Raw genomic sequence first — 143,755 nt, 5'->3', positions numbered from 1 at the left:
TATCTGTAACAATCTGAACAATATTCTGAGCTCCTACTTGTTCAACACACTTGTCAACATACTCAAAAATAAGTTCAGCTGTATGCGCCTCCTCTGAAGACTCCTTAGACTCTAAAAATGTAGTACCCTCCTTGCAATTAACACACAAATTTAAGATGCTTCTTCTTTTTCTATCACTGCATGCATCTGTCATGATCGAACATCCATTCTTTGCACATTCTTCTTCATGTTTCTTCAGCAATTGTTTTGTTCTTTCAACTTCGACTTTCAATAGTGGCTCCCTAAGTTGATATTGAGTTGGAGGCTTGAATCCTGGTCCAAATTGACCCACTGCCTGCATTAGTTGCTTGAAGCTATCATTATCGACAACATTGAATGAGATTTCATTTCCATAAACCCATCTCCCAACATATTGTTGTACTTGTTGAGTTCTCTCTTTGAAAAGAACCTCATTTATATTTTTTTGGCGAAGCACTTTACTTCCACTGGAGCCTGCATTTTCTGGAGCAATTGCCGATGCATATCTATCCATGGGGTCAAGTGGAAGAGGTTTTTTAACTCCATCCATCCCTTCAATTTCAAGACCTTTTTCTTCATCTAGGGAAATAGCCACTTCTACTCTACAACTTTGTTCTTCCATTATTTTGTTCTTCTTTTTGTTCCTCCCTTCTAAAACAGCCTGTTTGCACTTATTTTTGTCTTCTTGAGATGCTTTTCGACAACCCGATACATTTCCAGGTATATGTCCAATGTGCTCCTTTATCCTATACACTCCTCCTAACATTGCTTTTCCACATAACTTATATTTAATTTTATCGAGGTTCATAGGATCAATCAATATCCCAAACTCCCATGCGATGTCATTTGATTTTCTTCTAAGAATTCCGGATTCGGATTGAGTGACAGATGCTGTCAAAGATGGATTGCTTGCCATTGATAACAGATAATCTGAAGGAAAAAAAATTATATATAACAAGACATAATATGATAATAAAATTTAATTATACCATACAAATATACAATACAAAATAATGAAAATATGAAATATAACATTAAGTCAATAATAAGTTTGAGAATATTTTTTTATATATCTTAATCTAATTAATAAAATTTATTAGATATTTGTTTAAATAAATTTAATTTTAAATTTAATTTTTATATAATTAAATCTGTTATATACTTATATATAAATTAATAATATTTATTAGAATTTTTAAAATTTTAATTTAATTTTCATATTTTTAAAACTGATTTATATAAATTAATAATATTTATTAGAATTTTAAAAATTTTAATATAATTTTAATAATTAATATTTATAAATCCGATTAATATACATTTATAATATATAAAATTTATAAATATGATTTATATAAATTAATAATACTTATTAAAAATTTTAAAATTTTAATATAATTTTAATTTGTATAAATCCGATTAATATAAATTTATAATATATAAAATTTATAATTTATAAATAATTAAATATGATTTATTAATTTATTAATATGTATTATATGTTTTTTAATTTTAAATATTTTTATATTTTCAAATCTGATAAAGTGATAAATGATAATATTTATTATAATTTTTTAAATATGTTAATATATAAATTAATATTTAATATTATTTATTTAAAAAATAAATATATTATTTATATATTTAAATATGATTATATAAATTAATAATGGTTATTAGAATTTTATATATAATTTTATATATTTAAATTTGTTTTATATAAATTAATAATATTTATTATAAAAAAGATAAATTTTAAATATATTTAATTGGGATCTTAATTTTATTAAGGTTTATGAACTCAACCTTATTATTAAAATTATCTTCGTTAGGAGTTAGGAATTGTTTTAATTTATTAAATCTAAAAAAAATTAAAAAAAGAAAAAAAAACGCGTCTCTGTCGCGAGTCTCGTGACTCGCGCGACGGCGCGGACGCGGGAGGGCTCCGGCGCTGCCGGAAGCTTCGCCGGACGAGTCCAATGCGTCCGGCGAAGTCCGGCGTTGCTTCCAGCGGCGCCGATAGCGTCGCGCGGAAAGCTTTTGGCACAGCCAGAAGCATCGCAACTCTACCGGCGTTGCTCGAAGCAACACCGGACTTCGCCGGACGCGTACGACGCGTCCGGCGAAGCTTCCGGCAGCGTCTGACACCTGCGATGCGTCCGATGTTGCCGCGACGAAGATTTGAGAAACAAAAAAAGTGCGATGAAACAAAAATGAATAGAAACAAAAACTTACCGGAAGCAACGCGATCAGGGAGCGTTCAGGGAAGACGAACAGTCGGGGCGATGAAACAGACGAACGCCTGGCAAATACCTAAAAATCGGGTTTAACATGCCTTAAAAAGCTTGGCCCGCCGAGCCCGCCGTACCCGCCGAAGCCCGCGGAGGACCGCCGAGGACCGCCTAAGCGGCCTAGCCGCCTAGGGCTTCTGCCTCGCTAGTTTCCGGCACGACATCCTGCCACACAGCGCCTAGGCGGCCGCCTAGGGCGCAATTGGCCGCCTAGGGCGCAATTTCGAACACTGGTGTTCATTTTGCACTTGATGCATAAAATTATGAGAACAACAGATACTCTTTGTCAAATTCTTCAAAGAAAATCACAAGACATTTTGACTACTATTACATTTGTCTCTACTACCGAAACCATCCTTAAAGAACTTAGAGAATGCGGGTGGGAAGAATTTCTTCATGAAGTGAAAGTTTTTTGTTCGAGAAATGATATTGATGTGCCTGACCTTGATTGCCTATATAAGATTGGTCGTTCTCGTCAGCAAACTACAATGGAGCATCATTATCACTTTGATGTTTTTAATGTAGCAATAGATTTCATTTTGATGGAGTTAAATACTCAGTTCAATGAGTCATCAGTGGAACTTCTTTCTCTTAGTACAGCTTTAGATCCGAAAAATTTATTTGATTCAATTAATAGTGATGATATTTGCAAACTTGCAAAGAAGTTTTATCCTGAAGATTTCACAAATCAAGACATCCTTGTTTTGGAATATGAATTGGTACATTATAAACTTGATGGGATGTAAAATTTGAAGGCTTCTACACTTGTTGAGTTGTGTCAGCAATTGACTGAGAGTGGGCGGTCAAAGGTTTACATTATGTTAACTAGATTGATTCATCTCGTTTTGACATTACCTGTTTCTACCGCCACTACTGAGCGAGCCTTTTCAGCAATGAAGCATGTGAAGACGGCACTTCGCAATAAAATGGAGGATGATTTTCTTGAAGATTGTTTGACACTCTATATTGAACGAGATTTAGCTAAAGATATAGATATAGATTCTATTATAGATGAATTTTATGTTTCAAAATCTCGTAGGGCACAACTTTGTTGAACGATATAATATAATAACTTTTTTTTGTTATATATCTATATAATTTATTATATTAAGTTCAAGCCCCCCCCCCCCCCCCCCCCTACTCTAATTCCTGGATCCGTCCCTGACTACAATCACGTTCATACATAAATCCTTTGATTCAGTATAAATCCTAAATTCGCACCCCCTCTATATTTTATACCAGTCTTAATGTCACAATTTCTGATGTGAGACTAATAACCCACAAATCTGTGTTTTCATTCACATTTTTTCAACATATAGCACGTTAGCAGCAAGATTTCCTTGGATGCATGAATATAAAGAATCAGAACAATAACAATCAAGCAGCCACAGTCTGATGGGAGGAGTCAAAGCTGAATTAAAAAACTTATAAAAGAAAAAACAAAGACAAACGTTCTGATACCTGCAATTTCCGTGAGGGAAAAACGATAAAGAAGAAGAAGAGCAAAATGTGATCAAGCTACGTAAGGCAAATCCAGGAAAGACGCCACCCACCCACCACGAGAGGAAAGAGATACTCTTCAGCTTTCCTTTCCAGAAGGGGCGGGCGGACGGTGCAGCTTCGGCCACTGCCGCCGCTTCGTCGCCGCCGATCAGCAAAGAATTGGGGTCTGTTTGTAAGGAAGTGCGGCAAGGGGAGGCAAGAGTCTGTTGGGGACAATGGGGAGGAAGTGAGGCCAGAGAAGATAAGGGTAGATAAAGGGAGGGGGAGGGTAAATAAAGGGAGGGACAATTTGAACTGCGTTCGAACGAGTTAAAGAAAGGAAAGGAAGATTTTTTTATATAGGGATACTAAAAGATTTTCTTTCCTTTCCAATTTTATACTCATTTTAAAATATTAATTCTCATCTAATTAAAAGTATTTTTATAATTTTATATATATATATATATATATATATATATATATATATATATATATATATATATAGGATAACACTTTACTTTTCTCTCTCCCAAAAAACAGAAACATAACTACTTTAACCTTTCCTTCACCCTGACTTTCAATAAATAAATAATTGGCTTATTATAATAACAGCTGAAAATTAAAAATCACATATATATTTAAATTAATCGTGTAATAACTATTTAACATTTTCAAAGTATTTCCTCAATTAGATAAAGATTAAAAATCATTTTACACCTCATTATTTACCTCTCATAATTTAATAAAATAAAAATAAGACACCCTCTCAAATATAAAACTAGTCTATCTATCAACTAATTTACATTTTAAAAAATAAAAAGAAGTACCAAAAAATAGAAAATAAATTCTACCATAAAATTTTAAAAACATATTACATGAATTTTAAAAATACAATTTAAAATATATATGATTTTAAAAAATATCACTTGAAATCTAAATGGATCGACACAACCCGGACTCGCTTCTTCTCCGGAACCCGAATCCGATTCAGGTGGCGGATAGACGAGAGCAGCTCTTTGCCTGCCGAATGGCGTAGGGAACCTGTCGTCGTCCTTCTGTTCCCTTTGGCCTCACCATCCTCGACCTTCTCCTCCGGAGCTAACATGTTGTTGTCTCCCTCTCCCCAACTCGCTTGTCGCTACTCCTTCTCGGTCGATGGCGGACCGTTGCTTAGGCCGGTGGCGTCTCCCGCCGTCTCTCGCCTGCGGTCATTTCTCCTCATCCATCGCTCCCCTGCGAGGTTTTTTTCTTGATTTCGTCTGTTTCAACAATGATGATTCTTAGCGACTAATAGCCTTAGGGCTGAAAGGTTGTACCTTTGGCCTCTCTCTAATTTGATGCCTTGCACCATTCTTTAGGGCTCGAGATAGTCTATTCCTTCAATTAAATGTCAAATATTGGATGTTTCTTCTGAAAGCAATAGCGATACATTGAAAACAATCCTCAATGATGCATTAATTATCTTTGAGGCAATATTGAAAATCGAAACGGATACAACGGCAAACTGAATGCTGACCTGAGTTTATAGCTAGTGTCATTGTACCTCTTACTTGTCGTTGGAGTTTTTAAAAGCGTGGAATGATCTTCTATAAGAGTGGGCAGTAATCCGTAATCCTTCTCAATGGGGAAGAGAGGAGGAAGATGAAAAAGCTCAATTGAATCAAAGATTCAAGATATCCAAATCAATGAGTTTCTTCCCTTATATACATTGGCTTATCCTATAGGGGCCTTCCACATAAAAGTTCATTCATCATTAACAATCCATTAATATTAATGAACTAGGTTAACGGATCTATACATTGAATCTACATCTAATATCTTAAACCTCCTTCATGTATAAAGCGTTAGTTCACTTAATTGGAATTTAATTTCCTTAATAGCAATTAGTCGTGTGTGTGTGTTAATCAAGTGTATACCTACATTATGGAGATTTAAGCCCACTAATATGGACTTAATCCTTCAATCTCCCACTTGGGCCTTCAATCTCCCACTTAAATTATACTTGATCCCTTGTACACCACACAATTCCCTAGTTGAGCTCAACATGCCAACCTTTATGAGTTAAATAACTATTTAAATAATTTGTTCCATTAAATCAATTAGTATAGAACTAAAAAGTTAGAGTTACTATAACTATAACAAGCCGAGTTAAAATCATATTTATCAAAACCTTATATTAAACTACAGTAGTAAATCATGGATCAACCTTATGACTCAAAATTGAATCCTACATTACATTTACAAATATCATATGCAAATCTATAATAGTAAATCGTGATGTCTAGAGTTAAACCTCATACACATATAAAACTTTAGTACGTATAATAAGTCAAAAATACATGTGTGCATTAATATAGAACATCACACAAAATACAAATTCCTACCAAATTGGTACTTCATTAAAAGGAAGAATCTCATATAATGCTGATAAAATACCTTGAGTGACAAGTCCTTCCTACTAAGTTAATCAAAAACTTTCTTAGAATATACGTGATAATTTTTTAATTTGACCCTTATGATATCTAAAATCTCAATTAAGTTTGTGATGATATTTAAAAAAAAAATTTGGTGCATGCAAAAAATTTAAGCATGAATTATCTTTTCCTAGCATTTTTATTTTAGCTTTTAATTTTGTATTATCATCTATTAATTTTTTAAATTATTCTTTTATGCATGCATATTCTTTCTTTAAATTTACATATTCTGTTCTCTTTTTATATAAGGATTTACTTAGCATTTGCACAATTTCATATAATTACTCTGAAGAAAGCTTACTTATCTGAATTACCATATCATATTCGGCAATATATGCTCCCCCTTCATTGTTGATTTCTTCTGCAATGTCTCCCCCTTCATCGATGTTCGTCTCCGAGGTGCTTTCGTCGTCTTCAGGTAGGTACTCGGCAATCAGTGTTGTTCCGACAATTTTCTCAATCTCGGATTTTTCTGACAATGACTCAGTGTCCATCGAAGAGTTGGATTTGGCTTCTTTTTGTTCTTCATAGAGCTTCAAGAACTTTTCCCAAAGTTCTTTTGCACTCTTGTAGTTGTCAATTCTGTCGAGATCCTGGGCAAGTAGAACACTCAGAAGATGGAACTCAATCTTTCATTAGCTATAAAATCGTTGTGCTACTTTTCAGTCGATCGATGCTTCTCAAGTTATGTTCCTTCTTCGCTTTTGGGCATATCAAAATCATACTTAATCGTTAGTAAAATATTAAAATTGGTTTTAAAGTATACCTCCATTCGATGTCTCTAAAACACGAACTCGCCCTCAAACACTAGTGGGTAGATGCTAGCTCCGGTCATTTCTTGTGCTTCGGTCGACAGTTAGTCCTTCTAAAGCGGTTGAGCTCTGATACCAATTGTTGGTCCCTTGGCGGCCAGCTAGAAAGGGTGAATAGCCCTGTAATGTAAATTTATACTTTCTTTTGCTTTCCGAATTTAACAAAGACACACTCACATTAGTTAGATAAAAACAACAACATAAATAAGAGACAAAAGGAATTTTACTTGGTTACAACCTAGGTGATTGTTAATCTAAGACGATGAAAAATTCCACTACTGTTCTCCTTTCCAGTAGACGGAGTAGCTTCTTACAATCGTTGAAAGCACGAACACTTAAAACAAGAGTTAGAAAGTAATACAGAGTGCGTTGTTTTTAGCTACTGAAACCAGAGCTGTATTTACAGCCTTGCTCTGGGCGCCTGGAAGGATTCCGAGCACCTAGGAATAGATTAAACTTTATCCACATCGCAATGGATCACAACAGTTTAATCTAGATAAAACATCTCTGGTCTAAGCGCATGGAACAACTCTGGGCGCTTAGACCCTTGTTGACTTTTATCCGCATCGTCACCAAGTCGAGGCACCCCCGGGTTGCCCCGGGGGTCTGGACGCTTGGACCATATCCAGATGGTCCGAGAGCCGTGACGGTCTGGGCGTCCGGATGGTCCGAGCGGTCGGACGGTCCGGGCATCCGGATGGTCCGAGCGGTTGGACGGTCCGGGCGCTTGGATCAATCAGCTTCAGCTAATTGGTTTGGTTTTGGTTCCTTTCGCTTGGGTAATTTCAACCATCCGAAATAGGACTCATCCGGATCCATCTTCCGACCTTCTCGTGCAGTCTTCCGCTCCGACTTCTCACCCCTCGGAAGCTCCATGCACTTCCTTCTTGTCTGCTAGCGTACTCTTTCGTAGCACCTTATCGATCAGATGCACCGAGTCCGCCGACTCTCTCCCGCGCTGTCCTTCTCACTAGCTGCGTCTTTCGCTCGACTTTCTGTGCTCCTAAGTTCCTGCACACTTAGATATAAGATATCAAAAAAATAACATGACCTAACTTGACTTGGTTGATCATAACAAAAATTACCACGGGATACTTATAAAATATTGCCAGATAAATTGGAACAAGAGGCCAGTCATCATATCTATGGAGAGACATTTTCAGACTCAAGGATTTTATTTCTGTCAACATTAATACAATATATAGTTCAAGATAGGTAGAGCACCTATTTGTGGCTGTCTTACAAGTCTTTTATAGAATTTGCAAATCCCTGATGCCGGTATCTGTTAGTGTTATGATTAAGATCTTTTCCCTACTAAATATGAGTGTTGTTCTTTTGAGCATGTTTTGGATGTCAAATTGGAAATAAGGCTTTCCAGGACATGGATCCAATTAGAGGTCGTTTAAAGGTTGAGTTGGGATTGGCTAGATTAAAACCTGAGTTGTTTTGACCTTTTCTCGATCAAGTTTAGTTTAAGTTCAAGGGATTTGTGTGTTTCAATAATAAAGTTAAATATATGAATTTAAGTTTAATAGTGGTAGATATAGTAAGACAATTATTATACGAGATGACAAGTTAAGTGTCTATTTTCATTTTTATAAAATGGTAGAAAAGTTGATAGAAATTTACATTTGATATAAACAAGATGATTAACATGAAAGAGAGAGCAAGATTTTTTTGTGATCGACCATACGAGAGCGAAAGATGAGGATTATAAAGATGAAGATGTTAAAATAAATATGTTAGTATACGATGATGGATAGAATAAATAAAATTATGATGATGTATATTGAAAGAAAATTTTAAAAGACACATTTAAAATAATATAAATATGTATGTTTAGGCAACCAATAAACACCTCAATTAGGTTATACAAGACTATGATGTTAACCGAGGATTCTTTTTTTTAAAAAAATATATATATATTAACAAATACCCATTCCATGTTTTTCGAAACCCTAGCCAAATAATTAAGAGTCGCCCAAGAGCTTACAAACTTTGGCAACAAATACCTGCCACCCTTGCTATGACAACAACTAGTGATGCCCCTCAATCATTCAAAAAAAGAAAAAAACAAATCGAAGACGGACGAAATTTGGTAGAGATCCAAACGGATGCCTCAAGCGTTTGTAATTACTGAATGCATGCACATATCGTTGTCCAAGGAGACATCATGTCTGATGTGAACAATAGGAGCACTGTTCCTCCACATGCCCTCACTCTGCGTCTCTCTCAAACCACGCACTCACATGCTTTTCCTTTGCCTGAAATGGAGATACCCTGCGATGCTCTGTACTGTTTCTCACTGAATGATCGTTCACAAACGACGAGGGAATTTTCTGTAGATATTCTCCTCCAATGTTCACCTTTCAAATGCCTTGAAATTGATCTAACCATAGTTCGTATGCCGGATTAAAAGGATCAGTTAAAAAATCTTAAAATTCTAGTTACATGCTTAATAATAAACAATATCTAAAAAATTATTTATATAAACAATACATTAATAATTTTGCATATTTATACTGCATACTCAGACAAATATTGCCGCAGTTCACAAGATGATAGTATTTAAAGACCAATAAAGTAGTCCAACAAAAAATGCATGAAATCAATTATCGATCATGCTCCCGATTACGATTCTGCAAGACAGGATCCTAATAACTTACAGGTTTGTCCATGGTGGAAGTTCAGTGCGGGTGGAACTTGCTGTGCTCCGGCCACACCCAGAAGGCGGACTGCCCGTCTAGCATGCTGCACAGGTCTCCGTCTTCGCGGTGCGAGGGGCCGCGGCCGCCGGCGCCGTGGAAGAGAAATTCCGGGGCCGTGGCCGGCCTGCCGCAGCAGTACTCCTGCGCCTCCTTGTTGAGGTTGATGGGCTCGCAGGCGGTTTCCTTCCCTTTGAGCGCCAGAAGCTGAAAGATCATGAATTGACGTCGTCGATGATTGCGTCGCTGACAATTCGATCGATCGGATTTCGTTTACCTCGGCGAGGAGCCTCTGGTTTTCCTCTTCCAGCTCCGCGTTCTCCTCTCGGATGGCCGCGAGCTGCCGCTTGAGCTCGTCGAACTCCTCCTCCGTCCGCTTGTTCTTCCAGCGCGCCCGCCGGTTCTGGAACCAGATCGCGACCTGCCGCGGCGGCAGCCCGAGGGCCCCGGCCAGCTCCGCCTTCCTCTCGGGCTCCAGCTTCCTCCCCATTTCGAAGCTCTTCTCCAGGACCATGATTTGCTCCAATCTCAGCCGTTTCTTTCTCTCCCCCGCCGCCATTAATCCGGTGTCGGAGAGGCCGGTCTCCTCCAGGCTGCCCTCGGCCGCTCTCTTCTTCCCCTGATCCATCTCCACCCCCGCATCCACATGGGGCTGCAACAGCAGGTTGGCTGCAGGGAAGAAGGGGAGCATTCCACGGTAAGTAGTCATGGAGGATGAACAAGAAGCTACAAGCGCGCGAGTGAGATTGGAGAGGGATCGGCGGAGTTCTTTATATGGAAAGAAAGATTGTGTGCGGTACTGCAACTGTTGTGGATATGGACAAGTAGCGAGCTAGGCGAAGAATGAGGTGAGAGTCCAATTAGTCCAATTAGTCGCGCTTTAAGTTAATACGGAAGGAGTAAATTACGGATGATCACTAACCAATGTAGATCCTCAAGATAAAAGAAAAGACATGCTAAAATGCGTCTAATTTTAATTCCAAAATTTCATACAGAATCACCACATGTTTTAACCATCTTTATGTTCCGAGAGGACAGAGTCATTAGTTACAGAGAGAGAGGATGGGTGCCACATGAAATTGACAGTCGGTTCACCATGGCCATGATGATCATGGTGGTGGATCTCCAATGGCGCGCGATCGCCACGCATTTCAAGGATATATCCGAGGTGTAGTTATCCAAACTCTGTGTATCGTATCGTACTATTTACGTATGTCAGAGTAGAAGAGGAGGACGACGAGCATAGAAAACATGCATGATCGGTTGGTCTTTGAGATTAATTAGCAGGTCAGTGCCTCGATTTGGATTCTGCATTCACTTAGATGCATGCTCTGTGTTTTACTCCGATGTGTGTGGATCTACGGAGGAAAAGATCAGTTACGAGAGGTTATTTTTGCGATTCAAATATGCGACTTTAGGTCACATTAACAATTTTACCGTGTTAATTACATTAAGGTGGCATTTGGTTCTCTCCTAGGAATCGGAATAGGAATGGATATCATAGTATAGTGGAATGGAAATGAGTATGAGCTTGGGTACATTCTTAAAATTAATGTTTGATTATTTGAATATTTTCGATCGGAATGAACTTAAATTTTCTTTTTTACCCTTAGAGGAAAATAAGAGAAAAAATTAGATGGAAGAGAAAGTTGAATGTGAGAGAAACATATGATGAGAGAGAAAATGTGATGAGAGAAAAAGTATGATCAGAAAAATGAAGAGAGAGAGCGTGATAGGAGAAATTGAGAAGAGAAAAAGTATAATGACAGAGAAAGTGTGTTGAGAGAGAGTGATAGGAAAAAATGAAGAGAGAGAAAATGAGAGATTGAGGGGAGAAAGTATGATAAGAAAATATAATGAGAGAGAAAGTGTGATGGGAAAAAATGAAGAGAGGGAAAGTGTGATGAGAGAAAATGAGGAGAGAGAGTGTGTGATGGAAGAGAATGAAGAGAGAGAAAGTGTGATGAGAGAGAATACAAAGAGAAAATAGTAGAGAATTTGTGATGAGAGAGAGTGACGGAAGAGAATGCAAAGAGAGAAAGTGTGATGAGAAGAAATATGGAGAGAGAGCATGGTAAGAGAGATTGAGGAGAGAGAAAGTATGATGAAAAAATGAGGAGAGAGAAAATGGTAGAGAATGTATGATGAGAGAGAATGAGGAGAGAGAAAGTATGTTGAGAGAGGAAATATGATGATAGAATGAGGAGAGAAAAAGTATGATGAGAGAGAATAAAGAGAGAAAGTGAAATGAAAGAAAAATTGAACAAATATACTAATCAACCAAACTTAATTCTTATTTCATTCCATCAAAATCCAAGGGAGGAGATATGTTTCATCCATACCCAAATTTTTAAGATTCATTCCAAAATCTTAATTTCATTCCCTTCAACCAAACATAAAATTTGGGAATGAATTCATTCCCCCATTCCCAAACCCCTAAACCAAATTAAATGCCACCTAAGTTCCCTTTCATAAGATGAAGCAAAAATCCTTAAAAACAAAAAAGGAGGGGGTTCATCTGACTTCGGTGAGTTTACGGTGGATTTGACGCGAGCAACCTCACGACCGGCTTGTAGAATCTCACTTTCTGTAAGATTAATTTAGAATCTCACAAATCACCACATATATATATCTATATATATATCTATATGGACTGATTTGTGAATTGTGATGGATAAATAGAGGAAAATAACTTAATTTCTATACAATTATCTTATTTTTCGTTTATATACAAGGTAAATAGGATATTAGGGCTGAAAAAAATTTATTTAACCTTATTTATCTATTAGTTAGACAAGAAACAATCAACCAAAAGCTAAGTGGCTCCTCTAAAACCATTTCAGCATAGCTATCTTCTGAGAGGGACGTATCAGGAATAAGTTTAGATGAATTTAAAAGCCATGAATTTTAATGGGCTATGTAAAAAAAAATACATATATATATTTTTATCAATAATTAAGAGATGTTTTTTTATAGAATATAAGTGGATGATTGAAAATGGAGAATAACGTGAGATGTTCTATAAAATGATAATTAAATTTATTATGTTATATGAAATTGAATATTGAACTATAACTTGAGTATATAAGTAGAAAATGAGAATTATACAGATAAAAATATTAAGATGGATGTATGGATATACGATGATAAATAAGATAATAAATAAAAATATTAGAGAGAAAGTACTCGAAATTGTAACGAAAATCCGAGAAATATATTTAAGAATGTATGCACATATACTTAGACGATAATAAGTGTGTTCAATTAAATAATGTGAAACTATGATAAATATATCTATTAAACGAGGAAGATTTTTTTTTTAAAAAAAGTCAATTTAAATATAGACGATGATATAATTGAGGATAGAGTCCAAAGATATAAAATGATCCATATAACCAACCCATCTAAAGAGATAATATTTAGTTGTTATTGTTGTTAATTAGAAAGTCTAAAAATTAATTTTTTTAAAAAATAATATTTTTAAAGATAAAATATGTGTATATATATATATATATATATGAAATTGTTGGTGTAATATCCCTGGGTCAAGGTTAACCAGGTTAACTGAGCTTGAGTTGGCTCAAGTTTGAGTTTTGATGTTTAGGTTTTGATATTTAACAATATATGGAGATTGCAAGAACAATCGTCCGATTGGGGAGATTGTTGGAGCAATTCCCCTCTGGTCAAGGTTTGACTAGTCTGATATGAAGAAGAGTCAATTAGGTCAAAAGGTTGACCGGATACTTAACTGGGAAAGTCCTAACTGGAGGTTAGGCGGTTGGAAATCCTGGTGAGTGAAGCCAGGTGAAAGACCTAGTGAGTGAAGCTAGACAGTTGGAAAATCCTGATGAGTGAAGCCAGGTGAAAGACCTAGTGAGTGAAGCTAGGCAGGTGAAAGTCTCGGTGAGTAAAGTCGGGTAGTGGAAAAATCCTAGTGAGTGAAGCTAGCTGAAAGTCCTGGTGAGTGAAGCCAGGCAAATGAAAAGTCTTGGTGAGTGAAGCCAAGCAGATGGAAATTCTGAGTGAGTGAAGTTAGGCAGATGGAAAAACCTAGTGAGTGAAGTCAGACACGAAGAAATCCAGATTGGTCAAGGGTGACTGGACATCTGGTAGAAGTCCAAGTGGGTCATGGAGGACCGGACACTTGGCACAAGATTGTAAGTCCAAGTGAGTCAAGGTTAACCAGACACTTAGCACAAAGAGAAAAGTCTAAGTGGGTTAAAGAATTGATCGAACACTTGGTGAAGAAATCCTGGCAAGTCAAGGTTGACTAGATGCTAGGCATGATGAGTTCTAACTGTAATGACCCGACCTCTCGGCCCCTTGGGCGACCCAACTGGTAGCCCATTTGGCGGTCCCTTGGGCGGCCCAACTAGCGGCCCAACTGGCGACCCCTTATGTCGTCGACCGACGACTCTCGACCGTGTCGTTACTCACTAGGACTTCCCACCCCTGGCAGTGGATCTTTGCCTTCCCCAGGATTCGAACTCTAGACCTCTAGGCTCTCACTTGGCTACCAGGATTCATAAACTCTAGTACTTAGCCTGGAGTTCTAGAGTTCAAATCCTTGGGAAGGCAAATATCTACTGGCCAGGGGTGGGAAGACCTAGTGAGTAACGACATGGCCAAGGGTCGTCGGTCGACGACATAAGGGATTGCCAGTTGGGCTGCCAGTTAGACCGCCCAAGGGGCCAAGGGGTCGGGTCGTTACAATAAAAGGCACCTTTTTATTGTAATGACCCAGCCCCTCGGCCCCTTGGGCGGCCCCTTGGTGGTCCCTTGGGCAGCTCACGACCCTCGGCCGTGCCGTTACTCACTAGGTCTTCCCCCCTGGCCAGTGGATTTTTGCCTTCCCCAGGATTCGAACTGTAGACCTCCAGGTTAAGTTCTAAAGTTTATGAATTCTGGTAGCCAAGTGAGTGGCGGTGGGAAGACCTAGTGAGTAACCGCACGGCCGAGGGTCGTCGGTCGACGACATAAGGGGTCGTCAGTTGGGCCGCCAATTGAGCCGCCCAAGGGACCGCCAAGGGGCTGCCAAATGGGCCGCCGGTTGGGCCACCCAAGGGGCCGAGGGGCCGGGTCGTTACACTTACAAGTCACCGTTGACCGGATGTTGGAATTGGGGGCCCTTAAGCTTGAATTAATCAAGTCAAGGGTGGTCAATCGATCAGCCGATCGATTGAACCGAAGCCCAATCGATCAGCCAATCGATTGGGAGAGTGTTGCGATAAACAGCAGCTCAATCGATCGGTCGATCGATTGGGAGCTTATATCGCACAAACAGAATGCTTCCTAATCGATTAGCCGATTGATTGGGGGTTGAAAATCGCGTGTGACACGAGAAAGCTGAATCGATCGGTCTATCGATTCAGACTTTTCCAGCAAACATCACAGAGGCGCTCTGAATCGATCAACCGATCGATTCAAGTCTCCCCAATTGATTGGGATACGACTATTGCGTAGGATGCATATTTGGACGACTGAGATCGTTGGGATTTGACTTGGCAATCGATTGGGAGGAGCCCCAATTGAAGCGCAGATATAAAGGCGATGAAGTGTTCAAACGCGACAATCCTTCTTCCGATCTTCACGCGATCTTCTCCGACACTCCTTGCCAGTTCTTGGAAGCTATTAGGGACAAGTGTTGCTACACTTCCAAGGTTCAAGAGGCAATCAACTACAACAAGGTCAAGGAAGAAGAGGTTTTTCCTTTGTGTACTTGTATTTTTCTTCTTGCGTTCTGTTGTATGTTGTGTGAGTATTGTACGAGGTTTCTCCACCTCCGGTAGTTACCGAGAAGGAGTATTTCTTTCTTAGGGGAGAGTGCTCACGTGTGTGGATCCTTGGATTAGTTATATCATCTTGAGATGGATACCAAGTAAATCCTTCGTGTTAGCATTGTAAATATGTTTCATATTTCATTCAGTTGTATTTCTTCTTCTTCTATATAAAAAATGCTTCGCTTAACATGAACATAAGAGTTATCCTAGGATGGACTAAAGCCTAGGACAGTTCCCTCATCTTTAAGGCCTCCTTAGCTGACACATTAATTATTGCCACTCAACTCAATGCTGCTACTGCTATACTATATATAGAAGGCTTTGAGTTGCTACTACTATAGTATAGAAGGCTTGTCATATTATGATTTATCTTCCTCTTGTAATTTAGGGACGGATTATGAAGAGTGCTTAAATGAACGTAATCATTTTTTACTATAATTAAAAAACTCATCATATTGAATTTAAAACTATAGTATATGAATATATCAAATCGTAGTACATATATTAGGGCTTTATCGAACCACACATCTATTAATGGTTTAGGAACAATGTATACCTAATAGCATGTGTATATTGGGTATAAGAGGACAGGAGATTAGTAATTATACAGTGATATGCAATTCTCATCTTCATCTATTCAAGAACTTGATAGAAAGTCAACTATGAACCGATGGATAACCTTTTAATGTAGCAATTTGGAAAAAAAAAAAGAAAGGTTTATCTTCAAAGATATTGATCAGTTGCTATCCTTGGACCACTAGACTTTGCATCCAATCTTCTTATTCATGGCGGCATCTCCTTTTCTATTGTTTTTTTTTTCTTTATTTTTGTTACGGCTTTTTTCTCTCAGTGCTTCCGAGTCACTTCGACACTCAAATTAATATTAAATTGAAGGAGGATGAAATGCAAATTAGCCCTGGTTTAGTATGACTTTTGGGCATGCTCCTAAGTCCTCATGAGTTATCAGATCTCGGGTCTGATCTATATGGACTGGATCGGCTGGATTAACGGGAAGGGGAGAGATATTTTAAAAAATCACAAAAAGAAAAAGGAACTCCCCTTATTATGATGCCGTCAAAAGACATTTTATTTTAAACAAAAATTAAAATTAAAACAATGTCTCATTATATTTTTCATCTAAAAATATCCTTATTTCAATATTTTAACTTAATAAAAAACATTTTATAAATATTATAGTAGCTACTGAAAAATATAATGAGACGTTATTTTTGATTTTTTTATATATATAAGTGATCCTGTCCGAAAGCTGAATCAATGGACGCTGGGCACGTGGCGCTCTCTGAGTCGTTGACGTAGATCTTCGACTGCTTGTACGAACCTCCGGCGAACCTGCACAGAAGTCGGGCCGGGAAGGGGTTCCCGGCGGCGACCCTCCGACGCTCAAGTCAGGTAAGCGAACGAAGAAGAAGTGACTCCAAAAATTATAGAACGCGTACCTTCGGCGAAGTATAAGACTCCTTATATAGAGCGGTGAAAGAGCTCTCGCACGCCTACCGAGGTAAATACGTGTCCTTAGCCCATACCTCGGTATGCGTTTGTCAGAAAGCTTACCTGACACCATACTGCTACAGTCCAGGCACGTCTCCGATGGGATAGCAGAACATCTCGTCGCCAGATTTAGAGTATGGCCTAGTCATAGAGCATGACAGCTGTCAGAAGATGTTCCTTGTCCTTCTCTCCCCGCTCCATGTCGGGGCGTCCGGCCGGCCGGCACTCACCTCACGTCTGGCCCTCCATATGCACTGGTATGCTTAGGAGATCCTTGGTAGTGTGCTATGTGGGGATTGTTCACAGTATGCCACCTTATGTCTTCGACCGAGCGTGCCCTCCGCTCGGCCCTATGATCCTTTTTCAGCGAGCGTCGGAACCCCGACTTCCGCCGGGGCACCTTTTGCCATCAGTCAGACACCGGTCGGCCGGCCGGGCGGTCGGCCCCCCTTTTCCGATCGGCCTACCGCTCCCACCTTTTCTCGATCGTCCGGTCGGTCCCTCCTTATCCGATTGGCCATCTGGCCTTCTGACTTCCACGCGACGTTGACTCCTCGGAAAGGGGGTCCCCCGTTCTCACCGCCAGATCACTCGCCTCCCCCTCAAGTCTAGTTGAAGGAGGCGAAGTCCGACTGACTGGACTGCCGATCTGACTGAGTAACGACCGCTATACTAGTCCGCTCGGCTTGGCTTAGGGATGCTCATCCGCTCGGCTCACGCTCTTCGTTACACCCGTTCGGCGGTTTCTTGCCCGTGCCTTGTATTCCCTTGGAATCCATACCGAATCTTCTCCTTTACTGCCAAGCACGTGCACTGCACGCAGTAAGGGGCGTTCATTAAATGTGACCCGTATCCTGCTGACACATGGCGATCTCGCTTTTGTCAGTGTATGGCGGTGGCGTTACCTCCGATGGGACATCCGCCGTTTGAAATGAACGGTTTGATGATAGCTTCATTTTTTGCAACCTGAATCCAACGGCTAGGGCTATCAGAGGCCAACGCTATAAAGCTTTCGATTTCTTCTCTCCGCCGCCTTCCTGCTCCATCGCATTTCGACGCACTGCTGCCTCCTTCTGCACCGACGACTCCGTTTCTCAGCTCTCCGACGACCTCATAACCCCTTTCGATCACCCTTTTACTCGTAAGTCCTTCCTTTCTTCACTTCCTCCTTCCTTTACGCTTTCTGTTAGCTGCCCTTGTCATTCTGCCACCTTTCTTCCCCGCTTGATTTCCCTTTCTTTTTGTCCTGCCTTTCTTTTTTATTTTCGCTCATGACTAGCACTTCCCAACCTACCGTCGGCGCTCCTGGTCTTTGGTACACGACCATGGAGAGCCGGTTTGACGAGGAGGACGCACTGCGCCTCGCTCGGACCTATGAACTCCCCGCCGACCACCACATAGTATTAGCCATACCCACCGACCGGCCTAATGAACCGCCGCCCGACACCATTCTCTTTTTCCGAGACCAATTTCTGGCCGGGTTGTGATTTCCTCCACATCGATTCTTCTTACAAGTGTGCAACTACTTCCGCATCCCGCTCGGCCAGCTAGTTCCGAACTCCATTAGGCTGCTGAACGGGGTGGTAATTCTCTTTAAATTGAACAACATCCCCTTGGACCTCAAAATTTTCCACTACTTCTAATATCCTAAGCAAGCCGAGTGGGGTACCTTCGTTTTCCAATCTAGGATAGGTTTTGTTCTTTTCGATAATATGCCGACCTCCAACAAACACTGGAAGGAGCATTTTTTCTATATGTGTTTCCCCGAGCCACCGACTTTCCGTATCAAATGGCAGACGGCGATGCCAGCACAACCGGAGCTCGGCAAGTTTAGGGGTGATCCGGCCTATCTTCATGCAGCCGACCGGCTGGTCGGCCAACGCTACCACATCGACAAGCTGCTCCTTCCGGGAGTGTTGTATATATTCGGCTTGTCCCTAGTCCCAGCCGACTTGCCTTGCAGCATGAGTAAGTGCTCTTATCGTCCTCTTTCTTTTGTTCTAACTGATTTATTCTTTGCTTCTGCAGCCGAAGTTACCGAGCGGCTAAAGTTGAGAGCTGCTGAGATCGAGGCGGCGAAGAATAAGGAGGTCGCCGAACGAGGATTGGTCCTAGCTGGCTCAGCAGCTGGAGGGGGTGAGGGGCCTCAGATGGTCCCCGAAGTCGTAACCGCTTCTGTCTCTCTAGACGAGGCTGGAGGCGATATCGCGTCCTCTGCTCAAGCCGAGGTAGAGGGCCGCTCGGCAGATGAGGTTCCTCTAGAGACTCAGAAACACAGACGGCAAGAGCAAGCCTCTCAGCCGACCCCATCCGATGAGCAGCGTTCCGAGCGAGGTGATGACGCTCCCTTGATCTCCGGAGCGGTTTCCACGGAGAGCACCCCTACGCCGCTCGGCTCCCCCCGGGCTGTTTCCGAGGTGCCGCCTACTAGTCCTCCTCGGACCCTGCGTCGCCTAAGACGATTGGGCGACCATCCTTCCACAATTGGCGAGCCGTCTGGCACAGCAACTGCACCCCACGATGATCCGAGCGACCCGCGGTTGATAAAAACTGTTCTGCGATTTCCGTCGGAGGAATATTTATTGGCTGCCGATCGGCCAGCGGTTCCCGAACAGCAAATCACCCTTACAGGTCCTCTGGCCAAAGCTTGGGAGGACGCTCGGCTTCGCATCGCTCTTATGACTCCCAGCCAACTAGGAGACAGCAATTTGCAGCAGGCGACTGGGGTATATCCTTTGTCTTGTTGGCTAATTTGGTTTAGCTTCTAACTTGATCGCATCCGTCCACAGAACTGGGTGGAGCAGATCGCAATCAGCAACCGCCTGGCCAAGTTGGAGGACGAGCTGAAAAAGCTCAAAGCTTCGAACGAAAGCAGAGGACAATCCACGGCTGCTTTGGAGAAGGCCAAGAAGCTCTTGGAAGCCGAGCGGAATAGATCCTCTGACTTGGCAGGTGAAGTAACTCGGCTCAACGCCCTGGTCAAGCAATGCGATAAAGAAATAAAGCTCGCGACCACCCGGAAGCTCAAGGCCATCAAAGATATGGACTTGATGAAGGTGGAAAACCGCGGGCTAGAACAGCGCGTGAAGGACTTGGACGCCTTGCTGGCCACCGAACGAGAGAGCCGCTCGGCTGATGGGGCTTTGAAAGATCTTCAAGTTGCCCTTGACGCTTCCCAAGTCACGCTCAAAGAATATCAAGATGGGGAGCCCGGTCGGTCGGCGGAAGTGCGCAAAGCCTTCGTCCGCTCGGATGAATTTGGCGAAAAGTTCAGCGACAAGCTGTCCTTAACTTTTGAAGAGGCGATCAAAGTGGCAGTCGAATATCTGAAGACCAAGGGCCACATACCCACCGAGCTGTCGATCCCCCCGAAGATCTGGCGGTCATGATGGGCTCCATCCCTGATTCTCTCTTTGATTTTGATGATAGTGCATGAAGGGTTTATAAACTTTCTTTAAGTGTTTGCTGTCTTTTGTAAGCTGGTCGTTCGGGGCGAATACTATTATAAATTTTGTCTTTCCTCTGTTCGGCACAAATGAATTCTCTTATGTTGTTATTTGTTTGTTCGACTAGCATCCAATCTTTAACTTTTGCCTCGGTCCTAATTTTCTTGCGCCAAGTATATTTTATGAGGGATCCGCTCGGCCACACGTTGCCTTTATTCTAGCATTATTGGCAGGCCCGATCATGAGTCGGCCTTTACAGCCGAGGATCACGCAGAACGTTACCCGTCCGGCGACGTTACAGACTCTGGTTGCCCGCCTCTTAACGTAGATCTTTACCGTTTGAGCTCGACGATCTACCGATAGGAAGGTTTATAGACGCCGACGCGTCTCTCGATTTTTAACGTCGGAGCTCAACGGTCTTCCGCTCGGCAGGTTTATAGACTCTGGCTCGTCTCTCGATATTTAACGTCAGATCTCGACGGTCTTCCGCTCGGCGGGTTTATAGACGCCGGCTCGTCTCTCGATTTTTAACGTCGGAGCTCGACGGTCTTCCGCTCGGCGGGTTTATAGACGCCGGCTCGTCTCTCGATATTTAACGTCGGAGCTCGACGGCCTTCCGCTCGGAGGGTTTATAGACGCCGGCTCGTCTCTCGATATTTAACGTCGGAGCTCGACGGCCTTCCGCTCGGCGGGTTTATAGACGCCGGCTCGTCTCTCGATATTTAACGTCGGAGCTCGACGGTCTTCCGCTCGGCGGGTTTATAGACGCCGGCTCGTCTCTCGATTTTTAACGTCAGAGCTCGGCGGTCTTCCGCTCAGCGGGTTTATAGACGCCAGCTCGTCTCTCGATTTTTAACGTCGGAGCTCGACGGTCTTCCGCTCGGCGGGTTTATAGACGCCGGCTCGTCTCTCGATTTTTAACGTCGAAGCTCGACGGTCTTCCGCTCGGCGGGTTTATAGACGCCGGCTCGTCTCTCGATTTTTAACGTCGGAGCTCGACGGTCTTCCGCTCGGAGGGTTTATAGACGCCGGCTCGTTTCACGATTTTTAACGTCGGAGCTCGACGGTCTTCCGCTCGGCTGGTTTATAGACGCCGGCTCGTCTCTCGATTTTTAACGTCGGAGCTCGACGGTCTTCCGCTCGGAGGGTTTATAGACGCTGGCTCGTCTCTCGATTTTTAACGTCGGAGCTCGACGGCCTTTAAGGCTAACTTGACACAGCCGTTCGGCGAAGCTATTTGCCATCCTTCAATTATTTTGGCTTCCTGCATTACAGGTACATGGGCAACCGAAACGTATACGAAATTACATCAGCGCACCTCTTACCCATCTCGGTACGGCTGAAGATGATTCACGCTCCACGGCCGATCCAGCTGCCGCCCGTCTTCGTCTTCCAAATAATAAGCGCCCGAGCGGAGCTTTTCGATGATTTTGAAGGGGCCCACCCAAGGAGCTTCTAGCTTGCCGACGTCGCCGACCGACTTCACTTTCTTCCAGACAAGGTCGCCGACCTGGAATGATCTGGGGATGACGCGCCGGTTGTAGTTTTGCTTCATCTGTTGTCGGTACGCCATCAGCCGGACGGACGCCTTGGTTCGCTCCTCATCAACCAAATCTAGCTCCATGTTCCTCCGCTCGGCGTTGCCATCATCATAATTCTGGATCCGGGCGTTCTCGACGCCGACTTCAACAGGAATCACCGCTTCGCCGCCGTACACCAGATGGAAAGGCGTGACGCCTGTTCCTTCCTTTGGGGTCGTTCGGATGGCCCACAGAACGCCCGACACTTCATCCACCCAACTTCCTCCCAGATGGTCGAGCCGAGCGCGCAAAATGCGAAGAATTTCCCGATTGGCTACTTCAGCTTGACCATTGCTTTGGGGGTACGCCACGGACGTGAAGTGCTGTTCGATGCCATAACTTTTGCACCAATTTTCGAGCAACTTTCCTGTGAATTGCCGACCGTTGTCTGAAACAAGTCGACGGGGGATGCCGAACCGGCAGATGATATGTTGTCAGATAAATTTCTTGACCATCTGCTCGGATTATGACATTCTATTCGGCACTGAAATCCCTCTTTCTCTGCTTCACTAGCCGAGCGTCCGGTCGGACATGGAGCTCATGTTGTGCTATACTTGGTGAAATTCCGGGCAACTCATGCATCGACCAGACGAAGACATCATGGTTTTTCTGGAGGCATTGGATCACCTCCTCCTTCTGGCTCGCCTCCAGATCGGAGGCGATGAATGTCGTGGCCTCCGATCTGGTCGGGTGAATTTGCACTTCCTCTTTTTCTTCATAAATCAAAGAGGGTGGCTTTTCAGTGATAGCGTTCACCTCGATCTGGGGCGTCTTCCGAGCGGCATTGGCCTCTGCTCGGACCATCTCGACGTAACATCGCCGAGTTGCCAGTTGATCCCCTCGTACTTCTCCCACTTTGTCCTCGACGGGGAACTTGATCTTCTGGTGGAAGGTGGAAACGGCCGCTCGGAATTCACTGAGCGCTGGTCGCCCCAATATGGCGTTGTATGCCGACGGAGAGTCCACCACGACGAAGTTTGCAGTACGCGTCCTTCTGAGCGGCTCCTCTCCCAGCGATATGGCCAGCCGGATCTGTCCGACCGGCTGAACTTCATTGCCCGTAAACTCGTAAAGGGGGGTTGTCATGGGCAGCAGCTCGACTCGATCAATTTGCAGTTGATCGAATGTCTTTTTGAATATGATATTGACCGAGCTTCCTGTGTCAATAAAAACGCGGTGAATAGTGTAATTGGCTATTACCGCTTTGATGAGAAGAGCGTCGTCGTGGGAAACTTCAACCCCTTCCAAGTCCCTAGGCCCGAAACTAATTTCGGGTCCGTTCGCCCGTTCCTGGCTGCAGCCGACCGCATGGATCTGGAGCTGCCGGACGCTCGCCTTCCTTGCTCGGTTGGAATCTCCTCCGGTCGGACCACCAGCTATGATGTTGATCTCGCCTCGGGAAGTATTACTTCTATTTTCTTCTTCCCGAGCGGACGGTCGGGGCCGTTCTCTAGACATCCGAAGATTCTCCCGCCTCGGAGAGCGATGCCGATCGGGAGTCTGTTGTTGTCGCCTGTCAGCTTACGTCCGATCGGCTTCATGAGTTCTCTGTCGCCTGTCGGATGATGGCGATTGACGACCGTCACTCCGGGGAACGGGATGAGCGATCAAGGGAAGACTTCGACAATCCCTTGTGTTGTGCGTGTCCGTCCGGTGGAAGGAGCAGAACATTGGGGTCCATTTCTTCTTTGGCTTGGGCCGCGCGGCAGCTACCTCTTGCACGTGGGACCTAGCATGGGGGGAGCGGATTGCTTCGGCCCTCGGTCCTCTGGGTGGCTGATGAGCAGCGTGCGGCTTTCGTTCGGCAGGAGGAGCCCGCTCGGTTGGAGTTTCTTTTTTCCGGGCCGCTTGGGCTTCCTCCACGTTGATGTATTCGTTGGCCCGGTGTAGCATGTGGTTGTAGTCTCGGGGCGGCTTCCGAATGAGTGATCGGAAGAAATCCCCATCCACGAGGCCTTGTGTGAAGGCATTCATCATGGTCTCCGAGGTGGCCGTTGGAATATCCATGGCCACTCTGTTGAACCGCTGGATGTAGGCTCGAAGTGATTCGCGGGCTTCCTGTTTGATGGCAAACAGGCTGACACTAGTCTTCTGATAGCGCCGACTGCTTGCGAAGTGGTGGAGGAAAGCCGTTCGGAAGTCTTTGAAACTTGAGATAGATCCGTCCGGCAGTCTCCGAAACCACCGTTGAGCCAATCCAGAGAGGGTGGTGAGGAAAACCCGACACTTCACCCATCTGTGTATTGATGCAGGGTTGCCGTGTTATCAAACTTACCCAAATGATCATCCGGGTCGGTGGTTCCATTATATTCACCGATCGCCGGGGGCACATAGTGCTTTGGCAGAGGGTCTTGTAGAATAGCCTCTGAGAATTGACGGTTGATCCGTTCGGGAGAGGCGTCCGCTCGAGGGGCTTTGCCTTTTCTACTGCCTCGTCTTGGTACTTCATCTGAGGATGATCCTCGATCACGATTAGCTGCTGCGGCTTCAGGAGTGCGGAATAGAGCCCGATGGAATGGAACTGTGGCTGGGGGTGCTTCCGCTCGGCCACCAGATGCTGATGTTACTTGCTGCTCAGGCCGCTCGGCTGGTGCCTTCTGTTTTTGTTCCACAAGCTTGGCGGGCCTCAACTCGATCAGAGCGTCGAGTTCCTCCGTGGAAAGCGTCACCGTGTGCTATCGTCCAGCTTCGTCCATTGCTTCCGTTCGGATGCAGGAGCGTTCCCACAGACGGCGCCAAATTGATCCTGTCCGAAAGCTGAATCAATGGACGCTGGGAACGTGGCGCTCTCCGAGTCGCTGACGTAGATCTTCGACTGGTCATACAAACCTCCGGCGAACCTGCACAGAAGTCGGGCCTGGAAGGGGTTCCCGGCGTCGACCCTCCGACGCTCAAGTCAGGTAAGCGAACGAAGAAGAAGTGACTCCAAAAATTATAGAACGCGTACCTTCGGCGAAGTATAAGGCTCCTTATATAGAGCGGTGAAAGAGCTCTCATACACCTACCGAGGTAAATACGTGTCCTTAGCCCATACCTCGGTATGCGTTTGTCAGAAAGCTTACCTGACACCATACTGCTACAGTCGAGGCACGTCTCCGATGGGACAGCAGAACACCTCGTTGCCAGATTTGGAGTATGACCTAGTCATAGAGCATGACAGCTGTCAGAAGATGTTCCTTGTCCTTCTCTCCCCGCTCCATGCCGGGGTGTCCGGCCGGCCGGCACTCACCTCACGTCTGGCCCTCCATATGCACTGGTATGCTTGGGAGATCCTCGGTAGTGTGCTATGTGGGGACTGTTCACAGTATGTCACCTTATGTCTTCGACCGAGCGTGCCCTCCGCTCGGCCCTATGATCCTGTTCAGCGAGCGTCGGAACCCCGACTTCCGCCGGGGCACCTTTTGCCATCAGTCAGACACCGGTCGGCCGGCCGGGCGGTCGGCCCCCCTTTTCCGGTCGGCCTACCGCTCCTACCTTTTCTCGATCGTCCGGTCGGTCCCTCCTTATCCGATTGGCCATCTGACCTTCTGACTTCCATGTGACGTTGACTCCTCGGAAAGGGGTCCCCCGTTCTCACCGCCGGATCAATAAGAAAAAAAAATTATCCTTATAATTTTTGCTCAAAAAACATCAAAATAATATTTCATCCTAAAAAAAGTGAACTGTTTTTTAATCAAAATTATTCCAAATACTTTTGATTAGTCTAAATTATTCTATGTTACAATAGTTTAAGTCAAAATTTTGACTAAAACTATTATTATAATAATAGTAATATATTTAAAGCCAAAAATATTATAACAGTGTATTTTTAAAATAAAAAAAAAGTGAAATATCCCTTTCGAAAATATTATAATAATGTATTTTAAATATAAAACTAAGGGCGAACTATCCTTTTTGATATTTTATATTCAATGTATACCGCCCTTGAAATAATAATGATTTTTTTTTTTCACTTTTGCCCAAATTACACCATATCTTTTTTATATGAACCTTTTAAACTATTAATTTCTTCTTTAAAAAAAACTACTATTTAAGGTAAATTTAATAATTGGACTTCCCCCGTAAATGACGGGGCAACCTTAATTCCACAAATAGAACAGAATATAAAGACAAAGATTGAAGCAGCCGTCGAGAGACGAGAGAGGAGAGGAGAGGATTTCAGGAAGGTCAAAAGGAAGTCCACTGAAGATCGACGATGGCCAACGGATTCCCGTATCTTCTTCCATCAATTTCTCCATCGATCTGATCTTCTTTCTTGTGCCCCAATTCCTTGCCGATTGATTGAATTCCCAGTCGACTTTGGAGTTGTTCTGCTTCTGGATTTCCTTCTTTTGCCCTCCCATGGCGGAACGGTACGGAAGGAGCGGCGCTTCCCTACTTCCAGCTCGATTGATTCCTTCTTAATTTGAATTCTTTATGGATTCTGATCAAATTGACGCCTTTGGGGATCAAAATTCGATCTTGATTTCGCCGGTCGCGTAAAGTTTGCATTTTTTTTTCCGGTGACGTGGAGTTCGAAATCGCCGGCGGAGGCTACCCCTGTCAAGAGTTGCCATGGGTTGTATTGGCTCGAGGATGGACGGCCGTGGCGGCCCGAGGCGGTCCGGTGGCTGTTGTTCTGTCCGCTTACATTCAGGCTACCGACGACGCCGGAACTCGGAACGGAATTCCGCCGCCGCCGCTCTCGATATGCTCTTGCTCGACCGGGATCTTGGCTTCGACGGCGAGGTGATGATGAAGTGCGACAATGACGACGCCCCCTTCTTCGCAGCGGGGACAGCGACCAGGAAGGAGTACGGCCAAGTGAAGACGCGGCCGGAGAATAGAACTCAGGGAAGCTCTAGAACCCCGATTTCGACGCCGCAGAACGAACCCGAGGTGATCGACGCCTGGGAAATCATGGCGGGGCTCGAAAATGCCAGCCCTCTCAATCTCCGACGAACCACCGACGTCTCCGACGAGAAAGGCCCGAACGAGAAATCCTCTTCCGGAAGCGGCGGCGGGGATTGGAGCGCCGCCGGCATCGTGGAGGCTAGGGTTAAAGAGTTCCAGCGCAAAATCGACGCGAAGAGATCGGCAGCTGCCGCCGCCGCCGCCGCCGAAGCTAATCGGAAACGATCCCCGCCCGACAGCGCGGGGAAGGTGGTGCTCTACTTCACCAGCCTCCGCGGCGTGCGGCGGACCTTCGAGGACAGCTGGGCGGCGAGGATGATCCTCAAGGGCTACGACGTCCGCGTGGACGAGCGAGACCTGTCGCTGCACACGGCGTACAAGGCGGAGCTACTGGGCGCGCTCGGGCCGGGATGCGGCCTCCCGAGGGTCTTCTCGAACGGGGAGTACGTGGGCGGCGTGGAGGAGCTGAGGCATCTGCACGAGGCGGGGAAGCTGCGGAAGGTGCTGGAGGCGTGCCAGAGGGCGGCGGGATGCAGCGCGGCCTGCGAGGGATGCGGAGACGTGCGATTCGTGCCCTGCGGCACCTGCTCCGGCAGCCGCAAGGTGTACTGCGATGCGGCACTGCAGGCGACGGAGGTGGCGGCGGAATTGGGGGGGTTCCGGATGTGCCCGGCTTGCAACGAGAATGGCCTCGTTAGATGCCCGCTCTGTAGCTGCTAAATCGTTCCACCAAATTTTATTTTTGCGCTATTTTTTTTTTGTTTGTAAAAATTGAAAAAAAAAACTTTTTTCTTTTCATTACAATTAGATTTTATAAAGACAACTTGTTTAAAAAATATATTAAAAATCATTATTACTGCAGTTTTGAGTAGGGATGTAAATGAGTCAAGTCGCTCGTGAGCTATTCGAAGCTCGATTCGATAAAAGTTCGTTTGAGTTCGTTTAATGAGGCTCGTTAAGATAAATAAATTAAGCTCAAGCTTCATAATATTCGGCTTGTTAGCTCGTGAACACGTTCGTTAAGCTCATAAATTAATTTTTAAATAAAAATAATAATAGTTTGAATATTGAATTTATAAAATTTACACTATACTTATCAAAAACATAGACAAATATATTAAATTTATTTATTAGAATAAAATTATAAATTTTAACAAGAATATTATACTTTTTAAAAATATATAATTTAATTTTTAATGAATATTTAAATTTATAATTTATATTTATTAAGCTCGTTTAGGCTCGATAAAAACTCGGATAAACTAGTGAGCCATGAATATATTTGTTAAATTAAACTCGAACTCGGTTCGATTATAAACGAGTCAAACTCAAACATCCAAGAATTCGGCTCGGCTCGGCTCGATTACACCTCTAATTTTGAGTCAAAAAATAACTTGATTAAAATTAACTCAATATTAATTAAGATTGCTTTTTTTTAAAAAAAATTTATCAATAATAAAATAATTTTGATCCGTGTTAAAATAATTTTAATTAATATTTATTAATATAAAATGATATTTTTATAGATAATAAGAATAAAGGGCACTAATTTAATTTTAATTTTGTCTATATCTACTTAGAAAGGTAACGAGTACGAGTAGTCTAAAATAAACTAAATTGTTAAAACGATTGTAAAAGTTTTGTTTGTTTATATTTTTGTTAGTTTGAATTTAATTTGATTAGATGTTATCGAATTTTTAATTAAATTTTTATATTTTTAAGCTAGTATGCTTGATTAATGACCTTGATATTATAAGTTTATTTGTTGGGAGTTTTATTTATTTATTTATAAGTTTAATAAGAACTTTTATTTATAAATATATTTTATAAACTTTATTTGTGGATATTAATTAGAAATATTATTCATGATTATTAAGAAGCTGCTCAATAAGTTGTTTAAATTTATTAGAAATATATATATACAAAATCGTTCCGCTGCGGAATAATTCTTGCGGACTGCGGACGTGGCAGCTGCCACGTCATATTTGTAAACGTTCTTTTTTTCCCCGCAGCGACTTTTGTGAAGCATTCTTTGCCCTAACCCTTCTCACGATTTTTTTCCGCCGCGAGAAGATCTGCTCGCCTCCCGCAGCCAAGGGTTCCTCCCTTCTCACGTCGTGGAAAGCTAATCCGTAGCCCTCCTTCTCGCGTCCGCCGTGGGAAGATTTGACGCCTCCCGCCGACCTCGGCTTCCTTCTTCTTGCATCCGCCGTCACCTGACTCATCGTCGTGCCCTCGTTCCCTCTTTCTCGCGTCCCTTGCCACCAGCAGCTCGGCCTCCCTCCCTCCCTCGCAAGCTCTGCTCGTGGCCGCCGCCCTCGCGACAGACGACCTCGTGCCGCGATAAGGCTTCCGAATAGGCTGTGAGGCTCAGCGAGACGAAGCTAGGGTTCCCAAGCTCTCGACATATCTAGGGTTTCAAGCGCCTCCCTCACACGTCCACCCAATGAAATCTAGGGTTTCTCTTGTAGGTAAAACCTCGTTTGTTTCTTTCTATTTCTATTGCAGATTTGATCTTATAAGAAATCAATAGTTTAATTGATGTTTGATCGCAGTGTTTTGTTCAACTTGACAGATTTGTTTTTATACGACATATTGTTGTGGTTTTTGTTTGTTCTTCGAATTCCCTTTTAACACTTATGCAAAATGTAATAGCTCTTCGAAGTAACAACATCAGCCTCGAATCTTCGGTATTAAATCACATTATATCTATAGTAAATATACTATCAGCCCCCGGGCTGTAGCCCAGGTGGCGTCGAACTTGGCTCCGCCCTTGGTTAAAGTCAAGGTGGAGGTAGGCAAACAGACCACTTTTAACGGGGCTCAGCACCCCAGTTTTAATGGGCAAAACTCCTAGCATAAACTCGATCGACCCCAGCGTTGGTCGGACCTACAGGGCTTAGCTCTCCACTTCTCATGAGCAAGGCTCTCAGCATAAACCCGATCGGCCCCAGAGCTGGTCGGACCTATGGGACTCAGCTCTCCACTTCTCATGGACAAGACACCCAACATAAACTCAATCGGCCCCACAACCGGTTGGACCTACAGGGTTTAGCTCCCCACTTCTCATGAACTAGAATCCCAACATAAACCCGATCGGTCTTAGAGTCTGTCAGACCTACGGGGCTCAGCTCCTCACTTCTCATGGGCAAGGCTCCCAGCATAAATCCGATCAGTTGCAAAGCCGGTCGGACCTACAAGGCTTGGCTCCCCACTTTCATGAGCAAGACTTCCAACATAAACCCGATCAACCCTAGAGCTAGCCGGATCTATAGGGATCAACTTCCCACTTCTCATGGGCACGACTCCCTACATAAATCTGATCGGCTCCAAGTCACTTGGACTCTCTCTCTAAGATATAAAATTATCAGAGAATCATAATGACATGTCAAAGAATAACTGTTACTTGCTAGGAAATATTTTGCTACTCTGACAAATACATGCAATAGAACCTTCCTCTGCTTAGGGGAAGGTTGTCGTACATCTTCCACTACCCGACATATTCTAACATCAGATATTCTCTGACACCTTAATATTATGGAGGTTATAAGAAGCGATATAAAAATGGATCCTTTCCGTTGACTAAGTATGTATACATGTAAACACATTCACATTATTATTATATTATTCATCTTCTTTTCCATTTTGTTCAACTATCATTCTAACTTAGAGCATTAAAATGTTTATGCTAAAAGTCTCATCCTGATTCTCGCTCTGACATTCTAACTTGAACGTGAGAGTCTGTCTGTTCGTTTATCATCGCACAAAGTCCCGTGGAACTAAAATAGTTATGATTTGGCATATAGTCATATTTTAACCTCGGCCACTCCACACGGCTAACTCTACAATGATTTATAAAAAAAGATAAATCAGGAAATTGAATACACAAAGGATATGTCTCACAGATTATGAGGAAACTGCTAAAATAGTTATTAGATGTTTAAAGAGGTAGTTTCGATTGAAAATCACAGATGAAGTATTATTTTGATACTTAAAAAATAAATAAATTGGATGCCTTTTTCATTTTCTGTCAAAGTTAAAAATATATATATAAATAAATAAATAATAAATAACTCTGTGCTTTCCCTTATCCACCGCTGAGCTGTGAATTGCTGTCCCCTGCTCTTCGATGGCATCGTCGACGAGCTTTCCCTCTTGTCTCGTTCCTCTTCCTCCTGCCCTGCCATGGAAGAGAGCCGCCAGGCAGTTTCCGGCGACACGGGCAAAGAAAGAAGAGGCAGAAGGCGGCGGCGCCAAAGCAGAGGAGAACACCACCAGTGCCTTCTCTCTCAGCGCCGCCGCTTCCACCCTCGCAAGGCCGGCCGTCGCTGCCTTTGGACTGGGCTTCCTTGACGCAGGGTACGTAACTCAACTCCTTTAATTTTGTGTGCTCATTAGCTAGCGATCATCCTCTCAGATCAATCGCGCTTCTTTTCCAAGTAGAAATTACAGATGTTTTCTATGGAAGTGGAACCAGGTACAGTGGAGATTGGTCTCGCATTGGAGCAATCTCAAAGGAGACAGAGGAGTTCTTGAAGATAGCAGCTTATTTTGTTGTCCCATTCTGTTTCTTGCTGATATATTTCATATCTGAAGGCCAGAAAGATTCACTAAAAGATTCTCAGGAATAATCCTTGAGAAAAGTATGTATTTAATTTGTCGAAAACAATTTTTCATAATTTTTTTAGTTAAAAACATACTAATCGACGGTTTTTTATGAATCAAACTAACTAGAATATGCAATAAGTTTAAATAACTTATTAAACTAAATAAATAAACTTAAACATATATATTTAATTTTATAAATAATATTCATGTATAATTTTTTATATGTTTATTAATAAAATTTTTATGAACATATTAAATAAATAAAAATAAAATAAAATAAATAAATAAATTTAAATTATTAAATTTAATAATCAATCAAATAAATAAAAATTTAAAATAATCAAAATAAATTATTAATACTAATCGACGGTTTTTTATGAATCAAACTAACTAGAATATGCAATAAGTTTAAATAACTTTCAATATATATATATAATTTTATAAATAATATTCATGAATAATTTTATAAATTTAATTGAGAATTCGATAATATTCAAATCAATCAAATTCAAACCAAATTTGAATTACAAACTAAATAAATCAAGTTTTAATCAAATTTAAAGTAAATTCAAACTCATAAAAAAAATAAATCAAGTTAAGTTTGAACAATTAATTTTAAAAATTTAATTCATTTTAATCTCGGTTAAATTATTAACCAAGCTTCAATTCGGAGCTTGGCTTATTTACAACCACAAGCTTATTTACAACCTTAGACGCTAAATCATTCGTGAAGACCCACCTACACTTCCCAATCTTAGTGGCCAAAAATTTCCGTGAAATTGAATATTTTTGCTTTTACTGAGTGGCATAGTTCATTGTAAGATAAAAAGCAAAATATCAAAATAAATAAATAAAATATTCTTCAAAAATTAAATTAAGAAAGCATGAAACTCTAATTGCACGAATCTTCTTTTTACACAACTGCCATAGGAGACGGTCCAAGTGGGTTGATCAATCAACATAGTACAATTGGCCAAGTCGATCCAAGTGGACCGGAACACAACACCAGTAGGACATGCCATTATTTTTTTTTGTCAAAACATTCTCCAATCATACAAACAAAATTATCGACTTTCAGTTCTTCAAATCACATCTTCAATTTACCCGCTCTCCCGCGGTTCGTTACTAGTATCACAAGAACAATAACAGCAAGAAATGCAATGATCGATAAAATCTTCCATGCCGAGCAACTAAATAAGCTGCCACATCCTGATGTCTGCAGTTCCTGCAAACAAAAGATACTTTAGCATACAAAGCATTTGCTTTTGAATATAGATTTTGACATCAAATATTGAACTACAGGTTCAATGCGACAGACTAACCTCTTGGTTGTCATCATTTTGCATGACATGTTTCTCCTGCCGCCTGAATATATCTTGAGCATGTTTGTAAAGTTCCACATCAAGACTGTTCAGATATTGTATTTGATCAAGAATCGAAGCAGGAACAGAACGGCGTGCCTGAAAATACAATTTCCTTGCATGTTTAGCTCTGAGGAACTTTAATCCCATCTTTAAAGTGGAGTGAAGAATTAGCCAAAAGCAAGAAGAAAACCAAACATGTATACAATCTGATGAATAACTTTACGAGACAACCACCCTCCGGTATAGTGAAGTTATCTCGAGATATGAAGTAACTTGGAATTTCAGAAATAGTTAATGTTCAGACAGTCTAATAAGAAAAGGCGATTAAAGTAAAAGAAAATTTCGCTTGGACTTCATCACTCCAGTGTGGAGATGGATCTTCGTGTGTTGGAACGTGGCTACCATCCTAATTAGCATGTCAATGTTGCTTAAAAATGCATCAACAAAACATACATTGAACTTCGGATACCTAGAGTAGAACTTTGCTAAATTAGGAAAAGAAGATTCTGAAACCAGGTTTCTAAGCACCATTGTATCACCATGCTCTACTTTACAGAGCTGATTCAAACAATAATGGATAAATTAAGTAAATTGGTCCAATAAATTCATTGTGGCACCATCAACAATGGACTTGGTTAGCATAATTCCTATAAAATTGTAATTACTTTTGCTTAACTTTTTGATCCATTAAATTTCTACATTTAATTAGTATTTCTTACAACCCCTAAATAACATCCTCAAATCATATTTTAATCCATTAAATAAATTAATCAATCAAACAAATTTTTATCCTATCTCCCCTAATATTAATCTGAAATGTATACTAGTTGCTTCTTTTTATTAATCTAATACCTATTAATAGGTTTTTTTTAATCCCTTGCCCATATTTTAATAGGTTTTACACCAACAAGATAAAATTTATTTAAATATAAATAATGATATAATAGGGGGATAAAGTTCAATGATATACAAGAATCCATATACCCGACCCCACCTAGTAGGATAAGGTTTGGTTATTGTTGTAAGCCCATTTTCTCCCGATCGTAATTCCCACACTGCTTGCCTTCACACCACTCACCCCCCTCCCTCCCTCCTGTTCACTTGTCATCATGTCATGCAGAGCAGCAACCACTTGTAACTCCAACTACTTATGTTTCCATCAGCACTGTGCTTGCGTCTCTACTAACAGCAGTGCAGCCACTCGTCATCGTGTCAAAGATGTGTCCAGAAATTGCTTTAAATTGATTGGATCTTCTCAATTCTAATCCAACTCAATCAGGACATAGTTGGTCAGCTGAGTTGGGCAAACTATGTCATATACCCTAATAATCACGAACATAGAATTAGGCTTAAATTAGGAAACAAACTACCTATATCTGATGGCCAATTAAATTTAACAGCATTCCTTGATTGATTAATTGGCATATACCATGGGACAATTCCTATTAGTTGGAAGGGATGCCTCAAGAAGAAGATGATAAAGAAATTTGATTCCTTGGAGACTCAGACAAGATCAGAGACCATAGCACAGACAAAAGATATAACAATTCCTCTCATTGGAAGGGACAACCAATAAAGATATAATGAAGAAATGTTGTACTTGGAAGGTCAGAACAAAGATGGCAATGCAACTGCTTTGTACATTTGGAAAGCACAACCCAAGAGATGGCAGCAAAACTATTCTCCTTGGCAGAAGAACATGATGCAAAATGATAATGGATTATTTTAAATAATTGGTTTTAAAAATTATTGTGAATCATATTCTAGTTTTAATTTTTACTCTTTTTTGCAAACCAAATTTAGTTTACACCTAGTATCAGAAGACCAAGCTATTGTTAGGCCTATAAAAGAGACTCCAACCCTTCTGGTTTCATCAATTCCAGCTGCTAAAAACTATTCCAGCTCTTGTCGAGGCCCACTATGCTGTTAGGATCATTGGCAGAAGCACACAGATTTACCTTCATCCCACTAAGCTTATTTCTGACATAATAACTAGATGTCACAAGGTTAAGTAAATAAGAGGTAAAGGAGGTGAAACAAGTTTAACTAAACCAATAATTTTCATCAAATTTATAAAAAAATTTGTTAACTCACCCAGAAAGTGCAACAAATAATAAGATTAAAAAAGAAGTTAAAGAAACATACTATTCTATTTCATGACTTCCTACTATCTCTTGTCATATACCTTCTTTGAAAAATTCACAGGAGAAATCTTTTTCAGAGACATTGTGCGTCGGGTTGATTGAGATTTCCGTAAATTGGAACTGCATTTTTCATATGCCTCCATCAATTTTCCAACTGTCATCTATAAATGGCGAAGAAATGCCTGATTTAGAAGAATATAGAATGCATTCCAAGAAGAATTAGAGGATACTATTTACTAGAACAATATAACAATAGGTTTTAAATTCATAAATGAACAATAAAAGAACGAGAACTAATTAGTTAAATTACATATTAAGAGGTAATACATTTTCTCTTCCTGGTTCATCATGTGGAGAAGGAACCTCGGTTTTCTTTGGATAGCCAGCAATATCCTATCATAAATGCAGAGCAGTTTAGCACATTATTGATAGAATAATATGCATAAATAATTCTATTTTGAACTACCTCGACCTGGTTTTGTCCATCAGCAGAATCTGAAGAAGAAAAGCTAGGTTCTGCAGAGAAGATATCTACATAAGAGATGCTCCACAATTTTCATTAATTTTCAGGCCCACTTTAGCATGATATGCAAGATCTTACAACTGAGTCAATAGCATACTAATAAGAAATTATTCAACAGGATCTACAATCTAAGCTTTCATTTCTGTCATGCCTCAAAACTTAATCTGGGGTGAGTTGAAATGGAATTTATTCATCGCCCGTTGATCCTTATTGTTGCTACAAGTTTCCAACTATTTACATGCAATATTTTGCTTGTTGATTTTAGGATCTGTTTCCTAAGGCTGAAAAGGTTGGGGATGAACCAGGTACTCTGCGGCAACAACTCTGTTAGTGATGTCAAGGGAAAGGACAACAAGCAAGGGGGAGCCAAACATTACCATTGTCGAAGAAGTTGGAATCGAGGAGATTAATAAAAGGGCAGTTGACTTGGTTGTCAAAAGCATAGCAACTAGGCCAAGGGTATTTTGAGAAAAGCAGTAAACACTTTTTTAGCCAATAGTCCACGGCATTTAACTAAATATGTGGGTATTATTTAGCTAGAGAGAGAATTGAACATAATTGGCCCTATTAGTAGTTATTTTGGAATTTCAAAATTCAGATTCTCTCTGAGTGTTACTTATTCTCACAAATGATAACACTAATCTATAATATACATCAAATTTAAGTAGGTGCGTAGGTAAACATGATTGTCTGATTCTGCATGTAACAGCATGAATTAATTCGATAATGTACCAGTTTTGTTGGTTGTTTCCTGCTCAGTAGAGCTCAAGGCTTCAGACTGGGAAATAACTTGTGCTCCAACCAATTCAGCGAACAGATTAGCAGACTTCTTGTGCTCTTCAGTAAGACCAACATATAACATATGATCCAACCTATGCTGTACCATTAGAACGCTGTAATTACTAGTTAAAACAAATATTGATATGCAGCAGTTGTTAGACAATGGCATCAGTCCTTTCCAAAATGCACCTTTGCGACCTCAAGAACATAATGGCCAAATTCAGGGTACTTCCTAACACAATTGCGGACATCATGTGATTCTTCTAAATATGAGTTGTTTGTTAATCCTGCTACCTGTCATAAGAAATTGCAGTATTAACAGATATGCTCCATATTACTCGTACAGTCATGTGATAAGTCTCATGGAAGTAATTTGCTTGGGAACTGGAAGTGGCCACAAAAGTAACCTTATAGAGAAATATGGAGCACAATCGATTAACAAAATGAGAATAAACACAGCATGAAGAAGTACTTAAGCAACAAAAAGTGGAAACTACATCACAGGATAAAAGTAGGATGAGATCGCCAAAGCACCTTCATAGTCATAGGACTGTTGAAACACAAATGATATTTACATTGAATGTTACTGATGCCAATACAAAGAAGGGGGCAGGGGGCAGGGGGGTGAGTGGAGAACTGCCACTGAATGTAGATACTGAAGAGGGTAACTATTATGGAGTTATTTTTTTCTTTGATTGTTTACAAAATGTCCAAAGACAACTGAAAAACACAAACTAAATGAGTAAAAAATATTATTTAAAAATAAAGGTAATGATCATCGTTCTCGATCGTCATTACAAGCCTATGACCAACTTATTTGGGTCAGTAGATGGTATGAAGAAAATGAACATGAGAACACATTTTTCACAAGTAAAAATACCCGTGTTGGCCTTTTTAGTTGTGTTAGCCATGAAGCATTCACTGTTAACACAAGAAACAATGAAAGAGTTCAGCCAAACATCAAATGCACTAGCATATCCTCTCTTTTTTTGTATGTTTGTTTGGCTGGGCATAGGAACCTTCATGTCAAAGCCAATTTAATAGTGTGAATTAATATTTAAACTTGTAATCTGTTAAGAATAAAGAAAGAGCACATGAGCATTAATTTTGCATGGGCAGACAGATATTGTTGGCTTTTAGACATTCAGTATTAACTCAAGTAAACAACGAAAGAATCATAACTAAATATCATAATGCCACCAGCAACAATGTACTATAGCACCTGAAAAGTTGCTCCGTTGTGAATGATCTCATGAGCTATTGGGTCATTAATGAACTCTTGTAAGGGCATGGCCATCTCTTCCACGTCATATGGGTTACTCATCTCTTCAGTCTTTCTAAATCTTCCGAGTTCTCTAGCATGCCTCTGCACAAAACATTGAGAATAAAGTGGTGAGATAAATATATCAAACAAAAAAGAATGAGAAAGCAAAACTTCCATAAAGCTAATTAGTAATTCAATTATTATCTGGCAGATTCATGATTTTTCAATGTCATTGGTGAAACAACAACCTTTAATGTAACTATCAGGTCTAGGCCTTGATGGCCAATTTGAATTTTCTCCACTGACTGACTGTTTTTACTGTTTTTCCATATCAATAAAGATGTCTCCGGTTATAGCATTTAATAGGATTATGACTGATAAAGACAACATGGTGAAAATGTAGGGCAAGTCAAAAGATCAAAGGATTCAATAAATATGTACTGGCGGGAGAAAGATGTGAAAGAGAGATGAGGTGTTTTACTAGATGCTATCTCCATAACTTTAAAGGTTGAATAATCAATCATATCCAATTGGATATCAAGGCATACCCAACAATTAGAGGCAAGGTTTAAAAAGACAGCTTAAGCAGCAGGTGAACAGACCACTACCTAGCACTCAGGCGATAGGGGGAGCCTAGGTGGTCCGTGGTCACATTAGAAAACTATTAAATTAAATTAGATATGCATTCTCAATAAAAATTGCTAACATACATATCTAACAAAGTGTACTAAATAATCAAAACAAATTTACAATCGAGTAAACAAGTCAAATCATAATTGATAAATAAATATGTAACAACACCAAACCACATCATATATCATATTGCAATGAGAAAACATAAAAGTATAAAAGACAATAAAATATAAAATTCATAGATCCATATAGACACATTGAAAGAAAATGAAAAACAATATGTCATAACAACCAAGTTTATAATTAGCGTATTAAAATATGGACAACTAATGTTATGGTATAATCAAATAAGTTCATCAAAGTCAAGTCTAGTCCACTCTTGTAAAAGTCATTAAATTTTTCATCAACATCACTCTCACTTTTTTCCTCAGGATCAATTGTTTTTTCATTAATTTCTCCACTTGTTGAGGGACTAGTAAACTAGAGCTCCCCCTTCCTTGAAAAATCTCATTAGCTTATAAGGCTTCTGCAACTAAATCCCAAGCCTGGTCTAGGAACTAATTCATCTTCATTCACAAATAGTTTAATCCTCTTTTAAATCTCCATTCATCCATTCTCTATGACTTTTTGACTCCAACGGGAGTCTTTCCTTCTCATTTTGTAATTCTTTAAATTGGCATTAAATTGGACATCATTCATCGTCTTTACAATTAATTTATTCCTTTTCTTTGTATATGATGAACCAAGTAACACTGAACATGAGGTGACTGGCCCAGCCCCACGGAAGTTTCCCACCGGCTGCCAAGGTAAATCAGGAAACGCTTACGGCGAGCGGCCCTAAAGCCCAACATCACGTGGTTGCGCGTCCCATTTGGAGGAAACATGTTAGATTAAATAACCATCTACTGGTAAATAATTTATATCCAACAAAAATATTCCCATATAGACAATTTGAGGTTGTCAAGGTCATTGTTCCACTTATCTTTTCAAATGCACTCCTATTTGTGTCACACCCAAAGGAACTACATGTTAGGTTAAGAATCCTGATTGTCATTTTTTAGGAATTCAGAGTACATGATCAAAACAATAAACACCATTGTGTTATCAATTTAAGTAATAGACAATATTAGTAGAATTTGAAATGTATTCAAAATAACAATACTAATTTACTAACACAAGGGCTAAAATTTTCATTATTGTTTGAACTTTTTCTCATAGCTAATTGCCTTTCAAAAAGGTTGGTTGACTCTTCATATGCCTTCAATTCCACACATCGCATTAGCTTAGATGGTAGGGTAAGGAAAGAAATTCTCTACACAAATGAGTATATAATCCACATTAGTATGTCTCTCCATAGTCTTTATAATAGGAAAAGGGATTGAGGTAATAAACAATAATATTAAGAGCATTATCTAATTTCCCCTTTGTATATTTAACAATGGGGGAATGAGAGCATTAGAGAGAAAGTCGGAGTTGCATCTATTGAGGACAAACTCCGAGAGACACGTTTAAGATGGTACGGACATGTACTTAGATGACCAATAAATGCTTCAGTTAGACGATGTGAAACCATGATAAACATGCATATCAAACGAGGAAGAGGACGACCAAAAAAGACTTGGTTAGCAACAATAAAACAAGATAAAATTTATTTAAATATAGATGATAATATAATAGGAGATAGGGCTCAATGGCGTAAAAGGATTCATACAGCCGACCCCACCTAGTGGAAAAAGGCTTGGTGGTTGTTGTTGTATATTTAACAATGGGATTCACAAGTCTGTAAGAAAAACTCTACATTCTTCAAAAGGTCATTTTGTCTACACTCTTACCTTTAATAAACTTTTAGAGCATTGTATTCACTTATCCGAAGAGAACATGATCCTCAACTTTGCTTGGGCATTTATAAAAGTTTGCAATGAAAGAAAAGAAATTGCAATCCTTATGATTTTCTATCATGAATAATATACTCACTTGTACATCTATAGGGGCATTTCTTTCCCAATTCTACCATTTAAAGATAATATGATAGTGTGGAATTGTTGGCATAGAATGATGCATCCGAAATCTTTAGAAAGCAATTAGTTTTGAATCAAAAAATATAAGAAAAATGAAGATTTCAGCTCAGGTATTGTCGAATAACACAGTATTTGAATAAATTGTAGATTCTACTAATATTGTTGACCCCTTAATATGATAGAACATTGGTGTTCAATGTGTGGATTGGGTATTGACCACTTGTAATGATGGTTATTGATCTTGTCTAAAAGCGGAGAAAATAGCACGCCGGGTAGGTGCAGGCCCGGCTCAAGGCATAGGCCATTAAGGCCTATGCCTAGGGCCCCAATTTTATTGGGGCCCATTGATTAATTAATTAAAGATATTAAAAAAATTAAATTAGCATCATTAATATTAATTAATTATAAATGTCTTGCTAATTCATTAATGACACTTTGTCAATTAATTCATTATCGATTTCACTTCCTATTTATACCTTGTACTTATCTTTATTTCCATATTAATTGCCTACCATAATTTTATATGAGATTTTATTCTACCTTATTAATTGTCTATCATAATTTTATATGAGATTTTATTCTACCTTAAATATAATTCATTTTTAAATTGACATATTTCTTTCTTTTTTTATTATTACTCCGATTCTCATTTTATTTTACAATTAGTAATACTATTCTTATAAAACCTAATGAATTCTTTTCTCCTTAATATTTCTTAAAAATCCTAATAGTTCTCTCATCAGTGCATTGTGCCTTTTTCTTTTTTTCATCAACGATTTTGCATGTTTCTCCTTCCTCACCGATGATACTTGCAGAGAACGTCATTCTTTTCCTTTGCCGATAATATTTTTTCGTCACTCTTTTTTTTTCGATAATAATATGAATTAGAGATTTTTTTATCATAAAATACAAAGTAAAATGCATTAGCAAAAATAAATTTTTTAAAATTAAAATTAATAAAGTCTATTTGACATTCTAACTAAAAAGATTAAATAGTTTAATAATTTTATTAATAAAAAATAAAATTATTATCAAAATAGCCGTTAGAAAACTAAATTTTATATCAAAAATTAGTTTTTTTAAAAAAATAATATTTAATTCTTTTTAATAACTAATTTTAAAAATATATTTTTTAAATTATTATTTTCGGTCCAAAAACGTTAAAGAAAATTAAAAATATATTAAATTTTTTTTGTTTTTTTAATTTTGTTGCCTAGGGCCTCAAGGAAGCTTGAGACGGCCCTGGGTAGGTGGCTCTGGTGTTGACTATGCAAGACTCCAAGCTAGAAAAGATGACTTCGAACGGTCCTGCGTGTCCAAAGGAGTATTAGCAACCGTGCCAATTAGGGGGTCTCGGCGCAGGCACTCCGACGCTCAAGCCAATAGTCTGGTTGAAGGCGATGAATAAAGTGGCCATGAGTATATAAAGTGTAACGTCGCATACCTGTGCTTGTAGATGGAGACTCTCTTTTATAGTGTTATTGTTGTCTATACATGAATCTTAAAGTGTTTCCAAAAAAAAATGACAGACTATAATAATGCTCTGACACCTTTCCTAAAATGGACCCGCAACCCCTATGTTTGGCAGGGTAGAAGCTTCTAATGTACAACTTGCATATAGAATATTCTCTGTCATCCATAGCACAAAACGCCAAGAAGGAATGTTGAGCTGATGAACCATTAATATGCTATAATGATAGGCCAGCTAAGTCCCCTCCATCGTCCGATCGGACCTTGCTTTCGGTATTAGAATGTACATCGAGGACTCAACTCAGCCAAGAAGACTGATTGGCTCAGATCGACCGAGAAGAGTGGCGGATCAGCCAGGAAAAGTAGTGGTTCGGCGTTGGCGAATCGGCTAGTTGGGTCAGTAGGGAAAGATGGTCATTGACCTCCCTTGACTTTAGCACAACTCCACCTACCGAATTGACCTTCTTTGCCCTTGTGGCTGCTCTTCTTATTCTCCGTATCACAAGTCTCCCCTTCAAGTCTAGTCGAAGGAGACGTGAGTCTGACTGATTGGACTAAACCCCTCACAAGGTTGAATTGCATTCCCACTGCAGGGCCAAGGTTGAGTTGGGCCGCTTCATTTGTGATTGGATCATGCCGATCTGCTGTTTTGGGATTACTCAGTCGATTTCACCCGAAGCTGATTGGAAATTGTTTCAATGGAAGCCGATCAGATGTGGTCTTTTTGCAACTGAATGGAAAATTTTCCATTTGAATTGTCGAATGAAGCCGATCGAACTTTCCTATTTCAAATTGGCATGGAACTTGCCCATGGCTTTTACCAATCTAGAGTTTGATTTGGAATTTTCATTGGAAATGCTGAATGCTTAGTGAAGCTGTCATTTGGAATTAATTGCATAACCCTATGATTGGATGAGAAGCTTCTAAATGGAAGATTTATGGTGTTGCTGATAGGTAAGAAATTTCTTAATTGGGGGACTTTTTCACTCGACTACTGAACCAATTGAAGCTGTCAGATTGTGTTAACCAATTGGACTAGTGAAATGCCGATCAGTTTGACCACTAGATCCCAATTGAAGTCGAGTGGATTTTGCCACTTGGGATTTGTGGTTTTACGGATTGCAGCCGCATGGGTGTTTCTGTTTGAAGTTGTCGATCGGCTTTGCTTGAGAATTGTCGATTGGTTAATTTGATATGTTAATTGAAATAGCCTGTCAAGTGGATTTTTTTCCAACTGCTAAGTTAAATTGGAATTTGAAAGTTGTCGATCGGAAGCTTTGTGATTGGAACTTGAGTTTGAAAATGTCAATCGCCGAGTGTTGCCGAGCGAGCGGCTGAGTGGTGCCAAGCAAGCGGCTGAGTTGTGCCGAGGGAGCGGCTGAGTTGTGCCGAGGGAGCGACTGAATCGTGCCGAGGGAGCGGTTAAATCGTGCCGAGCGAGCGGCCGAGTAGTGTCGAGCGAGCGGCTGAATATTGCTGAGCGAGCGGCCGAGTCGTGCCGAGTGAGCAACCGAGTCATGCCGAGTGAGCAGCCAAGGACCAAGAGTCTAGATTTTCTGGGCACGTGAGCAGACACGTGAGTAGGCACGCTTATAACTCAGTCGAACGACACGAGAGTCTGGAGTTGAGCGCGTGAGCAGGCACGCTTATAACTCGATCGAGCGACATTAGTTTGGGGCATAGACACATGAGCAAGCACGCTTATAACTCGACCGAGTGGCACGAGAGTCTGGGACTTGGTCGTGAGAGCAAGCTCTTTTATAACTCGACCAAACGATCCGAGAGTCTAAGGCATGGGCGCATGAGCAAGCACGCTTATAACTCGGCACACGAGAGTCTGGACTTGGTCATGAGAACGTGCTCACTTATAACTCGACCGATTGGCGCAAGAATTTGAGACTTAGCTGTGAGAGCAAGCTCACTAATAACTCAGTCGAACGAACCGAGAGTCTGGGACTTGGGCGTAAAAGCAAGCTCACTTATAACTCGACTGAACAGTCTGAGAGTCTGAGACTTGGGTGCGTGAGCAAGCATGCATATAATTCGGCGAACGACACGAGAGTCTGGGACTTGGTCGTGAGAGCAATCTGAGAGTCTGGGATTTGGTCGTGAAAGCATGCTCACTTATACCTCGGTCGAACGATCCAAGAGTCTAGGACATAGGCGCGTAAGCAAGTACGTTTATTACTCAACCGAGTGGACACAAGAGTCTGGGACTTGATCGTGAGAGCACGCTCACTTATAACTCAGCCGATCAACACGAGAATCTGGGACTTGGTCGTAAGAACAAACTCACTTATAACTCGGTCGAATAGTCCGAGAGTTTGGGACTTGGGCGTGAGAGCAAGCTCACTTATAACTCAGTCAAACGATCCAAGTCTGGAACTTGGTCGTAAGAGCAAACTCACTTATAACTCGGTCGAACGGTCCGAGAGTCTAGGACTTAGTCATGAGAGCACACTCATTTATAACTCGGTCGATCGACACGAAAGTCTGGGACTTGGAGCACTCTCACTTATTACTTGGCCAAATGGTTTGAGAGTCTAGGACTTGGTCATAAGCACGCTAACTTATAACTCGACCAATCGACGCGAGAGTTTGAGACTTGATTGTGAGAGCAAGCTCACTTATAATTTAATCGAACAGTCCAAGAGTGTGGGGCTTGGTCGTGAGAGCAAGCTCACTTATAACTCGGACGAACCTGGGACTTTGTCGTGAAAGCACGCTCACTTATAACTCGGTCGATCGACGCGAGAGTCTAGAACTTGGTCGTGAGAGCAAGCTTACTTATAACTCGTCTGAACGGTCCGAGTTTGTGACTTGGGCGTGAGAGCAACCTCACTTATAACTCGACCGAATGGTTAAGTCTCGGACTTGACCGTAAGAGCACGCTCACTTATAACTCGGTCGAATGGTCCGAGAGTCTAGGACTTGGTCGTGAGAGCACGCTCACTTATAACTCGACTAATCGGTGCGAGAGTTTGGGACTTGGTCATGAGAGCAAGCTCACTTATAACTCAACCGAACGGTCCAAGTCTGTGACTTGGGCATGCGAGCAAGCTTACTTATAACTTGGTCGAACGGTCCGAGAGTCTGGGACTTGGTCGTGAGAGCAAGCTCACTTACAACTCGGTCGAACGATCCGAGAGTCGAACATGGGTGCGTAAACAAACACACTTATAACTCGGTCTATCAACACAAGAGTCTGGAGCTTAGAGCACGCTCACTTATAACTCGGTCGATCGACGCAAGAGTCTGAGACTTGGTCATGAGACCAAGCTCACTTATAACTCGGCCAAACAGTCCAAGAGTCTGGACATGGGCGCGTGAGCAAGCAAGCTTATAACTCGGCCAAGTGGCGCGAGAGTATGGGACTTGGTCGTGAGAGCACACTCACTTATAACTCAACCGATCAATGCGAGAGTCTGGGACTTGGTCAAGATCCATAGTTCTCCAAAACCCGCATTAGCCAGTCATGGACCGGCCTCACTCTTCTTGACATAGTTCCCAAAGACGAATATGATCCTCTGACCCCCGCCCTCAACCGACTGACCCAACCGACCACTTATAGGAGGACACCCGACTTCGTCGCAATTGGGTAGAGTGGGGCGGGTCTCAAACCACTCCAAATCACGACATGAGAATAACTTGTCGTCCCAGGCAAACTGAGTCATAGGCCTCCATAGGGCACGTTGAGACCACTGTTCACCATAACCATGAACTAAATGAATAAGAAAGGTGAGCGCCGCCATCTCACAAGGTAACGAAGTTCAGATAGTCTGAGACTTGAGCGCAAGAGCAAATTCACTTATGAACAGTCCGAGAGTGTGGGACTTGATTGTGAGAGCAAGCCCACTTATAACTCGGCTGAACGGTCCGAGAGTCTAGGACTCGATCATGAGAACACGCTCACTTACAACTCGACCATACGGTCCGAGAGTCTGGACTTGGTCATGAGAGAAAACTCACTTATAATTCGGTCGAACGGTCCGAGAGTCTAAGACTTGGTCATGAGAGCATGCTTACTTATAACTCGGCTGATCAGCGCGAGAGTTTAGTGTTGGTGCAATATCCCTCAGGTCAAGGTTGACCTGGGTAACCAAGCTGAGTCTTGGTTTGGGTTTAGATGTTTGACAATAAGATATTGATTGAAGAAGAGTCAAGTAGGTCAAGGTTGACTGGATACTTGACTGGGAAGTCCTAACTGGGATGTTAGGCAAAATGAAAGACCTAGTGAGTGAAGCTAGGCGGTATGAAAGTCCTGGTGAGTGAAGTCAGGCAGAAGAAAAGTCCTGGTGAGTGAAGCCAGGCAGAAGGAAGTCCTAGTGAGTGAAGCTAGGCAGATGGAAATCCTGGTGAGTGAAGCCAGGTGAAAGTCCTAGTGTAAGTGAGTGAAAGTCCCGTGAGCTAGGCGGTGAAAGTCCTAGTGAGTGAAGCTAGGCGGATGGAAACCCTAGTGAGTGAAGCTAGGTGAAAGTCCCGTGAGTGAAGCCGGGCAGAAAATCCAGATGGATCGAGGATGATCGGACATCCGGTCTCGTGGGAAGTCCAAGTAGGTCGAAGGATTGACGGATACTTGGCATGAAAGAAAAGTCCAGTAGGTCAAAGGGTTGAGACAGAGAAAAGTCAAGTGGGTCAAAGGATTGATCGGACACTTGGTAAGGGAGTCCTAGCGGTCGAGGGTGACTAGATGCTGGCGTGGCATACCAACAGTCGAGGTTGACGGATGTTGGTTCGGGAGGTTTGGGACTTGGTTTGGACAAAATCAAGTCGGATCGATCGATGGATCGATCCACATCGATTGAAATGGTCGGATCGATCCGTGGATCGATTCAGAGGTCCCAATCGATCGATGGATCGATTGGGACGCTGTTTCGATGGCCGGATCGATCCGTGGATCGATCCAGCGCTTTCCGCAGAGCACAGAGGCGCTCTGGATCGATCCAAAGCCTCCCCGATCGATTGGGAATATTCGAATCGATCGGGATCCGACCGTTGGCGTCGTTTATAGCTGCAGGCGTGTGATGGCTGCGGCACCGCTTCTCCGATTCACTCCAGATTACTCGCCAGCTCCTCCACAGCGCTCTCAAAGATCAGATCGCCAGTTCTTGAAGGATCTTGGAAGCTTTCCAAGTCAAGAGGCGGATCAAAGGCAAGAAGAGAAGCTAGGGTTAGGGTTTTCTGTACTCATTGTAAGCTTTGCGCTTGTATTTTGTTTCCCTTTCCTTCTTGTACTGAGAGTCTTGTAGGGCTTCTCCGCCCTCGGTAGTTACCGAAAAGGAGTGTTTTCATAGTGGAGGGTGCGTGCGTGGTGTGGATCCTTGGACTAGTCACCTCTTGTGAGGTGGATACCAAGTAAACCAACCGTGTTAGCGTTGTTGCATTTGTTTCTGTATTTTCCGCTGCATATTCTTGAAGAAACAAGCAACGCCAAGCAACGCCGAGCAACGAGTGAACGCGACGAGCTATTCACCCCCCCCTCTAGCTACTTTTGGTCCTAACAAGTGGTATCAGAGCAAGGCCGCTCTTCACCGGAATCATCGCCGGAAGGGTCAAGCATAACAAGAAAAGCTAGAGGGTGAAGAAGTTGGAGCAAATTCTTCAAGTTCAAGACTTTATCAAGCTCAACTTCAAGATGCAATTCCAAGATGGGCTTGGATTTGACACAAGGGTGGCTCCACCATACACTTCTACGAGTTTCGATTCTTGGAAATCAAGAATCGAAAATTTTCTTATGATGGAGATAGAGCAATGGTTTGCTCTAATGGAAGGCTTCAAGGCTCCAAGAAATTCAAAGGGCAAAGTTCTAAAGAAAAGCAAATGGAGCCCGGAACAAGTCCAAAGGTGCGAGGCAATGACAAAGTGACCAAGCTTTGGTCAATTTATCGCCAAGCACCATTCTTTGCAAAATTGGAGAATTTGAAGATGCAAAGGAACTTTGGAGCAAATTGGCTAAGCTTCATGAAGAGATCCCCTCCACTGTACAAGATAATGAAGAATCCAGAGAGGGTGACTCTTTGGAGCAAGACCAAGAGGAGGACTCCGAGGTTGAGAGATGCTCAACCTCCGAAGAAGAGGAAATCCAAGAAGCTTCATCCTCAAGGGAATGCAACGAAGGGAACAAGGAGGGAGCATACTCCTTGTTTCATATTCAAGATGATGAAGCCTCCACCTCTAGGATTGAGGGGGAGCAATCCTTGGTGACACCGGATCAAGAAGAAGGAGAAGCTTCTACATCCGGGTCAAGAGAAGAAGAGGAGGGAGAAGCTTCTACCTCCACAAGTCAAGAAAAATCAAATGGAGGAGAATCAAGGTCCTATCAAAAGGAAGTTTCTACCTCTGGATCCAAAGAAAAAGATGCCATCCCTATACAAGAAGGTATAAATGGTTCAATTAAAAATAAAAATCATATAATATGTTTTGAGTGTAGGGAAAGTGGGCACTACAAGAGCAAATGCCCTAAATTGGCCAAGAAGAAGGGCCAAGTGGCACAAAAGGGCAAGGAGAAGCCCAAGGAGACCATCCCCGGAACAAAGAAGAGCAAGAAGCACATCGTGTGCTTCTCTTGCAATCTAAAGGGGCATTACCGAAGTCAATGCCCTAAGGGGAAGAAGGTGGTCAAGGCTCATGGAGAAAGCTCTAGTCAAGGGGGAGCCTCTAAGGTAAAAAGGAAGGTAACTTTCATTGAGCCTATTCCCTTGCAAAATGGTAAAAAGCATGCTAAGTCAAATTTTTATCATTTTAATGCGATTTACCATAAGAATAGGAAGCATGAGGGCTTTAAGGAAAAGCATGTGGCCCTACATGCCAAAACTACTATCCCTAAGGCTAGGAATGTAGGTAAAAACCTAGGCGATAACTCTAAGGATGTAAGATACAAGCCTAGAAACAAAAATGCTCATGGATCAAATACTAAGGACTTAGTGAGAGAAAATCAAGTCTTGAGGTCAAGACTTGATAAAATGGAGAAGACCCTAAAACGATGGAAAATATCCTATTAGGGCAAAGTGAGCATAACTTAGGTAGGAAAATCATAAGTCATAAAGGTTCCATCTGTAAAGAAAATAAAATTTTCATGCTCCAGAACTTATCTGCTATCGTGGTTAATTCCAACTAACAGTCATCAAACTTCAAGTGTTTATCTTTGCAATAATGTGACTTCACAAAGTTCTAGAAAGTCGCAAAAAGGTTCAGGAAGATATCCCTAGAGTTGACCTAGAAACTGTGACCAAGGCTTCTAAGAAGCCCAACAAGGTCACTAGGAAGGTATCTAGGGAAGTTATCCCTAGTGAGTACCTAGAGCATCCAAGGAGCACCAATAGGTGTTGGGTTCCTAGGAGCATCTTCTCTACCCCATAGATGGGTTAGAGAGTGTCAACTCCGATTAGAAGGGTAGTTAACCCAACTTTGAGGAAATTGACACTCAAGGAGCATTTTCAAGGTTTTAGTTAACCTTTGAAAATGAAATGGACCTATTGACTACTCCTTGAAAGAGTAAAATGTGCCTAATGGTGGAAGAATTGATTTTAATATTAAATGGCACATATTGGGAAATTCATAAGAACTATCAAGTTGGGATTTTGGTATGTTCTTAGGCAATTTAAGGCAATCCGGGCCTTAAAATTTAAAAGTGCTACTCTTGAGGAAAAATGGAATATGCCAACATTTGAGGACATGTTTACTTTCAATTGGCATACATTAAATCAAGGAAATTAGAAATGCCAATTTAGGTTTTGGCATTCTCTTGAAGCACTTTAGGGCAATCTAGGTTTAAGTTGTAAGTTTAGCTAAGATTTTAAGGATACTTAGATAGCTAATCTAGGTATATTTTATTTATGCTAAATCTTGCCATGATTGTTTGCCCATCATATGCCATGACATCATGTCTAGTTTTTGCATTCATGTTTTATTATGGAAAATCCAAAAATACCATGTCATGACATTCATACATCATGTAGTAATAGGATATTTTCTTTTGAAAAATATTTTCTGTTGATGTATGTCATAACATAATCATGCATTTAGTTTAATTCCTTGTAATTAAGGACGAATGGCATTTAACGACACTTATTAACAAGTGACATCCTGGGTGGATGTCTAATATCTCTAAAATGCCTAGATAGATATGCATGATCCCTAGAATAGGGCAAAACCAAATTTTACATTTCACAAAGACCTCTAAGGTGACTTGTATGTGTTTTAGTGCATATTATATACAAGTGAGATGTTAGGATGATGAACAAAGCTCAAGATGTTGATTTAGTGCATTCCTTTGAGTTTTAAATTCATCAAAACACATAGTTATGTGTTTTCCCATCATTGGGAAAGCTAATGTACAAGTCATGTGCATTAAGCCCAAGGAATGTGATGGGATATTGGTTTTGAAAATGTTTTTAAAATGTTTTTGGAAAACCTTGGTGAAGGCTATCTTTTGATAGTAATCACCATTGAATAGTTAGACACAAACTTGAAGAAAAATACTAAAGTTTTTGCAAGTTTTCAAGTTTGTGTCAATCTTTGAAAATATGATGTATTTTCATAGAAAACTATTTTTCCGTTATAGTAAACGCCCTAAATAATGTCTACACGAAATTTCATAATTTTTGGATTTTTGTAGAATTTTCTAGGGGTTTCTGAAGTTGACTGAAATGGAATTTCAGCAACTATCAGAGCTCCGATCGATACATGGATCGATTGGAGTTCCTGAATGGATCGATTCAAACGGCAATTCCCGCGAGCAGAAGCTCGCTGGATCGATCAGCCGATCGATCCAGGTAGTCTGAATCGATCAGTGGATCGATTCAGAAAGGTTCAATCGATTGGAACCCAACTCCAATCGATCCAAGTTGCTGATTTTGGCTGGGAAGGCTTGATTTCAGCATCTTTGAACCCCTTTGAGTCTAGGTAACCATTCCAAACCCCTTAAATACATTTGTATACATGCAAAGGGTGTTTTCATGTTGAAAACAAGGATGGATTGGTTAACGAAGACTAAGTAGAAGTTTAGGTTGAGGTTGTTTCAAATTTTGAATATTTGAACCTCAAAACTTCTAAATTTGGGTTTCCTAATGTTTTAGGGATTCCAAGTCATTGTTGGTGCAATGACAGAAGTTACCACCATGTCTTTAGGGGGAGGGACTCTTTAAAGACATGAAAATTATTTTTCATGAACCTTGGAAGGTGGTTAACCTTCTGTTGTGAACTTGCTCAAGGTTGAGCATTTAAACTTGAAATGGGGAGAAATGGGGAGTGGATATCCTCATTATTTCAAGTGGGAACTCAAGTGGTTAGATAATGCTCAAGGTTGGGTATTTGTCTACATTGAGGGAGAAGTTAAGGATAAATGAAGGGTATGGGACCTTCTTTATCGTGTTGATCACAACGAGTGATGTTGTGAACAACGATGAGCAACTCTTCAGGGGGAGAGTCTTCAACAAATGGATTTGTTGAAGTGTGCCCAATGGAGCATAGGTTGATGTGTGTCCAACGATGGGTTGATGTGTGCCAGAGGGAGAATGTATGGTTAAGTTTAGGCTTTTATTACCTATGGGAAGGTCGTAGGGGGAGAATGAAAGGACTCGTGAAAGGGAGTAAGTTAGGCTTTCATTACCTAGAGGAGTTTGCCCTCTTAGGGAGAGAATGAAGAGCTTAATTTATGCTTCATTACCTAGTGGCATGAAGAAGGAGGCTATGGGATTAGCTTAACTTACATATGGGATTGTAAGTGTTATTGTGGTATTGTCGAAACATCAAGGGGAGATTGTTGGTGCATATCCTCGGTCAAGGTTGACTGGTAACCAGTGAGTCTTGGTTTGGGTTTAGATGTTTGGATAACAAGATATTGATCAAGAAGAGTCGAATAGGTCGAGGTTGGATACTTGGTCGGAAGTCCTAGCGGGATGTTAGGCGAAATGAAGACCAGTGAGTGAAGCTGGCGGTATGAAAGTCACGTGAGTGAAGCTAGGCGGAAGAAAAGTCCCGTGAGTGAAGCCGGGCAAGGAAGTCTAGTGAGTGAAGCTGGGCGGATGGAAATCTGGTGAGTGAAGCCGGTGAAAGTCCTAGTGAGTAGGCAGGTGAAAGTCCCGTGAGTGAAGCCGGTGAAAGTCCTAGTGGTGAAGCTAGGCGGATGGAAAACCCTAGTGATGAAGCTAGGTGAAAGTCTGGTGAGTGAAGCCACAAGGAAAATCCAGATGGATCGAGGATGATCGGACATCCGGGGTTGGGGTCCAGTAGGTGAAGGATTGTTGGATACTTGGCGTGAAGAAAAGTCCAAGTAGGTCGAAGGGATTGACCGGATACTTAGGAGAAAAGTCCAGTGGGTCAAAGGATTGACCGAACACTTGGTAAGGGAGTTCTAGCAGGTCAGAGTGACTAGATGCTAGGCATGACGTACCAACAGTCGAGGTTGACCGGATGTTGGTTTGGGAGGTTTGGGACTTGGTTTTCGGCAAAAAAGTCGCGTCGTCGATCGATCGATCGATCCGTCTGAATGGTCGGATCGATCCGTGGATCGATCGAGGTCCCAATCGATCGTGGATCGATTGGGACGCCGCTGCTTAGGCCGGATCGATCCGTGGATCGATCCAGCGCTTTCGAGCGAGGCGCTGGATCGATCCGTGGATCGATCCAAAGCCTCCCGATCGATCGGGAATATTCGAATCGATCGGGACGTTGGCGTCGTTTATAGCTGCGGCATGTGATGGCTGCGGCACCGCTTCTCCGATTCACTCCAGATTACTCGCCAGCTCTCAGATCATCATCGCCGATTCTTGAAGGATCTTGGAAGCTTTCAAGTCGAGGCGGATCAAAGGCAAGAAGAGAAGCTAGGGTTAGGGTTTCTGTACTCATTGTAAGCTTTACGCTTGTATTTTGTTTCCTTTCTTCTTGTACTGAGAGTCTTGTAGGGCTTCTCCGCCCTCGGTAGTTACCGAAAAGGAGTGTTTTCATAGTGGAGGGTGCGTGCGTGGTGTGGATCCTTGGACTAGTCACCTCTTGTGAGGTGGATACCAAGTAAACCAACCGTGTTAGCGTTGTTGCATTTGTTTCTGTATTTTCCGCTGCATATTCTTGAAGAAACAAGCAACGCCAAGCAACGCCAAGCAACGAGTGAACGCGACGAGCTATTCACCCTCTAGCTACTTTTGGTCCTAACATTTAGGACTTAGTCGTGATAGAAAGCTCACTTATAACTCGGTCGAACGGTCCGAGAGTCTAGGATGACTGAGTTGGAGTTACCAATTTAACGATCGATTGGAGTTGACGATTGAGGAATACCGGCCAAGTGGCCCTTTAGAATACTTATAGACTATATAAATTGGACTCTATCTTGAATTTGCCAAGTCTTTGCCGATCGGACGTTCCTTTCATTCGCATTTGAGTGAGTGACCATTTAATACTGCCAAGCAGCTTTGGCCCTAGAATTTGATTGGCATAATTGTGAATGAATGGAAGCCGATCGGATTTTGGTTCTTGAGTTCGTCCATTGCGGCCAATTGGATTTGCCGAACGATTCAAAACCTTCAAATGGTTTTTTTTATATTAAAGTTGCCAAATTAAAGCTATTGGATGATAATTTTTCTTTTAGAGCCATTGTCTGATGCATGCGATCCAAATGGTGTTTGTCGATCGGATTTGGAGACCACGCTGATTGAATTTGTCACTCATAATTTAATTGTCGATCAGTTACTATTGATTGGATTTGCCGAATGGAATTCATCAATTGGATTTGGCAATCAATTGCCGAGTGAAGTTGACCGGTGTTAAATATTTGGTCCTTTGATTTGCCGATCGGACGCCAACCTGGAAAGTGTCGAATGGAATGAATCTTTTGCCTCATTCAAATTTAATTGCAGCCAACCAAATTTTGCATGTGATTGGAATTGGGCCACTTGGCTGTTGTCTATTATGACTTTGCCGATTCTGGACTCTCGCGCCGCTTGGCCAAGTTATAAGCTTGCTTGCTCATGCGCCCATGTCCAGACTCTCGGACTGTTCGGCCAAGTTATAAGTGAGCTTGCTCTCATGATCAAGTCTCAGACTCTTGCGTCGATAGGCCGATTTTGGACTCTCGTGCCAAATATGATCCTGTCTGAAAGTGGGGAAGATGACGTGCTAGGTAGGTAGCTCTGGTGTTGACTATGTAAAGACTCCAAGCTAGAAAAGATGACTTCGAACAGTCCTGTGTGTCCAAAGGAGCATTTGCAACTAGACCAGGGAGGGAATCCCCGGCGCAGGCACTCCGATGCTCAATTCAATGATCCGGTTAAAGGCGAGAAGCTATGAGTATGTAAAGTTGGGTAGCATCGCATACCTACGCCTGTAGATGGAAACCCCCTTTTATAGTATTACTTTTGTCTGTGCATGAATCTCAAAGTGTTTTGAAAAAAGTGCAGACCATAAAGATGCTCTACCACCTTTCCCAAAATGGACTCGCAATCCCTGCGTTTGGCAGGGTGGAAGCTTCTAATATACTGCTTGCATATAGAATATTCTGTCAACCGTAGAAGAAAACGCCAAAAAGGAGTGTTGAGTCGATGAACCATTGATAGGACGACTAAGTCCCCTCCATCGTCCAATTGGACCTTGCTTTCGGAGGGAGTCACCTCTGATAAAGGATGTAGACCACCTTGAGGATTCGGCTCGGTCAGGAAAACTGATCTACTCGGATCAGCCAGGAAGAGTGGTAGATCGGTCAGAGTGGCGGATTGGCGAGGAAGAGTGGCGAATCGACCAAAAAGATTGGCGGATTAGGCAGGAAGAGTGACGGATCGGCCAAAGTAACGAATCAGCCTGCAAAAGTAGCGGTTTGGCCTTGGAGGATTGGTTAGTCGGGTTAGTCAGGAAAAATGGTTATTGACCTCCCTTAGCTTTAGCACAACTCAACCTGCCAATTTGACCTTCTTTGCCCTCATGGCCGCTCTTCCTATTCTCCGTATCAGTTATCAAGATTCTTAAGCTAACATATAGCTCCCCTTATACTCCTCTTAGTGTAAGAGGAATTGGAGTGCATTTGAAAGGTAAGTTGAACAGTGACCTTAACAAACTCAAATTGTTTATATCTTGAATATTTTTTGTTGCACATAAATTGTCAATCATTAAACGAATATTTGTTCATACAAAGAAAAAGAATAGACTAGTAAAGAAGATAAAGAAAAATCTATGTCCAATTTAATGCAAATCATTGCTTGAAACCTTGTATTGTGTCAAGCAACACAGTCAAAACGTATAATTCCAATAAATTATCAAAACTCAATATATATATAAAAAACAAGGGCAGCCCAGTGCACGAAACTCCCGTCATGCAGGGTCCCGGGGAAGGATCCATTGTACGCAGTCTTACCCTGCTTTTTGCAAGAGGTTGTTTCCGGGATTCGAACCTGTGACCTTTTGGTCACATGGCAACAGCTTTACCGTTGCGCCAAGGCTCCCCTTCTAAATTACCAAAACTCAATACTAATCAATAATCTATCATTCAGCATGTCAATCATGTTGTGTTGTTGCCTTAGTTATGTCAATGAGTATCATGTCATACTGTCATACATCGCCCCTTGGAATGCTACAAAACACTTCAATATAAATTGTATTGTGTTAGCCTGTACCATTTCAGATGGGGCACATTCCAAAGCTACGTATATAGTTGTGTTCTCTTCTATTTTTCACCTCATTCCTGCTCCCATCAATTCTGATCTGGCACCATACGTCAAAACATCGGAACGATACCAACACAACATCATGATACCAACACAACATCGTTTCAATCAAAATTTGAAACTTCGCCACAGAATTTTGAAGTTTAATGCAAAAAATAAAGAATCAATGAATGGGAAAGAAATCCCTTACCGTGAAAAGTGTTTTTAAGAATAGATAAATGGAGATTTAAAAGAGCAAGTAGTCCTGAGGCTTCACAAGAGATATAGTTGCAAATGCATTATGAGCTAATGAGCTTTCTAAGACAAAGGGGAGCTTTAGGCTAGTTGGTCCCTCAACAAGATCGATGAAGAAGTCATTGATTTAAAGGGGTACTGTCTAGAGAGTGTCGATGATGAGAATTTGATTAGGATTTCTTCTTTTATAATTTTTCTCCTACTAAAGAGGACTAGACTTAATTGTTATACTCTTACTTGATTGTTGTATGACACTAATTATTCATGTTTTGATATTTTAGCATGAGACGTTGATTATTATGAAATATTGTTATTTTTTGCAAAGTGCTTATATGAAATGAATTTTTGATTTTGTTATATTTTATACCTTTTTAAGTTTTCTTCATTACAACCTAAAATATAATGTATTTTATTGTCATTATGTGTTTACTTATCAATTATGTTACTTTTATGGTAACATTATAGTGGAAACCATATTTTAAACATTGCATAAATTGATTTTGAAATCAAACCCATGAAACATTTGGGATGGAAATTATAAAATAGAATGTATAGCACGAAGAAATGATCAAGGTGTGTTTTAATAAGATAATAAGAGTAGAGCACGTTTCAATATAAAAGAAAATAAAAAAACATGTAAAAACAAGAAAGAAGACAATCAATGTAACACAAGAAAGTGAAGATCATAAACAAACAAATAATATACAGTAGGCAGCACAGAGAAGAAAAGCATACCCTTGCAAATAAGTCCTGCCTCATCCAAGGAACTAAATACTTCCATGGCCAGATATCCAGTGTACTAACACCATGAGATTTTGGGCGTATCCGTCTAGACATTTGGGTTGCTGAAGTTAAATTTGGATGCACAAGAAATCTAGCTGCAACTTCGACAGAGAATTCATATGTGCTGAACACACGGTCAATCGGATCCCTTAAAATTGTTACAACTGACGTTTTATGCTTTGGTAATTTGGATAGCAAGCTATAGTCATCATGGGCAACCATCAATCTGCAATTTGGTTTGCTAGACCACCAAATTCAACTTATAAATGTCAAGTATCACCTAAGAGTAATAATATAAATCTGTTTTTTTTATTTATTTATACAAAGGTCCAGTGCTACTCCAGTGATTACTGATGTTCTCAGACAATTAGTTAACACAGAAAACTTATGTATTAGCAAAAGAACAGCGTGCAACTAAGCCATATTATTATTCTAATGCTATCAATACTTGGTAAAGCATAAGAGAACTTGGTAAGACATTAGATAAAGAGACAACGAGGATTTAAGCAAAATTTTGAACCAAGGATACGGTTTCCCTTGTCCTAGGTGATAGCTTCTAGAATACTGAATAACTCTAAAGAAACATCAAAATAAACAGAAAATCTAATTGTAAAATAAAGAATTCATCTTACACTTGTTACACAGTTTTTCCTCTTTTTTTCATTGCATCAAATTTAATAAAAAACAATATAACAGTTAATGCAGCACTAACATGGTGACAAACACTTTGCTTGGCCTACCATCCCATTACTGGCTAACTTTGCTTTGAGAACGTTGAAAAAGGAAAACAAATATATAAATTAATGAATTAAATTTTAGTATAAATTAATTCAGGAGAAACTTGTAACAGCAATAACTTTTACACAAGCTGGATTAATTTTTCTGCCTAGTTTTTATGCAGTTTCATTTCTCCTTTGGCCAAAGAAGTAAGACTTGTACCAATTCTAAATCAAACTATAAGGCTCACTGATTAAACATAGGACAGCTAGTTGCATACAGTGGCAAAAGCATCATAATAACATTTTTACTGCAGACTTCAAGTCACGGATATAGAATAAAATATAAACATGATATAGCCAATGAAACCCAGAAATCACCTTGGATTGAGTCGTAATTTGTCATAGGAACGTGGACACTCCTGAGGACTCGTGTAAAGCTTTCTCAAAAGGCTGTCAGTAATTGATTTCATTACCAGCAAACCAACTCAGCTGAAGAAAGATATGATCTGACTTGATACACATCAAGAACAAAAATACTCACCATTGGAAGTATGTTCGGCCCCCAGTTCTTGGAACATGCAGGAAAAACAATAAATCCTCTAGTATCAGCTCATTTGTATGGGCTTTTGTTTCAATGGAAGAATCAACCCAGTTTCTCATGATACTTTCACAGTGTAAATAACCATCGCCACTAGAAGACACCGTTAATATGGTTGATGCTGCCACAAGTGAGTATTACAAATCAGTTGTCAGTGCAGAGGCCCATCACAGCTTATCAGACAAAAAGTCAAAACTCTTGTGGTTTAAAATAAAATATCTGTGCAAGCAATATCAAATATGATAATTTGTATGCTATTGTCCATGATAAATTAATTGAACCATGAATAAAAGTTTGCAACGTGTGTAATAAGCCCTTTCTAGAGTATATAAAAGACACTTAAAAAGAAAAGGGGGTAAAGTCTTAGTTATAAAACCCAGACCAAACAGTCAGCTGGACAGGACAAAACTGGAACCAGATAACTCTTTGGCTTGGATTAGTCGACAATTCAAATGTAAAAAAAAAAAAACAAAAATTGATTTGAACGGCCAGTTTTCACAAACCCATAAGACCAGGCCAGTTTTGGAAAACTGTGTCAATTTTGTCATTTGAAAAGTAAAAAATGTTCACTGACGATTTCCCATAATTAAATTTGTAGTAGAAACATAATTATTTTCCATAATTTAAGTGACCCCAATGATCAGTACACCTATAAAAACCATAGCATCCTCTTTAAAATATGATTGTAAATTGGTTGTTCTATTTTTTATATCAATACTTATTCCTCGCTTGCCAGTAAATTAAATTTTATTACATTAGTTTATATATAATTATAATTTTTCATAAGTAGATTTTGGGTTTTGGATAAAACTCAATTAAATATAGATGAGGATATAATGGGGTATCGAGCCCAATAACATAGGAAGATCCATATACCGACACTATTTAGTGGGATAAAGGCTTGGTTGTTGTTGTTGTTGAGGATTTTGAAAGATTTTTATGTAAATGGATGTGATAAATATGCAACTAGACCAATTAATTGGGCATCTGACCAATTAGCTAGTCAAGATCTACCAATGAACAGATGGCCCACATAATCTCTGGTTGGATTTCCAATTCACTTGTTATAACTATGAAGAGAGGAATGGAACAACCATATCTCTAGATGATCTCCTTAAAAAGGGAAAAGTTCTACCAAAACTAAAGAAATAAATCTGATTAAATTTGCACATGGAACTCATTCAAAGAATCCAAATATAGATCAAGTGTACACATTTAGTTTCTAGCAACATCCAGAATAATTTGCAAAAACTAGAATACTAAAAAAAAAACATTTATTGTCCATTCAACTTCAGGAAACACAACAATGAAGAGGAGAAAGCAGAACGAATATGCTAGTCAAACTAATCTATTGCTTGACAAATAGACAATACATAAGAGTATATCAATGTTGTATGGTAAAAGCAACTTGAGTCTATAAATCATGTACAAAGTAATAAGCGATCATACCTAAATAAATAAAGATCAATAAATCACATATGAATATTTGTGACATTCCTTTACATCTTGGTGTCATGATGCCTGCAGAAGAATATGAATCAATGAAGCAACAACGAATATCCAAACAAGGATGATAAGACATACTAGAAAGAACAGAAACCACAGTTAGCCATATCCATCAAAGCTTTTTGCATTAAATAGAAAAGATATTGAGCATAATCACTTATTATTTCAATATCATATATCAGATAAGAAGTATTTGATCGGCATTCGGCAGATACTCTTTCAGACTTGGATTTAGATTCACAATTGGTGGTTGATTTGAACAGGTGGTTAGACAAATGGAAAACCAAAGAGATCTTCAACTAATTCACAGCAAAGTTGAGTTAACCATTTGTGCACGTCAACTGGTTATTAATGACACATAAATTGCCACATGCAGTTCTCTAAAATCCAAAAGCTCATGCAATGAGAAAATTTTGAAGGCATGAAGAAAAGGGATACTGTTTGCAAGATGCACAGTGCAAATAAAGGAAAAAACTAAACAAATCTTCTAAATAACAAAAAAACATTTGAATTAATCATTTTGGGGGAAGCACAAACTTTATTAAGCATGGCTGGTACAAGCTCAAAATTTTAATCTCCGTACCAAAGCAATTAAACATTGTGGTCAATTGATCTTGTGACTCTTGCACTGTAATCAAGGAAAAATTATCATATTGTAACTTGTAACTTGTAACTTTAAACATTAATGTAGCACAGCTTTTAGAATTTTTTCAAATCTAACACATTTTTTTTTCATTTTTTGTTTTTCAAATCTAGCATAACATCCACAAGACATATTAAGAACTAGCACCCATTAATTTTCCATCCATCTGGTATTAAAATGCTAATATGGCATCATGCCAACTCAGCAAAATACTAAAGTGCATGTTAGCATAAATCTATGATTTAATGGCAGCAATCATCTTTTTGGTTGATGATCAACTGCCGACGTGCAACAGCATCATCATCTTTCTTGCTGCACCAACTGTCATCATTAATCCATTCTGGCATCCATGTCAGCATTTACTGAGTTGGCATGATGTCATGTAAATACCACATCAATGTTTTAACAGCAGATATATAAAAAGTTAGCAAATGCTAGATTCTAGCATAAATTGTAGCCATTTATGTTAGAATTGAGAAAAAGGATGTAAGATATGCTAGATTTGGGGAAACAACTATAGGTTGTGTGCGGTATATATGGAATTTCTATCCTATTTAATTTTTTTTATTGTAATTAGATTTTGAATTTGGCTACTAATTGAACTGAATTGAATCTATAATTTAGCTTTTGGAGATTGGTTTGATGTCAAATTAGATTTAGTTGGACGCATTGGTAGGTGTAGTGTTTAGGGTCAAGCAAGCATAAACTAAGCTCGATTTGGACATATTTTAATTAGTTTAGGGCTAAACAAAGTTTATGCTGGGATAAACCAACTGAGTCATGTTTGTTGGGTCAATGAAGTTTTTGGGACACTTTTTACTCTCACACATGTTACCATTCCTAAGCATTCTCCCTTCGTCCCCTCATTTGTAACACCATCGTATTGAGTCCCTCTCCAAGCGATCCATGTGAGGGCACAAGACGCCAGCCAAAGCTTTGCGAAAGGCAAAGCTTTTATAGTATTGGATCTTTATCGACAATCTGTCGGAGGGATAAGGATTTCTTATCTGTCTAGATGGTTTGAGCTAATTATCTCAAGTTGTCAGCCTAGCTGAGTAGGTTGATCGCCAACTTCGTCTCGAGCTACCCAGTTCGAGTGGGAGTGGGAATTTGTAGAGTCAAGTAGGCGAGTGCTCTGAGTGCCGAGTAGATGAAGTTGATGTCGAAGGCTCGAGATGGACGCCAAACAAACCCGGAACCTGAGTCCGAGTTGCATGAGGAGCGTCGCCCGAGGAACAAAGACATTGAGTTCTGCAGCAAATCAATCTCCTTAAAACATATTCATCCCCTCCAACGGTGCTACAAGGTCACGCTTAGACATCTATTTCCCAAGATAAAACGGCAAGACCATGAACACAATCTAACATAGGTTGTCGTGGAGAACTGAGCGTATAGCTAAACACTATCATGAGTGTCTACCGAACAAAGAATTGCAACAAAGAAGAAATGAGGAAATCTAATGGAATTCTCTTTTTCTTTTCCTTGGATTTGAATTATTCACAAAATTCTTTCTATCTTTATTTCTCTTATTCTCCATTGCTTGTTCTATACAAGCTTATTTATAAGAAGCTCCCAACTATGACCAAGCAACTTTCAAACATGCATCACGGCAAATGGCATGTGTGCAAGGCATGTGTAGAAGCAAATACATGTGGCATGCAAAGCATGTGTCATGCAAAACAAAGCAAATGCATGTGACACGTGGAGTCGTGTATTCATAAGGAAATTATGACAAACATTGGCTAATTCTTGTGCACACACGGTGCCTCGACCGCTGTCTGCTGCGTACAGTCGTGTTCACACAAGAATCCTTTGGGCTAGTGCAATCTGAGCCCTGGATTCGCAACCCCCTCCTACAATTTATACCAGTCATAATGCCACAACTTCCGATGTGGGGACTAATAACCCACCAGTCATGTTTTCATTCACATTTTTCCAACAACCCCCTAAATGAATAGAAAAAATAAGGTATGTGATAGCATTCGACAATTGAGACATGTATTGGATAAGGTAGATGTTACCCTTTAAACCTTCCCTTGTGAAAATCTATTTGCTCACTAGCTAATTAGTAGACATGATGTCTCTGAACTATTTTATCGTTTGTGTAAGCATGGACAAATCCCACCCAAAATTCTCCCTTATATAGCTCAGGTCTCATGAGTATGTTCGTTTTTTACCATGAACACGTCTAGTTATGTGAGAAGCACTAAGAATTGTGTCTCTAATTCTCTTCAAAGTGATCCCACTTTTTTCTGATATAGATGATCTCTTAAGAGTATTTGTTATTACTCCACTGCGATCATCAAAAGCAAGAATGCTTACCCTTATCTGGTCACTGATTGATCAGATCATTCTCCCACAGTGATTATCATTCAGTGCAGTTAAGTTGTCTATTTGAACATAATTCTTGAGATCTCCAATCAGCATAGGTTGGGCTTCCTTTGCACTTACAGTCAGCATCGACACTTACATCAAGCTCATTTCTTGCAATGAGCTAGCAACTAACTCTCTATTTAACCCTTTGGTTGACGGATCCGCTAGGTTATCCTTTGACTATACATAGTCAATGGTGATAACTCCTATTGAGAGTAGTTGTCTAATGATATTATGTCTACGACGTATATGTCGACTTACCATTGTACAGATGGCTCTGTGTCCAACCAATTGCCGATTAACTATTGCAATGTATGTAAATTGTCGGCATAGGTTTTGGCTATCCGGAACATCTTCTAAGAATTGCTAGGTTTCAGTCTCTTCTCCACATTTGTCAAGAGGTACAAAACTTTATAGTGGATCTAGTTATTACGGTTTACTCAGAAGATTTCCAAGAAATAGCTGCACTTCCCAAAATGAATACATATCCATTAGTGGAGTTAGAATCTTTCATGTCCGATATCTCATGTAGTGCAATAAATAATTACGAGTATAGTGTAAGTACCTCAATACTTTTGATATCCCTTTCCAGTGCTCAACACCGGGATTACTCGTGTATCTACTCAGCTTGTTTACTGCGTAGACTAAGTCTGATCATGTACAAGTCATTAAGTACATCAAACTTCCAATCACCTTATAGTACTATATCTGAGAGATACTCTCATCTTGATTTTTCAATAAATGTTGACTCATATCTATCGGAGTTCATGCTAACGCAGTATCACCCTATTAAATTTATCAATAACTTTGTTCACATAATGAGACTAACTAAGAACAAGTCCTTTTGTTATTCTAAGAATTTTAATTCCTAGAATCACATCAGCTAGACTTATGCCTTTCATGTCAAATCTTGAGTTCAACGTAGTTTTTGTGGATTTAATTATCTTATCATTACTCTCAATGATAAGTATATCATCTACATAATGACATAACATGACATAATCATTTTATGTGTCTTTTATGTAGATACATTTATCACATTCATTGATTTTAAATTCACTTTCCTTAATGGCATTATTAAATTTTTCATGGCATTATTTCGGAGCTTGTTTCAAATTGTATAATGACTTTATTAATCTACAAACTTTGTTTTTCTGCCCTAGCCCAAAAACCCTACAGGTTACTCCATATAGATTTCCTCTTCTAAATCTCAATTTAGAAAAGTGGTCTTTACATCCATTTGATATGTTTTCAACTTCCATAGACTGGTAATAGCTAACAATACTCTGATGAAAGTTATTCTCGATACTGGAGAATACGTATCAAAGTAATCAAGGTATTATTGTTGTCGGTAACCTTTAATTTCCAATCTACCTTATAATTATCAATCGTGTCATCTGATTTAATTTTCTTCTTAAATATCCACCTGCAATCGAGTGGTTTATTTTTTTGGAGAAAGAGCCACAAGTTCTAAGTGTGGTTGTGAAAGATAAAGTCAATTTAAGATGCAATTGCCTTTTTTCATTGAGATCTCTTAGAACAGCTTACTGCTTCTGAATAACTTAAAGGATTACTTTCCAACATGAAAGTGATAAAATCCGTTCCAAAGAATTTTTCTACCCGAGCTCTTTTGCTTCATTTAAGCTCAACCTCAACAAGTTCATCAGCTTCTTCTTTTTCTTATGGTTCTAATGCCCATTTGGAAGAACTCGCTTTCTCTCGAATCTTATACGAAAACACATGTTCGAAAAACGAGACATTTCTCAATTAAATAATCGAGTTCTTGTGTATCTCTAGTATTTGAGATTCAAACACAAGAAACCTATAGGTACTGCTATTATGAGCATATCTAAGAAATATACAATCAATAGTCTTTGATCCTATCTTAATGCTCTTCGGATCATGAACCAACACTTTACCAAGACACCCCCGCACTCGCAAGTATTTGTAGGATGATTGTCTTTCAATCCACAACTTAGAAGGGCTCTTTTTTATTTCTTTCGAGACACCTTATTTAAAAGGTGAGATTCAAACACAAAGAACCAGTATGCACTATTATTATGAGCATATCTAAGAAATGTGCAATTAACAATCTTTGATTCTATCTTAATCCTCTTCGGATCAGGAACCTACACTTTGGCAAGGCGCTCCCACACTCACAAATATTTATAGGATGGTTGTGTTCTAGCCTACAACTCATAAAGGGTCTTTTCTATTTTCTTTTGGGGCACCTTATTTAAAAGGTAATTAGCTGTTAGCATAACTTCCCTCCACATTTACTCTGAAAATATCATTTTGCTAAGGAGAATAGGAGGTTGTTGTTTCCTATCTAATCCCGTGCTCAACACATAACTCAACGAATGGTGATACATATTCACCATCTAGATCATTTCAAACCACTTTAATTTTCTTATTAAGTTGGTTGTCAACCTTATTCTTATAGAGAATAAATTTCTCCATATCTTCATCCTTATTTTAGAGAAGATACACAATCATATTTTGTGTGATCATCTATAAAACTGATAAAGTACTTATTTCCATCACGTGTTAGTATACTTTTAAGGTTGTACACATCGATATGAATTAGGCCGAATTGTTCAATATTTCTTTCAAAATGTCAAAAGGATGACCTAGTTATTTTTGCTTCAACACAAGTCTCACACTTGTGTTTTGGATCACAGTAGAATGTAAGTATGTTTTGCATGTTAACTAATCTACACAAAACATCATAGTTAACATGTCCTAGTCTAATATGCCACAATCCGAAAAACTCAAGCAAATACATAGAAGAGCTTTCGGCTTTATTCATCTTAAGTCAAATGGTAATTACATTAAGCTTAAACAACCCATCATTTATATAGTCTCTTCCTATAAACATTCCATGTTTGGACCCTGTTTGACTCAAACACAATCCGGAACTCATGCTTACTAAGAAGCGATCTGGATACTAGATTCTTTTGAATCTCTGGAACATACAGCGCCTTGTTCAAAGTCAGCTCCTTGCCCGATGTTATCTTTAGCACCACTTTCCCTTGACCCATTATGTTTCAGTTTGCTAAAATTCCCCATGAATAGTTTGTCCCCATCTTTAACTTCTTCAAAGATGTGGAGCAGCTTCTTGTTGCAGTAGACATGTCTAGTGACACCGGTATCGATTCACCATTGCCGTGAGTTGAAACCTATTAGGTTCACTTCGGAGACCATGCCACAGAGGTCAATGTCTAGTTCCTCATTCAAGTTAGCCTCCTACTTCTTTCACTTTTTGCACTCCGAAGCTTTATGACCGACTAGATCATAGTTGTAACACTTCCCAGAGAATTTTTTTCTTGAAAATGACTCCTCTAGTTGTCATCTTAAAAGATTTGAGGTTCTTCCATTTCGAGTTTTGACCGTGCTTAACTACGTTGGCTTTCGTAGTAGCCTGAGAGAACAGTTTCTTCTCTGAACTCTTGTTGTCTTTCTCAATGCGAAGTCTAACAACGAGTTCTTCCGCATTCATCTCCTTTCATTTATGCTTTAGGTCATTCTTGTATCCTTTCTAGCCGAAAGACAACTTCTTAATGATCACTACCACCTGGAAGATTTCACTCAACATCATGCCTTCTGAGAGTGTTTCCTGTAAGATTTCCAAATGCTCCTGGACTTGACCGATCACCCTTTGGAGTCAACCATCTTACAGTCTGAAAAGCGGCCAACAATGAACTTTTTTGCCTTAGCATCCTCCGATTTGTATTTCTTATCCAAGGACTCCCACAACTCCTTCACCTTTTTCTTCTCACTGTACACAATGTACAGTGAATCGACAAGGCAATTAAGGATGTACTTTCAACATAGGAACTCGGATTGATTCTATTTGTCCACTACAGTGATAGTTTTCAGATCACTTACACCCTCAGCAAACTGAGGTTCCCCGGTCAATATCAGTGTATTCAATAGCGGCGAATAGCGCGCTACGACCAGCGAACGCTGCAGAGCGTTCGCTGAATCGCGATTGTCCCGAATAGCCCACGCTATTCGGGACAAAAGCGTCGATAGCGCACATAGCGTGCGCTATCATGCCCTAGCGCCCCATAGCGGGCGCTAAAATTACAAATTACTTACCAATAGCTAGGGCAAAGGTGAGTCGAATCGTGACTGTGGCAGAGGCGAAGGTAGGGCAGACTGCAGAGGCGACAGGCGGCGATCGGCGAGCAGCGAGCGGTGACCTGTGAGTGGTGGCGAGGGACAGCGATTGGAGATTTGGAGGTAAGCTTTTCTCCTTCCTTTCGTTTTCTTCGTTTAGGTTTTCCTTCTCGTTTTTTTTTTCTCGAAGGAGCAAAAACGATTTCGCGATTTCCAGAAGTTGGGCATTTGGATCGATCCAGCGATCGATCCAGGGTCGAACAGAAAGGATCTGGATCGATCCAGCGACCGATCCAGATCCTTTCTGTTCGAACAGTGGATCGGTCGCTGGATCGATCCAGACCCTGGATCGGTCGCTGGATCGATCCAGATCCTTCCAGGGTCGAACAGAAAGGATCTGGATCGATCCAGCGACCGATCCAGATCCTTTCTGTTCGAACAGAAAGGATCTGGATCGGTCGCTGGATCGATCCAGACCCTGGATCGATCGCTGGATCGATCCAGATCCTTTCTGTTCGACCCTGGATCGATCGCTGGATCGATCCAATTCCTTGGATCAATGCAATGATCGATCCAGATGCCCTGGATTGATTTTTTTTTTTTTTTGCTGATTTGTTTCTAATTAATTAATTATTTATTCTGATTTTTTTCTTTTGTTTTTCTAGGATTTTGATTGTCTAGTTAGAATTTGCAATGTCTACGAATTTATCAAAAAAAGATAAAAAAGATATTGGTTGGAAGTATTGTTATCAAAATGAAGGGGAAAAAGCTGTTCGGTGCAAATTTTGTCATCATATATCGAATGGAGGGATTACTCGCTTGAAGGAACATTTAGCTCAACTCAAGGGGTTGGCACCTTGTGTTAGTGTTCCGGATGATATTAAGAAAGAAATTAGAGAATCACTTGACAAAATTAGAGCATCTAAAAGTAAACAAACTGAATTGTTACGAGAGATCGGTGAAGGTCCCCAAAGTATGAGTACGCAATCATCAAAAGTTGGAAGTGTAGGGGAAAATTCAATTGGATGTTCTGGTAGTGGTGAATCAAAAGGTAAAGGTACTCTTCATGGGTTTGTTAGTTCCGAACCTCGACAAACAACCCTAAATTCGACATACAAAAAGATTTGTTGGTTGATGTGAAGCGTAGAATTGGTCGTTTTATTTACTCTGCCGCACTTCCGTTTAATGTTGTGAATGATCCTTATTGGTTGTCTATGGTTGAGGGTATTGCGGAATATGGAAGAGGGTTCAAGCCTCCTTCAATGCATGAGTTAAGAACTTGGATACTTAAGGCTGAGGTTGATGGCATCAACCTAATATATGAGGAGCATAAAAAGACATGGAAAAAATATGGATGCACTATTATGTCCAATGGTTGGACGGATGGAAAGAATAGAAGTTTGATCAATTTTTTAGTAACTAGTCTCGCCGACACTTTTTGAAATCTATTGATGCATCAGCTTCTATTAAAAATGGGATATTGATCTTTAAATATCTTAATGATGTTGTTGATGAGGTGGGAGAGGAAAATGTAATTCAAATTGTCACGGATAATGCTTCGAATTGCATTAAGGCGGGGAAAAAAATTATGGAGACTAGACATAGAATTTGGTGGACACCTTGTGCGGCGCATTGCATTGATCTAATGTTGGAGGATATTGCAAAGTTGAAGATTTTTTCTGACACAATTGAGCATGCTAAGATGGTTGTGAAGTTCCTTTATGGTCATGGGACTATACTTTCTTTGATGAGAAAGTATACAAACGGTAAAGAAATTCTCCGTCTCACTGTTACTCGCTTTGCTACTTCATTTCTCACTCTTCAGAGTATGTATAAGGTTAAAAGGCCACTTGAACAAATGTTTGCTTCCGAAGATTGGGTTAGTTCACCACTATCTCAAACAACTCAGGGGAAGGTCGTGAAGAGAATTGTTATTAATGATCCCAACTTTTGGCCACATGTTGCATTTTGTGTTAAGAGTGTTGTTCCTCTTGTAAGTGTGTTAAGGGAAGTTGATTCGGAGGAGAGATCGGCCATGGGATATATTTATGAACTTATGGATAAGGCAAAAGAGACAATAAAATTTAATTGTGGGGGAGTTGACAGAAAATACAAACCCATTTGGAAAAAAATTGATTCACGATGGACTCCACAACTTCATCATCCTCTACACGCGGTCGGGTACTATTTGAATCCGCAATTGCGTTATGAAGAAAGATTTTCTTATTGTGATGAAGTTAGAGATGGATTGTATACTTGCATGGATAGGATGTTGTCTTCTGATGATCGTCTTAAAGCGGACATCCAATTGGACTTATATAATAAAGTGAAGGAGAATTTGGAACTCCAATAGCAAAACGAACAAGAATGTTGCGAACTTCGGGTAAAATTTTCTTCTTGTAACCGTTCTTGTAAAATTATACTAGCATTCATATTTTAAAATTATATACATTCTTGTAATTTTTTTTAATGTTATTACTTATTAGTCTCGTGGTGGGAACGTTTTGGAAGTAAGACACCCGAGCTTACTACATTTGCAATTCGAGTGCTTGGTCTCACTTGTAGTGCTTCGGGATGTGAAAGAAATTGGAGCACTTTTGAATCGGTGAGTATTCTAAGTTTCTAACTCTACTTGAATTTTAATTGTTTTATAATTTTCATATCATTGTTTATTTTTATATATATATGTTTTCTTTTTTGTAATATTAGATTCATACAAAAAAGAGAAATAGGCTTGAACATGCAAAGTTGAATGCGTTGGTGTTTGTGAAATATAACTTCAAGCTTAGGGAGAGAAGTATTAGGAGGAGAGACAAGATTGATCCCATTGTAGTTGATGAAATTAATTCAGATGATGAATGGATAACTGAGAAAGAAGGTCCAGTTCTCCCCGTAACTACTAAATGGCTTGAAGATGATGAATTATTTGAAAGTGATCCTATTGTGAGTGTGCCATCTGCTACCTTTGAAAGTCTTTTCGACTCAGATAAGCGAGTCGAAGATGTTGAGGATATAGTTGAAGTTGCTCCTACGAATTCAAAAAAAAGAGTTGCTGAAAATTCAAGTAAGCACTAAGTATATGCAGATTATTTATTTATATCTACTTCACCTATAATTGATTCTTAAATGTTGTATCTCTTATATAATAGGTGGAAGCAAAGACAAACAAGCAAGGTTGAGTCTTGTTGATGTGGAAGATAATCATCTTGATGCTGAAAATTATGGAGTAATTCCAACTTTTGATAGTGGAAATTTTCCAACCATAGACACTATTGATGATGATAGTGATATAGAGTTGGATGATACTGATTATTTTTAAGTTATGTTGTTTTAATTATAAGACTTTTTAAATTGTTGGTATGGGATATTTTGACATGTAATGAATTATTATGATTAATTTTAGGTTATGTTATTTTTATTTTACTTATATAAGTATATTTTATTTTTTAAAATTTAAACATTGACGTGCACGAAAAGCTTGCGCTATACGCTACGCTATTTACGCTACGCAATGACAAGACAAAAACGCTATGAACCAACGCTACGCGATTTAAAACACTGGTCAATATCCACACTAGCATGGTTAGGTAGAAGAACATCTTCTGCTGTCACCGCTTGTTGAAACTATTTTAAGATTGTTGAATCTTTATCCACAATATGCGGGAGAGATAGGGATTTCTTATCTGTCAAGACGGCTTGAGCTAATTATCTCAAGTTGCTAGCCTGGCTGAGTAGGTCGATCACCGACTTCATCTGAGTGGGAGTGGGAATTTGTCAAGCCGTCGATTTGCCAAGTTGTCGAGTCGGCACGTGCTCCAAGTGTTGAGTAGATGAAACTGATGCCGAAGGCTCGAGACGGACGTCAAATAAACCCGAAGCCTGAGTTAGCGTTGCGTGAGGAGCGTCGTCCGATGAACAAAGACACTGAATCCTGCAACAAGACAATCTCCTAAAAACATTCATCCCCTCCAGTAATACTACGAGGACACACTTGGATGTCTATTTTTGGATAAAACAGCGAGACCTCGAATACAACCTAGCATAAATTATCATAGCAAACTAAGCGTACACCTAAACGCTATCAAGGATGATCACGGGTGTCTACCGAATGAAGAATTGCATGACATAACGAACTAGGAAGAAATGAGGGAATATGATGGAATTCTCTTTTATTTTTCCTTCTATTAAAAATTCTTCACAAAATTCTTTCCATCTTTTTTTCTTATTCTCCGTTGCTTGTTCTGTACAAGCTTATTTAACTTTCAAACATGTATCACGGCAAATGGCATGCATGCAAGCAAGGCATGTGTAGAAGCAAATACATGTGGCATGCAAAGCATGTGTCATGCAAAACAAAGCAAACGCATGTGACACGTGGAGTCAAGAATTCAAAAGAGGATTATGACAAACATTGGCTGATTCACGTGGACACGCTATGCCCCAAACACGGTCAAGAACCTCTTAGGTTAGTATAATCCAAGCCATAGCTTCGCACCCCCTCCTACATTTTATACCAGTCTTAATGCCACAAGTCGTAGTCATGTTCTATGCACATTTTTCCAACATGCAGCACGTTAGCAGCAAGATTTTCTTGGATGCATGAATATAAAGAATCAGAACAATAACAATCAAGCAGCCACAGTCTGATGGGAGGAGTCAAAGCCAAAAAAAATTATTTAAAAAAAAACAAAGACAAACGTTCTAATACCTGCAATTTCCGTGAGGGAAAAACGATAAGGAAGAAGAAGAGAGAAATGTGATCAAGCCACGCAAGGCAAATCCAGGAAAGACGCCACCCGCCCACCGCGAGAGGAAAGAGAAACTCTTCAGCTTTCCTTTCCAGAGGGGGCGGGAGGACGGTGCTTCTTCGGCCACTGCCGCCGCTTTGTCGCCGCCGATCAGCGAAGAATTAGGGCCTGTTTGGGAGGAAGTGAGGGGAGGGGGTAAATAAGGAGAGGGAAGGGGGGTGAGTAAGTAAAGGTGAAAAGGTACTTTGAAGGGAAAGGCAGAGATCGGTAAGGTTTAACCTTCTTTCCCCAATTTCTTATATCTCAATTTGGGGATAAGTAATGGGAAGTGAATCCAAAGATTTTTTTTTTTGCATTTCCAATTTTATAACTGTTTCTAAATATTCCTTCTCAATCCTTTTCAATCTCATATTTATTTTAAAATATTAATTCAATCAAATAAATATCTAATTTTGGAAGTGAGTATATTTTTATAGCTTTATATGCTTAACATTCATCCCCCCTCACTTTCCTTCCAATCTTTTTTCTTTCCTCCGTTGCGTTGCCATTAATGAATACTCTCTCTCCCAAATGAAGAAATTTGTATTTTCTATATTATTTTTTAATTTTATTTTCTAAGAAAATAAAAGATACGTTTGATTTGTATTTTTTATTTTTATTTTTCAAAAAAAGAGATTATGTTTTCTAAGAAAATAGAAAATACGGACATTTTTCAAAAAAATAAGAAAATATAGGGTGCGTTTGGTATGCACATTTTTCATTTTTATTTTCTAAAAAACACATGTTTTCTAGAAAACAGAAAACGACTTTTTATCATTTTCTATTTTTTTCTAAAAAACGCTAGTTATTTTTTTAGAAAACAAGTACGAAAAACGCAAACCAAACACTATTTTTCAAAAAATGCACGTTTTTCAGAAAATGAAAATAAAAAACACAGGTACCAAACGTACCCGTAATTTTCTGAAAATAAAAACGAAAATGCAACCAAACGCTCATTTAATTTCACATCCATTTTATTTGCTTCCCCTGCCTTCCTTTCTAGTAATAAACCTTCCTCCCATCTTATCCAAATGAATCCTAAGCCTCGGGAATTAGATCCGTCAATTTAAATTGGATTTATCGAGTTGGTTCATCCCAATAAATAATTTAAATATATTGAATTAAAATTTTATCAATCTATTTAAAGTATGTCAAGGCAAGCCGAGTCCCTTAGACCCGTAATCTACATAGGTCAATCCGCGACAAGCTTGGGTTGACTCATGAGTTAGAAAAAAAATAATGTTTTTTCTCCTAAAGTTGAAAATTTTAATAAACTCGTGGGTTTAACTCGCTTAATATGTAATTTAAACTTAATTTTTTTAATCTTTATATATATTTTTTTAATTTTTTTTTATTTTTCGATGGGTTCATAGGTTAGCTCGTCGAGTCCACAATCTGTCTTAAGTTAAATTAGATTAAGGATTTTCCAATCCACTAATATGATGGATCAGTCCTCCTCATCTCGTTCCACCAAATGATAGACTATGGGCAATGTCCACCTCACTATAACACCACTATTTTCAATAAATAAATAGTCTGTGTATTATAATAATCGTTGAAAATTAAAAATCACATATGTATTTAAATTAATGGAATAAATATTTAATTTTTTCAAAAGCATTTCCTCAATTAAATAAATTAAATAAAGATTAAAACTCATTTTGCACCTCATTATTTACCAACCTTTTACTTTACCTCTCATAATTTAATAAATAAAAATAAAACACCCTCTCAAGTACAAGACTAGTTTATCAACTAATTTACATTTAAAAATAAAAAAAATACCATATATATATATATATATATAAAAGGGGTGGCGTAGCCACCTTAAGGAGAGGAGATGCGACCGCCCCCTCTCACATTCGAGACATTGATTTATCATCATTCAATGTTGAAAATTGAAATTGATCATATATTTAAGAAGTTCATGACCTAAGTTATCCATTGATACCGCTTCTACGAGAAAATATCACGATTTAAAATGTAAAATACTGAATTTTAAAATAAAATATATAATAATAAATGGATAAACTAAATCGTAGATATAAAATAAGAAAGTTAAATTAAAATTGAATCGAATTTGAACTAAATTAAATGTGTAGATATGAAGATAAGTATTATATTAGTTCTACCATAACTTCTACTATAATTTTTTAAAAACTTATTACATGAATTTTAAAAATACAATTTAAAATGTATATGATTTTAAAAAATATCACTTGAAATCTAAATGGATCGAGACAACCCGGACTCGTTCCTTCTCCGGAACCCGAATCCGATTCAGGTGGCGGATAGACGAAGGTAGCTCTTTGCCTGCCGAATGGCGTAGGGAACCCGTCGTCGTCTGTCTCCTCTGCTCCCTTCGGCCTCACCCTCCTCGACCTTCTCCTACGGAGCTAACATGTTGCTGTCTCCCTCTCCCCAACTCGCTTGCCGCTACTCCTTCTCGGTCTCTGGCAGATCGTTGCTTCGGCCGGCGGCGTTTCCCGCCGTCTCTCGCCTGCGGTCATTTCTCCTCATCCATCGCTCCCTGCGAGGTTTTTTTTCTTGATTTCCTCTGTTTCAACAGTGAAGATTCTTAGCGAGTAATAGCCTTAGGGCTGAAAGTTTGTTCCTTTGGTCTCTCTCTAATTTGATGCCTTACACCAGTGTTTAGGGCTCGAGAGAGTCGATTCCTTTAATTAAATGTCAAATATTCGATGTTTCTTCATTCCCGCCTTTTTTCCCTTCTCAAGTTTGCATTTCGCCTTTTTTTTCTCTCGTCGAGTCGTATTGTTGCAGTAGTTTCTTGCAGAAAATTGGATCTTTCCAAATTGGTGTCGAGGAGCTCATTCAGTTAATATGCGCACTGTCTACAGTGAGAGCGGTAGCTTCCACTGAGCAAGATGTGGCAGGGTTTGATGAGATGGCTGCTGGTACTAAGAGAAAATACTACATGCTTGGGGGTAAAGGGGGTGTAGGAAAGACGAGCTGTGCGGCTTCTCTAGCTGTTAAGTTCGCCAATAATGGTCATCCCACCATTGTCGTGTCTACAGATCCTGCTCATTCATTAAGCGATTCATTTGCACAGGTATGCAATCATCAGTGCTTCTTCTTTTGCTTGAATTTTAGAATCCAACTACAGTTTTTAATTCATTTGTGTTGTGGTAATTAGTGTTGAATATGTGGCTATTTTAGGATTTGAGTGGAGGAACCTTGATGCCTGTGGATGGGCTGGATGGACCATTGTTTGCACTTGAAGTAAGCACAAAATCGACCAAATTAGTTTATTTATTCGGAATTGAACTTCTAAATTTTCCTAGGCTGATAAGTATACCTTTATGCTTCTTTATTGTCATTCTTGTAGTAGACAAATGTAAGTTGTGTATTTTGTTTACAGATAAATCCTGAGAAAGCAAGGGAAGAATTTCGTTCTGCAAATAAAACAAGTGGAAGTTCAGGGGTTAAGGATTTTATGGATAGTATGGGTCTTGGAATGCTTGTTGAACAGGTGCAACGCTATCTTAATACTTAGATTTTATTTTTTCCGAGGTGGACTTTTAAAATATTCATGAATACAGTCATACAAATTGATCTGGTTACAGAATCCCTCACATTTGAGGCTCTATAATCCAATGGCAACTTATGCTCCACTTTCACATGAATCATTAAATAAAAAAGAATTTTTGTTCTGAAGGTAATTTTATATTGGATAAATAGCTAGTTGTATCAGTCAGTTTGCATAATTATCAGCTTCAATTATCTGGGTTGAGAAAATAATAAAATTTGGCAGAGCTTCATTAGAATCTTAAATAATTTTCCTAACAATCAATTCTTATCAATTGAGCTCGACATGAACAATGAAAAATAGGAAGAACTCCAAAATCTGTCACCCGCCAATTTTTAGCCATGTGAAATATCTCTGTACAATTTTTCACTAATTTGTTTGGATAAGGCTTATTCATATGAAACTTCATACAGATTATCTCAGTTGTTCTACAGTTATCAAAAAGATTCAAAATGAGTCCAAGAAAATCTAAAGCTATACAAAACTGTTATGATCTTTGATTCTTTATTGTCAACAAAGCTGAATTATCAGAATAAGCACACAATATGTGTTTCTATTAAATACCTTATTAATATTAAGTCAAAAAACTCAATGAAGTAGCTGCTGAAGTATTTAATTTATTTAAATCATAATAACCTGTGTCAATGATGCATGTGATGTGCCTGTTTTTTTTCTTGAATCAAATTAATCTTTTTTTATAGTATCCTTTTTCGGATAAAGATGGTATTCTTCTGTTGGTCAGTTCACTCACTAAAATAGGTTCATTTGGGTTAACTTGTATATATCCTCTTATTGGTATAGCTAGGAGAGCTTAAACTAGGAGAGTTGTTGGACACTCCCCCTCCAGGATTAGATGAAGCTATTGCAATTTCAAAGGTATGGATAATATGCCAAAATATGTAGTTCTGAGTATAAAGGGGCTGTTGATTAACAATTTTTTAAGACTTACAGAAAACTAAGCGTGTATACTCTTGTTGAAGGTTATGCAATTTGTTGAAGCACCAGAATACAATAGTTTCAGCCGTATTGTTTTTGATACTGCTCCAACAGTAAGCATACTCAGTTGAAGGGGGGATCTATTCCTGGTGCTCTTTCTTGTTTTTCCTGGAAGTTTGATTGTAATATCTTACAGGGCCATACTCTTCGGTTGTTATCCTTGCCAGACTTTTTGGATGCTTCAATTGGCAAAATTTTGAAGGTACGTTTTCTAGAATGACACTTTGATTATGTTCAGCACAGTCTTTTACATTCCTGTCAAATACACCTTAGTTTTTACCTGAAATTATTTTATCTATTTATTTGTTGATTTATTATTAATAATAAAACAATGTGGCATAAATGGACTCTGTTTCAGTATATTAGCATGTTCCACTAGTAATAATATTGGATCTATTCTATGCTTAAATCTATGAACTTCGTATTTCCAAGTGTATCGGGGTTTGAATATATATTATGATCAGTTTTGTTGCAGTAGGGCTGATGATTATCATGATTCTTTTGATGCTTTGCTGAATTAACTTGTTTGTAGATCATGTTTGTTTGTGTTGAATTAAGAAGGTGAATGGTAACGATTAACGAACAACTTATGTTGCTATAACCTTCATGTTTGAAAGGTACGAAAAAGGTGAATGAGGATAAGAAGGCCAAAACTCCATGTTTGATGGGATTGCACATACAATCATCGGACGTGTAGTTTGCTGGGGCATATTGTTTGGATAACTAACTATATGTAGGTTTCTCCCACCTTGCACATAAAGTTCATGCCTTTTCTGTCATCTCATCCAACATTATGTTCTGATATGCATGGGTTAGCTTTGTCATGGGTTTACAACTTGGGGTTTTGATTTAGCCCATTCTGAACTTCGTCCTCTTGGTTTCCAAATATCAGGAGATAATGCTTAACACTACTCATGCCTTTTGACCATACTTCAATGTTTTCGTGTCTACCTGCTAGTTCATAAGTGTATGCTATTAGTTAGAACTAACAAGGCACATCCATAAGTTTCAAATTTTTTATTTACCTGAAATAAGACATTATTCTACTTTGCTTCTTCGAAAAATATGCTGCTGTGTACTTTCCCAGCTAAGGGAAAAGATATCTTCGGCAACATCGGCTATTAAATCTGTTTTTGGACAAGAAGAACCAAAGCAGGATGCTGTAAGTTTGCTATAGAGGCAAAGCAGAACTACGTCTAGCAATACCTTTAACTTCTATTTTGTGTACTCGCATAGGCTGATAAACTTAAGCAACTAAGGGAGAGGATGATAAAAGTGCGGGAGCTTTTCCGTGACACTGAATCAACTGAATTCGTTATCGTCACAATCCCAACAGTAAGATGTTGCCTTAAATTAAATCCATATTTTTTTCATTCTCTGTACTACGGGTATCAGCCTTGCGCTTTAGGTAGTAGCTACAGACTTGGTCCTTCAACTTTATTGTTCTAATGTTGGCAAACATGTGAGTTTCTTATGCATTATATTCAATAAACTTTATCTTACTGAAGGTCATGGCCGTCAGCGAGTCATCAAGACTGCGTGCTTCATTGAAGAAAGAAAATGTACCAGTCAAGAGGCTTGTCGTCAATCAGGTTCTCCCACCATCTGCTGTTGATTGCAAGTTTTGTGCCATGAAAAGGAAGGTAAAATGAAAAACCCACAGTATCGAGAATTATGTTTATTTTTCCTCGACTTTATGTGATCATGTCTATCTCTATACCTCGCTCTCATGTCATGATATCTTTTTGAACAGGATCAAATGCGTGCGCTTGAAATGATCTATAATGATCCCGAGCTGCTAGGATTGAAGTTAATCCAAGCACCGCTGGTTGATGTGGAAATCAGAGGTGTTCCTGCCCTAAGGTTTATGGGGGACATAGTATGGAAATGATCACATATTCGAACTGTGGATTTCGTCCTAGCGCAACATCATGTTACTAAGCAGCAAAGCCATCGCTTCATGGATGCCAATCGAAGTCTATGAAGAATACCAGAAATCCATGGTGGCATTTTATGTACCTCACATGAGATAGAGATTCAAACCTTGTTGAAGAATACCCCCAACCCTCACTTTTTGCCCTTCCTCGAAACAAGTTTATAAGGACATAAATATATATTGCCTTTGTGGTGCAACTGATTAGCACATTCGAAGGTTTATCAACTCGGAGAAAAAGAGAATCTCATTTTTCATTTTGTTTATCTAAGTATTCTTTTTTACATTAATCATCGATAAATTCATTAGACATATTCAAAATACATCATCGATAAATTCATTAGACATATTCAAAATACGGTATCGTAGTTTTTGATAAATGTAAAAAAAAATGGAAATTTGAAGTTTGGTTGTTATGACTTCAATCCGATAGGAATTACAAAATTTTGAAACTTTGTAGTTATTTATGTAGACATGAACCATTATAAATGATCCTGTCCGAACAGTTGACTCAACGGACGCTGAGCACGTGATGTTTTTCGGTTGCTGATGCGGGTCTTCGACTGGTCGTACGAAGCTCCGACGACCCCGCACAGAAGTCTAGCCGGGAAGGGGTTCCCGGCGGCGACCCTCCGACGCTCAAGTCAGGCAAGCAAGTAGTAAAGAAGGTGGCTCCAAAGCTTATAGAATGCGTACCTCCGGCGAAGTCTGCGGCTCTTTATATAGGGCGGTGAAAGAGCTACTACACGTCCACCGAGGCGCGTACATGTCCGCAGCCCATACCTCGGCACGTGCCTGTCAGAGAGCTTACCTGACGCCATACTGCTACAGTCCAATCACGTCTTCGATGGGACAACAGAATACTTCGTTGTCAGACTTGGAGTATGGCCTAGCTATAGGACTTGACGGCTGTCAGAAGATGTTCCTGTCCTTTACCCACCGCCCGGCTGGGACGTCTGTCCGACCGGCCGGCTCGAAGAGCGTCGTCCGGACGGCCTTCCTCTCCTGCGCCGGCCGGACGGCACGCCCGTCATGGCCTTCCTCCTGCTGGGGAGACTTCCGGGCGAGTACTACGTAAGGACTGTTAGTAGTATGTTATCTTCTCTGAAGCCTTCCGCTCGGCTCTTAGCTATTGTTTCAACTAAGCGTCGGAACTCCGGCCCCTGTCAGGGCACCTCTTACTGTTGGATGCTCATCGGTGGTCCGATCGGTCTTTTCTCCCAAGTCCGATCGGCTCACCCTTCGCCGATGGGCCCCCCGACCCTTTGATCTCCACGTGACGTTGACCCCTCGCAATGGAATCCTCTGTCTTAACCACCGGATCAATAAACAATGAAGCAAACAAGTGATTTAACTTGCCTTAAGTGCTCTTCTAGATGAGTGAGTATTTAATTCTTAGGACAATGATCTCTGTGTAAACTCTTGCCTAATGAAATATCTTTGTCATCCGTTTACTAACTCGGCTATCCGTTTACTAACTTGGCTATGTTCGTGAGGCGATATGAACGATATAAATAAGTTATTATTTTATGGTGGATGAATTAGATAGTTATTTTTTTAAAACCTTTGAGGTGAATCTCTCCTAATTATGTGAAATTTGAAAAGTTTTAAAATTCAACATATTTCGAAATCATTGTAATAAACTTCTTTATTGAATTATTGACTTATCCCAGGGTTATGATACAGCAGTAGGATATTCAAATTATCACTCAGACACTTGTAATTCGAGTCACCAACTATAGTAAATCTGTAAGAATTTTTTCTCCAAATGGGACACGTAACTAAAGGATATTGGACTCCTGGGTTGTTTGTTACGAGCACTTTTTGATTTACCCTTATGGCCGATAGGAAATTTTCATGGAATTGAGCCGGTCATTCCAGATTTGATGTTATCCAACTTAATTAATCATTTTTTTATTGAATTATTGACCGATAAAGGTTAAAAAATTACTCTATGATGGTTAACTTTAATTCAGTCGTTAGGGAGGAGGACGGTAAGATGATAAATTTCACTTTTTTATTAATATTTATTTACCATGTTACTAGTGATATGCTCATGGAGACATCTCCCAACCTATGCTAGCTACTGTCACGTTGCTATGTTCGATCAAGACCCGTACGTCTTTATATTAAGAGTGGCACATCAAGAAATATGATGTAATTATTTTTTTAATTTCTTATTTTAAAAATAAAAAAAAACATACTCTTTACCGTTCTAATAATTATGTCTTTTTTATTATTTTACTCATTTTTTTATTCCTTAACTAGGTAATAACTGTCTAGAATTAAGTTCACCCAGATCCATCTTAAGATCAGAATTAGAATCATCCAGACCCATCTTTCGACATTTTCCGAGAATAGGCTCTCCACCTATGTTCCCCATTAATCTGTGCTTCTCCTCTGTCATGCATCTCTTGCTCAGCGGAGTGCTCATGATAACAGTTGGGTACCTTTTAATTTTCCGTAACCATCAGTGTTTGGTGGGAATCACGATTCACCGTTCTATCCTAAGAAACAGACGACCCGAGAAAACCTATAAACATAGCCGGAGGTGGGTTGAATATATTTCAAGAAAACTGCATATTGCAAGCCTCGGTTCACAAGTTCAGCCGCTCGCATCGCTCGCCCGGCCTCATAGCTCGTTCGGTAGCTCGCATATATCGCTCGCCCGATTACAGCGCCTGCCCAGCCTCTCAGCACCCGAACGGCCTCTCGCTCGACCTATTTTCTCACCCAACCTCTTGCTCGGCCTATTTGCTCGTCTGGCTTGTCTGCTTACCCGACTGGCCACTCAGTCGATCGCTCGACTGCTTACCCGACTGGCCACTCAGTCGATCGCTCGACCTTTCTGCTCACTTTATCTACCACTCACTCGGCACGCTTGCACGACCGATCGTCCTCACTGCACGGTCGGTTGCTTTGCTCGATCAAACTTGCTCGCTCTTACTATCCGATCGACCTCTCTGCTATGCGACTCAAACGACGAGTTGATCGCTCACCTGTAGACTGCCTGCTCGACCTGTCTGCCCGATCGGCCAATCTTTTGATTGTCCGCTCGACTTGTATAACTCAGATCATTTCTATAAATAAGTTGAATTTAATTTTGTATAATTTAAATTTGATAAAGTTTTAAATATCTCCGACAGATTATTATTTTTATCCAATAATAAGTATTGTCGATGGCAAAATCGAAATGATTTTAAAGAAAATGAAGAGTCATTCAAGCTATTTTTAGAAGAGAAATGGTAGAGATCAAATAGAGAGTGGACAAAGAAATAGAAGAAACTAGAGCTTAGCCATAAGTTGAGCAACAATGATACAAGATCCCTAATACTAGTTTAACCATTTTGCAAAGATGGGGAGAAGCCTTCAAAAATGACTGCTACATTCCAACCAAATTCACTAGCTAAAGATGGCACCCTTGATCGAGATTTATTTAACATTTCGTGAGACAACATTCATGGTCTTCAAACCGCCATGGTACAAAAAAAATTGTGGGAAAAAGCTCTAGCTTAAGATGAAGTACTTGTCTAGAGAAAAAGTAATCCTACAAGCTAATGAAATATAAATCTTTTAATGGGTAATTTATGTTCATCATTTACTTTTTAATTTTTTATAATTTTCAACAAATATACTTTTAAAAGTGATGAATATATTACATTTATATGAGACAAAATAAAATTTTATTAATTGATAATATTCAAATATAAAAGGATAGTTAGTTATTTGAACTTCACTAGATAGCCTAAAATACATGATTTAAAAATATAATTTTTCAAAAATTTTGCTAGCTATGGGGTTCGAACCCATGCGCACTTATGTGCAGAAGATCTTAAGTCTTCCCCCTTAACCACTCGGGCAAACTAGCCATAATAAAGAGAAATTCATTTTTTATTTTATTTATCTAATTATTCTTTTTTTACACTTATACATTCATTAGACATATTCAAAATACGGTATCTTAGTTTTGTTGGTTTTGAATGATATTGTTTTGATAAATTAGACCGTAAATGTTAAAAAAAGAAAAATTTAAAGTTTGGTTGTTATGATTTCAATCCGATAGGAACTACACAATTTTGAAATTTTATAGTTATTTATGTAGACATGAACCATTGTAAACAATGAAATAAAAAAGTTGATTTAACTCGTCTTAAGTGCTCTTCTAGATGAGCGAGCATTTAATCCTTAGGACAATGAACTTTGTCAAACTCTTGCCTAATGAAATATCTTTGTCATCCGTGTATTAACTCGGCTATATTCGTAAGGTGACATGAACCATATAAATAAATTATTAGATTGTGGTGGATGAATCAGATAGTTATTTCTTAAAAACCTTTGAGGTGAATCTCTCCTAATTATGTGAAATTTGAAAAATTTTAAAATACAACACATTTCGAAAAGATCAAAAGCATTGTTATAAACTTCTTTATTGAGTCATTAACTGATAAAGACTAAAGGATTACTCTCTTATGTGATGATTAACTTTGATTTTTTTTGATGTACTCCCTCCTGAGATAGTTGTTAGGAGGAGGACGGTAAGGATAATGAATTTCATTTTTACATAATTTGATAATTTGATGAGTTGTTGACATATTTGAATTAAATATCAATATAATAAAACCTCCACAAGTTAGCGTAGTTTATACCCGTATGAATATTTACTCTAATAAATTTTAAGATTAATTTCTGATGAACCCAAAAGGCAATTGGCACGTGTAATATTTCAAAACTTACGGGATATTCAAAGGATACCAACATTTTCTTCTTGAATAGTTTTTAAATTATAAAGATAATAATTTTAAATTAATAAGTTTAAGATATATTAAGATATCTTTTGTCTTTATTTTATTGAATTTATGAGCTGTAGTACCTATTTTATTGATTTTTTCTCATATATTATATAGTGATAGATTCTCTATATATGGATACGCAAAATTTTTTTATTATATTTTATTATTATTAATTAAGTTTTTTTTAAAAAAAGTTTCTTTCTTGATTAATGTCATATCACCTAACAAAGACATTTTTGATCATCTAATTATATATCAATACAATAATCTCTATGTTATTTGCATACTCATCTTAATATTCTTATCTTTGTAACTTTCATATTCTATTCGTGTACTTACTTGATAGCTCAATATTCAACTTTATATAATATATATAGTAGATCTAACTAAATTTTCTAAAACTTTATTTTTAAACTTTACATGTACCTCATGATAATAAAAAATATCTAACACTCTCCTGCATTTTAATTATCATTTATATCATACATAAAACATCTTTTTTTATAAAAAAGATTCTAAATACTTAAATCTTTTAATTACATATAACTCGATATCTTCTATTTTAACAATTATTTTATTATGCCCAATACTATTAAATTTAAATTTTATATATTTTATTCTACTATTAAACTTAAAAACCTTGAACTTTTATATATTAACATTCACTGTTTCAAAAGTCTTATTCATTGAAATAATATCATTTATAAAATATATGCATCAGGATATATATATATTTTTAACCAGCTATTTAATTTTTGTGATCGGATTAATTTTTGAGATGGATGATCAATATTAACCACTGGATAAATTTAAAAGGTACAAATAAATTCTACAGACGGTCCAATAACACTATTAATTTAAACATCATGGATATTTGATATACCTTATGAAAAGATATCAAAATCTCATTACATCATTACATAAATATACCATCCTATCCTTTACTTATCACACCGTCGTGACTAGGGGCATTAGCACTGGCGGAGCCCGGAATCATAGTCCACCTTGACTAAAATTATTATCAGGGCTAAAAGTCATAAAAATCCAAAATATAAGGAGTGATAAAGTAAAATCAATTTAATCATCAACTGGACCCCGGATTATAGTCAAGATAGGTCAATACTGCCATTGGGCATCCAGGTCACTTATCTTGGCCATTAATATAGAGAGATACGGATTTAGAGTAATCCAAATCGTCTTTTAAAATAATTTACGTTTTATAATTAAAGAGTAAAGAGGGACACTTTTTATTTTATTATTAAATTTATTAGGTTATCGAGAGATTTATTGAAATCCGCCAGGTCAGCCGACAGACGTTTCTCCAAGATGCGTGCAGAGCCAATCCAGGAATCGCAGATCACCGCTTGTCCTCAGCAAGCCTTGTGGACCTTAAGCTTACGTGCTTTTGTTTTATTGGTCAAAGTTGTCCTTCTTGTTTGAAATCACCCGGCTAATCTTGAGGAAAGTATCCTCAAATGCGAGGCGGGACCCACTCTCGTTGTTGGCTTATTAATCCAACGTGAACATTAGTTTTCCCAGACTTCCGTTGGTTTATCAACCGTCTTCATAATTTCTGGTGCTTATAAGTTGATAAGTCAGTAGACTTATCAAATCTGTGTTCATCAGCCTTTAAATGCGGCCCGCTGGCGTCCCCGATGCAGAGCGATCTCTAGTTCGTTTTTCCTTCCTTTCCTGCCCGGGGAAGGGAGCAGTCTGCGATCTAAATTATTGGTGCACCGTCTTCGCCTCGCTCGGATCGATCGTTGTCTCCGGTGACGCCGTCACCCGACCCCGGTCTTCTTCATCTCCGAGGTGAGCTCGGATACCCTCCCGGATCTTCCCCCTTTTGAGTTGGAATCGTCGGGTAAAAGTTACGGCTTCCGTTTTTTTCGTCCCTGAAAGTTCTCCAACTTTCGCCTGCCTTTCACCTCGTGTTTCTTGATTCTCCATTTTTGGCGTGGTAGTAAGAATCTGTGGGAGCCCTAGGCGTCGAGTCCTCTCCGATGCCGGACTCGGATCTTGTTTGAAGTTAAGGAAGTATTTTTGGCGGTATATGTCGGTGCCTTGTTCATTCATGCTTGTTGTTTAGCTTTGGACAGAGGCTTAACTTTGAGTTTTTCTTGATATTGGACTTTCGGAATAGCTCCAAATCGTTTTTTTGTGTGTTTTGGATACCGTCGGGAAGATATGATTGTTTTATTTTTCTTGTGTGATAATTAGGGTTGGAGGAGGAGACGAGCGGGACGCGATGTCATCACTTAGTAGAGAGTTGGTGTTTCTGATATAGCAATTCCTTGATGAGGAGAAGTTCAAGGAAACAGTTCACAAGTTGTTGTTTTTTTTTTTTTTTTTTGAAGTTTGAATTTTTGACTGAAGGATTAGCGTTTACCTGTGATGTTGTTTGACTCCTTTATCAAACATTTGTGGTTTGGCTACAGGCTTGAGCAGGAGTCTGGGTTCTATTTCAATATGAAATATTTTGAGGACGAGGTGCAGAATGGGAATTGGGATAGTGTTGAGAAGTATCTCTCTGGATTTACCAAGGTTGATGACAATAGATACTCTATGAAAATTTTCTTTGAAATACGGAAGCAGAAGTATCTCGAAGCGCTGGACAGGTAGGCTTCAGTTTTTGGCGTTATATATCAATATTTCTGATTATTGGTTTTCTCAAACTTATTTTCTTTCGTAGGCATGACCGATCAAAGGCAGTTGAAATCCTTGTGAAGGATTTGAAGGCCTTTGCCTCATTTAATGAAGAGCTATTTAAGGAAATCACTCAACTTTTGATTTTAGAAAACTTCAGGTTTGAAATTCATTTAGTATATATAGATATATTTCAATATTTTACTTTTTTCTCATGTGGCCAGCACCCTTGCTTTTCAGGTAAAATGAGCAACTTTCAAAGTATGGGGATACCAAATCAGCAAGGTCAATCATGCTTGTTGAACTTAAGAAGCTGATTGAAGCAAACCCCTTGTTCCAAGATAAACTGCAGTTTCCAAACCTAAAATATTCTAGGCTGCGTGGGTTGATTAACCAGAGGTAAGACTGTAAGAAGTTCTTATAATTGTCTCTGTAGCTCACCATACCTTAGATTTTGCACACTGATATGTTTCTGAAGAGATGGGAAAATAATCCAAAGCATGATCTTGTGAAGGTCACAATTGTTTTATCTTCATAGTTGATGATCCTATGCGATAAAGTTTGGTGTTTATCTTACAATATAAAAAGAATTCCTGTGGTTTCTCTTCCGAGTAAATTATTGGTTGTTTAACCCTGCAAACCTTTAGATCTTTGTATTTCAAATAGTTCCAGATAATATAATCTTTAGTTTGTTTGATTCTGTTCTCTTGACTTCTCATTTGGATTCCTTTTCTAGAATTGTTGCCGTCTTGCCGCGCATCCTTCTTCTCTATATTTTTCCATTTTGCACATTAAACCATAAAGTGATTCTCTTTGTGCTCCTCAATAATTGTGACACCCAGACATTTTATGGAATCCACGTAGCATGATTTAGTTAAGCTTGCAAATATGCGATTATGCGAGACTTGTTAGAATCTCAAGTGCTACAGAATGGTATTTTTTTTTTTTGACATTTTTCACATAGCTTGGATTTGCAGAAATCAATGAAAAATGTTTGGAGTATATGACATTGAATACTAGGAAACATAAGAATGCTTATCATTGGATTCTGTATTATATAAACTTTTGCAAGTAATGGCTAGTACATTATCAATGTGGCAAAGTTATTGTGAGTTTTAATTGCTTACACTTTTTCATTAGCAATACTTTATTAAAGAGGAACATGGCAAATATAATAGTTTGTGAAGGTAAACTTTCTATAGTGCTCGGAAATCTTTATCATTTAGCATTCTGATCAGTTTGTTTCAACTTTTAACTCTTGGACTATCTGGGGTTTGTTCATTTGTATTTGAGCCACTAATTGGTTTACTATTGGCAGTTTAAACTGGCAACATCAGTTGTGCAAGAACCCTAGGCCAAATCCAGATATCAAAACTCTTTTTGATGACCATTCATGTGGGCAACCAAATGGTGCACTTGCTCCAAACAATCCACTTCTTGGAGCCATGCCAAAAGCAGGAAGTTTTCCTCCATTGGGTGCTCATGGGGTAATTTTCGTATATTTATTTTTATCATATTCTTCTATTGAGATTTGACTTACACCCACAATGTGTTTCCTCTTCAGCCTTTTCAATTTGCTCCAACACCAGTTCCTACACCCCTTGCTGGTTGGATGTCTAATCCTTCAGCTGTGACCCATTCAGCATTTCAGCTGTCTCTAGCGGACCTATTGGGTTGAATGCATCTACAAATCCCAGCAATATTGTGGATTATGCTAGCGAGTCTAGGATGTTATTATGAATAACAATTTGACACAAATGATGGTTTTTCTTTTGAATGAAGTTGCAATTCTGAAGCATCCGAGGACTCCTTCAACAGCCCACCCTTCTATTGAGTATGCATTTGTAGATTTTGACCATGTATCTAAAAGAGCAAGGCCCCTTGGGATTTCTGACGAGGTCTTTTGGCATTTTCTACTCTAAAGTTATTTCTCTTTTGGCTATGTTTGATTCTTTTGATTGTTAGGTGATCCTAACTATTTGTTAGCCTGAACTATATGATTCAGGTAAATCTGCCTGTCAATATACTGCCAGTTTCCTATCCTTAGAACCATAAACCGGCTACATTCTCCCTGGAGGACTTGCCTAAAACTGTTGTGCAAACACTGAGCCAAGGATCAAACCCTATGAGCATGGATTTTCACCCAATCCAGCAGACCATTCTTCTTGGTACTACTTTTCAGTAAACTATTATTTGCCTTTATTTTTTTAGATATTAGCACTTCTGGTCTTCTCTTTTTGAGTTTGGTTTCTTTATTGATATATCATAGTTGGTACAAACATTGGTGATATTGCATTATGGGATGTTGGCACTAGGGAGAGATTAGTTCTGAAGAACTTCAAGGTTTGGGATCTCGGAACTTGCTCCATGCCCCTGCAGGTATGACTTCCATTTATTGATATTATGCAATGTTTTATTCTTGTGTCCTCTTATAATTGACTCTTCTCCTATCCCGTGCAGGTATGCTTCCATTTACTGATATTATGCACTGTTGTATTGTTGTGTCCTGCTATAATTGACTCTTCTTCTACCTCTCCATTCCATATTAGATGTCAACACTTCCATGGTTCACTTGTAAAAGGTTTTAGTAACAGAAGATCGATAAACTTGTACCATAGTATGTTAACATAGGTTGTGTGGTGTACTCCTGTTTTTGTTTTTCTGACATCCTCTTTATGTCACTCAGGCTTCTTTGGTTAAGGATCCTGTTGTTTCAGTTAATCGCATAATATGGAGTCCAGACGGCTCCTTGTTTGGTGAGCTAATTCTGCACTGCAAAATAAAGATGACTATCAGTAACTTTTTTTTTAGTAAGATTCCTTATTATTGTGTGGGTACTGCTTACTCAAGGCACATAGTGCAAATATATTCTTATCATGGTGCTGATGTTATCAAACAACACTTGGAGGTTTGAGAGCACTAGAGCATTTAAAGCATTTCCTTGCTTCATTTAATCTTATTATGGATTTTTTCTGACATTCAAATGACAGATTGATGCACATGTTGGTGGTGTCAATGATATTGCATTTGCTCATCCTAATAAGCAGCTTTCAATAATAACCTGTGGAGATGACAAGACAATTAGGGTTGACATAGAACTCTGATTTTCTCTTTTATTTTTGCTTGTCATTTTGAAGTTTTTTTTATCAAACTTTGTGGTACTTTAGGTGTGGGATGCAACTAGTGGCACCAAACCGTACACCTTTGAAGGCCACGAGGCACCTGTTTACTCTGTTTGCCCACATCACAAGTAGAACAAAGGAGAACATTCAGGTAGTTTAACTATTTTGGCTTTTGTAGAATTGCTTTCTTCTTTAACCATTGATTCACATGTTGACTTTTTCTTGGGAATTGTTTAAGGTTTATTATTCTTTTATTTTTTGCTTCTTTTACTTGCAGTTCATCTTTTCAACAGCAGTAGATGGAAAAATAAAGGCATGGTTGTATGACAATTTGGGTTCCAGGGCGGATTATAATGCTCCAGGGAACTGGTGTACAACAATGGCTTATAGCGCTGATGGTTCCAGGTGTGTTTTTAGAGCACTGGATTATTTTGCGGAATAAGTATCTATTGGCTCTCTTTTCTCTGCTGACATTTTTTGTTTTGTTTTGTATTTCCTCATTTTATGTAGGCTCTTTTCATGTGGAACTAGTAAAGAAGGAGAAACATTCGTTGTGGAGTGGAATGAAAGTGAAGGAGCAGTGAAGAGGACCTACCAAGGTTTCCGAAAATGTTCTTCAGAAGTTGTGCAATTTGACACCACAAGGAACCGGTTTTTGGTAGCCGGTGATGAATTCATGATCAAGTTCTGGGATATGAATAATGCCAATCTACTGACAACTTTTGATGCTGATGGTGGCTTACCAGTAATCTCTCAAAAAGATGAATTCATATTTCAATACTTTTCAATACTTAGCCTTAGATACAATGTATCAACTTGTAACTTTAGGCAAGTCCAAGGATGAGATTCAACAAGGAAGGAACACTTTTGGCTGTTGCGACACATGATAATGGAATTAAAATTTTGGCAAATGGGGATGGACTTCGTTTGATGCGCACACTTGAAAATCATTCTTTTGATGCAACTAGGGTTGGTTCGGAGACCATAACAAAGGTATCGTAATAGGAAAAACTACCTGTTCTTTTTACATAAAAAGGAGGAATTTGATGATATTTCTGCTCTCTGATACAGCCTATAATAAACCCATTGTCTGCTGCTGCTGCTACTGCTGCTGATATTGCAACAACCTCTGGAATAACTGATAGAACTGCTCCACCTATGGCTATAACCGGAATGGTCTGTGATTTTCTTTTCAATGTTCTGAAATATAGTTTTAACTTTTTTTAAACTATGCTATATTTCATGTATAGTCTAGCTCATGAATTTCATAGACTAATGTGCTAATATTGTTTTTGATATTGATATAATGGAGATGTCAGAAACATGGTAGATGTGAAACCTAGAATTGTTGATGAATCAATAGACAAATTAAATATCTGGAAGCTTATTGAAGTCAGTGAACCAGCTCAATGTCGATCTTTAAGACTCCCAAGTCCCAAATAGTCTTAGAACAAGCAAGGTTTGATCTCTAGGTCTCTATAGTTTTTATTAGATATTGGGTAGTTATGTGCATTGAATGGCTTTCTAGACAAATAGTATGCCCGACACCCTCAGCTTGGCCACACTCTACTCCCTCATCTCGGTCATGCCTGACTCCACTCCCTTAGCTTAGTCATGCCTGACTCCCTCAGCACATCCACGCCTAACCCCCTCAACTCAGTCATGCCTGACTACTTGAGCTCGGTCATGCCTGATTCCCTCAGCTCATCCATGCCCAACCCCCTTAACTCAACTACAACTCCCTTAGCTTGGTCATGCATAACTCCCTTGGCTTGGCAGCTCAGCCCTTTCCCCCTACCTCCTAATACGGTTGCTGGCTCCCCCTCCTAATAGTGGGGAATGTGGATACTGTGATAACCCACATGACAGTCCCACGACCTGAACGTGGGGTTCGCGCCTCCTAGGAGAAGGTATAAAAGAAAGTCTTCTTAGGCGGGCGTAGGTACACGCACATTACACATCTCAAACCTTTACTTTCTAAGGTTTTCTTCCAACCATCCCATTTCTAACTTGAGCATTGGAGTGACCGCGTTGAGATCCACCTTGGCCCCCATTCTAATCTCTTGCTAAGTCTTTTAGAGATCCCAGAAGCTTGCTTCGCCACCAGACCATCAGGACTCCTCCCCACGACAGTTGGTCCTTGGTGACTCACCCGATAACTCTCAGACAGGAACAAGGATTATGAACAATATAAAATCGTTGGCATAGCATTGTTCTTTGTTTTATTATTTTGTAATTTGTTTTTCCGCTGCCTACTAATTATAATTATAAACAAATGAACAATCTAAAATGATTGAGTATTAACCCCCTAATGATCCAATAGTTACAACAATTTGGTGTCAATAATACATTTTTTCATTGTGAACTAGAAGAAGAAATTTATATCGAGGTCCCATCAAGATATGAAAAAAATTTGGATTATTGTATGTAAATTTAAAAAAAAAAAACATATAGACTTAAGTAATCACCACGGATATGGTTTGACAAATTTAAAATGATAGAGGAAGATGCTACAGTTGATAAGAAAATAGTAACATCTGGGAAAAGTTATTTATTTGTTTGTTTCATACTCGACCATATATAGTATACGCAATAAGTGTTATTACAATTCATGCAGCTCGAAAAAAGCTCATCTGGTAGTACTGTAGTAGCTCATTTGAGTGAATGGTATCTCAAAGGGATTGCAGAAAAGGGTATTCTGTTCAAAAGAAATGGAGGTTTAGTACTAGAGGCATATACAAATGTTGATTATACCGGATAAATGGTCAATAGAAGGTTAACCTCATGACGTGGAGCAAGGAACAAATGACCCAAGGTGTGTAAACAACTTTAGTTAAAGATCGTTGTAGAAGACTTAAAGATCAAGTGGGATGACCCAATGAAATTTTATTGTGATAATAAGTTTGTGATTAGCATAGCTAAACAATCCAGTACAAAATGATCAAACCAAACACATTGAACTTAACAGAGACTTCATCATGGAGAAACTCGAGAGTGCCCTTACATATCTACACATGAACAACTTAGTGATATAGTTACTAAATGGTTAAGTAACTCAATGTTTCAAAGTATTGTATTCAAGTTGAAAATGATAAACACTAATTCACTAGCTTGAGGGGGGAGTGTGGGAAAATATGATTAATGTACAGTTAGAAGATTTTGTAACCATGTATATCTCTGAAATTAAGCTAAAAATATTTTATAAATTATCAGATGATCATCTTATTCAAAAAATCATGGGATCTGATTCCATGCATGATGGGATATGATAGCCTAGTTAGTTTCCTTTTCTATTGTTGGATTGCTCTACAAGCACTCTGTACATATTGTTTAAGAGAGATACTGTAGAAAAATCTTTCATAAAATTGTTTTTCAATTTCCTTCACTGAATAATCTAGGACTAATCTAGAACCAAGTGGAAGGAATTCCATGTTGGGAAAACTATTACCACTTGTAGACTATTTAAGGTTATCTGTAGAACTGAATTGTGGACTATTTAAGGCCATTTGTAGAACTGAAATATCACCCATTTATTCTTGATAAGTTTAATGTCAACAAAAGTTAAAACAATATCCATAATCAACTTTTACTGTCTCTCTGCATGGCAAATCTGTCCAGAAGAAAGAGTCTCGAAATTTAGAAAATGTTTCAGAGTAAATGTACATAATAAATATGCTGCCTGCTCTAATATGTTGCTCTTGTAGACCATTGTTAATTTAAGATGAATTTTCATGTATAGCAGTAAAGAAGAGATATTTGAAGGCCATGATTAGAACTTCTTATTGCAGATTTCAAAACCGATCTACACCAATTCTGGTGTTGCCATCCTCGCTTTAGCATCAAATGCAATTCTCCGACACTGGAAGTGGCCTCGTAATGAACACCATTTGAGTGGAAAGGTGAAGACATGAACAATACTTCCTCAAAGTGCTATCTTTTGTGTAATACTATACAATGTTGTTCCATAGTTTGCTAATTACATACTTCATCTGTAGGCGACAACAGGTATTGCTCCTCAGTTGTGGCAACCACCAAGCGGCATATTGATGACTAACGAAATTACTGACACAAATCCTGAAAAGCTGTCCATTGCTTTGCACTTTCAAAGAATGATTCTTATGTTATGCCAGCTTCAGGGGGGAAGATATCCCTTTTCAACATGATGACATTTAAGGTTAGAAATGGATCATTATAGCACTACAAAACTTAAGTTAAAGTTGAGACTAACCAATTTGTTATTCATGGCAGACAATGACAACATTCATGTCACCTCCACCTGCGGCAACTTTTCTTGCATTTCATCCACAGGACAATAATATAATTGCTATAGGAATGGAAGATTCCACTATTCAGATCTATAATGTCCGAGTTGATGAGGTACTTTTCTACTACCACAGCCTGTGATAGGTGGGATAAAGAATATTGTAACTTCGGAGTTAATGCTTATGCAGGTCAAGAGCAAACTTAGAGGGCACTCTAAGAGAATTACTGGTCTTGCTTTTTCAAATGTTTTGAATATGCTGGTCTCATCTGGAGCTGATGCTCAGGTTATTGACTGTTCTCTTTGTAATATAAATACTTAATTTGCACACAATTTAGTGATTTTGGACTTATCCATTGGGAATTTGTTATGGTGAGAAGCATGCCATGGGCGCACCTCTTTTAATGCTCATACTGTACTCTTTGCAGCTGTGTGTTTGGGACTGATGGATGGGAGAAACAGAGAAGTAGGTTTCTGCAAATTCCTTCTGGGTGTACTGCAGTAACCATTTCAGACACGCGTTCAGTTCCATCAAGATCAAATACACTTCCTAGCTGTGCATGAAAGCCAGATTGCTTTATATGAAACTACTAAATTAGAATTTGTGAAGCAGGTATTTCTGTCAGATTGTGAATAGTGTAGCATATGAATTATGATATAAAATTGGACCTTCCTATTATAGTGGTCTCCTTGTTTGGGTTCTGCTCCCATTGCACATGCAACATTCTCATGCGACAATCAGTTGATATATGCAAGTTTTTTAGATGCCACCATATGTATATTTAGTGCTGCCAACCTCAGTCTGAGACGCCGCATCCTTCCAGCTGCTTATTTTGTTAGTTTCAGGTATGTTTAATTATCATATCATGTTGTTTGTACTCTATTACTTGTTGCAAGCGCTAAGAGTGCTTCGAGATTGGTGCCTTTGTGACAACTTTTAGCAGCACATACCTAACTGGTTGTTAACTTGCATTTCTTCAGCATCACATGAAATTGCAGTCCCCATCTTTTACTACATCTTATAGTTTAATTTTTTGGGCTATCTTTCATAATGTATTTATATATTTTCCTATGTTTCTTTCATCCAAAAGACACCAACTTGTAAATCCTTCTCTGAACATGTTAGCGACTTTGTTAAACTGCTAACTATGTTGCTAATTGTGAGAGATAACCAAATTTGTCTCTTAATACTTCAGCTACTAAAGGTTGCTACCAACTTCTTTTGACAGCATCCACTAGTGATTGCTGCGCATCCATCAGAACCGAATCAATTGGCCGTAGGCATGACAGACGGCAGTGTATATGTATTAGAGCCACTAGAATCAGAAGCAAAATGGGGTGGTAAATCGCCTGCTGAGAATGGATCAGCAAGTAGCATGTCTTTTCGAGCCGCTGCTGGAGCCTCTAATTCAGATCAACCACCGAGGTGATGGAAACCATCACAAGCACATAGGTTAACCCTTTTCCTCTAACAGGTATGCATGAGAATCTCTCGGCACTGTTTAAATTGTTAAACGTGGTTTATGTTTCTACCTTCATCTGCAGCCATGGAAGATAGTCAAAATCTTTTCGAATGGTAGGCTGGTCGGTAAGTTCAACAAACAAACATCTGACTGATAGCTGCGCTAGATTTCACTGATATGTATGCCATGGAAGAATTGATTATGTTGCTGTGTTTGATATGGAACAGAACCCTGTTAAGTGTGATGTTTATTTAAATCGCAATCTCCCGCTGCTAGCAGCCATCAGCGTCAAGTTTCTTCTCCTTTGCTTGTACAGTTTATCCCATCTTTACTATGAACTAGATATTTCCCTGCCCTACAGGGTCGAGGTAAAAAAATAGTTAAAAAGTTTGCAGAGTTCAAGGAAATGGTTCTTCGTCATGCTCTCTTTCTCAAAAGACGTGTAAGTCGTCGTTATTGTATTGTCATGGTTGCTCTCTGCTACTAAAGGAATTTGCTTGCTCTTTGCCAAAATGCAGCAGCTACAAGGATGTTGCTGGGAGAAACTGATGTGCATTTGTTATCCTTCATCGTGTGGCAACATCAACCTGAAGCTGACCTGCGTTCGTACTCCTCTAAACAAATCTTAGAGAAGGTGAACTACTTGATCAGATCTGTCCACACTCGTTGCTTCAGTTGCAAATCCATTGGCACAGTCGTCTTCCAAGTAGTCATCAACCTTTTCTCCATCGCTTTAATCATCATGTATAGGAGGAAAAACTGATGCAGGGGAATTGTTTCTATGTGCTCTGAAATCTTTCTGCTCTTCAACCCTCTTCTTTGAGATTTCTGTCATCATCACCAGAATATGAATTGCTCGACTAGTCGTCTAGATGCAAAGTCTCAGCTTATGTTTGCCTATGAATCTAACCCCATTTATGCCGTGCTGTGTTCGGCCTAGCTTAGTCCCTGGGTTAGGCTGAACAGGGATGGCTAGAAAGGTTGCCAACCCGAGTTAGCCCAGGCACAAACCAACTAGTTCAATCTGCCCATGCAACTTTGTATGGGTGAAGATCTAGTGCGAGTCATATTTTAGTGTATGTAAAACAATAAAACCAAAATAAACAATATAAGGATGTTCAAACATACCTGATTTGAGTAAAGTAATTAAATTTAAATTGGATTTTTTTTCTCTCATCATTTCAGAGACATGCTAGATGAAGTGTTTAAAGAGAAATTCTCTTTTTGACTCTTAAGGCACTAGGCACTAGCTGCTTGTAGTGGGCAACTATAACACCAGTTTAATGTTTTTCATGCAAAGTTATCAAGGAGCCTTTTGATTTGTTTAATCTACAGGACTTAAAACGTGCTTGCAGGAAAATAGTGTCTTTACCCTTTGGACATGTTTCTGAATCACAAAGTTCGTCAAAGGCATAGAATGATCCATATAATTGATTTCAGTTAGTGGGTTGTTATTATGTTTTGCCTGTTCTAACTAGTGCAAGCCTTGATATTGTTGAAAAGGTGAATCAAAAATGAACGAAAAAAAATAGTTTCAATACAAATGGGAAATAGTTGTAGATTAAAAAAAATTAAGGTAAATGGATTGATTTATGTCGAATGATACTGTTGAGTTAAGATGATGTGATTAAGCCTCTGTTTGGATGGGGTGAGGTAAGGTTCATTAATGGAAGGGGATGGAAGGGGAAGGGAGGGAAAGGAAGAGAAAGTAATATATTTATCTTGTCCTTGTTTGGAAGGGAGGGAAAGTTTATGTGAGAGGAAAGGGATGGAATGAAGGTTAAATATACAAATTTACAAAAATATCCTCTTATTTTTTTAATAAATCTGCATGTGAAAAAATAAATAATGATATAATTGTAATAATTTCTCCTTACCCTTCCTTACACCCTAATTTGGGGTGTAAGGAATTTCGCTTATTCCCGAGCATGCAAGGGGAAGCTTTACCCTTCTCTCCCCTTCCCCTTCATAGCTCACTCTCTCTCAAACAAGGGTAAAAATTCATTTTACCCATGTTTATCTTTTCCTCTCCTTTACTCACCTCCTCCCAAACAGAGGATAAGTGAAATGCTCTCTTTTGTAAATCCCGGATTTAATTTGCACTAAAATTAATTATCTCGTGTACAAGTAAGACTTGAGTGTGGTAAATATTAGACCGGTCAAAGTAAAAATTACTAATTTATATTTTGCTATTTTTTTCAGCTACACGAAGCAGATTCATTACCTATGATCATTAATGCAGGAGATTAATCTAAAAGTTACAAATCATTTTCTGTTCTACCTCTTTCTTTCTTTGTTTTTTTTTTTAACTTTTGTATATGTTCGAATGTTCAAGTATAGATCAGTTCACCATATAATAATTCATGCTTAATTGCTAGTAGTCATCCTTAATTTACCTCCTTCGTATTGATCTAGAAATAAATTAATGAGATATTGGGGGCGAACGAATCGTCTTTTGCCACATGCTTAATTGCTTGAGGTGGTTTAGTCATTGTGTTCTGAAATTGATTATCCATTCGAGCTTTTTGTTTTGTTTTAATAATTTAGGTAATGATTCAATTAATTCAGTAGGTAACTGATTTGATTTTATGAAAATTTTTTACCGTCATTAAAAGATAAATCGAGAGGTAGATATGGCTCTTGACGGATGATCAACATTATAAAATTTTCAAACTCTTCCTCAAATGTCATGTATTATGAGCGACATTTAAATTCTCATTGTCTAAAAAATTCAATGCATTTGTAGAGTGCCATGTATTTTGGATAATCGAGGAGATTATCCACCGAGATATGAAGCATTGTTGGATAGGGGATCATCTTCTCGGGATAGTGCGATGATTAAGATATGAGGTGTTGTTACATTAGATCTTGGGATCGAAACTCGGTGTGATCGAGCATAATCTCCCCCATGTCTTGGCCATTTGTACTAATGGCTAGTAGTCACCCGTGATTTACCTCCTCCGTGTTGGCCTAGGGACGGGTTGACGGGGGCACTGGGGGCGAGCGAATCGCCTTTTGCCACATTGTTGGATAGGGGATCGTCCCTGGGGCTATGGTATCGTGGTAGGATATCCAGGTTATCTCCCATGGTATCCGCAGTTCGAACCTCAACTACGGCGTATTTGTAGAAATTTTTTCTCCAAATGGGGGGCGTAATCAAAGGATGCTGGGCTTCTAGACTGGTCGCCGCGTGCGCTTCCCGATTTACCCTGGTGGCCAGTGGGAAACTTCCGTGGGACCGGACCGGTCATCCTCAGAGATAGTCAATGAGACTAACTGGGATTATCATTGTTGGATAGGGGATGTCCTCTTGGATGAGTCTAATAGCTAAAACATGAGGTATTGTCATCATGAAATTTGGGGTTCGAATCTCGACAAAGTCGAGGTAAATACCTCCCTTATATGCTAGTCACTATTCCAAAGGCTAGTAGCCATTCGTGATTTACCTCCTCCGTGTTAACCCTGGGACGGGTTGACGGGGACACTGGAGACGAGCGTATTCGTCTTTTGCCACCATTGTTGGATAGGGGATGCCCCCGGGATTATAGTGTAGCAGTAGGGCATCCAAGTTATCATCCAGGTATCCACGGTTCGAGCCTCAATTGTGGTGAATTTATAGGAATTTTTCCTCCAAATGGGGTACACAACTAAAGAATGCTGGGTTCCTGAGTTATCCACTACGGGCACTTCCCGATTTACTTTGGTGGTCGGTGGAAAACTTTCGTAAAATTGGATCGATCACTCAAGCTTGACACTACACAGTTTAGTTATTCATTTTTTTTCTTTATTGTTGGATAGGGGATGAATTTATTTTTTTTTTTTTAAAAAATATGACCAGGCCTTGATTTGTCGTTGCATGGGTTGGCTTAGTTACGCTTCCTTGAAGGATTTGAAGAATTAAATATTTTAATTATTAAAAAATATTAAGAAAATTTTTCCAAAATTGCAAAACATTCAATAAATAAATTGCAGATCATAAGGTTGTGTATATCAGTTGTGCATCACCACTTCACTTCCCGAGCTTTTGATATTAGAATCGGACCGCTAAATTAAATTAATCATTAAAATCGAAGTAGTTATTAATCCGTTAATAATCGACACAAAAGTTCTTAATTCCGTTAATAATCGAAGTAGTTATTTTTTAAAAAAAATGTAAAAACATAATATTTTTTAATAAAAACTTAATGTTTTAAATTTTTTATTCTTTAATAAAAAACAATTTAATTGATTTTAAAAATTCAAAATATAATTAATTTAATTAAAATAATTGATTTTTTTTTTATAAAAATTAAATTAATTCCATTAGATCAGTTATTTCCTAAGTAAGGCAGTCACAACCTATGATTAGTAGGGTCAATTCGGATAAGTTAAATAAATTCAAATTAGATGGAAGAAGCAAGAATATTATGAAAAATTTTAATCCGAATCCTATTCAAATTCAATCAAAATATCTTAAACGCGAAGTCAAATTCGGCTAATCCGATCAACCCAAATAACTTACCTGACCCGGATTTTTTTTTATTATTTCCTTATAATTTTCTATTTTTATCTCAATATTTCATATTGTTATACTAAATATTATGCTATTTGCTTACATAAAACATCTTAAATTAAAAGAAAATTTAATTTAAATAAAAAAAATCTTAAATTATAGATTCGGATGAATCACAGAGGTTGAATCGATCATCAGAAGAAGAATTATGTCAAAAATTAAAATACATTCTGGGAAAATTAAACTTTCATGAAAGAGAAGCAAATGAAATGTTTTCATAAAAATTCTCGTAGAATCGAAAATGAAGTTTTCATTCTATACATGTCAGATCATGAATTAGTAACTGCATCCAATCTCCGAAAAAGTCCCAATTGTCCATGATTCGAATCCGATCCGATTTCAATCCGAATCTAAATTAAATTATTCTGAATCTAATCCGAATCCGAAAACTCATGGTCCATATTTTTTTGGATTTATTTGAATCAGGATGACGGATCGGAATTGACACCCCTATCTACAATGACTCCATTGTGGGTAGCTAGAGTCTTTGCCGAGACGGCTTTCCAGTGGGAAATCCTGTCTTGCGAATGACAGTGGAGGATGGCTACAGGAGTTGGATGTTTGAGTGGCTTGACAGATAAATGTAGGGCACTCTTATCCGATGAAATTATTGCAGGCACTGCATTAGCACGCAAATTCTTTCCAGTGGGAAGACCGTAAATTATGTGGCAAAAATTGATTCGTGTGTTCTTACGGTTTGTTAATTCGTCCCTAGGTTAATACAAAGAAGGTAAATTACGGATGATTACTAATCATTAGTATAAGTGGTCAAGACACGAGAAAAAATATACTCAAACATATCGAGTTTCGATCTCAAAATCTCATATGATAATATCTCATGTCTTAACAATCATACCGCTATGAGGGAACAGGAAGAATATAAATTAGGAGACTTCCTCTGATATCTTTACCATTAATCAAGCTCGTTCTTTTATAAAATCTCAATTTGAAAATTTTAATAATATGAGAAAACATTTGATTTTTTTTTTTTGTTTTGAATTTAGAGAGGTTACAAGGATGATAAAACTTATGAGGTGTTGCAAGAATTTTAAAAATTCTGGCTCATGAGTTCTCTTAATATTAATGGGGATTATTTATTTTCCGATTTGATACTCATTACTAAGAGAAGTCAAACCGGTAATAATGTAGTGAATTACTCGAAGAAAATAGTTGAATATTTTCTAAATCCTCACATTGCTTATAAAATTTTATTATCTATTCCAATTATAGTATAGTGTAGAACTAAGTTTATCAAAATTAAAGAACATTAAATTTTTTTCCCGATCAACTATATTACAAGAAAAATTAAATGAATTATATTATTAATTGAGAAAGAAATTATTGAATAACTTAGGGGGCGTTTGGTTTAGGGTAATAGGAGTGGGGAATGAGAATGGGAATCATTGATTTCCATTGTTAATGTTTGGATTATAGGAATAGGAATACAAATAAGGGAATGAATCCTTGAAATTGGGTAATGACTCATTCCCATGTACCTCCCCTTCAATGAGTCATTACCCTATTTTCATCAATCAAAATATTTCCTTATTCCAAAAATACCCTTGACTTAAAACTAAAATTTTCTCCATTAATATCAAATATCAAAATTTATTTATTTATTTTTTCTTTCATATCACTTATCTCTCTTTATTTTCTCTCATTATATTTTCCCTCTCATCATAGTTTCTCTCTCATCATTTTATCACACACTTTCTCTCTCCTTAATCTCTCCTATCACACTCTCTTTCCTCTTTTTTCTCATCATACTTTCTCTCTCCTCAATCTCTTCCATCGCACTCTCTTCCTTCTTTTGTTCCTCATCACACTTTCTCTCTCCTCAATCTCTCCCATCACATTCTCTTTTTTCTCATCACACTTTCTCTCTCATCATACTTTCTCTCTCCTCAATCTCTCTTATCACACTTCCTCCTTTTTTCCTCAACACACTTTCTCTCTCCTCAATCTCTCTTATCACACTTACTTTTTTTTTCTTAACACACTTTCTCTCTCATCATACTTTCTCTCTCCTCAATCTCTCCCATCATATTCACTGTTCTCTTTTTCTCTCACCATACTTTCTCTCTCCTCAATCTCTCTCATCACACACTCTCTCCTCGTTTTTCTCACTATATTTTCTCTCTCTTCATCCTCTCCTATCATACTTTCTCTCACATCATATTTTCTCTCATCATGCTCTCTCCAATCACACTCTCTTTTTTTATTTTCTCTCATCACACTTTCTCTCTCTTCATTCTTTCTTATCACACTTTCTCTCTCATAATACTTTCTCTCTCATTATTCTCTTTCATCATATTTTTCTCTCACATTCATCTTTCTCACATCTAATTTTTTCTCTTATTTTCCTTTAAGGGTAAAAAAGGAAACTTTGATTTATTCCGATAGAAGATATACAACTAACCAAACATTGCTTTTAAAAGTGATATCCATACTCATACCCATTCCCATTTTACAATACAATGATTCCCATTCCAATTCCTATTCCTAGGAAAGAACCCAACGCCATTGCACTAAGATTCCCATTCAAAGTAATAAAATAATAAAATTTAAATTTAGGCCATGATTTAGTTTATTCTAACTAGACTGAATTAATTATATTTTAATTCGATTTTTTTTTTCCTCTTATCACTTGGGAGACATGCTAGACGATGAAGTGTCTAAAGGGCAATTCTCTTTTTGACTCCAAGGCACTAGTTGCTTGTAGTGGGCAACTATATGTAACATCAGTTCAATGGTTTTTCATGCAAATTAAGCTATCGAGGAGCCTTTTGATTAATTAATTTGTTTAATCTACAGGACTTAAAACAGTTCTGAAATCTACATGTTCTTGCAGGAAAACAGTGCTCTGAAATTCTTTCTGGTCATGTTTATCAACCACAGTCATTCATAGTGTTAAAGAATTCATATAATTGACTTGGGATAAGATTTGATTATCGTTCAGTTCAGACTTTGATATTGTTAGAAATTTGAATGAAAAATGATTTAAATTGCAGGTGAGTGCATGACTACTTCATAAGCTTTAAAATGGAATGGATTTAATTGAAATATTTTTTTCTTTAAAAAAAAAAAGAAATTCTCCTATAAATTAAATTAATTATTTCGATTTAACCGAAGTTTTATTCATCAGTCCACTGTACAATGACACTATCTATCTTATCTGGTGGAGTCATCGATGGCTACAGGAGTTTGATGTTTCGTGAGTGGTTTGACGTAAAAACGCAGGGAACTCTTATCCGATGAAATGATTGCAGGCACTGCCCTAGCACTGGTGGGAAAAGAATGATGACTAGCACATTAGTGTTCAGTTACTGGTGTTGGATGCTTCGATTTGCCTTATAAGTGTTAGTTTTAAAGTGATTGTGATGCCACCCGCCACCCAGGCTAGGGGAGAGATTCTCTGGTTCAAGATCTCTGGATCAGTCCTGATCTCCTATTCATTCATTAGTTGGGTGAGTTGAACCCTACTTGTTTATCATGTAAGAATCAGATCACCCAACCAATGAATAGATAGGGTCTTTTCTGATCCAGAAAATTCTGGAACAGAGGTAACGAGGATTTAAATTTTATCTATATATGACATATTATACTAGAAGAGTTTAAAAACTTGTGATGTTGGGTTATTGGTCGAGACCTAACTATATGTGCTTCCTGATTTATCATAGTAAATTGAAAAATTTTTATAGAATTTAACCGATTATCTTTATGATTAGTCTGAATCGTAAAAACTAGATATCTAGACTTTGATGCGATGGTTAAACTTTAACTTATGAATATTTTTTAATTTATCCTAATAGCATGAATTAATTCAAATAAACTTTTATAAATTTATTTAATGAACTAATCTTATTTAATAAGAAAATCAAAAATCTAAAATTAATCAAATCCTTAAAATAATTATTCAAATTTGATATTATTTTTTTATATGAATTTGAAGTTGGAGCATATTTTTTTTTTTTAAATTTATTTGATTGGTCAGTGATATTAATTTTATTTGTCTTGTTTTAAGAGATTTTTGTTTATTTTACAAGTTTGATTAAAAGAAATTATTGGTGAATCTGATTCACAAACTCATGGAATAAATATGAATATAAATATCATTCATGAATACCATCTTTATTTATTCATTTAGGTTAAATTGACCTTGTGAATATTAAATTTTATCACAACAAATATTTGATTCATTTACACTACGAAGCTAGCGATGTAGGAGGTGACATCCACACCACATCCATCTAGGAGGGTTGTCCACTTAGTGATTGACTCCCTTGACTATGAGGTTCTTCCGGGCCCTTCTCTTTGGGATATGCCATTCGCTCCGATTGTGAGACAAGACAGCATCTCTCACTCTACCAAGGTCTCACTATCCTCTAATCTCCTCATTCAAAGTAACCCAATAGTTGGCCTCTCCAATTAGTGGCAAAAGATAACTTGTTTGTCCCAAGCGCCTATCATTATAATTAAGTTCTATAGTGAGATAAACAGAGTAAATCATAGAGGTCGATTGACCCTTTTTAGATGGGAGAGATTTTATTTCCTAAAAGATTATTCTTCTAAAAATTTGATTTATGTTCTCATGTGACAATCTACTACTTAAGTACTGACTTAATTATACTTATGGGATAGAGGTGTCAAAAATAAATCCGACCTGATGATCATCCAAGTTGATAAAAAAAAAAATCAGGTTTGGATTAAGAGTTTTCGGATTAGAGGATTTTCAAGTTAGAGATTTTCCAGTCGAATTCGGAATGATCCAAATATAGGTTTTAGAAAATTTTTAGGATTAAGTCAAATTTATTTTAAAAATTAAGATATTTTTATATATCAATATCAATGTTATTATGATAATGATCAAATATTGAGATAAAAATAAAAAATTATAAAATAAAAAAAAAATTATTTTTAATTGGATTATTCGAATTGAGTTTGAGTTGGACAAATTTGAATTTAGATTTAGGAGTTTCGAATTAATCCAGATTAAAATCTTTGTTATAATTTTTTTTCAATCCAACTCTAATCCAATCCTATCCATTCAAATTAACATCCTAATCTTGGAGCAATAGTTGACCCCTCTCAGTCCACTCGGATGGGTTTAGTGGTTAGCACATGAGATGTTACCATAATGAGGTCTGGGGTTCGAATCTCAGTAAAGTCGAGATAAATACCTCCCTTATGTACTAATCATTATTCCAAAAGCTAGTAATCGTCCGTGATTTATCTTCTTCGTGTTGATTCTGGGACAAACTGATGAAAACACTAAGGACGAACGTATTCATCATTTTATCATAATAGTTGACCCCTCCCAGCTTTGATTCGAGGTTCTTTTCTACTCTCCACTCAACGGTCTTATTCCATCATTTTGTGATTTTTGTCCTAGTATGATTTTTCGCTTTTTGCCTTTCGTGCACACTTTATTGGCTACAACCAAGAACAAGGAGAAGAGTGCGGCATGATTAAAAAGGAAAAAAAAATCTATATAAAATATTATTTTAAATGTTAATGAGTTAATAATGGTGTGAATGATTAAAAAGCATAATGGTTATTTAGTGTATTACTTTTTTGATCACTTTAATCCTCTGTTTACTCATAGATGCGGATCGAAAAGAGAAAGGAATACACCGTAGAAATATATCCCTAGGGAAGGGAATGAAAATAAAAAGGAAATAAAAAATAAAAAATAAAAGTAAACGAAGGAAGAGAGAAGGGAAAGGTGAGCAGATGGATGCCACGACCCCTTCCCGTCGGACTTCTCGTGACGAGGTTAAGGTCATAGGTGAGGTGTGAGGGAGTGACCTTGCGGCGAGGTCGCGCCTCATCCGCGGCCTTGCGGTGCGACCAGAAAGGTAGTTGTAGTGCTACGAAAAGGTCGACATTGGCGAGGCTTGACTCGCTCGTGGCCTCGGGCTAAGTCACGCCTAGTTGACTACAAATGTACAAATGTAAAGTGTATTCATTTACGATAGATCGAATCTTCTGGATCACTTTTACGATCCAAAAGTTACTCCCTTTGCATATATTGATGGGATGTATGATCCTCACCTATTTTACAAGTGAGGACCATACATCTCCATCCATGCATGAAAGGGTGCATTCTTTTTATCTTTTTTTGAGAGAATTTTTTTTTAAAAAAATTTAAAAATAAATGAAACTATAAATTTATATATCCAACCTAAAATTTTTTCATGAGATTTTTTTCTCTATAAATTATTTTTCTTATCATTCATGCTAAAGTAAACAATGATTGAAAATAGAATACAAATCCCATATTAAAAATATATTAAAAAAAATATCATGAATATATAATACAAGGCATAGCACTGATGATGATGCTAAATTTTAAAATAACTCTAAAAACTATGTTATATTTTCATTTGTTATACCAATTTCAAATTATTGAGGGTCTTTTGCCAAAGAAACAAACCAAGGGGGCCAAAACAAAATTTTATCTTTTGCTTCTATTAAGACAAACTAAGAGGAAGCGATCGGAATCAGTTCGTTTCCCGGCTTCTTCCCTCTTCCGTTCCTTCGCTTGCCGGCCAAAGGCGAGGAAGTTAACGAATCCACTAGTCGGATAGAGAGATTGAGAGCTTGGTTAGATCGGAGGATCCGGGGAAATGACGCTCAACAGCGTTCTGCTTCCGGTATCGGAGCCGCCGCCGCCGCCGCCGCCGCCTCTGCGGGCCGTGGACGAAAGCGCCGCCCCCATTCTCCGGGAATCTTCCATGAGCCGGCGAGGTGCCTTCGTTGCACTCTCCTACATGGCCTGCGCAGGTCCTTGTTTCCTGCATCAACTCTTACTGCCTTTTCCTCTCCTCGAATGTTTCCTCCATGATTTCTTCTTCCTCTTGATGTATGTGAAGAAGGCTTTCGATACTTGAGCTTCATTTCTTCTTTAATACATTGGCTTTTTTTTTCCTCCTTGTTAGTTTTAACTATGCAGCGCGCTCAGATTTTAAGCTCGTTTTCAGATGTTCTTTTTGCCAATGTGGTTTTTTTTTCAAAAGTCTTGAGTGAAAGGAAAGTCCGGTAACAAATAAAAACTAACAAACTTGGGAGAAGTGGTTTATTTCATTATGGGAACAGGTTGAATCACAATTACACTGTTTACTTCAGATGAAAGTATTGTGAAGATTTGATATTATTCTGTTTTCTAGTTGTGACATTTACGACACACAAGCTTGATTTGTTTGAGATTAGTGGTCAAAATTTGCTAGGCACACCATCTGGAGTAGATAGATATAAATGTCCAACTTCAATAATGGCACAAGCAGAGTAGAGAAGAACTCAACTTAGCATATCATGCAGTGAAGTTCTTGTCAAAACACATCAGGAAGACCTTTCAAGACTTGGAACCACAGACTCGTTGTTCCAGGTACAGTGCTATCCTTGGAGATGGGCTGAATGAGATGCAACCAATGGAATAGTTCTCTTTCTATGAGCCCCTTCTGATTTAGAAGCGGTTTTTTCTCACTCATTAAGTATGTTTTATTTGTCCATTGAGATAGGAACAATGTTGCATTCTATTTAGAAACGAGTTTTACAATATGCAAGGTAAAATAATAGGTAAGACCAACCACACATCTCAGCTATTTGGATTTGGCTACAAATTTTATCCAGCCATTGGTAAATCAGCAAAGAAACAAAAAACAAAAAGATAATATAAAATCATAAGAAATATATATATAACATAGCTCCAATTTAGCATTTAGTCATGACAAGTATATTTCCACTTCACTGAGTATGATTTTAATCTTTTATATTTATAGATATAGCATTATTGTCACTTCTGCGATTGTTATCTCCTTTATTTATGTACTTGGCTTTTTTCTTTTGCAGTTCTACTTGTTATGTTCAATAAAGCAGCCCTATCTTCATATAATTTCCCTTGTGCTAATGTTATTACTCTATCCCAGGTATGCCATTAATTTTGTTATTCTTTCCTTGAACAAAGATTTGCTGAACTACCTGCACTAGCACAGCTTGATCATATTGAGAGGAATACAATGAATCAGTTAGGGTGTGTCTACTTGAGTGGAGGAAGAGGGAAATAAAGAAATATAGTGGTGAGGAAGGGAGGAGGGGAAATGAGTTTTCTTTGTTTCTTCTACTTGAAAAGAGAATAAAGAAGAGACAATAAGGGGGGAAAAAGACAAATAGCCCTTTGATTTTGTCCATCCTTGAGCCTTCTCCACATGGTGCCTTTGTCTCGAGCTTATACAACACCACCTATTTCTATGAGAATCCTTCGCTAGACAATACAGCTTTAGGACTCTGGCCATCTGATTGCAACCTCTATTTTTACTTATTATTTGTGGTGTGAGAAAATCACATATACAAAGCAACCACAAGCATCTCTAGGAGTTAATATTATTTAACCTGAATCCTAGTTCTCCTTCCCTTATTCTCTCCATGCAAAACATAGGAACATAGTCCCCATCACCTAATCCTCCAACAAGTACTTCTCAAGTCTCCCATTTGTTGAGATTAGCAAGGATCTGGTTTTGTCTAATATATATTCATTTTCACAAAATAAAGTTCTCGTGCCTTGCAGATGATCAGTTCAACATGCTTTCTTTATACAATGAGGCGTTGGAGGATAATTTCTTTTACTAATGGTGAAGCACATAAATCAGGCCTTGTGCCACCTCAAACAGTGTTGCTCACCCTTCCTCTTTCCCTTGCATATTTGCTTTATATGGTATACATTCTACAGAGTTCAACAGTGAACTTGCCTGTGTTTTTCCTTCTCCTGCTTTTCATATCACATAACATTGTCTTCTGCTTTTTGTTAAAGTTGGCTACTATGGAGTGTGTCCGTGGAGTAAATGTTCCAATGTATACCATGCTTAGGCGCACAACTGTTGTGTTTACAATGAGTGTTGAGTACCTAATGACAAGGCAAAAGTACTCATTCCCAATTGTTGGAAGGTAACTTAATTTTTGTTAAAATTGTCTTGCATTTGGGACCATTTCTGAGCAATAAGATTCAATTGAATCATACACATATGTATTCAAATTTGTAATGGATTTGCTTCAGGGTAATCTCTGCTTAAGCAGGGAGCATTAGTTGTTCCTTTACAGTAAATTGTATAACACCCAATTGCATGTAGATACATTTGCACTCGTGGTCCATCTGTATTACTTAATTATATTTAATGCTTAATGGCATTACCATTGGTTTTCAGTGTTGCAATGATTGTCTTTGGAGCTATTGTTGCTGGAGCTCGAGACTTATCCTTCGATGTTTATGGCTATATCATGGTTTTCATCGCCAATATGACGACTGCAATTTATCTAGCAACTATAAACCGCACTAGTATATCTGAACATTTCCAGTTGTTTTTCCTACTTTCACTGTGTATTGGATTAGTCTTCACGTTTCATGTTCTTTTTTAGGTAAAACCAGTGGACTCAATAGTTTTGGGCTCATGTGGTGTCATGGTAAAACCTCTGATTCCACCGAAATCATTCAACAATTTGTGAACTAGGTGGTATTCAAATTGTGTAATCGACTTTCAGGAATAGTGTGTGGACCAATTTTGCTTTTCTGGACATACATTCATGGTGATTTGGAGCTCACAATGAACTTTCCCTATCTTCATTCTCTTGGTTTTCAGGTGAGTTTCTTTCAACACAATGAAATCTTTCTCTTACATCTTTGAGTAAAAATACGGAGTTATTAACTATATGCAAAACCGTAGAGGCAGCCGAAGAAACTAGCAAACTGACAAATCTAAGCAACATGCCACAGCATGAAATATTTTCCTCATTTGCTATGCAGATTGTGATGCTATTTTCTTGCATTTTGGCATTTTTCTTGAACTACTGCATTTTCTTAAATACAACATTGAACTCTGCACTAACACAGACGATGTGCGGCAATCTGAAGGTTAGTTCTTCCTGAATTCCTTATGCGGTTTGTTTATGTTGAAACTAGTACTTACATTGCTCCAGGATCTGTTTACCATCGGACTTGGCTGGTTGCTGTTCGGTGGGCTTCCCTTCAACATGGTAACTTCGTATTTCTTCCTCGTTTACAATTCTTTTCTAAACTCACTGTTAACTAAGTGCCATGCTGCTTTTCTTCCAGTTGAATGTTATTGGCCAAGCTCTTGGTTTCCTCGGCTCAAGCTTCTACGCGTACTGCAAACTCAAGGGGAAATAGCATTTCATCAGCTAAGCCCATGCATCCAGCTACCGCTTAATGGAGCTCGAAAATAGGCTTCCGATGGCTACATGCGAGATGGGTGGGTGTCTTGAAGATCTAACAAGGCTTCCATCAATGCAAAGTTCAATTTGGATATAAGTAATCTCTAGTTCCACTAGATTTTGATGACAAGATGGTAGTGTTCTTGTGTCGATCCAAATTGAACTGATATATTTTGTGTAAAATATCGAATATGGAATGTTGGGGATAACATTACATGAAGGATTAAGTCTCCATTTCCATTTGGTGAGCTAATACGTGAATTAACACTCCACTCAATTGTCATTAAAAATTAAACTCCATTAAGTGATCAAATACATGTTGTAAGAAGGTGTTTGAGTTATCGGATGTGAATTGCATGTGTATGGTGCTCACCTTATGAGCATCATGTATATTTTTTTTTTTAATTTCTTTAACTTTAATATTATAACCTAGCTCTAAAAAAAAATTGCATGTGTATGGTGCTCACCTTATGAGCATCATGTATATTTTTTTAAAAAATTTCTTTAACTTTAATATTATAACCTAGTTCTAAAAAAATATATACTTGATGCTCACAAGTTAATACTAGTATATATAGAGAAATGATATCCTACATATCTTTATATGAGTGACCATAGTCGACATCCTATGTCAATTCCTGATGTGATTTTGAGAGAGATTTTTTAATCTCTCTCATCTACATGTAATAATTTTTCTCCCTTTCCTCTTAAATTAAAATAAAATTATCTCTTCTCTCTCATTTGATTACATGCAATAATCACTGTAGTGCTAGTTTTTAAAAATCAGCCGCTTAAATACACCAACCACATTCGTGGTAGTAGTTTGGTGCTGGTTTTTAAAAACCAAAGTGTCTATTTTGGCTGTTTTAAGATTGCTGGATGAGTTTGGGCCCTACAGCTTGCTCCCGGCTGCATCCTACAGTGTGTATCTCCAAGCGTCGCTCGTGAGACTTCCGAGCCCTAACGGAGCCTCCATCTGTGGGCCCCCCGGATATCATGCCAATCTCACGGATGATCGTGTTTCCCCTGTTCTCCTCTTCCTGAGCTTCCTCGGGCTCCTGGTTGCGACTGGGCTGCTGATTCCCTTGTCCTACATTGTCGGGCAAGGGTCTGCCAGACTGACCTGCCACGGGCTGTTGGCTGGCCAACATCCTCTGCTGAGTCCTAGGTACGATCTCAGGTAGTCAGGTGGAGGCAAGCCCAGCTCAGTAGCGCGCCGAGAGTCTCGGGTGAACTGAAAGCAATCATTTGTGGCATGGGTGTGAGACCTATGGTAAGTACAGTAACGCCGCCCCCACGGTCCGGGCCTTGGGCCTTGGACAGATGCCACACGTGGAACCGACCTGAGATCTTGACCGAGAGGGAAGGGCGGTCGGGCATCTCGGGCGTGAGGAAGAGGCTGAGCTGGTGGTTGGGGTGGCCTCTTCTTTGGTTTGTTGGCGGGAGTAGGCACCTTGTCCACCTTTCGCCGAGCCGCCTGAGCTTCTTCTACATTGATGTAGCTAGCGTAGACCTGACCACGGTTCGGAACCGACGGTTCGACGATTCGGAACCGTCGGTTCGACGATTCGGAACCGTCGGTTCGACGATTCCAGGCAGGTCGACCCTTAACCTTAACCGCATAAGACGGTTACGGTTCACGGTTCAGAACCGTTGGTTCACGGTTCGCCACGGTTCAAGATTAAAATGTTAAAAAAAAATAAAAATTAAAAATTAAACATTAAACATTAAAAATTAGAAATTAAAATTTATTGAAAAAAGGGCTTGCACTTATTTAAGTTGCCTACGTATCCCTTTAGGGGAATCAAAGCCCACGTAGTTCTTTTACATTTTTATCCTTTTACATTTTCATTCACTTCCATTTCCTATTCATATCGTATTTGTTCCTTCAGTATCAAAATCTTCAACTTCGTCATCTGAAAGTTGCATTCCTTGGATTCTTTTCTCCGCTATGGTCCAATCGTTTAGTAATGCTTGGGCTTCCAATAAGTCGGGAGACAAAGTTGATCGTCGTTCATCTAATATGTTGTCGCCGACACTGAACGTCTGCTCCACAGCAACAGTTGACACTGGGCAAGCTAAAATTTCTTTTGCGATCACAGAGAGAACGGGAAATCTTTGAGCCTTCTGTGACCACCACTTTAAATATCGAAGTTTTCGCTATCTGCTTCATTAAAATCAAAAGAAGTCGTAAAATAATTCTCAAGTTCCTGTGTGAAACTTGAGGATCCTCGTGGACGTTTTGTCCGTTCTTTTGATAAGAGTTGTGCTTTTGTAAGTTTTAAATTACAACTAGTAGTTTGTTGAATTTCATAAATATTAATTTGTGTTCCATATTTTGCATAATATTGATTATAAATATCATATAAATAAATTTTAACATTATATATAATATTAACCGGATCAGGAGAAGAAGAATCTTTAATTGGAATTAAAGCCTCGTAATATAAAGTTAACATTTCTTATAAAACTTCTAATTTAAATCTAGGATCTAAAGCAAATGTAATTAAATAAATTTCAGGAATTAAATAAAAATATTTTTCCCATTTAGTTTTCATAGCTAAGATGCAAGAAGATAAAGATTCATTATTAATATGTTCATTTAAAACTAATACTATATTAGAAAAATTTTCTAAAACTAATTGAGCAGTGGGATAATAAACACCGAAAAGTTGTTCGGTTGCATCATTAAATACTTTTAAAATTTCACAAATACTACTACAAATATTCCATTGTTGTGAAAATAAATATATATTAGTAGTAGTGTTTTGTGCAAAAAAATGAACATAATAATTCTTTATATTGAAATGAATCTTGTAATAATTGGTATGTTGAATTCCAACGTGTTGGTACGTGGAAATTTTTTAGGTCTCATTCCATTAATTTTACAAAACCTACTCCATTGTTTCATTATAGATGGATGAGACCATAAATAAGAAATTGCAATTCTAATTGGTTTAATATAACTTTATAAAATTTTAAAATCATCTTGAACACATAAATTTAAAACATGACATACACAACGAATATGAAAAAATAAACCTCCAATAATAGGTTGACAAACAAATTTTAGATCATTTATACAAGCGGTGTTAGTGTTGGTGTAATATCCCTCAGGTCAAGGCTGACCTGGTTGACCAAGCTTGAGTCTTGGTTTGGGTTTCAATGTTTGACGATACAAGACTTCGATGATATGGACAAGTGCAGGTGCAGTTGTTCATTTGGGGAGATTGTTTGGTGCAATTCCCCTCTGATCAAGGTCTGATCAGTTTGGTTGGAGAAGAGTAAAGTAGGTCAAGGTTGACCAGATACTTGACTGGGAAGTATTATTTTAAGTTGATTGTAATAAGTTCACTCAAATACTTTAACAGCTTATTTTTAAAATAAGACCTAATAACTTATAAGCTCCTAAAATAACTTATAAACTGTAATATGAACTTATAAACTATTTTTAATAAGTTTAGCCAAATACTCTCTTAGCATTGACGCACGTCAAGCTTACTCCTCTCTTAAAGCAAATTCATGATTAAGTTTTTTTAACAAGTTAAAATGAACAAAGGATGGCTTGTCTCTTAAAGTAAATAGATTATTGAGTTTTTTCAACCAGCTTAAATGAACTAAGCACGTCTTGTCTAGTTGTCTTTACTTGATATTACCTTCCCCAGACCCATCGAATAACATTAGAAAAGCCTTAAGAGAATTCTTCCTTACCTTAATGATATTAGTTTGTATGATCTTCTTTGTGCAAAAATTAAAAGAGTGGACCGCTTTTTCAAATTGTCAAAGGAGGCAAGGTTTGATTCTCCATTGTTAGTTTATGTATAACATTTTAAAAATCTTAAGATAATTCTTCATTACCTCAATGATATTATTTTATTTTACACAGTCTTCGATCTTAGAACATGTGAAATATCGGAAATTTTATAATAGATTTGTTATCTTATATAAAATTGAATGTTGATTGTGACTCAAGCACATCAACAGACGATGAGTACTGTAAAGATAAGAATATTAAGATGAAACACATTTAAAAGGATACAAATTGATATTTAAATGAGTGATAAATACTCCAATTAAATATTGATGAACTTACGAGAAAATATGCATGCAAAGAAGAGCCGAATAAAAAAAACTTAATTAATAATAATAAAATAAGATCTGATTTATTTGAATATAATTGATAATTTACCAGGGATCAGATCCAATAACATAAAGATCTATATAATAGATCTTATATAATGGAATATAGCTTAATTGTTGTTTTAGTCGTGGGATCTTCTCTTACGCTATCGATCACCCATTGAAAATTATTTAAACATATTTTAATACCAGTCACTCGCTTTATTTATTCCTCTCTCACGTTCAGTGAGTTCGCTTTATCTATCTGTGGCACTGAGTTTGGTTTATCGATCTGATCAGACAGTACGTATGGTCGGACGGCGATGCTGTATCCACTGATACCGTCGAAGTACCTACTCCACAACATGATGCCGCCGTAGTTGGACGACAGCGGCTTGATCGCCGGCAGCACCTTCGATATGAGGTCTTCCGGAGGGATGTAGCCGCTCCCGGCAGCATTCTGCGACGCGGGCAGCCCCAGGAACACCGTCGACGACGGCAAGTTGGAAGTCCACGTGATCCACGCTCGGACGATGGCGCTGACCCCCGAGCTGTAGTCGCAGCTCGGGTTGTTGTAGAATTGCACCCACACGTAGTCGAACGTCACGGCCCGCAGCGCCGGCCCCAGCAGCTGGTCCGGGAACGGGCACTGCGGCGCCGCCGACAGGTACACTCTGGTGCCCGCCTGCTTGCCCAGGTCGACGAGCGACTGCGCCAGGTCCCCGTAGTGGTCCGGCGAGCCATGCTCGATGTCGAAGTCGATGCCGTCGAGCGCCGCGTCTCCCAGCGGCCGGGAGCTCGACGACCCGCCGAGGTAGTTGTCCCACAGGTACCTCGACACGTTCCTCGCGTCGTCTGAGGAGGAGAGCCAGTAGCTTCCGATGGCTCCGCCGAGAGACAACAGCACCTTGATACCTTTGGACTGGCACTGGCGGATCTCGGCGCTGAGATATCTGCAGGTGCCTGAAGGAGGGTCGCAGTGGCCGGCGAGGTTGAGGACGGGTTTTTGGCTGTTGCCGAAGGTGGTCAGGAAGGCGAGAACGACGTATCCGTAGAGATCGGTGTTGCATGCCTCCGCCAAGGTGCCCTCGTAGCCATTCTGGCCCCAGTAGACGGCGATCTTGCCGGCGTTGGAGAAGGAGGCGAGAGCAGGAAGAAGGAGGGCAATGAGAAGGAGATGAGAGGGAGAAGCCATGGAGGATTTGGACGGTGATGATGATGCGAGTAAGGGTCTCCCCCTATATATAGGGAGGGAAAGGGAAGGTAGTTGTTCAAAACTTTAATTAAATCTTATCACTTCCACCAACAACTACCACATTTTTTTTTACTAGTGACATGCGCACGTTTAAGATGAATTCATTTCGTTGTGCGATTAGTTTCTTTTAATCCGGGCCGCCTCTAGTTTTTTACTTTTTTTTTCCTAGTGGCATGCGCACGTTTAAGATGAATTCATTTCGTTGTACATTAGTTTTTTTTAATCCGGACCGCCTCTAGATTTTTTTTTTCCCTAGTGACATGCGCACGTTTAAGACGATTAGTTTCTTTTAATCCGGATCGTCTCTCTAATTTTTAAATAATATTTTAATATAATATTTTTTAATTAAATATAAAAATATTATATATGAACTAACTGATAATTTTAAATCATGAATTGATTAAAATTAATCAAAAAACATATTAATAATAAAAAAGACTTATTTAAATTTTTTTACAATTCTTTTCTAAACTCACAGTCAAGTAAGTGCCATGCTGCTTTTCTTCCAGTTGAATGTTATTGGCCAAGCTCTTGGTTTCCTCGGCTCAAGCTTCTACGCGTACTGCAAACTCAAGGGGAAATAGCATTTCATCAGCTAAGCCCATGCATCCAGCTACCGCTTAATGGAGCTCGAAAATAGGCTTCCGATGGCTACATGCGAGATGGGTGGGTGTCTCGAAGATCTAACAAGGCTTCCATCAATGCAAAGTTCAATTTGGATATAAGTAATCTCTAGTTCCACTAAATTTTGATGACAAGATGGTAGTGTTCTTGTGTCGATCCAATTGAACTGATATATTTTGTGTAAAATATCGAATATGGAATGTTGGGGATAACATTACATGAAGGATTAAGTCTCCATTTCCATTTGGTGAGCTAATACGTGAATTAACACTCCACTCAATTGTCATTAAAAATTAAACTCCATTAAGTGATCAAATACATGTTGTAAGAAGGTGTTTGAGTTATCGGATGTGGATTGCATGTGTATGGTGCTCACCTAATGAGCATCATGTGTATTTTTTTTTAAATTTTTTTTAAAATTTCTTTAACTTTAATACTATAACACAAATCATAAATCCTAAATTCTAAACTCTAAGCTTTAAAAAAAAATATACTTGATGCTCACAAGTTAATACTATATATAGAGAAATGATATCCTGCACATCTTTATATGAGTGACTATGGTCGACATCCTATGTCAGTTCCTGACGTGGTTTTGAGAGAAATTTTTTAATCTCTCTCATCTACATGCAATAATTTTTCTCCCTTTCCTCTTAAATTAAAATAAAATTATCTCTTCTCTCTCATTTGATTACATGCAATAACCACTGTAGTGCTAGTTTTTAAAAATCAGCCACTTAAATACACCAACTACATTCGTGGTAGTAGTTTGGTGCTGGTTTTTAAAAACCAAAGTGTCTATTTTGGCTGTTTTAAGATTGCTGGATGAGTTTGGGTGCTCAGGGAGTTGATTTGTGTTGATTTTAGCTTGGTTTGGGGTGTTTCTAGGTGTTTGAGAGAGACTAGGTCAAGAGATAAGTTTTTCTATCCTAATTCTTAGTCTGTTTTCTTCCAATGAACCTCACCTGTAAAGGACCTCACAATTAAACCATTGCCCTGACTATTCTTCAAAAATTTGGGTAGTATGCCTTCCTTACTTTTCCTACAGAGGACTTATTCAGTCAAGCTTCTATTATTCCTTATACAGTTACTGTCATAATGTGTCGCAGGTTTCTCGATGTCAGTAATCGAATTTATGGTCAGAGTGGATTTGATGAGGATATCATCCACATAGACTTCCACATTTCGCCCTATTTGCTCCTGGAAGATATTGTCCATCATTCTTTGATAGGTGTTGGATCGAGACCGCGCTAGAGGGGGAGGGGGGGTGAATAGCGCTCGCGGAAATTTCGTTCGTATCGGAATCGTAAAACGCGTAAGAGTTAATGCAACGGAAAAACAGACACACAAAGACGCAAGAGATTTTTACTTCGTTCGGAGCCTAAGGCGACTCCTACTTGAAGGCCCGCGATCCTTGATCGCTTCCGGTGGGCAACAACTATAAGCTCGATTATTACAAACTAAGTATAACAAGAAATGCGATAAAAGAAATCTATACCGACGACGAAAAGAGAAATCTTGGAGCTCTGGGTCGTCGGAGACTTGTAGCAGCACTTCCGGGAGTCTTTCGGAGCAGCACGTTGAAGAAAGAGAACTTGGAATTCGTTGGTTTGAGCTGCTGGTCGAACCCCCTTTATAAACAGTGTTCAAGGTGCCTTAAACAAGCTCCAAGGCGCCTTAAACGAGAGTTTTATCCTGATCTGCTCGCTGTGATAACCCTTTGACTGCCGCGACCTGAAGGCGCCTTCAACCTCTTCAAGGCGCCTCCAATCAGTCTAAGGCGCCTTCAACCCATCCAAGGCGTCTTAAGCCTGCTCCTTGCGCCAGCTCAGGATTTTGAACCCGAGACGACTCCAAGCCCCATGGAGGCGCCTCTGACACTGTTCATCCGAGGCAAATCTTCGTTATTTTGTACCTGCAAGACATGTTAGTCCCAAACAACATCCTGCAACACAAAGTTAGCACAAAATAACAGTATGGATAATAAAGAATGTTTAAGACAGTCTCCGGACTGTCCGGGTCTGACTTCGGATTTCCGACCGGAAACCCTAGGTCGATCCGACGCCTACTGTTCCCTCTACGGGGAACGCGTCCTCACCTACTCCACTCAGGAGATTTACCTGTTGCTAGTGCGATCCTCCAGATCGACTGGACTTTTGCTCAGCACTCGATACTTCCGGACTTTCTGCTGGACATCCGCTTCCCGGCTAGTCCAGTCTTTCACCTGGTTCGTGACACCAGGACTTTCCACCTAGGGTTACCACCCCATAGGACTTTTTGCCTGAAGTCATCGACCTGCCAAGACTTTCCGCATAGGGTTACCACCCCCTATGACATAGGGTTACCACCCCCTAGGGTTTATCCCTTTGCCTAACCGCAGCTAGGACTTACCTGAAATCCTTAAGTAGACATGTTAGAATACAAAACACCTTAACTTTGAATTCTTTGCCATTATCAAAACACGAGTTCGATCGTCGGATGCTTCCCGCACCAATAATCTCCCCATTTTTGATTATGGTAACTCAAATTCAAAGTTAAGTAAACAAACGAATAGATAACCATTTAACACAGGCAAATTTGCTAATTATAGGTGAACACATTAACCAAAGCAAATTTGCTAAACTATATGCTCCCCCTTAACTATTGCTCCCCCTTAACTGATGCTCCCCTTTTATTTAAATTTGAATTTTGCTACTCTCCCCCTTTGCCATATATCAAAAAATAATAGACTTTTAAATAACTTAGATACTTAACATTCATTCCTTAAAGATGTATCTTTTTGAGGGATTTTAAAGGCTAGGAGAAAAGTAATCTTTGAGGGTAATAAAAAGAACTCTGCAGGTATTTACAATGTTAGATTTCAAAGTTAGCTAGGTTCAGCAAGGATTTGATCATTAAGATTGTAACTTAGCTTAGATCTTTAGAAGTATTGAATTTGAAAACTTAGGTTAATAGTAAACTTAAGTTTGAACAATATTTAAAGTTGGTTTAGGTTATTCATTAAAATTCAGTTGGTCCTTAAGTCCAAGCATGAGTTATATTCAATATATTAACTTACTAGGTATCAGAGCCCTAAAGATCAAAACATGCTTAAGCAGAAAACTGTCCTTTTACCAACTGTCTAACCTTTAGCTACTTGCTGACTGCCTATAGGACAACAGTTTTCACATGGTTAGTCAAGTCAAGTTGATTTGGTCCAGTTAGATTTGACTAGAGCTGGAAGACTCAACTTGATTAATGTATATTGCATATTTAACGCCCAGACTCATATCGATGCACAGATATAAGCATTCTTGAGTCCAGGTTGTACCCTATGCATCTCACACCGTTCTATGTCTTTCAAACACAATCAAGGTAACCCTAGGTGTTTGTGAGATGCTCTGGCTTAATGCTAGGGGAACATGATTTCTAGGGGAAAGCTTAGGCTAATTCCAGAATTTTGAAAAATCTAGGAAATTGGGAATTTTGAAAATTATTTTTTTTAGAATTTAAAAAACAAGACACCAAAATGAGACACCTACTCTACCCAACACATTCCTATTTATCTTCTAAGTGCACTGAACTCAAGTTCAGGTAAGGGTTTTGTAAAGATGTCAGCTAGGTTTGATTTGGACTCAACGTGGTTGAGTGCAATTTCACCTTTAGTTACATGATCCCTTACAAAGTGGTGTTTTACCTCTATGTGTTTAGTCCTGGAGTGGTGAATAGGATTTTTTGTGAGATTAATTGAGCTGATATTGTCAATAAAGATTTGTGTATTTTTATATTCTAGTTGATAGTCTTTTAACGTATGCATCATCCACAACAGTTGAGATGCACATTCTCCTAGAGCTATGTATTCAGCTTCTGTGGTGGATAGAGCAACACAATGTTGCTTTCTGCTTGACCAACTTACTAGGCACTGACCTAGAATCTGGCAGCTACCACTTGTACTTTTTCTGTCTAACTTGCACCCGGCATAGTCTGAATCAGAATAGCCATAAAGGTCAAAGGTGCAAGTTCTTGGATACCAAAGTCCTACATTTAGAGTTCCTTTAATATACCTAAGTATTCTTTTAACGTATGATAGGTGTGACTCTTTTGCACAGGATTGGTATCTTGCGCACATACCTACTGCAAACAATATGTCGGGTCGACTTGCAGTTAGGTAAAGTAGGCTACCTATGGCACTCCTATAGTATTTTGGGTCAACTGGTTTTCCTTCAGGGTCAGAGTCAATGTTTATGTTGGTTGCCATTGGAGTATTTATGATTTTTGAATTTTTCATACAGAATTTTTTAATTAACTCCTTAGCATATTTAGTTTGATAAATGTAGATTCCATCTTTAGTTTGTTTAATTTGTAAGCCTAAGAAGAAATTAAGTTCCCCAACCATACTCATTTCAAACTCACTTTCCATTAATTTGACAAATTCTTTTAAGAATTTTGAATTAGTTGAGCCAAAGATTATGTCATCAACATAGATTTGGGTTATAAAGATGTCTTTTTCTATAGTTTTCACGAACAAAGTCGGATCGATTTGTCCTTGGTTAAAGTCTTTGGATATTAAGTAATTAGATAATCTTTCATACCATGCTCTAGGGGCTTGTTTTAGTCCATACAATGCCTTTTTTAATTTAAATACGTGGTTAGGATAGTCTATGTCTTCAAATCCTGGAGGTTGGCTTACGTAGACCTCTTTCTTGATAAAACCATTTAAAAAGGCTGACTTAACGTCCATTTGGTACAATTTAAACCCTTTATTTGTTGCATAGGCTAATAACATCCTAATGGACTCGAGTCTAGCTACCGGAGCATAGGTTTCATCATAGTCTAAGCCTTCGACTTGACTAAACCCTTTGGCTACTAACCTAGCTTTGTTTCTTATTATATCACCGTGATCATCCAACTTGTTTCTAAAAACCCATTTGGTGTCTATTATTGATTTATCTATGGGTTTAGGTACAAGGTCCCAGACTTGGTTTCTCTCAAATTGTGCTAATTCTTCCTGCATTGCAATGATCCAGTCTGGATCAGGCAGGGCTTCTTCTATAGTATTAGGTTCAATTTTAGAAATAAGGGCAATCTGACTAAGATTTCTATAGGATGATCTAGTTCTGACTCCTAGGTTTGGGTCACCCAAAATTTGGTCAGGTGGGTGAGAGGTACTTACTCTAGTTAGTCTTATCTGTGGGTCAGAAACTGGTTCTTCTGACTCATTAAGATTAGGTTGGATTTCATCATCTTCTATAGCTCTTGGATTAATGTCAATATTTTCATTTATATAAGGTAAGCTGTTTTCTTCATCAAATATTACATTAGTTGTTTCTTCAACTTTCAAGGTATTTTGATTATATACTCTAAAGGCCCTACTGGTAGAGGAGTATCCTAAGAATATTCCTTGGTTAGACTTGGGTGTAAATTTTCCTAAGTAATCTTTAGCATTTAAAATGTGAACTTTACACCCAAATACTTTTAGATAGTTTAGATTGGGAATTTTATGATAGTAGAGTTCATATGGTGTTTTATTGTGAAATTTGTTAATTAAAATTCGGTTTTGAATATAATTTGTAGTATTTATCGCTTCAGCCCAAAATTGATGATTTAAGTGATATTCGTTTAACATAGTCCTAGCGGCTTCTTGTAATGTTCTATTTTTACGTTCCACTAGACCATTTTGTTGGGGGGTTCTAGGACATGAAAATTCATGTTGGTATCCATTTATTTTACAAAATTGGGTGAACCTATGATTTTCAAATTCTCCTCCGTGATCACTTCTTATTCTTTTAATTTTAGTATCTTTTTCATTTTCCGTTAAATTGCAAAAATTACTAAATATTTCATAGGTTTCATCTTTTGTTTTTAGAAATTTTACCCATGTGTACCTAGAGTAGCCATCAATTATTACTAAGCAATATTGGTTCTTGCTTAGTGATTTGGCTCCATGTGAATCAAATAGATCAAGGTGAAGGAGCTCAAGTATGGTGTTAGTTCTTTCTAGATTGGTTGACTTGTGGGTTGACTTGGTGTGTTTTACTTTTTGACACGCATCACAGATTGAGTTTTCAATAAATTTTAATTTGGGCAAACCTCTAACTAGACCATTTTGACTCATTTTTGAAATGAGTCTAGTGTGAGTGTGACCCTACCTTCTGTGCCATAGTTGGGTTTCCTCTTGTTGTGTCATGAGACACTTTATTGAGGATATTGATAAGTCAATTATGTAGATGTTATGCTTTCTAAGTCCTTTAAGTTTAATTTCTGGGTTTCAATATTTTTAACTAGACATCCAGATTTATCAAAATTGACTAGATATCCGCTGTCACACAATTGACTTATACTTAGTAAATTAAAGTTAAAATTTTCAACCAATAAAACATTTCGAATAATGAAATCGGAACTAAGTTCAATATTACCTTTTCTGATTACTTTAAGTTTACCGTCGTTGCCGAATGCAACTGATCCTAGATTTTTGTACTTGAGTTTGGTAAACTTCTTCTTATCTCCAGTCATATGTCTGGAGCATCCACTATCCAACATCCATTGATCCAATTCCTACACATGAATTAGTTGAATTGGTTTCTTTTTAATGGATTTAAAGATAGCGTGATTGAAGTAAAGTCCTTAGATTTTCTATTTTAATCTATTGTATTCAAGGTAATTTAGCAAACACTTAAGCCTATGGTTATTAACGTTTTTAAGGTAATTTATTTTTTAAAATAATTTTGAAATTTAGTTTTTAAAATAATTTTGAAATTTAGTTTTTAAAATAATTTTGAAATTTAGTTTAAAATAATTTTGAAATTTAGTTTTTAAAATAATTTTGAAATTTAGTTTTTAAAATAATTTTAAAATTTAGTTTTAAAATAATTTTGAAAGTTAAAATAATTGTTAAAAGTTAAAATAATTGTAATTAACTCAATTTTAATTTCTTAGTCATCTCACCCGATCTAGATTGTCAATCAGGGAATCATATAATTGTTGTGAGATGAATTATTGTTGAATTTAAGGGTCTGGTTTAACTTTGTGTTAGATTCAGGTTTAGCTTTGGTTTCAACAAGTAAGCATTCTTTGGATAAATTTCTGGGCTATGGTGAGTCACACGGAGCTCATTAAAGTAACCATGCCTTCGAGGTTTTCCAAATAGTCCTACCCATTGAACTTAATACTAATCCTTGGTCTAACTAGTTAGGATCCATTTAAGGGTAGCTTCGGTCAGTTCCACTTGGCCAAATGCACCAGGTCGAAGCCATATCTTTCTAGACATGTGATGCCCAAGTTTCCCTAACGTACTATCATCCAAAAAATTTCACCGGTACTGTGGTTCAAGTTAAATTTAGCCCGTTTTTAAACTAGCCTTAATTACCCTGTCGGGTAATCTACTCTTGATTTTCCCATTTCGGGTAAATTAGGTTCAGTTACCCTGTCGGGTAGTTCAGTTGGAGGTGCCAGCTAGTTTGGATCCACCATCTATTTTTGAATTTTGAATTTATAATTTAATTTCGAATTTTTTATTTAATTTTGAATTTTGAATTTATAATTTATAATTTATAATTTATAATTTAATTTTGAATTTTTAATTTAATTTTGAATTTTTAATTTTGATTTTGAATTTTTAATTTAATTTTGAATTTTTTATTTTGATTTTGAATTTTTAATTTAATTTTGAATTTTTAAGATCGTTTTCCTTTTAGCTTTCCCTGGATCATAGCCTCGATCTGGTCTATCGAGGTAGTGTATTTGATCCTTCGGAACCCAGTATTGGCCAAGTCCAACTTGATTGATCAATTTGGACTTGGGGACCCATGCTTGGACTGATTTACTACTTTGTTTGTTTATTAAGGATAAATAAGATCTATATTTCTTTTTACTTTTATATCCCAGCCCAGTTTTGTTGTAGACGACTCTTTGTGTCCCAAGAATTAGGTCCAAATTCTTGGATCCCAGAGAAAACCGTTCTAAAGTATTTTTTAAATCTTTTACCTGATTTTTTAAACTAGAATTTTCTTCCTCAAGTTTTTGAACTTGAGTAGAATTTCCAGTTTGAACTTGATCAGGTAAAGAATTAGTGTTTGTCACTTCTTTAAGGACGGCTATTTCCTTTAGAAGTGATTTAATCCTAAGGTTTGACTTAGCTAGTTTGCGAAGTAAGTAATTAACTAAATTATTAAGCCTTGGAATACTTACAGTGGAGTCTGGCCCTTCTGAAACGGATGCGGATCCGTGGCTTTGCTCGGACTAGGCTTCTGACTCGCTCTCGCTCTCGATGATCTAATCTCGGGCCATCAGTGCGAGTAGACTTGTTTGATCAAGTTCATCGTCGTCGTCCTCCGAAGAAGATTCGTCCTAGGTTGCGTTCAGGGCCTTCTTTCTTCTTTGCTTTTTGGCCTCCTTTTGGTTGGGACAGTTGGCTTTGATATGCCCCTTCTGGTTGCACCCGTAACAAGTGACTTCGAACTTTACCTTTGAGTTCGGTTGTGCCTCCCTGGATTGAACTGCCTTCTTCAGATCTTTCTTGTTGAAGCCCTTCTTCTTCTTGTAGAGCTTCTTCACAAGATTCACGAGTTCGCTGGTCAGTTCATCTTCTGAATCTTCTGAGTCGGGTTCGTCTTCTGATTCCGGTTCAATTTTTCGCCGTACTCTTGATTCCCGTGTTCGACTCGTACCTGCAACCAAAGCAATACCCTTCTCGGATGGCTGTGTATTAGTTTGTTCATGAAGTTCAAATTCAGAAAATAACTCGTCTAACTTTAAAGAAGATAAGTCTTTGGAGACCTTATAGGCATCTACCATTGATGCCCACAATGTACTCCTTGGAAACGAATTTAATGCGTACCTTATGATGTCCCGGTTTTCGACTCTCTGTCCAATTGCATGAAGAGAGTTGAGAATGTCCTGGATGCGCGCGTGAAGCTGGCTCGCCGTCTCACCTTCCTGCATTTTTAAATTATACAATTTATTAAATAATAAATCTCTTTTACTTACTTTTGTGTTTGTGGTGCCCTCGTGGAGTTCGATCAACTTTTCCCAGAGTTCCTTTGCGGTTGAAAAGGGACCGACTCTGTTGAGCTCTTCCTTGGTAAGACCGCACTGGATGGTGCAGGTAGCTTTGGCGTCGGCTTCCACCTTTTTGATAAAGGCTGGCTCCCAGTTCTCACAGGATGTAGGCTTACCGTCTGTATCAGTTGGAAGTTGAAGTCCTGTCTTGACTATCATCCAGGTGTCGAACTGGATCTTCAGATATATCTCCATTCGCCCCTTCCAATATCTGAAGTTTTCTTCGGAAAATAGTGGGGGACGAACAGTGCTATATCCTTCTTGTTGAGTCATTTCAGACCTAAACAAATAAAAAAACAAAGAGATCTGTTCCAAGACCGAGTCTTGGATCAGTAGTGCGGGTGGAAGAAGAAAAAATAATGAGCTCAAGTGGTATTGACCAACTTTGAGCAACACTGACTAGAAAAGAATTAGAACTTTAGCTAATTTCTAATTGACTCCGAAACAAAATACCACGAAAAAAAAACTGTTTTGAATGGTGGTTGCACCAGTTCAAAACAACTCCGCTCTTATACCAATTGTTGGATCGAGACCGCGCTAGAGGGGGGGTGAATAGCGCTCGCGGAAATTTCGTTCGTATCGAAATCGTAAAACGCGTAAGAGTTAATGCAGCGGAAAAACAGACACACAAAGACGCAAGAGATTTTTACTTCGTTTGGAGCCTAAGGCGACTCCTACTCGAAGGTCCGCGATCCTTGATCGCTTCCGGTGGGCAACAACTATAAGCTCGATTATTACAAACTAAGTATTACAAGAAATGCGATAAAAGAAATCTATACCGACGACGAAAAGAGAAATCTTGGAGCTCTGGGTCGTCGGAGACTTGTAGCAGCACTTCTGGGAGTCTTTCGGAGCAGCACGTTGAAGAAAGAGAACTTAGAATTCGTTGGTTTGAGTTGCTGGTCGAACCCCCTTTATAAACAGTGTTCAAAGCGCCTTAAACAAGCTTCAAGGCGCCTTAAACGAGAGTTTTATCCCGATCTGCTCGCTGTGATAACCCTTTGACTGTCGCAACCTGAAGGTGCCTTCAACCTCTTCAAGGCGCCTCCAATCAATCTAAGGCGCCTTCAACCCATCCAAGGCGCCTTAAGCCTGCTCCTTGCGCTAGCTCAGGATTTTGAACCCGAGGCGCCTCCAAGCCCCATGGAGGCGCCTCGGACACTATTCATCCGAGGCAAATCTTCGTTATTTTGTACCTGCAAGACATGTTAGTCCCAAACAACATCCTGCAACACAAAGTTAGCACAAAATAACAGTATGGATAATAAAGATTGTTTAAGACAGTCTCCGGACTGTCTGGGTCTGACTTCGGATTTCCGACCAGAAACCCTAGGTCGACCCGACGCCTACTGTTCCCTCTACGGGGAACGTGTCCTCACCTACTCCACTCAGGAGATTTACCTGTTGCCAGTGCGATCCTCCAGATCGACTGGACTTTTGCTCAGCACTCGATACTTCCGGACTTTCTGCTGGACATCCGCTTCCCGGCTAGTCCAGTCTTTCACCTGGTTCGCGACACCAGGACTTTCCACCTAGGGTTACCACCCCCTAGGACTTTTTGCCTGAAGTCATCGACCTGCCAAGACTTTCCGCATAGGGTTACCACCCCCTAGGGTTTATCCCTTTGCCTAACCGCAGCTAGGACTTACCTGAAATCCTCAAGTAGACTTGTTAGAATACAAAACACCTTAACTTTGAATTCTTTTCCATTATCAAAACACGAGTTCGATCGTCGGATGCTTCCCGCACCAACAGCAGGTAGCTCTGGCATTCCTCAATCCAAAAGGCATGACGGTATAACAGAAGGTACCATCTATCGTGATGAAGTTAACATTCTTCTGATCTTCCTGCGCCAGAGGAATCTGGTGGTATCCTTGATAAGCATCAAGCATGCAAATCCTTTCGCATCCTGAGGTCGAGTACACCATCTGATCAATCTTGGGCAGCGGGGTAACAATCCTTGGGGCTAACGCGGTTGAGATCTCGGAAGTCGATTCAGACTCTCCACTTATCGTTGGGTTTAACTACCAGGACCACATTAGTGAGTTAGGACGGGAATTGTACCTCTCTAATGTGACTTACTTTCCTGAGCTGATCCACCTCAGCTTGGATGATCTTATTTTGCTCGACCAAGAAGTTCCTCTTCTTCTGCTTGACCGGTTGGGAATAAGGCAGAAAGTGTAATCTATGCTCAGCCACCTCGGGCTTGACCTCAGGTAGTTCTTCGGGTGACCAAGCGAAGACGTCCATAGTGCGAGTCTCGATAGGCAAGTCGCTTGATATGTGGGTCGTGCTCTCCGAGCAATCAGGATAGAGCTGGACCTCCGCCCAGGGGATGAGCTCCTCTGCTATAGGCAAAGGTTCCTCTTGAATGACGTGGACCCTACCATCCTGAGTTCGTTGAGCCTTGCGAGCCTCCACCTTCTGTTGGTTGCTACTCGGATGTAACGACCACCTTCTGTTGGTTGCTACTCGAAAAACCTAGAGGTTTCACTGTACAAAAGTTTTGTACAAAGGTCTGAACCTTTTCCTAGCTACCATGTGTTCTTTTAAATTAAATTTTGGATCGCCTGCGGAACTTAACACGTTTGATCCAAAACTTAATCTATTCGTTCTTTTAGGTTTTGACTTGGGTCTCCTGCGGAACTTAACACGTTCGACCCAAATCACCTTAAGTTATTAATTCCATTAAATATTAATTTTCATAATCGGTTCCCAGTACTGACGTGGCGAGGCACATGTCCTTCTTGGATATGGGAGCAACCACCACCGACTAGACAAAACATTTTATAGAAAGCTAATATTTAATTTCCTAAAATAACTTTAGGTTAACCGAAAAGAACAATCAAATCACAAGGAAAAGAAAAAACAAAAGAACACAACATCGAAAATCATATTCGAAATTCTAGAATCGTAAGCCTCTTGTATTTGGTATTATTTCCAAAAATAACTAGTATGACGCGGAAAGAAAAATTACTAGTTATACCTTTTAGAAAGACCTCTTGATCTTCTACCGTATTCCTCTTCTAACATCGGACGTTGTGTGGGCAACGATCTTCCGAGATGAGAAACCACCAACCACCTTCTTCTCCTCCTAGCTAGGTTCGGCCACAAAAAGTTTAACCAAGGATGAAGAACAAAATACCAACCAAGCTCCAAGAGATGCTAGCTTTCTCTCCTTCTTCTTCTTCTTCTTCTCCAAGTAGTATCCGCCCGCCACAAGAGCTCCAAGCCTTTGAGAGTTTCGGCCACCACAAAGAGGGAGAGAGGAAGAGGATGGCCGGCCACTCCAAGGAATAAAAGAGGGAGAGAAATAATAGAGGTTGTGTCTTGTGAAGGCACCCTCACCCCTTCTTTTATATTCCTTGACCTAGGCAAATTAGGAAATTTAATTACAATAAAATTTCCTTAATTTCCTTGACATGATTTAATTGAGAAAAATAAAATAAAATTTCTCAATTTAATCTCTAATGGCCGGCCACATTAAAAGAGATAAATTAGACAAGTTTTAATCAACAATTAAAACTTCCTAATTTGTTTCCGGAAATTTTTAAAATTAAAATTTCTCTTCAAAAATCTCTTCATGGTTGATAAAAGGAAATTTCTATAATTTTAATTTTACAACATGTGAATAATTTTTAAAGAGAAAATAAAATATCTCACCAATCTACAAATAAGGAAAGAGATCTAATCTCTTTCTTTAATCTTTTGTAGATCTTTTACAAGAGAGATATTTTAATTTTAATTCTCTTTAATAAATTATATCTCCCACATAATAAAAATTAAAATTAAAATCCCTTTTTAAATTAATATGGCTGGCCCCTCTAGCTTGGGTTCAAGCTAGGGCCGGCCACCACAATTTATACCTAGGCCAGCCCTAGCTTGGTTCCCAAGCTAGCTTGGCCGACCCCCTATTGGTGGGTATAGAAGGTGGGTATAGGTGGGTATAGTACTCTATAAATAAAAGGCTACGATAGGGACCGAGAGGAGGAATTGGTTTTGGTCTCCCGATAAAATTAAGCATCCCGTGTTCGCCCCGAACACACAACTTAATTTTATCAATAATAATTTATTGCACTAGAGAACTATTATTGAACTACTGCACCAATCCCAAATTATATTTTTGGGCTCCTTCTTATTATGAGTGTGTTAGTCTCCCTGTGTTTAAGATATCGAATGTCCACTAATTAAGTGAGTTACTGACAACTCATTTAATTAATATCTTAGTCCAAGAGTAGTATCACTCAACTTTATCGTCATGTCGGACTAAGTCCACCTGCAGGGTTTAACATGACAATCCTTATGAGCTCCTCTTGAGGACATTATCAACCTAGTATCTCTAGGACACAGTTTCCTTCTATAATCAACAACACACACTATAAGTGATATCATTTCCCAATTTATCGGGCTTATTGATTCATCGAACTAAATCTCACCCATTGATAAGTTAAAGAAATAAATATCAAATACATGTGCTTGTTATTATATTAGGATTAAGAGCACACACTTCCATAATAACCGAGGTCTTTGTTTCTTTATAAAGTCGGTATAAAAGAAACGACCTCAAATGGTCCTACTCAATACACTCTGAGTGTACTAGTGTAATTATATAGTCAAGATAAACTGATACCTAATTACACTACGACCTTCTAATGGTTTGTTCCTTTCCATTTTGGTCACGAGCTACTGTTTATAATTTATAAGGTACTGATAACATTATCTTCTGCATGTGACACCACATACTATGTTATCTACAATATAAATTAATTGAACAACTACAACTAAATGTAGACAATTTGACCAAATATGATTCTTTATTCATAATGAATGTTTACAAAGCTTAGGCTTTCAGTATACACTCCAACACCTTCACCATGTCAATGTAACACCCTGCGAGAGACCAATTGCTCACCTCTAACTTCCCCGACCTGGTCTCCCACAGGGAATTTGATCTTCTGATGAAAAGTGGAGACTGTCGCCCGGAACTCGTGCAATGTCGGTCTCCCTGAGATGACATTGTATGAGGATGGCGAATCCACCACTATGAAGGTGCTGCTCCGCGTCCTCACTAAGGGCTTGCTACCCAAAGATATGACTAGCTTGATCTGGCCCATGAATCGTACTTCATTACCTGCAGTGAAGTCATATAATAAAGTAGCCACGGGCTGGAGTTCACTGGCGTCGATTTACATGCTCTCGAACGTGCTCTTGAATAGCACGTTGATAGAGCTTCCAGTATCCACGAAAACTCTGGCCACGCGACTGTTGGCGATGACGACCTTGATTATTAGAGCATCATCGTGAGGGAGCTCCAACCCCTCTAGGTCTTGGGGCCCAAAGATGATGATGGGCCCTACAGCTTGCTCCCGGCTGCATCCTACAGTGTGTATCTTGAGGCGCCGCTCGTGAGACTTCCGAGCCCTAGCGGAGCCTCCATCTGTGGCCCCCCGGATGTCATGCCAATCTCACGGATGATCGTGTTTCCCCTGTTCTCCTCTTCCCGAGTTTCCCCGGGCTCCTGGTTGCGACTGGGCTGCTGATTCCCTTGTACCACATTGTCGGGCAAGGGTCTGCCAGACTGACCTGCCACGGGCTGTTGGCTGGCCAACATCCTCTGCTGAGTCCTAGGTATGATCTCAGGTAGTCAGATGGAGGCAAGCCCAGCTCAGTAGCGCGCCGAGAGTTTCGGGTGAACTGAAAGCAATCATTTGTGGCATGGGTGTGAGACCTATGGTAAGGTAAGTACAGTAACGCCGCCCCATGGTCCGGGCCTTGGGCCTTGGACAGCTGCCACACGTGGAACCGACCTGAGATCTTGACCGAGAGGGAAGGGTGGTCGGGCATCCCGGGCGCGAGGAAGAGGTTGAGTTGGTGGTTGGGGTGGCCTCTTCTTTGGTTTGTTGGCGGGAGTAGGCACCTTGTCCACCTTTCGCCGAGCCGTTTGAGCTTCTTCTACATTGATGTAGCTAGCGACCTTCCCCAGCATCTCATCAAAATTCTTCACGGGGTCTCGGATGAGATCTCGAAAGAACTCCCCCTCTACTAGTCCATGAGAGAAGGCGCTCATCAGTATTTCCGAGGTAGCGGAGGGGACATCCTGGGCTACCTGGTTGAAGCGCTTAGTATAACTTCGCAAGGGCTTGACCGATCCTTGCTTGAGGGCGAAGAGACAGTGGTATGTCTTCTAGTACTTCCTGCTGTTGGTGAAGTGGCGCAGGAAGATAGTTTTGAAATCATGGAAACAGGTGATGGATTCGTTCGACAATCCATCGAACTATTTCTGTGTCGAGCCAGATAGAGTATTCAAGAACACTCGACACTTAATAGCGTTGCTGTATTGATGCAACAGCGCATCATTCCGAAACTTGCGGAGATGATCCTCCGGATCCTTGCTACCATCGTACTCTCCAATGGCCGGGGGCTTGTACCCCTTTGGTAGTTTCTCCTCTAGTACCCTTAGAAAAAAGGGAACTTGCTCATCAGGCTCTCCTCGAGGCTCCTCCCTGAGGACTATGTCTTTCCCCTTCTTTGAGTCCTTGGGCGAGGAGCTTTCCGTCATAGAGGCCTGCGGTTGCTCTTTCTTATTATAACAGTTCGACCACTTGTGATAATAGTCTGGGTCAGGTTCTCGATAAAAGCTCGGGGAAAACTCTTCAGGTTGTTTCCTCTTAGACCCTCTATCAGAAACATGAGTCGGGTCCTTGGAAACTGTTGGAATTTTATACGATCGCGAAGTAGTGGTATATTTTTCGGAAGCCGCTCACCTCTTGGCCTCCTTGAACAGCTCGTATTTTCCTGCCGTCATGGTCACGTTGATCCGTCTGGTGTCTCTATCTTCACGTTCCAGAACAGGTGAAGAAAGTTCTCACAGACGGTACCAAATTGATGCTGTCCTGAATCTGAGTCGAATGAAGGCCGGATGAATTGCTGCTGGTGTTGACGGAGGGGCGACTGAGACACCTTTCTCGCATGCGCTTCCAAAAATGGATTCCCACATGATGCTAATGGACGATGATGACTGAGCTGGCGGTACCTAAGCTCTGCACACACTCAGACAAACATACGGTCGTTAGAGGCCAGAAACCAAGGAAAAAGTCCCCGAAACAGGCCCTCCGACGCTCAAATCAGGTACTTTTCCCCCAAAAGAACAGTGTACGCAAGAGAAAGAAAGTAGAAGACAAGTGCGAATGTGCGAGAAAGCGTACCTGCGCAAGGGAGAGAATCTCCCTTTTAATATGACAGTGCGCACCTTCTGGAGCTTGACTGATGTCAGAGAATGTCGAGTGTCAGGACCTATCGGGTGATAGAGGACACGTGGCATTCTCCTATAGACTGAAGGAAAGTTCCATTCGTAGGTGACCGTAGACGGTTGGAATATTCTCTGACATTCAGCAGTTATTCTCTGACGGGTGGTTACGATTCCCTGATCTCGTTGTCGTGTAACACCTCCTGTCCCGACCTTTTGGCTCGACCGGGAATGAACAGGGCAGGTCAGGCTGTTATGTTGGGTATAATACCTGACCTAAAGCTTGAGGGGTCGAGAGCTGTGATGAGATCGTCCATGAACTGACCGGGAGTTGGCTGATTGGGAGTTAACTTGCTGAGAGAACCAGACTTGGACATAATCGATCTGTGAGAACCCGACCAATCGGATCCTGGTCAGATATTACTCCAACTACCCCTCATGTTTTAGACCAGGGTGTATGATCTGGAGTCCTGGTCTACAAGCACCCCGACCGGGAACCATGTTGCTACGTAATCCCATGGTCTTGCTTCTCATTTCCCTAACTATCGACTGTCACACCCCCTTGACTTCTGACTGTCATGTCTCCTTAATTTCTGACTACCCGATTTTATCGGATCCCACCATTATGTACCGTATCACTTATAATATTTAATATTCTTATATATAATATCTTCATTCTGATCTAAATAATTAACCTAACTAATAATTTAATTAAATAAAATTTATATTTTACAAGAAGAAAGGAATAAGTTACTCTTTGTTGTGGTTGGCAAAGGGAAGAAAGTCAACTTGTAAATTGTTGCTTGTTGAAAAAAATAAAAGAAAGACCGAAAATAGGGAGAAAAAAAAAAGTAAAAGAGAAGAAATTTATCTTCTTCATTAGCAACCTCGGCTAAGTTCATCTTTCGATGAACTTTCATTATTAATCGTTCGTGATTTATTTTTTTCGTGTTAATTTTGAGATAAATTGATAGGATGTTAAGAATGAACGTATTTATTTTTTACCATCATCTTTCAATAAACTTAGTAATGATACAAAGAGAGTAAAACAAAACAAGGTAGAAGGGAGTAAAACAAAACAAGGTACAAGGGAGGGGGGAATCTCTCCTGAAGAAGAAGAGAGAAAAATTACAAACCAACTGTACTGTCGTCAGAAAAGAGGAGTCAAAATAAAAGAGAGGGACACAACGGGCGTCGGGCGGCTGCGTGAGAGAAAACAAAAGCAGAGAACAATGTGACTTTGTCCAGAGGATATGTTGGAGGCATGGCTGGGGAATATTTAAAGTTTTTGTAAAAAGTAAAATAGGATAATAATTTAAAAAGCATCCACTTATTATTGTTTTCTTTAAAAGAGCATTCCTTTAAAAAAAATATTAAAAAAATACTACAATAGTCAATCATATTTTTATCTGAAAATATTCTTTTTTCCGTAACGGTGCACTAGTTATGATTACGTTGACTCAATATTACTTTTTAATTTAACTTAATAATATTATTATACATGGAATAATATTAAAATAACCTTTATTAACTTAATCAAAATTATATAAATTCAATTAAAATCATTCCAACTCGTCAGTATCATTCAATGATATTATGTTCTATAAGAAATTTTAGTTAAATTTGAGTCAATAAAAAAATATTTTAATATAATATGGTTATATTGTATTTTTTTTACTAAACTAAAGAAATTTTATTAGGATAATATCTGCTGACAATAATATTGAAATAAGGATATTTTTGAATGAAAAATATTGTTTTGATATTTAAAAAAACTTTCACCAAAATGATAATAAGGGTGCTTTTTTGTATCTGCTTGGAAAATTTAAAATTCGGAGATACTTTTTTAGAATTTTGCAGATAAAATATTCAAATTTCAAATTAGAAAGAGAATGGATCGGACCGTTAGTAACGAGGGCTAATTTATAAAACTCTTCCATCCATGTGACAGCGAGGCTTCATAAGCAAGCAGAGACAAAGTGAGACAGTTCCTGTCCCGATGCGAACAGCTGATCCACATTCCTCCTTTATCGATCGACGGAATAACAAAGGAGAGACGTAGCGCCGGAGAAGGGGAGACGAAGTCATCGCCTCGCCGCCGTCCGTCACGATGCGCTCCCTGTTGATCCTCCTCGCGCCGCTGCTGATCATCCTCCTACCCTGCACCACCACTGCGGCTTCCTCGGGAGACGCCTCGGCGCTCCTCGCCTTCAAGTCCGCCGCCGACCCCGGGAACTGCCTGGCCTTTCTCCCATTGGCAGAAAATGCCTCCGAAACCCACTGCAGATGGCCTGGAGTCTCCTGCTCCGCCGCAGGCCGCGTCGTCCGCCTTGTCCTCGAGGGCGCTGGCATCACCGGGTTCTTTCCGGGAGGTACTCTCGACCGCCTCGACCAGCTCCGGGTTCTTAGTCTCAAGAATAACTCCCTTGCTGGCCCCATTCCGGACCTCTCGCCGCTGAGAAACCTCAAGGCAGTGTTCCTCGGCCGCAACCGCTTCGGAGGCCGGTTCCCGGCCTCGATCCTCTCCCTCCGCCGCCTTCGCACCATTGATCTATCCTACAACCATCTCAGCGGACCTGTCCCGCCGGAGCTTGCGGCGTTCGACAGGCTGAGAGCCCTCCGGCTCGAGTTCAATCGCTTCGATGGCACCATTCCCGCACTGAATCAGTCCTCCCTTAAAAATCTCGATTTCTCCTTCAATAACTTCACCGGACCGATCCCCTCCACCGCCGTCTTGTCCTCCTTTGACGCCTCCGCGTTCGCCGCCAATCCTGGGCTCTGCGGCGGGATCGTCAAGAGGGAGTGCAACGACTCTCATATTCTTTTCTTCCGCAGTGGCAATGGCTCTCACAACGGGCCAGCACCTGTGAGCGCCGTTTTAGGGCTAAATCAAGGGATCCATCTCCCCGGCGCGGCCGCGTCGTCGTCGCCGCAGAAGACACACAAGAAGCCCATCGTCATCATGATAGGGTTGCTGGCCTGCTCCATGCTTGCAATCGGGATCCTCGGAGTGCTGTTGTCGGTGCAGAGGCGGAGGAAGAGAATGAGGCAAGGTGAGATCCTGAGCCCAGTGAACCGCAGTAGCAATGGCGTCTTACAGGCAGCTAAGCCCGAAGTGGAGCCACTGGAGAGCTACAATGAGGAAATTGAAAGCGGAAACAACGAGCTGGTCTCGGTGGCGGCGCAGGCGATGTCGGAGGAGAAGGTGAAGAAGCTGGCCAAGAGTGGATGCTTGGTGTTCTGCGCCGGTGAGACGCAGGTGTACGCGCTGGAGCAGCTGATGAAGTCGTCGGCCGAGATGCTTGGGAGGGGGAAGTTAGGAACGACGTACAGGGCAGTGTTACAGAACAATCTTATTGTGACAGTGAAGAGGCTGGACGCGACAAAACTCGCGGCGACAGGGAAGGAGGCGTTCGAGAGGCACATGGACGTGGTGGGGAAGCTGCGCCACCCTAAATTGGTGTCATTGAGGGCTTACTTCCAAGCTAAGGAAGAGAGACTGCTGGTGTACGACTACCAACCCAATGGAAGCCTTCAGGCCTTGATTCATGGTATGAACTTCTTTCGTTCATTGTCTTCGAATCCGTTTATATGTTTTGCTTGCAGTTTTTAGTTGTTGGAACTATTTTGCTTCCTAAAAGTTGTTTTTTTCCTCGTGATAAAAAATTTGATGTTACATTTTCAAAAAAAAAAAAAAATTATCTTTTTGTTGCTCGTTGAGTTTATTAATATGGTTTTCTTCTATGTCTGTCACCATTCTGAATTAGTATTTTTGTATCATTCCCTTGTTCTGATTTAAGTACAATTTAGCTGCATTAATTTGACTCTCGAGTTTGATTTAAATGTTTCATTTTGTTCTCTTTACCTTTAGTTTTTCATTCACCTGGTAACTTCTTTCATCTGGCTATATTTATACTAGTCTGTTATCAAATTTTAGGAACAATTATTGTTCTATTGCTTCCATGGTCCATATATTCATCTGGTTCTTGAAAAAAATAATGAAATATATAATCGGTCAAACTTTTCAAAATAGCTCTTTAATTTTATTGGATGTTCGAAGTTTTTCCTCTATCAACTTGGTGTTTGTTTTGGTGTGCTATTATTAGAAATCAATTTTCTGAATTCTTATGGCATTCATTTGTTTTGTTCTCCATATCATTGCACTATGTTTGATTCTTGCAGCTTGAATTGAAGAATGATTTCCGTATTTTGTTAGAACCTTTGAAATATAGTTCGGGTTTAGTAACTAAATTTAAGCTTGTAACAATATTCCATTAGCATATAACAAAGTTAATCCACTGTCATGATATCATTTTATAATCAATTTAACTGTTGTCCAAACGGGGGTAGCACGTCACTTAATATGACAACACTTCATCTTCACACATCAGTAAACATGTCCATAAGTTAATCAAAATTAAGATAAATGGCATTAAATCTAGTTTTTCTTTCAATATTTTAATTTGAGGAATGATGTGGTGATGTGTGTCCCAAAGCCTTTCAGATGTCAAACAAAACTGACTCTTTGGGAACTTGAACCTCAGGTGTTTCCCTTCTTGATACACAGGCCTAACTGACAACACAAACTAACCTCATCAGTTTTTGACGGCTCAATTTAAGTGTTGTGCAATGTGTTAAATGATAGTGTGATAGATTGGTTTAAAGCACATTTATCAATTACTGGTTTGAGATATATCTGTTAAAATCCTGATTTAACAATTAATTCAAACTTAAGTAGTGTTTCTCCTTTCTTTATTTGACTTGGCTGATTAATAATTTTCGGCTATTGGAATTCAGAAATCAATCTTCTGAATCTTCTTTCCTTTTTATTTTATCATTGTAGATATTGTTTTGGGGTTTTATCATTCTAGTAATCTAGGTATCAAATTAATTCAACATAGGTCAATCACTTCATTGTAAGACAGTTGAAATGCTTGGAACAAGATTCACAATAGTATTCTCTATATACGAACACATAATTTACAAGTGCAATGAGACTCAATAAACTTCCATCCTTCAGAAAAGAAATACGATATACAAGAACATGTAAAACCTGTTAACGTTGAACATCACTATTTTGTTTTTCAAAGAAATGCTTTTAAACCCCAAATCCTAAACCCTGAACAATCCTAACTAATTGCTAGAAAGGAACATATATGAGTGCTAGGCCTTTAAAGAATGGCTGAATATATTGTTTAGCTGCGATCATGTGAGAAACAAAATTCTGTCCATTATTTGCTCATGATTTCTGAGTTTAGCTGCGATCATGTTCTATTAGATTTTGCAAAACTATTTTGCTATTTGAAATACCAATCCAATGAAGTCGATTCCTATGGTTTGTGTCATACAGGTTTTTCTCATTTCTCTTGGATTACTCAATTTTTTTGTGGAAATTAATTTCTTCTTCAGGCTCAAGATCGACAAGGCCAAAGCCTCTTCACTGGACCTCATGTCTAAAAATAGCAGAAGATGTTGCACAAGGCCTTGCCTACATCCACCAAGCTTCTCGTCTAGTTCATGGCAACATTAGATCTTCCAACATCCTTCTTGGTTCTGATTTTGAGGGTTGTCTCACCGACAACTGCCTATCATTCCTCATGGAGCCATCTGACATCGAAGACGACTCCTCAGGGTATCAAGCACCAGAAGCCCGACGGATGAATGGGCCTTTAACTCAAAAATCCGACATATACTCATTCGGTGTGGTACTACTGGAACTCCTCACAGGGGAATCCCCATCTCAACATCCAGCCACAATGCCAGCCTGTTTACCTTCTTGGGTTCGATCAACACGAGAAGACAGCGGAGAAGATGAGCAATTAACGATGATCGCCCACATCGCTGCAGCTTGCTTACAACCTTCTCCAGACAGTAGGCCAACCACATGGCAGGTCCTGAAAATGATTCAGGAAGTGAAGGAGGCCGACACAGGGGACAACGACAGCGATTCAGCCTCACTTTCCTAAATCTTTCTGGGTTTGTTATGAAGAAAACCAGCTTGGGTAGTCTACAGATGGAACATCAAACCCCAAATCAAAAGGTTTATGTGGTAAGATTTCTTTAGCACTTGTAGCTGCTTTGCTGCTGCATCATGGAATTCTAAGTCCATTGCTCATGTACTTTTGTAGCTGTTTACTTGTAAGAGTGATTTAGTTTGTTGTTTATTTGAATACTAGTTTGCTAAAATATCTTTTACTTGTTGATCTTGGAGCAATCTTTTGAGTCTAAAAAATAGTAGGATCTGTTATCATAGTTGGGAAAATATACTAAATAAAGAGATTAAGTATTAATTTTTACCGGTATTTGGTGGGATCAAAAGTTTAAAACTAGATTTATCTTGCTCGGTATATATCAAAAGGCCATCCAACATCTCTTTTTTTTCCAAAAAACGAAAAAGGTCAAAAAAAAAAAAAAATGTTCTATATCAAAAAAATAATTTTTTTTTATTATTATTTTGACATTGTTTTAAAAGTTTTTCAATATCCAGTAGCTACACATAATTATTATATACTACTTATCGCACACACGCCCATAAATTGGATTTGGTAAAAATATGTCTGGCTCGAGAATCCCAGTAACAAGATATTGTAATAAATTCTCTTTTATAAAAAAAATAATTTAATTTTTTATATCAGATATTAACTTGATAATAATAAATATTATATTTGATCTTAGTCAAAAGGTCGAGAAAAGTATATTTTTTAATATTGTCGGTTAGAATATTTATAAAATTCTCACGGTGTTGCTAATCTGGTATGCATATTTTTTTATATAAAAATAACTAGAGAAAATTACTAATAAGTTAAATTTATTTTTGGTGTGAAAAAAATATTAACATAATCTGATTTTAAAGTTCATCAAAATTAACTATTAAAAGATGTAGATTCCTAATAAAAAATAATAAGATAAATACTATTATATTAAAATAGTTTTTTTATTAATTTAATCTAAATTATTTAAACTTCATTAAAATTATTTTAAATGGGTTAAAATCATTTTAAAATAATGGTACAGTACTTACAATTGGTTAAAATCATGATAAAATAATTGTACAGTAGTTACAACTAAATCTTAAATTTTAAACTTTAAACCCTAACCCTAAATATTATCCTATTGAAATACTCTTTATCAATTTAATCAAAATTATTTAAATTTCATTAAAATTATTTTAAATTTATTAAAATCTCAATCATAATAGCTATGGCCGAAAGTAAGGATATTCTAGAGATTAAATATACATATATATGGTGTGGAGCTCATTTGATGAGTTTTTTTTTTTTTATAAAAGTAATATATATATTTAATGATTTGTTAATTGTAGGACGTCCTTGTCCTTTTATTTATACTATCAAACTAATAAAAAAAATCCTTCACAATTTGCTTCAAAATTGCAACTTTCCTTGTTGAAGCACCCCCATTACATTAGTTCATATATTTTCGGTGCCATGGTATAGCCAAATTGATTATCATTTAATAGATTTAATAGATTTATAGAAGTGAAGAATAGTTGAATTTAGGTATAGATAGAAGAATTATTTTTCATGTGATGATTAACTTTAATTTTATTATGATAATATTTTATATCTTAATTATTCCATCATCATTATTAGAGAACAATCGAAATTATAAATTATTATAGTAAAAAAGATGAATATGTTCGCTCCCAGTATCCTTTTCAATTCGTCCTAGAACTAATACGGAGAGATAAATAACCAACGACAAATTATAAATTATGATGTTATAGTAAATGGTGGGATAAACTTAGTAGATTCAAATCTCACCGGGAACCTGCTTGATCATCCGTCGACCGTCTGTATTTATTTGCGATTTTCAATTTTTATCAGTAAAAGTTTTAATGAATCAATAATATTAAATATTGTGGCACAACAATTAAACCCTCAAGAGGTAGAGAGACAGAGATCAAGTTACACAATTGACGCGCCGATGCTGATTCCGCTCCTTCACCGTCCTTTCATTCCGGCGAGCTGCGCGAAGAGCTCGTTCGCCATCTCCGTGCTCGAGTTCTCCAGAGACTGGTTGATGGGCGTCGCCGCGTTCGTGCTTGCCGCCTCCGCTGCCTTACTGGTGTTGTCGTCCTTCGACGTCGGCTGTTGCTCCTCGGGCTCCGGCGGGTTCGCTTCCTGCAGTTGCAGCGCGTACTCGAGGTTCCAGAGCACGTCGCCCATGGACGGCCGGTCGACGCCGTACTCCGCCAGGCACTTCTCGGCGGCCTCGACGAACTTGCTGAGCGAGTCCTTGTTGATGGTGCCGACGATGGTGGGGTCGATGATCTTCTCGACGAGGCCCTTCCGCTTCCACTGCAGCCCCCACTCCGCCAGGTTCACCTGCTCCCGCGGAAGCGCCGGGTCGAGCGCCGGCCGCGCGCAGAGCGCCTCGAACAGCACCACGCCGAAGGAGTACACGTCCGACTTGTCCGTCAGTTGCTGGCACCGGAAGTACTCGGGGTCGAGGTAGCCGAAGCTGCCCTTCACCGCCGTGCTCACGTGCGTCTGGTTCATCCCCGGCGCGTCCTTCGACAGCCCGAAGTCCGACACCTTGGCCACGAAGCTGTCGTCGAGGAGGATGTTGGTGGTCTTCACGTCGCGGTGGATGATCCCCTGCGCCGTGCCGGTGTGCAGGTAGTGCAGCCCCCGCGCCGCCCCGATGCAAATCTCCAACCTCTGTTTCCAAGTCAGGGGAGGTAAGCCATTGCCATAAAGATGGTCCCTGAAGGGGCCGTTGGCCATGTACTCGTACACCAGGATCATCTCCGAGCTCTCATCGCAGTAACCGATGAGCGACACCAAGTGCCGGTGCCGGAGCTTCGACAGCATCTGGATCTCGGTTTGGAACTCGTTGATCCCCTGTTCCGACTGCGGGTTTCCCCGCTTCACGGCTACCTGCGTGCCGTCCTCCAGCTCGCCGATGTACACGTTCCCGAAGCCGCCGACGCCGATCACCGCGTTCTTGTCGAAGCTCTTGGTCGCCGTCTGGAGCTCCGCCAGTGAGAAGTAGCGGCCGAGGCCGGCGGTGGAGGAGAAGGTGTAGCCGCTGCTCTTGTGCGTGCTGTAGCCGTGGCCGTAGCCTTTGCTCGACGACACGAAGCTGGTGTTCCCGGTGTTAACAGGCAGGAGCCAGGAGGAGAAGCTGCTCCTCCTCTCCCAGTCATGCGGCCGCTTGTGCCATTTCACCATCATCGCGCAGAGGCCGGCGAAAGCGCCCAACATCATAGCGAATCCGACCGCCGCCACCGCGGCCTTCGATTTCCCGCCGCCGCCGTCGTCGACCTTCGACCCGTCGACACCGAACTCTCCGTCCAGGCTCCTCACCGAGTTGCTCATTTTAAGAATCTCGACGCCGTTGAGCAGAGCATCGACTCTGCCCGTGACTTCCTTCGTCGGGCCGATCTGGATCGTGATCCGGTCCGTCGCGACCGAGGCATTGACGACGATGTCTTTGTAGTACGGCGTAGCGAGCGCTCCTGTGACCGTGGAGAGGTCGAGGCCGGATATCGCCATCTGGCCGTTGATGTACACGTTGAAGTAGAGGTCGTTGAGGGATTTGCTGACAATGTCGCAGAAATGGAGGCGGAGGAAGTAGGCGAAGGCGGGGTCGACGGCGAAGTGCCACGTCACGTTGAAGTTGGGATTCGCCACCTCGGCGTCTCCCATATTGACGGCGGTGGAGTAGACCAAGTTGGGCGCGATGAGCGGCGTGACGCCCTCCGGGTACTTGATGATGCCGGCGGAGACGGACACGTGCTCTGCAGCCCCCGGCGACTGGAGAAAGGGGTCGTCGGGGACCCAGGAGCGTCCGAGCGTGTCGTTGGCGGAGGTGATGGGCGGGCCGCCGACGTTGATGTGGTACGCCACCTGGTAGGCGTAGAGGGAGAGGCCAACGATGTCGCCGACAGGGGCGATGGTGGAGGCGGTGTCAAGGACGAGCGCGTCGGGGGCGGAGACAACCTCAACGCCGTTGACGAAAGCGACGGAGTCGTGGAGCGGGGAGAAGCGGAGGGTGAGGTTGGGGCTGGTGGCGTTGACGAGGTACTCCTTGAGGACCCACTCGGAGGGGTCGTCGACGGAGAAGCTATGGAGGAGGACGAGATCATCGGTGGAGACGGAGAAGATGGCGGCGGTGAGATCGGAATCGGAGTTGTCGAGGGGGAAGAAATAAAGGCGGATCCAGTGCCAACCAGGGCGGGCGAGGGTGAAGCTGTAGGCGGATTCGCCATGGAAGATCCTGGCGGAGAGGTAGAGAGGGGAGGGGACGCCGGGGGCGGAGGGGACCGAGACACGGACTTCGTCGGAGGCAGCGAGGAACGGGGTGGTCTGCTCGTCGGTCATGAACACTCGGCCGTCAGGCATTGCGGCACCGGAGGTGGCGCCGCAGTCGAACAGGAAGCTGTCCGCAGGGGCGAAAGGCGCCGCCGCCGCTGCCGACTCCACAGCGCAGGCCACGCAGATGGCGAGGAAGATAAACCAATCCACTGCCTCCATTTTTCCCATCGACGCGATTCGCCGGCGGCGCATGCGCCTCTCTCCGATCCCCTCCCGGTGTCGGGCGGGAAGGAAGAGAGGGGAGGAGAGGAAAAAACGGTTATATTTAGTTGTTCATGGCGCCAAATTCCACATAATTGGCAACTGTATTTTGCTGCCATTTTTATTTTTTTAAAAGGTTTGTTCTATTTGTGGAAAATGAAGAAACCGCCTCCTATTTCTACTCTCGTCCACAGATTAATGATTTTTTTTAATGTAAGAAACAAAAGAATCATTTAAATTATGTACCTCAAAATATTTTTATAAAAAGTATTGATGATGGCATTTCTCATGCTTGGGCCGCTCCTCCCCTTTCTCCTTAAACCGCGGCTAGGTCCGTCCTCCGATCGATCAAATATCGGTGTCCTGCGAACTAAAAAAGGACGGACTGTATTGCGGGCGTGACCACTCAGAAAGTTAAGTTAGCTCATAGCTAGAAGAGTTGAAGCTTATGTGTACGACAGCAAGAGCGAGAGAGCACTGTGAGGAAGAAGAGTAGCCTCCACTTGAAATAAGAAAATCAATTACATGTCGTTGTCGAACCTTATATAGTCGAACGAAGGAAGGTGGAGGAAGGTAGAATGCAAAATAAAATTTTTAGTAGAAAAAATTTAAATCGAATTGATTTCAGATTAAATTTCGTAATAGTTGGAAGATATTTGAGGAGTATTTTCTAGGGGGGATTTACTAAAGGAGGTACATAGATTTGGAAAATTTTCAAATAACATATCATACTTTCAGAATGAGAAAAGGTATTACTGATTTAAATAGTCTTCCCATTTTATCCCTCCCATCAATATTAGTTGTCCCGCGTTGTTCGTCAATGTATCCTAGTCATATTTAAAATATTAAATATAAAAATTATTTCTATGATTTAGATACATGCAACATCAACATTTCTCTTATTTTTTTCTCCACTCGTGCTAGCGCATGAGGTATTGTCATCATAAGATCTGGGGTTCGAATCTCGATAAAATCGAGGTAAATGTCTTTCTTATGTATTAGTCGCTATTCGAAAGGCTAGTAGTCGCTCATGATTTACCTCCTCCGTGTTAATCCTGGGACGGGTTAGCGGGGTCGTTGGAGACGAGCATATTCCTCTTTTTGCTACCATGGACATCAAAATTTTCTCTCTCTTCATCTTACTTGACGATTTATACAATTTAAATTTATTTATTTTTTAATTTAACTACTAAAATCATAACTAAGATTTGACATCAAATCTATCTTCTCCAAACTCTACTATTTTATATGGTTAAAAATTTACAGAAATCCAAGTAGTCTAGATACATCGATAGATTTTGGTCAGAACCTAGTGATCGACCTAAATAAAGTTTTGATTGCACCCATTTCAAGTCCTGTAAATTTTTAAAGTGTCAAGGAGTTCCAATGTGTCATCCTTTACTATTTTTGGCTTCCCCAGTAGAATCAAGGAGAAAATAGTCTTTAACTAGAACGCTTGAGCTTGGTCTCTTAGAGACCACAATCACGTTGGACCTAATATGAAAGCACCCAACTTGGTCTTGGTTTTCAGGCCAAGCATTTTAGTTGAAAGTTAGCATAATATTAGAACATCTCTGGGAAGCTCGAAATAAGTAATAGAGGATATTTTGGACTTTTTACAATTTTAGAAACATACAGGACTTGAAATTAGTGTAATATGAGCTTTTTTAGGATGATTAGTGATTTTTGACTAAAATCTACTAATGGACCTAAGCTATTTAGATTTTTACAAATTTGCACTCATCATGTAGGGTTGAGTGAGAGGAAGATAAATATGATGTTAAACTCTAGTTTTGATCAAAGAACATTGTAGGCCTGGTACGAAGAGATCAGGCCTAATTTGATCCTTCTCTACTCTAAGATCAGGCCAATGTGGATGAAGACCACGCCTAAGCATTCTAACTAAGGACTTTTTTCTCATTAGTGTTATTAGAGAAGCCCAAAAATAGTAAAGGAAAGCACATTTGGACTCTTGGTTGTTCAGAAACTCGAAGAATTTGAAATAAGTATAATCGAAGCTTTCTAGATTGATCAATGGGTTTTAACTGAAATTTATTGATAGATCTAGACTATTTTGATTAGGGGTATTCATTTTGGATCGGTTCAGGTTAGAATTATTCGATTTGGGTTATTCGGATTTTATAATTTTCTAAATTCGATCAAGAACCAAACCGAAATAACTATAAAACAAA

The 143,755-nt window shown here is 39.3% G+C and overlaps 9 protein-coding genes, 1 non-coding gene and 1 pseudogene across 17 annotated transcripts; 6 read left to right on the top strand and 5 right to left on the bottom strand.

Moving 5' to 3' along the window:
* Nucleotides 1-9,023: 9,023 nt before the first annotated feature.
* LOC122002812 (homeobox-leucine zipper protein HOX21-like) lies at nt 9,024-10,596 on the bottom strand. The gene is made up of 3 exons (XM_042558152.1): nt 10,060-10,596; nt 9,744-9,989; nt 9,024-9,466 (listed from the first exon to the last, which is right to left on the bottom strand). Exons 1-2 carry the CDS (start codon nt 10,489-10,491, stop codon nt 9,765-9,767), a joined length of 657 nt encoding a protein of 218 aa, XP_042414086.1. The 5' UTR covers nt 10,492-10,596; the 3' UTR covers nt 9,024-9,466; nt 9,744-9,764.
* Nucleotides 10,597-26,651: 16,055 nt separating this feature from the next.
* On the top strand, nt 26,652-27,710 carry LOC121999765 (uncharacterized protein At3g28850-like). Its single transcript, XM_042554404.1, has one exon. It carries the CDS (start codon nt 26,652-26,654, stop codon nt 27,708-27,710), a length of 1,059 nt encoding a protein of 352 aa, XP_042410338.1.
* A 3,375-nt stretch (nt 27,711-31,085) lies between these two features.
* LOC122002813 lies at nt 31,086-31,669 on the top strand. 4 transcript variants are annotated; one of them, XM_042558154.1, is made up of 2 exons: nt 31,086-31,349; nt 31,468-31,669. In XM_042558154.1, the coding sequence occupies exons 1-2, from the start codon at nt 31,120-31,122 to the stop codon at nt 31,619-31,621; spliced, it is 384 nt and encodes a 127-aa protein (XP_042414088.1). In that variant the 5' UTR covers nt 31,086-31,119; the 3' UTR covers nt 31,622-31,669. The 4 variants fall into 4 exon arrangements, with proteins under 4 accessions (XP_042414088.1, XP_042414087.1, XP_042414090.1 ...); XM_042558153.1 differs by having other exon boundaries at nt 31,459-31,669; XM_042558156.1 differs by having other exon boundaries at nt 31,443-31,669.
* A 917-nt stretch (nt 31,670-32,586) lies between these two features.
* LOC122002810 (protein-tyrosine sulfotransferase-like) lies at nt 32,587-71,416 on the bottom strand. Of its 3 annotated transcripts, none has more exons than XM_042558149.1 (13): nt 71,130-71,416; nt 59,227-59,298; nt 57,721-57,898; nt 57,558-57,629; nt 56,413-56,506; nt 37,632-37,775; nt 36,599-36,703; nt 36,362-36,506; nt 35,573-35,622; nt 35,434-35,499; nt 35,148-35,267; nt 32,921-33,058; nt 32,587-32,823 (listed from the first exon to the last, which is right to left on the bottom strand). In XM_042558149.1, exons 2-13 carry the CDS (start codon nt 59,291-59,293, stop codon nt 32,686-32,688), a joined length of 1,317 nt encoding a protein of 438 aa, XP_042414083.1. In that variant the 5' UTR covers nt 59,294-59,298; nt 71,130-71,416; the 3' UTR covers nt 32,587-32,685. The 3 variants fall into 3 exon arrangements, with proteins under 3 accessions (XP_042414083.1, XP_042414082.1, XP_042414081.1); XM_042558148.1 differs by having other exon boundaries at nt 35,579-35,622; nt 56,413-56,701; nt 71,130-71,414; XM_042558147.1 differs by having other exon boundaries at nt 56,413-56,701; nt 71,130-71,412.
* A 2,058-nt stretch (nt 71,417-73,474) lies between these two features.
* Nucleotides 73,475-77,950, top strand: LOC122002811 (ATPase GET3B-like). Of its 2 annotated transcripts, XM_042558150.1 has the most exons (11): nt 73,476-73,745; nt 74,067-74,278; nt 74,386-74,448; nt 74,588-74,698; nt 75,557-75,631; nt 75,736-75,804; nt 75,888-75,953; nt 76,839-76,913; nt 76,988-77,086; nt 77,260-77,394; nt 77,505-77,950. In XM_042558150.1, exons 1-11 carry the CDS (start codon nt 73,610-73,612, stop codon nt 77,640-77,642), a joined length of 1,179 nt encoding a protein of 392 aa, XP_042414084.1. In that variant the 5' UTR covers nt 73,476-73,609; the 3' UTR covers nt 77,643-77,950. The 2 variants fall into 2 exon arrangements, with proteins under 2 accessions (XP_042414085.1, XP_042414084.1); XM_042558151.1 differs by lacking the exons at nt 76,839-76,913; nt 76,988-77,086 and having other exon boundaries at nt 73,475-73,745.
* Nucleotides 77,951-81,469: 3,519 nt separating this feature from the next.
* TRNAL-UAA lies at nt 81,470-81,552 on the bottom strand. The gene has a single exon. It is a non-coding gene; the product is annotated as a tRNA-Leu (tRNA).
* Nucleotides 81,553-84,698: 3,146 nt separating this feature from the next.
* Nucleotides 84,699-95,137, top strand: LOC122002807 (annotated as a pseudogene).
* Nucleotides 95,138-105,009: 9,872 nt separating this feature from the next.
* Nucleotides 105,010-108,980, top strand: LOC122002806 (UDP-N-acetylglucosamine transporter UGNT1-like). 2 transcript variants are annotated; one of them, XM_042558144.1, is made up of 10 exons: nt 105,010-105,304; nt 106,370-106,446; nt 107,085-107,231; nt 107,328-107,461; nt 107,719-107,849; nt 107,930-107,974; nt 108,053-108,150; nt 108,315-108,422; nt 108,488-108,544; nt 108,624-108,980. In XM_042558144.1, exons 1-10 carry the CDS (start codon nt 105,148-105,150, stop codon nt 108,696-108,698), a joined length of 1,029 nt encoding a protein of 342 aa, XP_042414078.1. In that variant the 5' UTR covers nt 105,010-105,147; the 3' UTR covers nt 108,699-108,980. The 2 variants fall into 2 exon arrangements, with proteins under 2 accessions (XP_042414078.1, XP_042414079.1); XM_042558145.1 differs by lacking the exon at nt 108,315-108,422.
* A 3,906-nt stretch (nt 108,981-112,886) lies between these two features.
* On the bottom strand, nt 112,887-114,069 carry LOC122002805 (acidic endochitinase-like). The gene has a single exon (XM_042558143.1). It carries the CDS (start codon nt 114,054-114,056, stop codon nt 113,088-113,090), a length of 969 nt encoding a protein of 322 aa, XP_042414077.1. The 5' UTR covers nt 114,057-114,069; the 3' UTR covers nt 112,887-113,087.
* Nucleotides 114,070-132,978: 18,909 nt separating this feature from the next.
* On the top strand, nt 132,979-137,222 carry LOC122002804 (probable inactive receptor kinase At5g67200). The gene is made up of 2 exons (XM_042558142.1): nt 132,979-134,573; nt 136,432-137,222. Exons 1-2 carry the CDS (start codon nt 133,133-133,135, stop codon nt 136,986-136,988), a joined length of 1,998 nt encoding a protein of 665 aa, XP_042414076.1. The 5' UTR covers nt 132,979-133,132; the 3' UTR covers nt 136,989-137,222.
* A 1,761-nt stretch (nt 137,223-138,983) lies between these two features.
* On the bottom strand, nt 138,984-141,530 carry LOC121999764 (probable receptor-like protein kinase At2g21480). The gene has a single exon (XM_042554403.1). The coding sequence runs from the start codon at nt 141,528-141,530 to the stop codon at nt 138,984-138,986; it is 2,547 nt and encodes an 848-aa protein (XP_042410337.1).
* Between the last annotated feature and the right edge of the window lie 2,225 nt (nt 141,531-143,755).

This window comes from Zingiber officinale, chromosome 7A (genome assembly GCF_018446385.1).
Source record: "Zingiber officinale cultivar Zhangliang chromosome 7A, Zo_v1.1, whole genome shotgun sequence".
NCBI lineage: Eukaryota > Viridiplantae > Streptophyta > Magnoliopsida > Zingiberales > Zingiberaceae > Zingiber > Zingiber officinale.
This window is presented reverse-complemented; position numbering and strand designations above follow the sequence as displayed.

Coding starts and splice junctions, on each gene's coding strand:
- LOC122002811 (XM_042558150.1), top strand. CDS start 73,610: ATGTTGCTGTCTCCCTCTCCCCAACTCGCTTGCCGCTACTCCTTCTCG. Junction 74,449..74,587: donor GACCATTGTTTGCACTTGAA/GTAAGCACAAAA, acceptor TTTTGTTTACAG/ATAAATCCTGAGAAAGCAAG. Junction 74,699..75,556: donor TTGGAATGCTTGTTGAACAG/GTGCAACGCTAT, acceptor TTATTGGTATAG/CTAGGAGAGCTTAAACTAGG.
- LOC121999765 (XM_042554404.1), top strand. CDS start 26,652: ATGGGTTGTATTGGCTCGAGGATGGACGGCCGTGGCGGCCCGAGGCGG.
- LOC122002805 (XM_042558143.1), bottom strand. CDS start 114,056: ATGGCTTCTCCCTCTCATCTCCTTCTCATTGCCCTCCTTCTTCCTGCT.
- LOC122002804 (XM_042558142.1), top strand. CDS start 133,133: ATGCGCTCCCTGTTGATCCTCCTCGCGCCGCTGCTGATCATCCTCCTA. Junction 134,574..136,431: donor CCTTCAGGCCTTGATTCATG/GTATGAACTTCT, acceptor TTTCTTCTTCAG/GCTCAAGATCGACAAGGCCA.
- LOC122002813 (XM_042558153.1), top strand. CDS start 31,120: ATGGCATCGTCGACGAGCTTTCCCTCTTGTCTCGTTCCTCTTCCTCCT. Junction 31,350..31,458: donor CTGGGCTTCCTTGACGCAGG/GTACGTAACTCA, acceptor TTTCTATGGAAG/TGGAACCAGGTACAGTGGAG.
- LOC122002812 (XM_042558152.1), bottom strand. CDS start 10,491: ATGACTACTTACCGTGGAATGCTCCCCTTCTTCCCTGCAGCCAACCTG. Junction 9,990..10,059: donor ACCAGAGGCTCCTCGCCGAG/GTAAACGAAATC, acceptor ATGATCTTTCAG/CTTCTGGCGCTCAAAGGGAA.
- LOC122002810 (XM_042558147.1), bottom strand. CDS start 59,293: ATGACACCAAGATGTAAAGGAATGTCACAAATATTCATATGTGATTTA. Junction 35,500..35,572: donor ATGGACAAAACCAGGTCGAG/GTAGTTCAAAAT, acceptor CATTTATGATAG/GATATTGCTGGCTATCCAAA. Junction 33,059..35,147: donor CTGTGAATTTTTCAAAGAAG/GTATATGACAAG, acceptor TTGTATTTTCAG/GCACGCCGTTCTGTTCCTGC.
- LOC122002806 (XM_042558144.1), top strand. CDS start 105,148: ATGACGCTCAACAGCGTTCTGCTTCCGGTATCGGAGCCGCCGCCGCCG. Junction 105,305..106,369: donor CTCCTACATGGCCTGCGCAG/GTCCTTGTTTCC, acceptor TTTCTTTTGCAG/TTCTACTTGTTATGTTCAAT. Junction 107,975..108,052: donor TGGGCTCATGTGGTGTCATG/GTAAAACCTCTG, acceptor ATCGACTTTCAG/GAATAGTGTGTGGACCAATT.
- LOC121999764 (XM_042554403.1), bottom strand. CDS start 141,530: ATGGGAAAAATGGAGGCAGTGGATTGGTTTATCTTCCTCGCCATCTGC.